Source organism: Pelophylax lessonae, assembly GCF_965119305.1.
Source record: "Pelophylax lessonae genome assembly, chromosome: 12".
NCBI classification, from domain to species: Eukaryota; Metazoa; Chordata; class Amphibia; order Anura; family Ranidae; genus Pelophylax; species Pelophylax lessonae.
In genome coordinates, this window is record NC_138779.1 from 38,995,265 (window position 1) to 39,139,443 (window position 144,179).

At 44.6% G+C, this 144,179-nt stretch overlaps 1 protein-coding gene across 1 annotated transcript; it reads left to right on the forward strand.

Annotated features, from left to right (window-relative positions):
- The first annotated feature begins 13,358 nt into the window (after nt 1-13,358).
- On the forward strand, nt 13,359-97,179 carry P3H1 (prolyl 3-hydroxylase 1). The gene is made up of 15 exons (XM_082274453.1): nt 13,359-13,802; nt 25,481-25,633; nt 42,701-42,890; nt 58,076-58,207; nt 60,258-60,397; nt 61,540-61,629; nt 64,372-64,424; nt 71,944-72,065; nt 75,128-75,255; nt 78,676-78,771; nt 80,728-80,878; nt 82,205-82,322; nt 87,774-87,849; nt 90,957-91,097; nt 96,603-97,179. Exons 1-15 carry the CDS (start codon nt 13,362-13,364, stop codon nt 96,837-96,839), a joined length of 2,268 nt encoding a protein of 755 aa, XP_082130579.1. The 5' UTR covers nt 13,359-13,361; the 3' UTR covers nt 96,840-97,179.
- Nucleotides 97,180-144,179: the final 47,000 nt, after the last annotated feature.

A 144,179-nucleotide genomic window follows, 5' to 3' on the forward strand; every position in this document is an offset into this window, starting at 1 on the left:
CACAAGACTTTGATGGGGATTTGGGAACAAAAATAATGCATCAAGGGGATGTGGGCACAAAAACCACAAGATGCCAAGGGATATGGGCACAAAAAATACAAGACACTAATGGGGATTTGGACACAAAAATCACAAGGGGCCAAGGTGATATGGCACAAAAACCACATGACGCCAAGGGACATGGGCACAAAAACTACAAGTCACTAATAGGCATTTGAGCACAAAAATCACAAGGCACCAAGGGATATGGGCACAAAAATCACAAGATGCCAAGGTATAAGGACATAGAAATCTACAAGATGCTAAAGGATATGGACCCAAAAACTACAAGACACCATATGGGTGCATAAACAAGACATCGAGGCGATATGGGCACAAATTCTGGACAATACCAAAGGGATATAGATACAAAAAATACAAGATACCAAGAGGATATGGGCAGAAAAACCACAAGACACTAAGAGGATATGGGCACAAAAACCATAAGGCACCAATGGGGTTTTGGGCACAAAAATCACAAGGCACCAAGGGGATATGGGCACAAAAACCACAAGACGCCAATGGATATGGGCACAAAAACTACAAGACACCAATAGGGATTTGGGCACAAAAATCACAAGGCACCAAGGGGATATGGGAACAAAACCACAAGACGCAAAGGGATAGTGGCACAGAGACCACAAGATGCCGAGGGATATGGGCAGAAGAACCACAAGACACCAAGGGATTTGGGCATAAAAAAAACTACAAGATGCTACATGGATATGGACCCAAAAACCACAAGACACCATATGGGTGCATAAACAAGACATCAAGGCAATATGGGCACAAAATCTCCGCAATACCAAGGGAATATAGATACAAAAACTACTTTACATGCATGCTTTAAATTCCTATATAGACTATATGTACGAATGTAGAAAGGTTGGTGGTAAAGTATTTTTGGTTGGGGTTGGGTTTGACTATAGAGCTCCCCTGAGGTGCCTAATGGAGCATAATCACTTATTGCATACACAGAATCGTGACCGTTGCATTGTGTTAGGTCTCTGGCTGCAAGCACAGTGACAAAAATCCCACAAAATAGTTTACAACTTCCCAGACCCCCAATGCAGCTCCAAAAAGGGACATTACATCGTCCAACAAAACAAAGTCTCCAATGGCGCTTCTTGTTCAACAGCTTGAAAATGCATGGTCTGTGTTTCAATTACACTGTCAGACACCATTTCTGGCATTAGAATGTGATGATTAGGCGCTCAGCCTTAACCTGCACAGAGATTTTCCAGCTTGCATGACAACAATTTAGGCACCAGCAGACTGATCATTAGTGGGGCAGGTGCACTGTGCAGTTAACCCTTAACACACACAGTAGTCTCCACCACGTATTTTACAAAGATTTATTGCATTTTTCAGTTTTCACAGTAGTATAAAGAAAACAGTGGCTTGAGACCTACATAAACAATGTCATCAAAATATAAAAGTGTCACCACCACATTTTTAAATGGAAGCATGCACTATTCACTAAATCTGATGTTCAAATTCTGACCTTCGAATTCTGGTCTAAAAAATGTCTCTATAACTCCCCGGCCCGCCCAAAAAGGAATGGAACAGATTTTACACTACGGTAGCCCTTTGCAAAGGCAAAATCCTTTTATTTCTAGTTGGAGCGTTCAGAGATTCAGCTTAACATTTTTAAATAAAGAAAAAGAAAAATGGTGCAGGAAAGTTTTACAGAAAATATAGTACAAAACAGTCACAAGCAAAAATAAAATAAAATAAAATAGCTTTAAAAGGGAAAATACAAGGTAGGCCTGCCTAGTCTTAGGTTCATTTCAGAGTTCGGATCACTTGCAGAGTATAGCAGAGTCACAGGCCCTCCCAATGTGACTTTCAGTATCCTTGGTAATTTCAGTGTCAAATGAGAGACCAGAGCTGTCCTTGCAGGGGATGTTTCAGACCTAATTCAGCCCAATCAAAGGACCCTAAGGAGTGTATAGTAAGGTGGGCTTGAGCATTTTGTTATGCTCTTCGGACACATTCTTAATGCTCACTATCCTGAATATACTGTATTTATATTTCCATTGGACAAGGTTTCACAATCCAAGAACAGCAAATAATTTAGCAAAATTACATTATAACTTTTTTACATTAAATTTGATATAGATCATATGCATATTTATCTTAAAATTTCCAGTAATCATTATTAGACTTCTGGACCTTGTACATTTGGTGTATTTGCTGTCCAACTGGTATCTCTTATCCATTGGTGTAACCACATTTTAGGAAGGTAACTCCATAACAGTTTTAATTACATAATATCAGAGTTGAGAATTTGAAATGTCTGAAAGTTCAGTTCCAGTTCAAAAACCAGACTCACAGAGGTATACTGCTCAACTGTTCCCCTGGGCCCCTTTCACGCGGCGGGTCCGACCAGGTCCGGCTGTCAGTTTTTCAGGAGGACGTGATCGGATGCTCCATTCACTCCTATAGACAGGCAGGTATAAACATACTTGTGTCTGTTTACACCTGCCTACCTCTGGGTCCGATCTGGTCTGCTAAAAAATAAAAGACATAAGGGGGTCTGTCCTCTTACATTTAGGAGGATCAGATTGGAGGGTAGTCAGGTGTAAACGGACAGCAGAGTCTGTTTACACCCAGCCACCTATACAGCAGAAAACTGCAGAAACTGAGCGGACACTGATGTGTTATCCGCCCACTCTGCTCCAATCAGCAGGGGATCTATGAGTTGATCCCCTGCTGATCTCAAAACAAAATTCCCCCAGTGTGAAAGGGGCCTAAAGTTGGGTACACACTAGTAGAAAATCTGCCAAAAATTCCTGTCCGAGGTATAATCGCAGGAGATTCACGCAACTTTCCATGTGTTTTTGATGCAGAAGAAATAACTGCACTGGACTGCATGTGGTGTGAACTGACCCTAAAGCAGAATGAAACCCTCCTATCCTTTACAGCCAAGGAAGCTGCTTCAGTTTGATCCGCAAGTGCCATGGTGCTGCACATTGTATCAGTTATGACACCAGCCATTTGATGGTTTGACAGTTTGGTTGAGGACACAAGCAAATGTGACAGTTAGCAATCCCGGCATTCCAGGAATGTAACTGTTTTTTCAAACTGTTTAACTGATGGGTTTAGTTCTGCTTTATGATTTACTGCTGCTCGGGGGCTCTGGGCTTCTGAAGAAAAAACAGTAGCAATGCCAGAGACATATTACAACATACACTGATTTTGGTAGCATCATAGGTGTGCACAGCCTAGTGCATGGGTGTCCAACCTTTTGGCTTCTCCGGGCCGCAGGTTGGACATGCCTGGCCTAGTGCATTAGGGTGTGCACCTCAAACTCAAAACACATATGTGGGTGTGCATGTGTATCTATAGTGTATCTATAGTGATGGTGTCAGGAGGGCAGAGAATGGTGTCAGTCGTTTTTATTTTTATCATTTTATTTTTAATTATTTTTTAACATTTTTTTTTTTTTTTTACACATTTTGTAGGATGCCAGTTAGGGGGCTTTGGTGAAATATCAGGGATATAAACAGGGGGAATCTGTACCACACATGGCACGCCCACACATCTATGGGTATAATTAGCACAATTATTAATGTGGAATTGTGTATGTTCCTTGCAAAAGAACATTATTTTTATCAACTAAAATCAGGCAGGCTCTCGCGCTAATAAATCAGGTCCTGCTTTCAACTACTGTTTACAAAAGTGAAGCAATCAACAAATGGTGCCGCAGCTTTAAAAATAAATCAATATACAATAGTGATCAAAATATCCCATTAGCCACGCAAAAAAATATACTGTATTTTCTGGCGTATAAGACTACTTTTGAACCTCAAAAAAATCGCCCAAAAACGGGGGGTCGTCTTATACACCGAGTTTAATATCTCCAAGGTAACCTAAGTATAAGTATTACCGGTAGATGAAAATTAGGGGGGTCGTCTTATACGCCCAGTCGTCTTATACGCCGGAAAATACGGTATATAAATATATGTGTGCATTCAAACACTGTGAAATGAATCAAGAGTAAAACGACCAGCAAAAGTAACTTCCACTGTGAAAAATCATTAAACCATAATAAACAAGTGAAAAATAGTCCGTTTCCACTATGTGTCACTCCAATGGGTGAAAAATTATATTTATCCTCTACTGTTGCACATACAGTTAACATATCTTGTAAAGCACATAGTAGCATATAAAAAGGGATTGGGGTGCTCACGTGGGCTCTGGTGTTGTCCGCGATGATACCCTGGACAGCCCGAGAGACACCGCTGTTCACCACCGTTCACCCGATCAATCCACTGGTACGTCGTGTGGCCACATTTCACATGGAACTGCAACCATTTTTATACGCAGTCCCCTCATCTTTAGGGGATCCAATGTATATGGACAAATTAATATAATCATAAATAAAATGCTAATATTTTGTTGGGAATCCTTTACTGGCAATGACTGCCTGAAGTCTGGAACCCATGGACATTACCAAAGAGGTTTCTTCCTTTCTGATGCTCTCCCAGGCTCTAACTGCAGCTGTCTTCAGTTGTTCTTTGTTTGTGGGTCTTTCTGCCTTAAATTTGCCTTCAGCAAGTGAAATGCATGCTCAATTGGGTTGAGATCAGGTGATTGACTCGGGCATTGCAGAATATTCCACTTCTCTTCCTTCAAAAGCTCCTGGGTTGCTTTTGCAGTGTGTTTTGGATCATTGTCCATCAGTAGTGTGAAGTGCCATCCAAACAACTTTGCTGCATTTGGCTGAATGTGGGCTGACCGTATATCTCTAAACACTGCAGAATTCATCCCACTGCTTCTGTCTTCAGTCACATCATCAATAAACACCAATGATCCAGTGCCACTGAAAGCCAAGCATGCCCATGCCATCACACTGCCTCCACCATGTTTTACAGATGACATTGTGTGCTTTGGATCATGAGCTGTTCCAAGCCTTCTCCACACTTTTATCTTCCTGTCTAGGGATGAGATTCGAGTTACATTCGACTCAAACATTGGCTGTTCGCTCGTCCGTGCTCACTGCGCGCGCCATGGGATATCCTTTCTCAGCAAAACGCTTTTTGAGGATCTCTGCCTCCTGCAGGAACATCTCATGCTTGGTACAATTTCTTTTAAGCCTTAGAAATTGGCTGAAAGGGACAGATTGTAACCAATTGGGGTGGTGACAGCTTCGAACATCAATGAAGCCGTTTCTGTCGGTCTCCTTGAAATATGTAGACGTTGTAATAGTACCATCCACTACTCTAATCATGAGGTCCAAAAAATGGATTTCAGATGGAATATACTCATATTCCAAGGAGATACCCCTATCATTGTCATTTAATTCTTGCATGAACAGCTTCAAAGACGCAGCATCACCATCCCAGAGGAGGAGGATGTCATCAATATACCTCCTCCAGAAAACTAGCTGGGATCTAGGGCAGCTATCGATGACATCCTCCTCCCACTTTGCCATGAACACAGCCATTAATATCTACACCGCTGGCAACAAAAGTGAGTACACCCCAAAGTGAAAATGTCCAAATTGGGCCCAATGAGCCATTTTCCCTCCCCGGTGTCATGTGACCCGTTAGTGTTACAAGGTCTTGCGTGTGAATGGGGAGCAGGTGTGGTAAATTTGGTGTTATCGCTCTCACTTATCATATTGGTCACTGGAAGTTCAACATGGCACCTCATGGCAAATAACTCTCTCAGGATCTGTAAAAAAATAATTGTTGCTCTACATAAAGATGGCCTAGGCTATAGGAAGATTGCCAAGACCCTGAAACTGAGCTGCAGCATGGTGGCCAAGACCATACAGTGGTTTAACAGGACAGGTTCCACTAAGAACAGGCCTCGCCATGGTCAACCAAAGAAGTTGGGTGCACGTGCTCAGCGTCATATCCAGAGGTTGTCTTTGGGAAATAGACGTATGAGTGCTGCCAGCATTGCTGCAGAGGTTGAAGGGGTGGGGGGTCAGCCTGTCAGTGCTCAGACCATACGCTGCACACTGCATCAAATTGGTCTGCATTGCTGTTGTCCCAGAAGGAAGCCTCTTCTAAAGATGATGCACAATAAAGCCCACAAACAGTTTTCTGAAGACAAGCAGACTAAGGACATGGATTACTGGAACCATGTCCTGTGGTCTGATGAGATCAAGATAAACTTATTTGGTTCAGATGGTGTCAAGCGTGTGTGGCGGCAACCAGGTGAGGAGTACAAAGACAAGTGTGTCTTGTCTACAGTCAAGCATGGTGGTGGGAATGTCATGGTCTGGGGCTGCATGAGTGCTTCCGACACTGGGGAGCTACAGTTCATTGAGGGAACCATGAATGCCAACATGTACTGTGACATACTGAAGCAGAGCATGATTCTCTCCGACCACTGCCTTGCTAAAGAAGCTGAGGGTAAAGGTAATGGACTGGCCAAGCCAGTGGCGGCTGGTGCGTTGGGGGCGCAGGGGCGCTGCCCCCCCTATCCATGAGTCCGGCCCCCCTAATCTACATGCAGGGCGCCGGACGCATGGAGTTCAATGGGGTTTTTTTTTTTTTAACCACTTAAGCCCCGGAGGATTTGGCTGCTAAAGGACCAGGGGTTTTTTTGCGCTTTTTTACTGCGTGACTTTAACGGACAAATGCGCGGTCGTGCGACGCTGTACCTAAACGAATTTGACGTCCTTTTTTTCCCACAAACAGAGCTTTCTTTTGGTGGTATTTGATCACCTGTGCGATTTTTTGATCACGCGCTATAAACAAAAAAAGAGCGTAAATTTTGCAAAAATAACAATATTTTTCACATTTTTTTATATGAAATTCCCCCCAAAAAAAAGTAAAAATCAAAATTTTTTAACATTTTTCGGCCAATTTGTTTTATGCTACCTATGTTTGGTAAAAAAAATCGCAAAAAGCGTATTTTGATTGGTTTGCGCAAAAGTTATCGCGTTTACTAACAAAGGGAAAGATTTTTGTCATTTTTGGTGTTTTTTTTTTAACGCGTAATGGCGGCGATCTGCGATTTTTTTTTCGGTACTGCGACATCGCGGCGGACAGATCGGACCCTTGACTGACATTTTTGACACTTTTGGGGTTACCAGTGACATTACTGCAGTAATCAGTGCTATACATATGCACTGTTACTGCAAAAATGACACTGGCAGGGAAGGGGTTAACTTTATTGGACAGGGAGGGGTTAAGTGTGTCCTAGGGGCGTGATTCTAACTGTGTAGGGACATTCCTATTGGTGTAAAAGCAAAGATCAACCGTTCTACATAGTAGAACGGACAGATCTTCACTTTTACACAGGGAGAACTGACAGGCAGCTTGTTTACACAAGCTGCTCTGTCTTTCTCCCTTCACAGGAGCGATCGCAGTGTGACTGGCGGACATCGAGTCCGCCGGTCACACGCACTGACTTGCCTGTGAACAAGCCGCGGCGGGCGCGCGCCTCGGCGGGCGCGCGCCCGCCCGCGATAGGCTCGCAAGTCAGTGACAGGCGAGTGACGTACCGATACGTCACTCTGCCTGGCCGGGGCTGACCGCCGCAGTATATAGTCGTGCGGCGGTCGGCAACCGGTTAATCACCTGATTAGAGCCAGAGCAGTGCGCCCGAGCCCACCCATTGTGTGACAATAGCGAATGAAAATTCGCTATTGTCACACGGATTCTCCTCCTGGCCATTCAGGAAGCGGGTCCGAGACCCGCTTCCTGATTGGCCGAAAGGCGAACGCATGCCATTGGCCGAGGAGGAGGTGGGAGGACTCGAGGAGATGCCGGGGGACTGAGGACTGGAGAAGCCGCTGCTGCAGGTAAGTCTCTCTGCATTGAAGGGGACATGGCACGCTGGTCACTGCATCAATGGGGGGCACACTGGTCACTGCATTGATGGGGGGCACGCTGGTCACTGCATTGATGGGGGGCACGCTGGTCACTGCATTGAATGGGGGCATGCTGTGGTAACTCTGCATTGAATGGGGGCATGCTGCAGTAACTCTGCATTGAAAGGAGGCACGCATTTTTTTTTTCCACCCTGAAAGAGAAAGACATAATGAGCTAGTATGCATCGCAAAATAGGGCCGGGTCATTAAGGGGGCAAAACCTTCTGGTCCAGAAGAGGTTAAAGGACACACACTACTATAGAACACAAACTTAAAATAACAACTGGCGCACAACGGGGAAGAAGAAGTATTACCAGGGACTTCACGGGTGTCACTAAGAAAAAAACAGCAGGGGATCAACCAAATGAAATAATATCAAGCAAAGAGACAGTTCATGAGTCCATATAAAAAAATTCTTAACATATTCCGAATAGTCTTAACACTTTTAAAACATTCACTATATATGCGTCCAAAATTAATTCATTTTATATAAATGAGTTCTATTCGTTTATCCCCTATACATGCAATTCATGGCTGCTTTTCATATGTACATGAGGATCGATATGATGTCGTGTGCATGTACAGTGCCTTGCAAAAGTATTCGGCCCCCTTGAACTTTGCGACCTTTTGCCACATTTCAGGCTTCAAACATAAAGATATAAAACTGTAATTTTTTGTGAATAATCAACAGCAAGTGGGACACTATCATGAAGTGGAACGAAATTTATTGGATATTTCAAACTTTGTTAACAAATAAAAAACAGAAAAATTGGGCGTGCAAAATTATTCAGCCCCTTTACTTTCAGTGCAGCAAACTCTCTCCAGAAGTTCAGTGAGGATCTCTGAATGATCTAATGTTGACCTAAATGACTAATAATGATAAATAGAATCCACCTGTGTGTAATCAAGTCTCCGTATAAATGCACCTGCACTGTGATAGTCTCAGAGGTCAGTTTAAAACGCAGAGAGCATCATGAAGAACAAGGAACACACCATGCAGGTCCGAGATACTGTTGTGGAGAAGTTTAAAGCCGGATTTGGATACAAAAAGATTTCCCAAGCTTTAAACATCCCAAGGAGCACTGTGCAAGCGATAATATTGAAATGGAAGGAGTATCAGACCACTGCAAATCTACGAAGACCTGACCGTCCCTCTAAACTTTCAGCTCATACAAGGAGAAGACTGATCAGAGATGCAGCCAAGAGGCCCATGATCACTCTGGATGAACTGCAGAGATCTACAGCTGAGGTGGGAGACTCTGTCCATAGGACAACAATCAGTCGTATACTGCACAAATCTGGCCTTTATGGAAGAGTGGCAAGAAGAAAGCCATTTCTTAAAGATATCCATAAAAAGTGTCATTTAAAGTTTGCCACAAGCCACCTGGGAGACACCAAACATGTGGAAGAAGGGGCTCTGGTCAGATGAAACCAAAATCAAACTTTTTGGCTACAATGCAAAACGTTATGTTTGGCGTAAAAGCAACACAGCTCATCACCCTGAACACACCATCCCCACTGTCAAACATGGTGGTGGCAGCATCATGGTTTGGGCCTGCTTTTCTTCAGCAGGGACAGGGAAGATGGTTACAATTGACGGGAAGATGGATGGAGCCAAATACAGGACCATTCTGGAAGAAAACCTGATGAAGTCTGCAAAAGACCTGAGACTGAGACGGAGATTTGTCTTCCAACAAGACAATGATCCAAAACATAAAGCAAAATCTACAATGGAATGGTTCACAAATAAACATATCCAGGTGTTAGAATGGCCAAGTCAAAGTCCAGACCTGAATCCAATCGAGAATCTGTGGAAAGAACTGAAAACTGCTGTTCACAAACGCTCTCCATCCAACGTCACTGAGCTCGAGCTGTTTTGCAAGGAGGAATTGGCAAAAATTTCAGTCTCTCGATGTGCAAAACTGATAGAGACATACCCCAAGCGATTTACAGCTGTATTCGCAGCAAAATGGGGCGCTGCAAAGTATTAACTTAAGGGGGCTGAATAATTTTGCACGCCCAATTTTTCAGTTTTTTATTTGTTAAAAAAGTTTGAAATATCCAATAAATTTCGTTCCACTTCATGATTGTGTCCCACTTGTTGATTCTTCACAAAAAATTACAGTTTTATATCTTTATGTTTGAAGCCTGAAATGTGGCAAAAGGTCGCAAAGTTCAAGGGGGCCGAATACTTTCGCAAGGCACTGTATATATACTCCATATTCCCATCATACATTTATATTTAAATATTCTATATATTCTTCTATATGTATATATACATATATAATTCTTGTGTATACATTTTTTGTGTATATGTGTGTGTGTATATATATATATATATATATATTTTTTTTTTTTAGACACACGCATATACACATAATTTTTCTATTTTGAGCACTTAATTATTTAATATATCCATGGTATTTTCATATTTATTTGATTTTTATTTATTTTTTGTTTATCATTTGTTTATTTATTTTTTGATGGTATTATTATTCTTATTTGTCCACGTGCTGTTTTTCAACCACTGCTAATATTTTATATTGCTTTTTAAAGCGGTAGTATCCCGCTTTTTGACACTTTTACCTACAGGTAAGCCTATAATAAGGCTTACCTGTAGGTACAATTAATATCTCCTAAACCGGCACGGTTTAGGAGATATTTGCAGTGCATGCTGACGCGAGCGGCACATGCGCTTTGAAGGTCCGGGGGGGACCTTCAGTTTTCCTTGCCGGAAGCTTGCCGGAAAATCACTCCCGCGCGTGGGAGTGACGTCATCATCACAGCGCCGGAGCCGCCGAACCCGGAAGAGACGCCGAGGGATCATGGCAGCGCCCGCAGTGGTGTCCGGGGGGTCCGTGTCGGGGCTTTGTTCTAAGGTAAGTAATACATAATGAGCTAGTATGCAATGCATACTAGCTCATTATGCCTTTGTCTTGCAGAGGTTTTTTTTTTTTTTTTCCAGGTTTACAACCGCTTTAACCACTCTACAACCGCTCACAGTAATACTACTGCGGCAGAGTGGTTCGTTATCGTCCAGCCACGTAGTATTAACGTGATTGGACACTTCCCCTTCTGGGCGGCGCTTGCGCGCCGCCGGAGGCTCGCTCCCGCTGTTTTCATTCACAGCGGGAGTCGGGCCAGGGGAGGAGCAGCGGCGATCGCCGCTGCTCTTCCCCGATCGTCGGGGATCGAGTCTGGAGATTCGCCCGCTGTGTGTAAACACAAGCGGGCGGATCTCCATAGTGACAGGGAGTGACAGATCAGACTGTTCAGCATAGCTGGACATCCGATCTCTCCATGACTCACACAGTCACCTCCCCCCCTACACGTCAGTAAGCACCAGGCATACATTAACCCCTCCCTCTCCAATAAAATTAACCCCTTCCCTGCCAGTGTCATTTTTACAGTAACAGTGCATATTTATAGCACTGATTACTGCAGTAATGTCACTGGTACCCCCAAAAGTGTCAAAAATGTCAGTCAGGGGTCCGATCTGTCCGCCGCAATGTCGCAGTCCCGCAAAAAAAATCGCAGATCGCCGCCATTACGCGTTAAAAAAAAAAACACCAAAAATGACAGAAATCTTTCCCTTTGTTAGTAAACGCAATAACTTTTGCGCAAACCAATCAAAATACGCTTATTGCGATTTTTTTTACCAAACATATGTAGCAGAAAACAAATTGGCCAAAAATTTTTAAAAAAATTGGTTTTTACATCTTTTTTGGGGGGAATTTCATATAAAAAAATGTTAAAAATATTGTTATTTTTTCAAAATAAACGCTCTTTTTTTGTTTATAGCGCAAAAAGTAAAAATCGCACAGGTGATCAAATACACCAAAAGAAAGCTCTGTTTGTGGGGAAAAAAAGGACGTAAATTTCGTTTGGGTACGGCGTCGCACGACCGCGCAATTGTCAGTCGAAGTCGCACAGCGCCGAATCGCAAAAAGTGGCCCAGACGGAAGACAGCAAAATCCTCCGGTGGTAAAGTGGTTAATGTGTTAAGCCTTTTTATCCCCATGATTTATATGTTATTTATGTATTGGAATAGTGTTGTTCGGCAATAGGGTGGGCTCTAGGACCGAGCAGGTTCGGGCCTCCACTGTATTTAAATCCCACATCCAAAATGGCGCAATATCTGCCTGAGGAAGGAGCGCATGCTCCGAGAACGCGTTGCCGGCGCCATGACGTAATCACGTATCCCGGAAGTGACGACGGATCGGCATCAGAGTGTCCCCGCGACCAGGAAGTGCGGACTGCCACCGTTATACCGCCTGTATACCGCAACCGCTCAAGCCATCCCGATCCAAATACCGGAGGGATTGTCTATGATGCTTTGTACATTATTACCTTTCTGAGTACCTTTTCCTTTGGTTCTATTAAATAAATCTCAAGATTCTGCACTTAGAGTGGCGCCTGTGTTCTCCTTCCACTACTATAGAACACACAAGTCGCTGATTTCATTCTTCAGCTCCTGTAATAAGAACTTAGAAGTAGGAAACTAGAATTAAAACTGGGGGCGTGGTTAGATAATTAGTAGCGGCGTGGTTTAGCCTTAACTTGGAGCTGTGGGCGTGTTTGTACCGTAGGGCGTGTCATTGTAAAGCCTGTGGGCGGGTCAGGTTAGCAGAGATAGAATGCAGAGAGGGAGTGGTTAGGAGCGGGCGTGGTTACTCAGTAGCAGCGTGGACCAGCCGTGTCCTGGAGCTGTGGGCGTGTTTATATGCGTAGGGCGTGTGCTATGTCCAAACTATGGCCCTCCAGCTGTTCAGGAACTACAATTCCCATCATGCCTAGTTATGTCTCTGAGTGTCAGAGATTTACAAAGCCTCATGGGAATTTTAGTTCCTGAACATCTGGAGGACCGTAGTAGGCGGATCAGCTCGCCGCAGAAAGAATGCAGTGTGGGAGTGGTCTGTGAGAGGGCGTGGTTAGATAACTTGTAGCAGCGTGGACTGGTCGAGTGCCTTGGAGCTGTGGGCGTGTTTTTACATTTAGGGCGTGTTATTGCAGAGCCCGTGGGCGGAACAAATGAGCGATGATAATGTGAAGGGTGGGAGTAGCAATAAGTAAACTCTAATTAGCATGCAGAGGGCGTGGTTACAATGACGGGCGTGGTTAGATATTTAGTGACAGCGTGGACTAGCCTTGAGTCTGGGAATTGTAGGCGTGTCTATCCGCGTAGGGCGTGTCAGGTCAGCGGGGAACGCATGCAGGGTGGGAGTGGTCTATGAGAGGGCGTACAGCCTGTGGGCCGATCGAGTCCGCGGGGAAAGAGTGAGGGGTGGGAGTGGTCTATGAGAGGGCGTATCATTGTAGAGCCTGTGGGCGGATCAGGTCCGCGGGGAAAGAATGTGGAGTGGGAGTGGTCTATGAGAGAGCGGTATCATTGTAGAGCCTGTGGGCGGATCAGGTCCGCAGGGAAAGAATGCAGTGTGGGAGTGGTGTATGCTGGGGGGCGTGCCATTGAGTGTGTGCTGGCAGTATGGTGGTGATGGCGTCCTGTGCGCTTCTCTCCGGGGCTCTTCTTCTCCTCCTGGCGGTGGGGGGTCGGCTGGCCGCCCCCCTGGAGCCTTATGACCTCCTGTACGATAACGGGGTGGAGGCGTACCACCGCTTCGATTGGCCCTCCGTCATCCTGAACATGGAGAAGGCGCTGCGGAACCGGGAGCTGGTCCGCCGGCACCGCATCGCCTGCAGCCTGCAGTGCGCCCCCGCTGGGGACTTGTCGGAGCAGCCCCGGGAGTGGGGGGCCGTGCAGGACCTGAGCTTCTTCCAGAGGGTGCTGGAGCGGGCGGGCTGTGTGCGGCGGTGCGAGGAGGAGCGGATCGGAGCCCCGGCTGTGCGCTATGGGATCGGGGAGGAGCTGGCTCTGGAGTTCAGGAAAAGAAGTCCCTACAACTACCTCCAGGTGGCCTACTTCAAGGTACAGCCAGGGGCCCCGGGCCCCCCACATCATCACTCTGCATGATCCCTGTCTATGGAAAGACAACTTCTCATTTTCAGCAGGGCTTTCATTATACCTTCACCCAATTCTACATCCCTATCTTCTTCTTCTCTGCCCCACAAATATGGGGGGGTACCCTTTATTTTTTGTAGAGCCCCCTAGGCAAAAATGATGATCTGCATCCTAGGCCTCCTGGGATACCCCCGTCACATCCTGGGGGACTCTGGCTGCACCCCTTTTCTGATGCTAACCCCTCTAATTCATGCAACACTCCAAATAATAAAGTGGCGCTTTGAGGTTGTGACGCAACGCCCGCTCCAAATACATATCGTCACGCTTTGACGTAGAGGCGCAACGTCTGCTCCAAATTCATATAGTGGAGCTTTGACGTTGTGGCGCAACACCTGCTCCACATTCATATTGTGGTGCTTTGAGGTTGTGGCCCAACGCCCGCTCCAAATTCTTGTAGTGACGCTTTGAGGTTGTAGCGCAGTGCCTGCTCTAAATTTATATAGTGGGGCTTTGACGTTGTGGCGCAACGCCCGCTCCAAAGTGATATAGTGGGGCTTTGACGTTGTGGTGCAATGCCCGCTCCAAAATTATATAGTGGGGCTTTGTCGTTGTGGCGCAACGCCCGCTCCAAAATTATATAGTGGGGCTTTGACGTTGTGGCGCAACGCCTGCTCCAAATTCACATAGTGGGTTTTTGATGTTGTGGCCCAACGCCTGCTCCAAATTCACATAGTGGGGCTTTGACGTTGTGGCCCAACGCCTGCTCCGAATTTGTATGGAATGAAAATACAGACCACTCATATCTTACCAAGGTGGAGATAACGAAGAACGACTCTTTTTAGAAGCTGGCACAAAGTACCTCCCCTGCGTTAAAAGTGGCGCAGGGTGCGTCCAATTTAAGTAGAATTGCTAGCCAAGTACATGGATTTGATGCACGCTGCGCCACTGTTAGGCGGCATTCGCACCCAATTGCAACAACTCCTCCCACAATTTCAAATCGCTGCAAAACATAGGACGCGTTTGCGATGCTACTACTTCCTATTGGCACCCCAATCACGCCGTGATTGGCGCAAGGTGAATTGCGCTGCAATCGCAATGTGCTATGCTTGTCACTCAAAAAGGAACATGTGCTTATTTTGGGCATCAGTGTCGTGCTCTGTGATTTGCTGCGCAACAGTCGCAATGACCACACAAGAGACACTTTCATGAAATCTGTCTGCAGTACAGCTGCAGGATTCTGGATAAAATGAGAATCACAATATTTTTTTTTTTTTTTTTAGAATAAAGATCACGACTTTCAGCGTAACATCTTTCACATTATACAAAAAATTGGACTAACTTTACTCTTTTTTTTATTTTTTATATCCATTAAAGAGTGTATTTTTTTTCCCCAAAAATTGTGTTTGAAAGACCGTTGCGTGAATACAGTGTGACATAAAATATTGCAACGCCTGCCATTTTATTCTCTAGGGTCTCTGCTCGAAAATAAATAAATATATATATGTTTGGGGGTTCTAAGTAATTTTCTAGCAAAAAATACTCATTTAATCTTGTAAGCAACAAGTGTCATAAAAAGGTTTAGTCTTTAAGAGGTTAATCTAATGGTAAAGGTTTGTGTTTTTCGTGTTTGTTATATTAAAAAAAAAAAAACAAAAAACATGTTATACTTACCTGCTCTGTGCAGTAGTTTTGCACAGAACAGCCCCAATCCTCTTCTGGGGTTCCACGGCGCCGCCTTTGGCTCCTCCTTCATCGGGTGCCCCCACAGAGAGCTGCTTCCCATGGGGGCACCTATGCAGGCGCGCTCACGAGTCCTGCTGCTGCATCCATTGACACAGACAGCAGGACTTGGCCCCGCCCCCCTGGCTCTCATGTCACTGGATTTGATTGACAGCTGGCTCCCGCTGCTATCAATCTATCCAATAAAGACCTGGGACAGAGGCTTGTAAACCCCCCCCCCCCCCAAATAATTTTATCTATAGGTAGGCCTTTAATAAGACTTACCTATAGGTACGGTAAATATCTCCTAAACTTTAAAATTTCGGAGATATTTACTTTACATGCAGCAGATGACGTCATCTGAGCATGCGCTTAGAAGAAATGGCCGCTTGTGCCATTTCTTCAGAGCCCTGTGACGGGTGGTAGCGACGTCACCTGGCTCCGGCCAGTAATACAGCCAGAGTCCGAAGACGAGTGAAGATGGATGCGGCCGCCAGCGGGGACAACGTGGGATTCGTTTGCGGGTAAGTGTCACATTATTTGCTAGTATGCGATGCATACTAGCACATTATGCCTTTACTTTGCAGGGAAGAAAAAAAATTGGATGACTTTACTTCGTCTTTAATGCATAGAATGCATTAAGGTGAAAAACCTTGACTTTACAACTCCTTTAAAGCGGTAGTATACAGCTTTTTTTACTTTTAACTACAGGTAAGCCTATAATAAGGCTTACCTGTAGGTACAATTAATATCTCCTAAACCGACACGGTTTAGGAGATATTACCACTGCATGCAGCCGCTGACGAGTGCGGCGCATGCGCTCTGAAGGTCCGGCGGACCTTCAGAGTTCCTTGCCGGGAATTGCCGGAAAATTACTCCCGTGCGCATGCGCAGGAGTGACGTCATCGCGGCTCCGGCCACTCACAGTACCGGAGCTGCAGAACCCTGAAGAGACGCCGTGGGATCATGTCCGCTCCCACAGCGGTGTCCGGGGGTCCATGTCGGGGCTTCGTTCTAAGGTAAGCGATGCATACTAGCTCATTATGCCTTTGTCTTGCAGGGTTTTTTTTTTTGTCATTAGAGTTTACTACCGCTTTAAACTGACCTCATTTACAGACCTCATCCCTTTGATCTTAAAGAACACAATGATACAATGTTTATAGTTATCTCTCAGCCTGAGCAATGTTGATAAACATTTCCTGGAGGCTCTCTTTTTCTTTGTGACAGATGTGAGTGAGCAGAGATCTGCTCTGCACTGTATAAATCGTGGAAATGCCAGATTAAGATTGTGAGGGGGTTGAACCGAGATTTTTTTTTTTTTAATGATTAATCGTGCAGCTCTAGTCTGCAGCAGACTTTTTGGATTCTGGGGGGTGTGTAGTGTCATCAGGGGGCTGGAATCTAGAACCCCTAAGACAGCCGGTCCCCTGAGGACATCACAAAGAAGATGGTGACGTGGAACCCGTGTATTGGTGCAGGACAATGCTGGGTTCACTGAGCAGAATAGGTATGTGGGGGTTATGTACAAATGTACCCCCTGAGGGAGGAGGGGGGTTTATTGCCCCTTTAAGGGCCCATTCACATCAGAGCGTGGTGTGGAAAAAGGTGCATTTTTGTGTGCGTTCATCACACGGGAACACGCTACCCTTCTTAGGTGCGTGTATGTCATGAATTGTTAATGAAATTCAAAACGCACCTAACGATCGCATGTGTTTGAATTGCAAAATACTGAGGTGCCATGCGGTTTGGTGAGGGTGCAATATTAAGTCGCTCTCCCACATCTTTAGCATTACCTCGCCTGATCCTCCCCTTGCTGTGCAGGTGGTGCACCTCTATGCCCTGGCAGTGCCTACTTATAGTCAGTGTAGGGCTATGGGCTCTGCCTCAGTCTTGATGTCAGAGGCATCTGAATGCCAGACCACCATGGGGGAGAAGGGAGTGAGTGGAGGATCAGGTAAGTAAGCCTGCTTTTCCTGCCCCCCCCCCCCCCTAAATGAGCAGTGAAGTGCGGGTGCAGCTCCACTGCAAAGGAGGACTTTTTTTCTGGAATTTAATTTTTTTTTTTTTTTTTAACTTTTTGCAAAGTTTCTGGAGATCCTGCCAGGTGCCGCACTCTGAGCCACCACTTAACAATTGGCAACAGTGTTGTCAGCCGACCCTGTGAGCCGATTCCCTTGGTTGTTGGGCCGAACCAATCTGATGGATCCAATAGGCAGCTGAAGGAGGACACCCAGCAGGCTGACAACACTTCTGATGATTGGGAGGTGGTGGCTCAGCGTTGTCACCCGACAGGATCTTTGGGGAAGAAACTTTGTAACAGATTCATTAAAAAAAGAATTTTGTTAAAAGAGAAGTGTTTTTTTTTTTTTTTTTTTCCAAAATCATACTTCCCTAGATGGATGCAGCATCGGTCTGTCTGCTGCTGGTGACTGTCTTCTCTGCCCCCCCCCCCCCCGCATTTACGGATTGGTAGCAGATCACCAAGCAGCTGATATAGAACTACAGCTCCCAGCAATCACGGGGTGGGGGGGGGGTGTATTGGGCAGCTGATATAGAACTACAACTCCCAGCAATCACAGATCAAGGGGGGTATTGCCAGCACATCACTAAGCAGTTGATATAGAACTAAAACTCCCAGCAATCACAGATTGTGGGGGGGGGTAGTGGCAGCAGATCACAAGGCAGCTGATAAAGAACTACAACTCCCAGCAATCACGGGGGGTAGTGGCAGCAGATCATAAAGCAGCTGATCTAGAACTGCAACTCCCAGCATTCACAGATTATTGGGGGGGGGGGGTGTTATTGGCAGCAGATCACAAAGCAGCTGATATGGAACTACAACTCCCAGCAATCACAGATTATGGGGGGGTTGTTATTGGCAGCTGATATGGAACTACAACTCCCAGCAATCACAGATTATGGGGGGGGGTTGTTATTGGCAGCTGATATGGAACTACAACTCCCAGCAATCATAGGGGGGTAGTGGCAGCAGATCACAAAGCAGCTGATATAGAACTACAACTCCCAGCAATCATAGGGGGGTAGTGGCAGCTGATATAGAACTACAACTCCCAGCAATCACAGGGGGGGGGGGATTGGCAGCAGATCACCAAGCAGCTGACAGAGAACTGCAACTCCCAGCAATCATGGGGGGGGGGTGGGGGATTGGCAGCAGATCACAAAGCAGCTGATATAGAACTACAGCTCCCAGCAATCACGGGGGGGGGGGGGGGGTTACAGTAGATCACCATGTGGCTGATCCCAGGGATTCCAGTCATAGTTCAGGATCGTCTTATGCTGGCGCTGGCCAGTCGTGACCATGATGGTGGCCATGCACCGTAGTTTTATATACAATCATATTATGTATCAATTTACTGTTTAGGTGAAAAAAAAATGTCGGAAAATCAAGTCATGTTGATCCATTAATCCACATTTTATTTTTTAACCAGACTGATCAGAATAATTTAGAAATTGATCAGCCTTGGTCAGATTGATTGATGGTGCAGTTTTGTGTCTTTTCAGTAATTTATAATATCCATCATATTGTCCAATCTATAAAAATAATAATAATTTTCTTTGGTCACCAATCCACAAACTTCTATATACATATTACTGTAAGGATGTGCTGTGCTTTGTTGAATGGAACTTATTTTTGCATATTAGATCTGCGATTGGTCAGTTCTGGGAGGACTACAAATCCCAGACTGTCACAGCTTGCCATGGCAGCGTTTCTGTGGCTTGTCCTGCTCAGTGTAGCGGGCAGTGATGGCCCAGGTGTGCGGAGGGCACACAGCTGGGATTGGTGTTGCAGAGTTCTAGAAGAGAGAACTGCTGGCTGCAATCCTCAGACTTCCCTCCCCCATCAATGCACTGCCACGTAGTGAGGTGGGGAATCCTCCTCCTCCGTCACTTCTCCCAGGAATGTCTCACTCCAGCGAGATCTGACTTCTCCGACACCCCACATTCCCTATGTGCCTGTCATTGGATATACAATATGATGGTTATTATTCTGGGTGACCTTCATGTGCATGCGCTGCATGATATCTGGAGTAGTATAAAGTCTGCGTCCCTTTTATACAGCGCAATCTCATTATTTAACTACTTGCCGACCAGGCGTTCTCGACACTTTTTGTTTTTCAAGTTTAAATCCGTATTTTTTGCTAGAAAGTTACTTATAACCCCCAAATATTAAACTTTTTTTTTTTTTTTTTTTTTTATATAGCAAAGACCCTAGAAAATGACGATTATTGCAATTTTTTTATGTCACACGGTGCTTGTTTACACGGTACTTGTGTAACAGTTTTGCAAACACATTTATTTTTTTTCTTTGAAAAATACACTTTAAAAAAGCAAAAAAAAGCACAATATTTACCCCAATTTTTTTGTATAATGCAAAAAATGGCGTTATGCTGAGTAAATGGATACCTCACATGTCACGCTTTAAAATTGCGCCTGCTCGTGGAATGGCGACAAACTAAAATACTAAAAGATCTTCATAGGGGATGCTTTAAACCCCTTTACATGTTACCTGTTTGGAGTAACAGAGGCAATCTAGAGCTAAAATGATTGCAATCGCTCTACCGACCGCGGCGATACCGCACGTGTGCTGCAAATACCGTTTACATGTGCGTGCGCAACTTTACAAATTTCATTAAATAGTACTTCTTTGAAAAAAAAAAAAAAAAAAAGTACTATTTAATGAAATTTGTATATTCTTTGAAAAAGGAAAAAAAAAAAAAAAAGATTTTTATTCAGATTTTAATTTTTTTTTTCTTGATCACTTCTATTCCTATTACAAGGAATCTAAAAAAAAAAACATTTTTATTCACTTCTGCAGGCATGCAGGGGGGATGGGACACTTCAATTTTTTTTTTTTTTCATTTATATACTGGCCCTTTAAAAAAAAAAAAATCTGAATAAAATCTTTGAAAAAGGAAAAAAAAAAAAAGATTTTTATTCAGATTTTAATTTTTTTTTTTCTTGATCACTTTTATTCCTATTACAAGGAATCTAAAAAAAAAAAAAAAAAAAGATTTTTATGATTCCTTGTAATAGGAATAAAAGTGATCAAGAAAAAAAAAAATTAAAATCTGAATAAAAATCTTTTTTTTTTTTCCTTTTTCAAAGATTTTATTCAGATTTTTCTTTATTCGAATAAAGAATATACAAATAATTTCATTAAATGGTACTTTTTTTTTTTTTTTTTTTTCAAAGAAGTACTATTTAATGAAATTTGTATATTTATTCGAAAAAATCTGAATAAAATCTTTGAAAAAGGGAACAAAAAAAAGATTTTTATTCAGATTTTACATTTTTTTTTTTTCTTGATCACTTTTATTCCTATTACAAAGAATCTTAATTTTTTTTTTTTTTTTTACAAGATTCCTTGTAATAGGAATAAAAGTGATCAAGAAAAACATATTTAAATCTGAATAAAAATCTTTTTTTTTTTTTCCTTTTTCAAAGATTTTTTTCAGATTTTTCTTTATTCGAATAAAGAATATACAAATAATTTCATTAAATAGTACTTCTTTTTTTTTTTTTTTTCAAAGAAGTATTATTTAATGAAATTATTTGTATGTTCTTCGAAAAAATTTGAATAAAATCTTTGAAAAAGGAAAAAAAAAAAGATTTTTATTCAGATTTTAAGTTTTCTTTAAATGATCACTTTTAGTCCTATTACAAGGAATCTAAAAATTCCTTGTAATAGCAATAAGGATGACGGGTCCTCTTTATGGAGAGATCTAAAGACCCCAAATCTCATCTTTACCTTGATACCCTTAAATAAAATCTAGTGGAACCAATTGCCTTCAGAAGTCACCCAATTAGTAAATAAGAGTCCACCTGTGTGTAATTCAATCTCAGTATAAATACAGCCTTTTCTGTGAAGCCCTCAGGGGGTTTGTTAGAGAACCTTAGTGAACAAACAGCATCATGAAGGCCAAGGAACACTCCAGACTGGTCAGGGATAAAGTTGTGGAGAAGTTTAAAGCAGGGTTAGGTTATAGAAAAACATCCCAAGCTTTGAACATCTCACGGAGCACTGTTCAATCCATCATCGGAAAATGGAAAGAGTATGGCACAACTGCAAACCTACAGAGACCTGGCCGTCCACCTAAACTGACCGGCTGGGCAAGGAGAGCATTAATCAGAGAAGCAGCCAAGAGGTCCATGGTAATTCTGGAGGAGCTGCAGAGACCCACAGCTCAGGTGGGAGAATCTGTCCACAGGACAACTATTAGCCGTGCACTCCACAAATCTGACCTTTATGGAAGAGTGACAAGAAGAAAGCCATTGTTTAAAAAAAAAAAAAAAAGCCATAAGAAGTCCCATTTGCAGTTTGTGAGAAGCCATGTGGGGGACAAAGCAAACATGTGGAAGAAGGTGCTCTGGTCAGATGAGACCAAAATTGAAATTTTTGGCCTAAAAGCAAAACGCTATGTGTGGCGGAATACTTACACTGCACATCACCCTGAACACACTGTGAAACATGGTGGTGGCAGCATCATGTTGTGAGGATGCTTTTCTTCAGCAGAGACAGGGAAGCTGGTCAGAGTTGATGGGAAGATGGATGGAGCCAAATTCATGGCAATCTTAGAAGAAAACATGTTTGAGTCTACAAAAGACTTGAGACTGGGGCCGAGGTTCACCTTCCAGCAGAACAACAACCTAAACATACAGCCAGAGCTACAATTGAAAGGTTTATATCAAAGCATATTCATGTGTTAGAATGGCCCAGTCAAAGTCAGTCCACCAAGAAGGACGAATGTCCCGCCTCAGCCGTAGGTTGTCTATAGTCCGGGCAGGAACTAGGTTGACGCCGACGTAATGCAAATATGCGGCCTTTCGCCTTCAAGGGGTTGTACCGGGGACCCCAGGACCATTTTTTATTTTTTTAGAGCGGACGGTCGGCTTTCTTGTCATAACAACCGATGTAGCTAATCAGCCACTTAGCTGTTATTACAAGCAGTGGGAGGGGATGTCCCGCCCTTCCCGCCACCTTCCACTGCTCGCCCGGGCTCTCCTGTCCCAACGGAGACCTGAACACAGCCAGAACCAGCTTTGATTGGGTGTCGGATCTAGTAACCTGGAAGCAATGTCATTACTTAAAGGCGCCAGATTTAAAAAAAGAATGACTGTATTCCAGACAGCCAAACTTGGTGTTTTGAATGCTTTTAAGTGCAAAGGTGGGATTTGGGGTCTTGTAGACCCCTGATCCCTCCCTAAAGAGTACCTGTCACTGCCTATTACTGTCACAAGGGATGTTTACATTCCTTGTGACAGCAATAAAAGTGATCAAAAATAAAAAATGTAAAGGGACAGTGTTAAAAATGTAAAGCACTCGCATGCAGAAGTGAACACATACATAAGTCGCGCCTGAAAATGTCAACCGTGTTCAAACCACGCATGTGAGGTATCCTTGCGATCGTTGGAGTGAGTGCAATCATTTTAGCACAAGACCTACTCAGTAACTCTAAACTTGTAACCTACAGAAATTTTTAAAACTTTGCCTATGGAGTGTGCCATTCCATGAGTGTGCGCAATTTTAAAGCCTGACATGTTAGGGATCATTTTACTCGGTGCAACATTACCTTTCACATTACTGTATACAAAAAAAGGGCTGCTGTTTTTTATTTTTTTTTTAATTCATAAGAGTGTCTTACTTTCAAAAAATTGCATTTGAAAGACCGCTGCGCAAGTACAGAGTGACATAAAAAATTGCAACGATCGCCATTTTATTCTCTAGGGTCTCTGCTAAAAAAAAATAAAAAAAAATAAATATGATGTTTGGGGGTTGTAAGTAATTTTCTAGCAAAAAATACTGATTTTTAACTTGTAAGCAATAAGTTTCACAAAAAAAGCCGTGTAACATAAAAAATTGCAATGATCGCCATTTTATTCTCTAAGGTCTCTGCTAAAAAAAAAAATGTATAATGTTTTGGGGTTGTAAGTAATTTTCTAGCCAAAAATACTGATTTTTAACTTGTAAGCAATACGTTTCACAAAAAAGCTTAGGCGTGAACGGGTTAAGGAAGCGTTTTTTCTTGGAGAAACATGGAGGCTGTCATTGCTAAGCACTCTTTCTTCAAATGCTAGTTGCCTGGCTGCCGTGCCGTGCTGACCCTCTGGCTACGGTACTTTGAGCCCCAGGTTTAGAACAAGCATGCTGATAAGGACTTCTGACTTGCCAAGCGCTGGTAGAATTTCGCAGGTTAGTTATTTTAACCACTTTGCCGCTGCTCACTAGAGCTCTACTGCGGCAAAGTGGTTCTTGTAGATCTCACGATGTAGACCTTCGTCGCCAGACACTCCCAGTTCTCGGCGCCGCCGGAGGCTCGCTCCCGCTGTATTCAGTCACAGCGGGAGTCGGGCCAGGGGAGCTGCTCTTCCCCGATCATCGGGGGAATCGAGTGTGGAGATCCTCCCGCTTGTGTAAACAGAGCGGGCGGATCTCCTAAGTGACAGGCAGGGTCAGATTGCAGGGTTCAGTATAGCTGAACATGCGATCTGTCCCTGTGTCACTCAGTCACCTCCCCCCACACATGTCAATAAGCACCAGGCATACATTAACCCCTCCCTCTCCAATAAAATTAACCCCTTCCCTGCCAGTGTCATTATTACAGTAACAGCATATATATAGCACTGATTACTGTAGTAATGTCACTGGTACCCCCAAAAGGTGTCAAATGTCAGTCAAGGGTCCGATCTGTCCACCACAATGTCGCAGTCCCGCAAAAAAAAATCGCAGATCGCCGCCATTACTCGTTAAGAAAAAAAACACCAAAAATGACAAAAATCTTTCCTGTAGTTAGTAAACGCAATAACTTTTGCGCAAACAAATCAAAATACACTTATTGCGATTTTTTTTTTTTTTTTATTTTTTTACCAAAAATATGTAGCAGAAAACAAATTGGCCTAAAATGTTAAAACATTTAGATTTTTATATTAAAAAAATGTGAAAAATATTGTTATTTTTTCAAAATTGTCGCTATTTTTTTGTTTATAGCGCAAAAAGTAAAAATCGCACAGGTGATCAAATACCACCAAAAGAAAGCTCTGTTTGTGGGAAAAAAAGGACATAAATTTTGTTTGGGTACGGCGTTGCATGACCGCGCAATTGTCAGTTAAATTCGCACAGTGCCGAATCGCAAAAAGTGGCTCAGACGTAAGACGGCAAAATCCTCCGGTGGTAAAGTGGTTAAGGACAATCATTAAATTTTCGAATCCATTAGTAGGGTCAAATTGATTTTCGTTTTCAGCCATGGTGACAATAATTTTTTTTTTAAGGAGCATGATGGAATTTTTTTTTTCTTCTTTACTTTAATGAATTTCTAACGCTAAATATGGTTTTCAATTGGGAAAATCCATTTACTCCAAAATTCGAATGTTTAAAGCAAACCTTTTTGAAGTTTTTCAAATGGCATTCAGCAAATCATTGACTGTACTGATGAGAAATTTTGTGTGAATTCATGAGTTGCAGTGCCAATAATTGCAAATGGCATGCCGCTGCGTTATTGCACTTCCAAAATGCATGTGTGTGTTCTATGGATACGCAGGCTGAATGAGAGAAAGCTTTCTATTCATTCCTTCATCCATGCCGCCAGTGTGAATGGACAGATCTCCTGTTGTCGGCTATGGGATTCTGACAGCCTTGGCCTGCGGCTGTCAGAATACATGAACTAATGGCTGCAGTTCATTGGCTCTTTGGAATTTTTTTTTTTCCCTAACTCAGTGATGGCGATCCTTGGCACCCCAGATGTTTTGGAACTACATTTCCCATGATGCTCAACTGTACTGCAGAGTGCATGAGCATCATGGGAAATGTAGTTCCAAAACATCTGGGGTGCCAAGGTTCACCATCACTGCGGCCTAACTGTTCTCCATGGAATTTTGGATCCCAATATTTTGTATGTTGTATTTTTCAGATCCACAAGCTAGATAAGGCCGTGGCGGCAGCTCACACCTTCTACGTGGGGAACCCCGATCACATGGAGATGCGGCAGAACTTGGAGTATTATAAGATGATGGCGGGCGTGTCAGAATCCGACTTCAAAGACTTGGAGGCCAAGCCGCATATGGTGAGTATGAAGCAGCCCCGGCCCTGTATAGGTCCCAGGAATGCAGAGGTGGGATTAGTGATGTTTGCACCTCAGTGGGTTTGGTTGGCCATTCCATGCCCCGGCCTCTCAGAACATGAAAACACGTTGTTTCCGTGTCAGTGGCTGCATTATGTGCCGGCTGTTCAGTCAGGGCTTTTCCTATGGACAGGACACTTGGAAATGAAACTGTCACCAATAATGGAAAACTCCATCAAAATAACTTGTGTGCAAGAATCTGACCACTGTACAATCCCTTGCACCATTTATTATGTGGGTGTTATAGGCCATGATGTCTGTCTTCTGGTGGCCATACATGCTTCAATAAATGATTTATTTCTTTGATCTCTTCATATGGGAATATCAATCTATAGTTGACAACTATTCGCTCAGTATGCCACACACAGGAAGTGGATTTCAATCCATTGTTGGATACAATCGTAAATTATCAATCACATCTGTTTCTACCACGTAATATAATCTGGTAATAACGTTCGTATTTCGATTGATGGAAAGACAGGTGGTCCCAGGGTTACAAACATCCGACTTACAAACCACTCCTACTTACAAAGGGAGGGAGACAACAGGAAGTGAGGAGAAATCTCCCCCTAGGAAGGGAAATTCACTCCTGTAAGAGTTATCATGGGAAAAAGGTGTCTCCACTGAAGCTTTATCACCAATCCTGGTTTCCACAACAACCCAAAATTATCAAAATCCAGTTGTCCTAGGGACAGAAAGTGAGGTGAAATCTTCTGAACAGGGGTACAGACAGAAAAATAAATGGTACAGGGGTGATAACCATTCCCTATGCTATCCAAAAAAAACGTAAAAACTATTCCTTGGGCTGGAGCTAAACCTAAAAAATGTACCTGCTCTGACTTGCAAACAAATTCGACTTAAAGTGGAGTTCCACCCATTTTAGTGACTTTAGATGTATGTAATCCCCTTTAAAACGACTTTTACCAATGGAAAGTGTTTTTTTTTTTTGCTAGTAAATACCTTATTTTCTTCTTTATTTATCCTCTTCTCACTTCCGGGTCCGGTCGGCGATTACGTCATTCGGCGATTCGCAGGGTGTGCTGGGTAATGTATCTCAGGGCATGAAATCTCACATTATTACACAGGAGATGAGCTGTACTGCGTGCTCTGCCCCGCCTCCGCCCCGCCTCCTCTCAGTGAGCTGTACTGTATGTATTGTATTCAGGCCGTGCTCCGCCCCGCCTCCTCTCAGTGAGCTGTACTGTATGTATTGTATTCAGGCCGTGCTCCGCCCCGCCTCCTCTCAGTGAGCTGTACTGTATGTATTGTATTGAGGCCGTGCTCCGCCCCGCCTCCTCTCAGTGAGCTGTACTGTATGGATTGTATTGAGGCCGTGCCCCGCCTCCTCTCAGTGAGCTGTACTGTATGTACTGTATTGAGGCCGTGCTCTGCCCCGCCTTCTCTCCGTGAGCTGTACTGTATGTATTGTATTGAGGCCGTGCTCTGCCCCGCCTCCTCTCCGTGAGCTGTACTGTATGTATTGTATTGAGGCAGTGCTCTGCCCCGCCTCCTCTCCGTGAGCTGTACTGTATGTATTGTATTGAGGCCGTGCTCCGCCCCGCCTCCTCTCAGTGAGCGAGGACTGAAAGCATTATATCCTCACTGAGCTCACTGAGAGGAGGCGGGGCAGAGCACGGCCTCAATACAATACATACAGTACAACTCACTGAGAGGAGGCGTGGCGGAGGCGGGGCAGAGCACGCAGTACAGCTCATCTCCTGTGTAATAATGTGAGATTTCATGCTCTGAGATGCATCCCAGCACACACTGCGAATCGCCGAATGACGTAATCGCCGACCGGACCCGGAAGTGAGAAGAGGATAAATAAAGAAGAAAATAAGCAAAAAAAAAAAAAAAAAAGACTTTCCATTGGTAAAAGTCGTTTTAAAGGAGATTACATACATCTATGTAATCCAATTTATTAAAAATGGGTGGAACTCCACTTTAAGAGCAAACCTACAGTCCCTATCTTGTTTATAACCCGGGACCGCCTGTATTGCAGTGCTGCTGACCAATGCAAAATAATTGATACATTCTCCTGTCTGATCAAATTCAATCTAAAACGATCAGGAGGGAGATTATGGCTATTCAATTGTTTGGAGTTTCTATTGTTTTGATGGAATCGCACACAGGGGTTGATTTGCTAAAACTGGAGAGTGCAAAATCTGGTGCAGCTGTGCATGGTAGCATTTTTTTTTTTTTTTTTCAAAGCTTCGTGTTACTAAGCCCACACCAGTAAAATCAGTCTATATATGCAGTAAAGCGTGCTTTATACTCGCTGTGGAACCTAAGGGGTTAATCCTCTGCATTGTGTATTAAGGCTGTTTGATCCTGTCTTCTTTCACTGTCTCCAAAAAATAACCTAATAAATACAGAGGCAGGGGACGGGCTGCACATGCTCAGTTTGGTGTGTTTTGTTAGTTTTTTTTTTTTTCTTGGGAGAGTGCATGTGATCAGCACAGGGCCAATTGGCACTCTCCAGACAGAGGGTCAGGGGAGAATGAAAACTCCTCCTCCTCCTTACTAGGAACTGATAGAACTCACAAGACTGCTATATACTGTTTATGAGAAAAGGTGTTTTGCAATTTATAGTTACTAAAATAATTGAGTTTCCATGTACTGTGGGAGATCAGATAAAGTGAATGCAGGTTCTGGGTTTAGTAACCCTTTAGGGCTCCATTCATGCTTGTGTGATTTGTCATGCGACCCATTCTTTTCAATTCCAAACGCAATATTCACCACGCACACATTCAAGAAAACTGGCTGTTCAGGTGCTGTAGTGACCACAGGTTGGAAACCATGGATAATCAAAGTGAAGAAATGTCATCCGCACACCAAGGATTCCTTGGAAGGGTCCAATGTGGTCACATGATAAATATACAGCTGTGAATATTTCTTAACTTTGATTATCCATTTTTTTCAATGGCAACTGTTCAAATCGTATGACCGAAATGGACTTGGATCCATTGAGTGCAAAATCAGATCAAAGTTGCACTGGAAATCGTGTGACTGGAAATAATGTGAATAGAGCCTAACTGAACAAGCTGAAGCTAGAAGCTGATTGGTTACCATGCACAGCTGCACCAGATTTTGTACTCTGCAGTTTTAGTAAATCGATTTTCTCTTACGTCCTCCGACAGTCGCCGCCTCTTCATATTCGTCACATATGGGGTATTAGACTTTGCTCCGAAGGAGTAGCTAGGCAACAGAATATGTTAACAATAAAGCTTTAACATATCCCACCCTCAAGGGGTGGTCCCCTCAGTCAATACCCTCCTACTTCCTGCAACCATATCTCAGTTTTTAATGTCTAGCTTGTCAGGAGTGGCTGGCTCTCTCTGTGCTGGGACTTTTTGTCCCAGACTCTTTCTTCTTTTTGATATTTTGTTTGAGTTTTCTCTCTGCCTTTACTTAGCTGTTATTTTTGTCAGCATTAGTTAGTTCTTCGGACGAAGAGGATCATGCGGACTGGGTCTCGGGCTGATCCCCCTGGTCGCAGGTCGTGGGTCAGTGGCTTCCCAGTCTGCCATCGAGCGTTCAGCCAGGTATCGCTCCTGGCACAGTGAACGACCCATCCCTGTTCGGTGCAGGGATGATTGGTGAGGTGGCTACCTCACCGGACGCTGTGCGGTTTCTGAACCGCCATTGTGTGCGTCTTGAATTGCGACTCTCCCTGCCTCATGTGCAGCGGCTTGTTCGCCTGTGCGGGTTCCCCACGCCATGTGAGGTAAGTGTATCTATGTGGGGACCTGTCTGTCTGGGGGGGGTCTCAGTCTGGGACTGTGTAACCTGCCTTTAATCACACTGCTTGTCTCCCTATCTCTCGGCTGCATGCTGTGGGCTGCAAGGGGGGGGGGGAGCTGTATGACACTGAGTATGTCAGGCTGGGCAGTGTGAGGAGCTGTGTGCTGTGGGGCATGTTTTTAATGGCATGTTGGGGCATATACAGCGATCGCTGCGGCGATCTGACATGTATCCATATAATGGGTTAATATTGTGTGTGATTTTATGCACTGTGGAGCGGCGATTTCGGCGCCAAACGACGCCATTTTACCGGCGCCCGCTCCGGCCGCATGGTTTACATGCACGGCGGCCATTTTCTTGTAGCCTCCATAGGCTTACATAGAGCGCCCTGGCAGCATCACTTCCTCTCTCCTGGAAGCACCGATCGAGGCAGCAGCAGCAGCGGAGTCTCCTCAGGTTTTATCCTTCTATTCCTGTGTTCCATTGCCTGTATTCAGTCTGTATATTCCCTGTGGGGGTCTCATTGTGCCTGAGTGTGGTGCGGTGGGCTGCGCTTGCCGCGCTTGCTGTAAGGGGGCAGTTAACCCTTGGTTGTCTGGCATACAGGGGCAATGGATTCTCAGGAGGGCAAGTTTCCCACAGTATTGGTGGAAAGCCAGGGGACCGCTGTTTCCCCCCCAGGGGGGGATTTAGCCACTATTGTGGCTGGCCTTGCTGCACAGGTGCAAATGCTGGTGGCTGCTCAATCTACTAAACGGCCCAGAGTTGCTCTGTCCTCTGATTCTGAGGGTGAAGGTGATGGGGCTGTTCTGGCGGGGACCTCCCTATCGGGGTCCCGCTCCTCTCTTGATCTAGTGGGGTCTGAGGTAGAGGCTGAAGTTGAGGGGGTTGATAATTCTCCCCCTGGCTCGCCTGAAGAGCTTGCAATCATGGATGAGTTGATTGCTTCCATTAAGCAGACGCTACGTTTGCAGGACGAGGTGTGTCCCCCAGCTGCCTTGGCGGCTTATGGGACGCAGAGAAAACGCAGGACGCCGCAGGTTTTTCCCTGCAATGCTGATTTTCAGCGCGCTGTTAAGGACCAATGGCGCGATTTGCGCAAGCCTTTTGCGGTGCCAAGTAAATTTAAGCTGCGTTATCCTTTCTCGCCTGCCACTGATGAACGGTGGTGTGTGCCTCCGCCGGTGGATCATGCTATTGCGGTTTTGAACAAAGCCACTGCGATCCCTGCAGAGGGATCCCCTGTTTTCCGTGATGCCACGGATAGGAGACTGGAGTCTCTTGCCCGTCATACTTATTCTGTTACGGGTTCTATGCTTAAGGCTCTGTTTGCTTCTCTCATGGCGGCCCAGGCGATCGCAAGTTGGACGCAGATGCTTAGGCGCGTCCTAGTGGCCGATTCGGCCTCGGCGGCGACCCTGGATATGGTGGATCAGATCCACCAGGGTGTCATGTATCTGTGTGATGCGGACCTGGACCTGATTCCGTTGGCCGCGCGTGTGCACAGCGTGGCGGTGTTGTCTCGCCGCCTGGTTTGGTTGAAATGTTGGTCGGTGGACCAATCTTCACGTAAAACCTTAGCCAATCTGCCTTATGATGGGTCTTGCCTTTTTGGGGAGTCCCTGGATGTGTTGATTAAGGGGATTACCGGGGGTAAGAGCACTCTCTTGCCCCATTTCCCCAAGGCTAAGGGGGCTTCTGGGAAGAAGCATGCTCAGTTTCGGCCCCCTCAGGGGTCCTTTCGTGCCTTTCGGCCGCACTACAAGGGCAAACCGTTCAAGGGCCAAGGCTCTCAGAAGAAGCCCTGGTCTGGGAAACAGAAGTCCGGTCAATCCGGACCTGCGGCCCATAACAGTTCGGCCTGAAGGGGCGCCCTCACCCAGTTTTGGGGTGGGGGGACGCTTGCTCGGTTTTCTTCAGCCCTGGTTGGCCCGTGTGAGGGACAGATGGGTTCTGGAAATCGTTCGATCTGGTTACAAGATCGAGTTTTCTCTCTCGGCCGGAGAGCAGATTTTTTCCCTCAAATCTTCAACTGTCTCCGGAGCGCCTGCGGGACCTGCACCTGGCGGTGCGGGACCTGAGGGCTCAGGGAGTGGTGGTTCCGGTGCCTCATCGGGACAGATTTCGGGGGTTTTATTCCAATCTGTTCACCGTGCCCAGAAAGGAGGGCAAGGTTCGTCCGATTCTGGACTTGAAAGCTCTGAACCGCTCTGTGCGAGTTCGCAAGTTCCGCATGGAATCCCTGCGCTCGGTGGTGGCTGCCCTGGTTCCGGGGGAATTCATGGCCTCCATCGATTTGAAGGATGCGTACCTTCACATCCCCATATTCGAGGGTCATCAGAAGTACCTTCGATTTGCCATTGCGGAGGATCACTACCAGTTTGTGGCGTTGCCCTTTGGGCTCGCCTCGGCTCCGCGGGTCTTCACCAAGGTGCTTGCACCGGTTCTGGCATTATTGAGAGCCCAGGGCATTTCTGTCCTGGGGTATCTGGACGACATTCTGGTTCGGTCTGCGACCAGACAGGGTCTGGAGAAGGACCTGTCTGTCACAATGCAAACTCTGCAGGAGTTCGGTTGGACGATAAATGTTCCAAAGTCGACACTGAGTCCGTCGGTTCGTCTCCCCTATCTGGGAATGATACTGGACTCGGTGCAGGCGAAGGTCTTCCTGCCGGAAGACAAACTCAGGACTCTTCAGGAGGAAGTCAGGTCCCTCAGGGACGTTCCACACTCGTCTCTGCGGACGGGTATGAGATGTCTGGGATTGATGGTCTCGGCCTTCGAGGCGATTCCTTTCGCGCAGTTTCACACGCGGGGTCTCCAAGCGGAGATCCTGTCCAGGTGGGACGGGCGACCTCAATCTCTGGATCTTCAGATCTCGTTGAGTCATCGCACCAGGGAAAACCTTCTGTGGTGGCTCCAGTCCCCGTTGGTGTCCGGGGGCAAGTCTTTTCGTCCGATCTCGTGGACGATAATCACCACGGATGCCAGCCTGTCGGGCTGGGGTGGTGTTCTGGGCGTTCTGTCCGCCCAGGGGACCTGGTCGGAGGGGGAGTCTTCCCTTCCGATCAACATTCTGGAATTGCGTGCGATAAGGCTCTGTCTTCATCGCTGGACGGACCGGCTGCAGGGCTGCCCGGTTCGGGTGCAGACGGACAATGCCACGGCGGTGGCCTACATCAACCACCAAGGGGGCACCAGGAGTGCCCGAGCGGCTCGAGAAGTGGCCGACATTCTGTCTTGGGCCGAGACTCATGTCCCGGCGATAACGGCGGTTCACATTCCGGGAGTGGAGAACTGGCAGGCGGACTATCTGAGTCGCCAGACCCTGGATCAGGGGGAATGGTCTCTCCACCCGGCTGTCTTCCAGATGTTGTGCGCGAAGTGGGGTCTTCCAGATGTGGACCTGTTCGCGTCTCGCCTCAACTACAAGGTGAAGAGGTTCGTGGCAAGGACGCGCGACCCTCGGGCAGACGCGTCGGACGCGTTAGTGGCCCCGTGGCATCAGTACAGGCTGATGTACGCGTTTCCACCGATTCAGTTGCTGTCCAGGTTCCTTCGCAGGTTGCACTCGGAACGCAGCACGGTGATTCTTGTGGCACCGGACTGGCCTCGCCGGTCCTGGTACGCAGACCTCGTGAATCTGGCGGTCGACGCTCCTTGGCGTCTGCCTCTTCGAGACGATCTACTGTCTCAAGGACCGATTTACCATCCTGCTTTACGGTCGCTGGCTTTGACGGCCTGGCTGTTGAGACCGAGGTCCTGAAGGAGAAGGGTCTCTCTCCAGAGGTCGTTCATACTTTGATCAACGCGAGGAAGTCTTCCTCGGGGAAGGTTTATTACCGTACTTGGAAGGCCTATTTTGCCTGGTGTGAGTCCAGGGGGTTTTCACCCCGCACGTACTCGGTTTCCCGTGTGCTGTCTTTCCTTCAGACGGGTGTCGATCAGCGTTTGGCGCTGGCTACGATTAAGGGTCAGGTGTCGGCGCTGGCCGTTCTGTTTCAACGTCCCGTGGCTTCCAACTCCTTGGTTGGCACTTTTATTCAGGGTGTGCGGCATCTGGTTCCTCCTAGGAGGGATCCTTTGCCCCCTTGGGACTTGAATCTAGTTCTGTCTGTGTTACAACGTGCTCCTTTTGAACAGATCAGGGAGATCTCGTTGTCTATGTTGTCCAAAAAAGTCGCCTTTTTGGTGGCGATCACTTCGGCTCGCAGAGTGTCGGAACTGGCGGCTTTGTCCTGCAAGTCTCCGTACCTGGTTGTTCATTTGGATAAGGTGGTCTTGCGACCTAATCCTTCTTTTCTACCGAAACGAGTTTCGGAATTCCATCTTAACGAGGATATTGTTTTGCCTTCGTTGTGCACGAAGCCTAAACATCCAAAGGAGGTGAGATTGCACTCTCTGGATGTTGTTCGGGCGATAAGGGTTTACCTTAAATCGACTGAGTCTTTTCGTAAGACTGACTCCTTGTTTGTTCTTCCAGAGGGTCCTCGGAAGGGCATGGCGGCTTCCGCCTCTACCATTGCCAAATGGATCGGGCAGACCATTGAACAGGCCTATGCCTTGCAGGGGAAGGTTCCCCCTGTGCCTGTGAAGGCGCACTCTACTAGATCACTGAGTACGTCTTGGGCCTGCCGTCATGGGGCTTCTGTAGCCCAGGTGTGTAAGGCGGCGACTTGGTCGACCGTACACACTTTCACAAAATTCTACAAAGTAGATGTTCAGGCATCGGCGGATGCTTCCTTTGGCCGCAAGGTTCTTAGTGCGGCTGTTCCATAGGGTCCCTTATTGGGGACTCCTGGCTGTTGGGATAGTTTTTTTGTATCCCCTGGTTTTTTTGTCTTTTCCTGGGTTGTTGCTCCTGTTGAGCACTTATTTTTGCTGTTGCCCAGCTGGTTTCCTTCCTTTGGTAAGGTTCCTTTCTTTGATGTGGAGACTGCGTTGCCTTTCGGCGCGGATGCGTTTCCCACCCCTCATGTTTGCACTGCTTTGGGACGTCCCCATATGTGACGAATATGAAGAGGCGGCGACTGTCGGAGGACGTAAGAGAAAACGGAATTTTTGTAAAATCTTACCTGTAAAATTCCTTTCTCTGAGTCCTCCGACAGTCGCCGCCCCCGCCCCTCTTTTGGGGTTTGAATGTATACTCTACTGCTATTCCACTAAAACTGAGATATGGTTGCAGGAAGTAGGAGGGTATTGACTGAGGGGACCACCCCTTGAGGGTGGGATATGTTAAAGCTTTATTGTTAACATATTCTGTTGCCTAGCTACTCCTTCGGAGCAAAGTCTAATACCCCATATGTGACGAATATGAAGAGGCGGCGACTGTCGGAGGACTCAGAGAAAGGAATTTTACAGGTAAGATTTTACAAAAATTCCGTTTTTTTTTTTTTTTGCCAATCTATGGGGATGAAGTGTGTGTGGCTACTGTTAATAAACTATTCCGATTTTTTTTTTTCTTTTTTTTTCCTTCTCCTATAGTTTTCTAGCTGGTTTGGTGAAATAGATGGTGGGATATCTTCCTGGACTGGGAGGCACTCATGTAATGACTGTTCGGGAGTAATGTGAGCACAACCTGTGTAATGGGCTGGGCTCAAAGGAAATATACAGAATACCCCTCCCTATGGTATATAGGGAAGGGGGAGGTGTTCTGTAATCCTGATCTAGAGTAACCCCGCTGCACCTCCATAGATGCAGTATATTGAAGAATCGTTGTTCCCCTAAAAAGTTCTCCAAGCTCTGGAGTCTTCTCATATATTCAATCAATATTATGTTGGAAGTATTACTTTGGGTAGTCTGGATATTGGATTGGGAGCTTTTACATATACAGGCGGTCCCCGGGTTTTGCTGTCTGTGCCCCTGTTCAGAGGATTTCGCCTCACTTTCTGTCCCTGTGACAATTGGATTTTAAAAATTTTGGGTTGTTGTGGAAACCAGGATTGGCGATAAAACTTCAGTGGAGAAACCTTTTCCTATGAGAACTCTTCCAGGAGTGAATTTTCCTTCCTAGGGGGAGATTTCCTCTCACTTCCTGTTGTCTCCCTCCGTTGTTTGTAAGGGTCCTTTCACATGGAACGGAGTCCGTTCTGCTCAGCGGGGATCGATTCCCCCAACCCCCGCTGAGCAGGCGGATGACAGCTCCGTCTCCGCTCTGTGTGCGCAGATGGAGCTGTCCAGATCCCCGTTCTCCTCTATATTGGGAGATCGGATGAGAACGGACTGCCTGTCCGTTATCACCCGATCCCATCCGATCCGATTTGCCAGACGGATGGAAAATAGGGTTTCCATTCGTCTGGATTTCAGGGACAGGATCGGAATCGGATAGCAGCGGCTCCGCTGACATCCGCTGCCCAATAGGGGTGAATGGAGCATCTGATCCGGTCCGTCTTAAAAACTGGCAGGCGGATCTGATCGCCCGTGTGAAAGGGGCCCAAGTCAGATGTTTGTAACCCCGGGACTGCCTGTACAAGGATATCCACAACCACTGTTGATTGTAATGAGGATTTAGTCTAACTTTGAAGTGCCAAACAATATTCATAATCCAGAAATAGGTTTTTTTCAAAGACAAATTTGTTTACAGAATCCAATGCGTTTTGGGTGCTTAGCTCCGCTCCGCTCATTCATCAGGGTTCAAGTCTTAATATGATAGATAAAAAAAAAAACCCCAATAGAAATGTAAGTCTTATGTTTAAAATCTAATAAAGGTCACAAAAAATTGTATAATAGGAATAAAGATGCAATAAACTTATGAAACCTTAATATAAAGTAACTATGATGAAGTATTTATTAGTAATAGTGGTAATACTGATTTATAAAGTAAATACCGATAATGCTAATGGACAGTCTGTATTGACTAAGGGGTTGATCTACAGTACTAAAACTGGAAAATGTAAAATCTGGTGCAGCTCTACATAACAAAGCAACTAGCTTCCAGGTTTTAGCCCTCGTTCACACTGAACACGGCTTTGAAATCGTGCGACTTCATCTGGACCCGCCCAATCCAAAGCTGCATTTTAGTCCAACTTCGGGGGCAACTTCAAAGACATCTGTGCAGCTTCATGCACAGATGTCTGTTAAAATTGCCCTAGAAGCCGCCAAAAGTAGTGCAGGAAATACTTTTGGAAATCGGTGCGGCTTCTCACCGATTGGGACCCTCCCATTGTCGGCAATAGGCTGTGATTTGACCTGTCAAATCGCATGTCAAATGGCGCTGATGTGAAAGGGGGCTTATTGTCAAAGCTTAATTGAACAAGCTGAAGTTAGAAGCTGATTGGCTACCATGCACAGCTGCACCAGATTTTGCACCCTACAGTTAAATAGTAAATCAACCCTTAGGTGTGTTACTGGCAGGATTGTCAGTTGGAAAAAAAAGTCCTAGGAAACCAATGCAGCCACCACATCTAAGGATTGGTAATCTGCAATACAATCATTTTGTTCTTGGATTTAGATGCACTTTGAATTGTTTCAGTGGACAGTGATTAAAGGAGAAGGTCAACCTTTTCAGTAAAATAGTTTCTCTATCGCTCATTGACAGACGTAGTCCTCGGTGATACAGCACCTTCGGGTTATGTTGCCTCCACAGGAGTAGGACTAGACAGGAAATTAAAAATGCTCTGGCCACACCCCAGGGGCAGTCCCCGAGGGTATATCCTCTCTCTCTCTCTCTCTCTGCCACAGCAAATCGGTTTTTTTCTGTCTAGTCAGGAGTAAGGACCTAGATACCTTGCTGGGATCTTCGGTCCTGGCAGGATTTTTTTCTTAGAAAAGAATTTTTTAAGAGAGCTTTTTTTCTCCAGTGTTCCTGTGAGATCTTCAAGCAAGAAAGCTGAACTGGGCGACGGGCGGGATGTTGAGATCCAGTGGTCACCCCAGTTCAGCCTACGAGCGCGTGCAGGCCATAGCTCCGCACTGGGTCGGCCGCGACAAAGTCCCACTGGACGGGGACTGACCCTGCGAGTTAAACGTCTCGCTGAAACGCCAAAGACCATGAGTCACGGCGCCCGTATTGGTCGACAGCCCTCCTACCTCGGTGGAGAGGGGTACTGTCAGGAGTTGGCGCCCGCCTGGTTCCGGTATGGTGAGTAGTATGTTCCCCCTTTCCCCCTGACGGGTCTTGTGGTGAACGCGGGCCCCTCTCTGTAATGGTAAGGATGGGTTCCCCTCTATCCTACAACATGTCACAGATCCCCCTAATTGAGTGTGATTTTTGTGTACAAAAAGCCAGGAGGCTTGGTTTGGGAGCTGACAATCTAATTGTAAAAATGTGTAAATGATTGTAGTCAGTGGCAGTACTAGAACTTTACTGTGATAGTATAAGGTATCCTACCTGTCAGTAGCCACAGGGCGATGTCTATACATGTATACTGCATTCCAGATCATTCCTCCAGCTAAGCAGATGCCTCCCGACGGCCACGGACTGCATACGGCCCGCTAGGGTCCGGTACCTCTGACCACCATGAGGGTGAAGGGTTGTGAGGCCGAGATCCTTCTGCAGACATGTAGATCGCAGGAGGCCGCCATTTTGGTGTAGCCTCGTGTCTCCAGCATGGGGGCGGCCATGTTTGAGGTGACTCAAACACCTCATGGAGCCAGGGGGAGGAGCCGGCAGGCGTGTTAAGGGGCGGAGCCGCCTCTTTTACCCAGGAAATAGGGCCAAAGACTTCCTGTCTGTAACAAGACAAGCACTGAGCAAGCTGATGAAAACTTCTGTGCATCAGGGATGAGCCTTGGGGTCTGTCTCTCTCTCTGTGGGGTCCAAAAAGGCAGGTAACACTGAGGGGCGCTGTTGCGACTGGGGGACACAAAAAAAAAAAAAAAAAAAGTTTTTTTTTTTTTACTTTGTCATTTTTTGTCGCTGGCAAGTGTCTTGTATAATCATTGACCCTGCCGCATAGGTATCCCCACCTGATCCCCTCAAGGTGGCCGCAGGACCCTTCAGTACCCCACTTGGTTTTAATGCATTATCGGCAGTTTTGGAGTCTTTGGTATCCCGGGTGGAGGTGGCCTGTCAGGGACGGGGATCAAGAAGCGACCCCCGCCTACCCCTATTGTTTATCAGATACTTCAGATACGGATTCGGAACTGGTCAATGCAGTTGCAGGTCCCTCTTAGGGGGCTGTTGTCTCAGGTAATATCTCCTCAGCAGTGAGGAGCACGTTTCTGCCTCCGCCATAGAACAAGAGTGGTGGATGCACTAGTTGTGTCCGTCCGGGAAACCTTTAGTCTTGAGGTTACACCGGCAGAGGTAGCTGAAACTGAGATTCCTTTTTTGGTACTTGTTAGCCTACCAAAAGGGCGAAGGATTTTCCTTTACCCAAATGGGGTCGTTTAGAAACGAACCCCTGTTATTTCCAAACGCATGGCTAGGTGCTATCCGTTTGAGGAATTCCTCTTTGTAGGATAGACGGTACCACCTGCTGTCTTGCCACAGACTGTTAGGATAAAAAGACCTCGTAACTAACGAGGACCTTCCTTTTCTGCTCATATAGAGTTGTTCGTTCCGCGAGGGCGGGCGATAAGGCGAAACCCTCCAAAGCCCCTTTAGAGGGGTTTCAAAGGGCGCTGGTCGGGTAAACAAAGAGTCCGGCTCAGCCAAGCCTGAAGAATATAGCCTGATGCGCCCCTACCCATCTCTGGGGTGGGGGGGGGGATGTCTTCACCGGTTTCTGGAGGACACAGGATCGAGTTTCGATCACTTCCACCGGTGCGATTCTTCCCTTCTAACATTGAACGGTTTCAGGGGTTCTATTCGAACCTATTCACAATGCCCAGGAAAGAGGGCAAGGTGCGTCCAAATCTGGACTTGGGAAGAAATAGAGTCCATCCGTACAGTGGTGGCCTCCCTGCATCAAAGAGATTTCCTGGCGTCCATAGACATATAGGATGCCTATCTTTATATCCCCATCATCGCAGGACATCAGCGTTTTTTCGCTTTCCCAAAGATCATCCCTGGTTCCCACCAGGAGACTGAACTATCTGGGCCTAAGGTTGGATACATCCTGGGCAAGAGAGTTTCTCCTTGCTGGGAAACTCCAGAAGGTTCAGTCAACGATTCGGATGTTGCTGTCCGTCAATTGGCTGGGACTGATGGTGGCCTTCTTAGAGGCAGTACCGTATACCCAGTCTCATACCCGAATTCTCCTGAAGGAGATTCTTTTTTAATGGAATCAGAATTCCGATTCCCTGGACAATCGGATCCGGTTGAGCGAGCGGACCAGGAAGTCTCCGATGCTCAACCAGGGGAAGTCATTTCTTCCGATAGTATCCAGATTACCAATAAGGGTATCGGAACTGAGAGCGATCAGATTTTGTCTGATTTACTGGATCGAGCAGCTCTAGAGCAGCCCGATTCGGATCCAATCGCATATGGCCTCTTCATCCAGAGGTTTTTCCCTAGCTGTCCCTTCATTGGGACATCCCGGATGTGGATCTGTTGGCACCTTGGCCTAACAGGAAGGTGCGGAGGTTTGTAGCTCGCGCCACAATCCTCTAGCGGACGCAGCAGAAACGCTGATCGCCCCGTGGGGGCAGTATCCGCTACGGCATGCCTTCCATCCTCTCAAGTTGCTGCGGGAACTTCTTCGCAGGATAGAGGTGGAGGGAATTCCAGTTATTCTGGAAATTCCGGATTGACCTCGTCGAGCCTGGTACGCCGACTTGGCGAGGCTAGTCGCGGACGCTCCTTGGAGACTTCCTCTCAGGGAGGATTTGCGGTCTCAGGGACCGATCTTCCATCTTGCTTTACAGTCGCTGGCTTAATGGCCTGGCCATTGAGACCCAGGTACTGAAGGACAAGGGAGTGTCAGCTTCAGTTATTCCTACCTCCAGTTAAAGCAAGGAAAGCGACTTCCAGCACATGGAAGTCTTCTATTGCATGGTGTGAATCTATTGGATTTCCCCCACAGACCTATTCGGTGACCCGAATTTTGGTCTGTCTGCAACAAGGGGTTGAGCAGAAACTATCCTTGAGCACGATCAAGGGTCAGGTTTTCGGCGTTAGCAATCTTCTTTCAAGAAACCTTTGGCTAATCATTCCTTGGTGCGGAATTTCATCCAGGGGGTGCGACATCTGGCTCCGCCAGTGTGCGCACCCTTACCGCCTGGTATCTTAATTTAGTGTGGTCGGTTCTTCAGAAACTTCTCTTTGAAGATATTAGGGAGATTCCCTTGCTTACATTCCCAGAAGGTGGCCTTCTTGGTGGCCATTACTTCTGTACGCAGGGTGTCAGAACTGGCCGCATTATCCTGTCGTTCCCCAGATCTGGTGGTTCATAGGGATAAGGTGGTTCTTCTTCCGAATCCATCCTTCCTTCCTAAAGTGGTTTTCGTAAGACGGACTCACTTTTTGGGATCACGGATAGCCCTTGAAGGGGGTTGCCTGTGTCTGCCACGGCCATATCTACGTGGATCAGTCAGACGGTGGTACAGGCTTATTCAATTAAGGGTCGGAATCCTCCGTTCCCTGTTAGGGCGCACTTCACTCGAGCGCTCAGTACTTCCTGGGCCTTTCGCCATCAGGCGTCAGTGGTCCAGGTATGTAAAGCGGCCACCTGGTCGTCGGTACATACCTTTACAAAATTTTATAAAATTGATGTGATGGCATCGGCGGATGCCTCATTTGGCCGCAAGGTTTTGCAGGCCGCAATTTGAGGAGACCGGTGGTCCACCTCGAGGGTTTTTTTCTGTTTGAAAATTTTTTTTTGTTGAGTCTCATCATTAAGGATGAGCATTGTAAACTTCTAGTTGGCACCGGTTGGCCCTTCTAGATTTGGATTTGATTTCCATTTTCCCACCCCTCATTTGTGATACTGCTCTGGGACTTCCCGAAGGTGGTGTATCACCGAGGACTACGTCTGTCAATGAGCGATAGAGAAAAATGGATTTTTGTAAAATTTTACCGTAAAATCCTTTTCTCTTAGCTCATTGACAGACGTAGTACCCGCCCCTCTGTTTTTGAGTTGGGTTGGGTTAAATTCTCTAAGCACTGCTTTTGTGACATAACTGATTTGCTGTGGCAGAGAGAGAGAGGATATACCCTCGGGGACTGCCCCTGGGGTGTGGCCAGAGCATTTTTAATTTCCTGTCTAGTCCTACTCCTGTGGAGGCAACATAACCCGAAGGTGCTGTATCACCGAGGACTACGTCTGTCAATGAGCTAAGAGAAAAGGATTTTACGGTAAAATTTTACAAAAATCCATTTTTTAAGAGAAAAGGTTGTTGGGCGCCTCTGCTTGAAAAGCCAGTCCTCCAATATAGTCTTGGTGTGGGAAGGAAAACCAGACAGATGGGTGGACTTCTGAAGGTGTACAAGTGTACCACGTTAACACTGAGCGCAGCTCTTGGATGGCAGAAGCAATTCCAACTGGTAGACAAGGAAGGAGAAAGGCGCTTCTGAGTGTAGCACATACCACTTTATTACACAAAACAATGAGCAGACTTACACTGAAGATGACATGTGTCCTCACGGCTTGGGGTCTCTTCCTGGTCCGCGGCTTGTCCCATCCTCCGACTGCCCAGCAGCAGGGAGATGATGCAAAAGGGGCACATCTGTGCATGCTCAAACGCATTACCGCCCCCCTAAATCACCAAGTTTGGTGCGGTTCACCAGCGAGGCATGCGTTCCACCGCAGCCTCGCATTGATTCACCGCTCCTGATTGGACTTCCCCTTTTGCGTCATTTCCCTGCTGAAGGACAGTCGGAGGATGGGACAAGCCGCGGACCAGGAAGAGACCCCAAACCGTGAGGACACATGCTATCTTCAGTGTAAGTCTGCTCATTGTTTTGTGTAATCAAGGGGTATCTGCTACACTCAGAGGTGCCTTTCTCCTTCCTTTTCAATAAAATACACTATGCAGTCCAGGGGCCCCCCAGTGTGTTGGAAAAGCACTGTGTAGCTTTGAAATATTGTGCTCAGTTTAAAAGGCATATCGGTCGGCCATTAACGGTACCATCAAGCCTGTCTGAAAAACTCCCATGTTAAAGATCACTCCCGTCATGGCTAGGATGTTGGGTGCTCTAGGCGTTGGGTGTTTGTCCCGAGGAAGCGCACTTCTGCAGTCGGCTGTTGTTGGCCGACAAAATTCGTGTGCAGTCTTTAGCACTTTTCAACCGACAGGACAGCAGCGGACAAAAGATGGCCGATCGTTGGGCCGACAATCGGTGCGTGTGTACGGGGCTTTAGATTCCCTATTGTTTGCTTCCCCATGATGTTCATTTGTGTTACTTGTGACAATGTACTGACCATGTGTTTATTTTCTCTGCAGCAAGAGTTCCGCAGGGGAGTCGGCCATTATACAGATGAGGAGTATGCCGTTTCCATTGTTCACTTTGAAAAAGCCTATGAGGAATATCTTGTTGCGGACCTCGAATGTCGCAGTCTTTGTGAAGGACCCTATGACTATGAAGGTTACAACTACATGGATTACAATGCAGATTTATTCCAGAGTATTACTGGTATGAACAGATTATATAGCATACATTTTACTTCTTTCTAAAGTGTTGATATTATCCAATTCTAACTCTAAAGGAGCACGGGTCCTTGCCTCAGAAGGAGGTAAAATGTAATGTCCTTTGCACAGGTTTGCATATAGTAGGGCCGGTTTGGCTGAAAGCCAGTTACCCCCACCTATGTGTTTAGACTGAGAGATAAACCAAGCTAAGAAGGAAAGAACAAATACAGTGTGCCATAAAATATTGCAACAACCGCCATTTTATTCTCTAGGGTCTCATTAGGTATAATGTTTGGGGGTTCTAAGTAATTTTCTAGCAAAAAAATACAGATTTTAACTTTAAAAAAGGCCTGGTCTTTAAGTAGTTAAACTGACCTGATTTGCAGACCCCGAAGTTCATCCCTTTTGATCTCTAAAAGAACCATGTGATACAATGTTTCTTTTTATCTGTCAGCACTGTGCAATGATGTGATAAACTTTTCTGGCTGCTTTTTTTTTCTTCGACAGCAGTGAGCAGAGAACTGCTTTGCACTTGTTACATGAATCATGGAAATGCTGGATTAAGATCGTGAGAGGGGGGGGGGGGGGGGGGGTAAATCGAGATTTGTGTGTGTTTTTTTTTTTTTCATGATTATTGGTGCAGCTCTACCCCCTCATCTCAGTGTTGCAGATTGCGGAGTGCTTGCTCGTTTTGCTGCCCAAATAGGAATGACCACTACTTAGGTCATAACTAGGCATCAGATTTCCTTGCTGCGATTAATTAAGGTTTTGCCACGGTATACGGTATTATCACGGTATTTGTTACATTTGAATTATTAAATTTCTACCTCACTTCAATTTCATTGCCGAATTTAAGGACTTTGGTTCACTTTTGCACATTATTATATAGTCAGTACAGACTGTGAACCAGGCCTAGAATAAGCCATCAAGCAGTGTCTGGCCTGCCTGGAGATGACTGGTCCTGGCGCTCAGCTCCGATCCGATGGCCTGGTCATTAAGGGGGCAAATTCTGGCGGTCCAGAAGTGTTTAAATCTGCAGGAGGAGTGGCGTTTTTATTTATAAATTACTTTACTATTGCTTTAGACCTGGTTCACATGTATGCGGGTTGGCGGCCCAGATTTGCACAGGCATAGCAGCCCATTGATTTGAAGGGGCTGCTATGACCTTATTTTCCGCAGAAAAAAGGTGCATGAAGCATTTAAAAAAAAAAAAATGCAGTGGCCGCGAAATCCATCCTGCTTTTTCCCCAATGTGACTTACCTGCAGTTCCTGCTGTGGCAAGCTTTCTGCGTTTTTTATATACATGGGTCCAGAATTTAAAAACAGTTTGCGTGTGCAAGAACTGCAGGTAAGTCGCATGGTGCAAATGCAGGATGGATTTCATGGCCACTGCATTTCTTTAAATTCTGCATGCACCTTTTTTCAGCCGAAAACGCAGGCATAGCAGCCCAAGCCCATTCGAATCAAAGGGCTGCTATGCCTGTGCAAATGTGGGTCGCCAACCCGCATACATGTGAACCAGGCCTAAAGCAATAGTAAAGTACTTCATAAATAAAAACACCATTCCTCCTGCAGGTTTAACCACTTCTGGACTGCAAGGATTTGCCCCCTTAATGACCAAGCCATCGGATCGGAGCCGAGCACCAGGACCTGTCATCAGGTAGGCCAGACACTGCTTGATGACTATATAATAATGTAATGTGGGCTCCTATGCCTGTGCATATATATCTATATATCTCTTTCTCTATATATGATATTTATACACAGTGACAGTATATAGTGGGTAGGTACTTGCAGAAATTTGCTTGTAGTAGGCAGTGGCACTGTGTCTGTGGCTGAGCCCGGGAAGCATGCGGCTGCAGTATAGAGCAAAGCCAATGCTTCCTGTGTATGGCTCCTTCTGTCATAGGCGGAGTGCATCTAATATAACTCCGCCTGTGAGACGGACCTATACAGGAAGTAGCGGCTCCGTTCTAGTAGAAGGAGAGCTGAGCCGAGAGTCCGACACAGCGGGGAGACGCAAGGGTAGCTCGGCAGACAGAAATATACGGTATTTTAAAAATGATGGGAATATCAATACCGTGATGTATCTCATAACCGAAAACTGGCATATATCATTCAGTCATCCTGCTTACAATTAAATCAAAGAGGCACGTGTAAGTCAGACAAATATAACATAACATTTATAATGAAATAACCACAAATGTCTTTTCTGTGCTCACATTATTATCAGTTTTATTCAACCCCCAAGTGACATTCAATCTTAGTACTTAGTACAACATCCTTTTACAGTTATAACAGCTTTGAAACGTGAAGCATAGCTTGACACAAGTGTCTTGCAGCGATCTACGGGTATCTTCGCCCATTCGTCATGGGCAAAAGCCTCCAGTTCAGTCACATTCTTAGGCTTGTGCACTGCAACTGCTTTCTTTAAGTCCCACCAGAGGTTCTCAATCGGTTTTAAGTCTGGTGACTGTGATGGCCACTCCAAAATGTTCCAGCCTTTAATCTGCAACCATGGTCTAGTGGACTTGGAGGTATGCTTGGGATCATTGTCCTGTTGAAAGGTCCAACGTCTCCCAAGCCTCAGGTTTGTGGCGGACTGCATCACATTGTCATCCAATATCTTCTGGTACTGAAGAGAATTCATGGTACCTTGCACATGCTGAAGCTTCCCTGTACCTGCAGAAGCAAAACAGCCCCAAACATGATTGACCCTCCGCCATGCTTCATAGTAGGCAAGGTGTTCTTTTCTTCATAGGCCTTGTTCTTCCTCCTCCAAAAATAGCATTGATCCATGGGCCCAAACAGTTCTAATTTTGTTTCATCAGTCCACAGAACACTATACCAAAACTTCTGTGGTTTGTCCACATGACTTTTGGCATACTGCAGTCGACTCTTCTTATTCTTTGGAGACAGCAAGGGGGTGCGCCTGGGAGTTCTGGCATGGAGGCCTTCATTATGCAGTGTGCGCCGTATTGTCTGAGCAGAAACTTCAGTACCCACATCTGACAAATCTTTTCTCAGTTCCTCAGCAGTCACACAGGGACTTTTCTCCACTCTACGCTTCAGGTAGCGCACAGCAGTCGAAGTCAGCATCTTCTTTCTGCTACGACCAGGTAGCGTTTCAACAGTGCCCTTTGCCTTGAATTTGCGAATTATGCTTCCTATGGTGTCTCTTGGTATGTTTAACATCTTTGCAATCTTCTTATAGCCATTGCCCTTTCTGTGAAGAGTAATCACCTCTTCTCTTGTCTTCCTGGACCATTCTCTTGACTTCACCGTGTTTGTAACCACACCAGTAAATGTCTAGAAGGAGCTAAGTATCACAGTCATTTTAAAGCTGCCTAATTGGTGCTTATTAGGCTTTATTGCTGCTCCCTGACATCCACAGGTGTTTTCAATACCTGATTGAAAACACTTCAATGAACCTATGTTCTTCAGAGTGGTAGTCTTTAAGGGGTTGAATAATTGTGTCAATGAAGAATTCACAAAAGAAACATTTACTCTGTATTACAAAACCAATTGATGTCATTTTAGTTGCATATGGTTCTTTAAGAAGTCCTTGTAGGATTTCATTCTGAATACAATTACAAATGTACACTAAATTCTCTAAAACCCTTTACAGCATTGGGGGTTGAATAATTTTGAACACAACTGTACATGCATAAATACTAATGATGTTTGAGGGGGGGGGGAAACGATCAGTGTGGGAGTGTCTGCTCTGCTGCGCTATTTATATGTGTAGTAGGTCATTTGTAATTGTGACTCTGAAGATGGGTTCTTCCTTGAAACCAGTCAACCATACCAGTATGGACGCCATCAAGCCCTTCTGCGGTACTGAAAGAATCCTTGTCCTGGAGGTCACCTGACTGTATTAGGGTTTTGTATGCATATTTTGCTACATGTGTTTGTGAGTATGAAGTTGATACTCCTTCTTTTTTTTTTTTTTTACCCTTTATCAAATGTTTTTTTTGCTCTTGCACTAGGTCGGTGCGCTCTCTCCTTGTTTTCTAGTATATGTGGGACCTAGAGGCACCAGGGTCCAGACCCGCCTTGCTTCAATTTTTGTATGCAGGTAGCAGTTACTGTTGCAAAGACATAGTGTGTGTGTGTATGTGTATGTGTATATATATATAATATATATTCTCATTTGCATTCTGTACTCTTGTGACTTGAAGGACACTTGGTGAAAAGAGGAAGGGGAACACTCTAAACCACTTTGGGCTGTACTTTACTACTATTGTTGGTCTCTCTTTAACATGCCTCCCTTAACAGGAGGGGAGAGCAGGGATATAACTTCACCGGTGTGCTGTTTCTTCATCGTACATATACATGCCAATTGAGGCAGTACCCTTATGCAATTTTTTTTTAGAACCTTACAATTCAATATTCTGTCATTGTGGAACAAGTCACCCCAATCTCTGGAAAATCTGATTTGTCTGATGCTAAAGACCAGATTATTCCTTTCCTGATGGCTCAGGAATCCAGCTCTGAACTTTGGGAAAATCCATTCTCTAGATCTGTTGGAAGGTTCCCACAATGGAATCTAGCTTGACAGGCTGAGGAGCAGTCCCAGACACCTTGTGGTGCCAGAATTTTTTTTTCAGCGCAATTCCATCTCTCCATCAACATTCTGGAACATCATGCAATTTGGTTGCATCTCCAATGCTGGGCATCCAATCGGGATTCAGTCATACATGCCACACCAGTTCTGTACATCAACCATTAGGGAGGAACCAGAAGTCTTGCTGCAGCAAGGGTGGTGGAAAGGATTCTGTCTTGGGCAGCTCGGTGTCCCAGGCTTGTTTGTAATGCACCTTCCAGGCATGGGCAATTGGAAGGACAACAACCTCAGCCAGCAGTGTTTGGACCCAGGGGTCAGAGGTGTTGCAGGGACTTTGCACTAGGGGTAAAGGGAGGAGGGATGCTAGATGTGGCCTTCAGATTCAACAAACTGGGCAAGTTTGTCTCCAGAAGTAAAGATCATCTGGAAGAAGCTGTGGATGATCTGGTAGCTCCATGAGATCAGTAAAGCCTGATGGAAGCTATGATTTTCTTTGTCTACTCTGCAGGAGTGGGAGGAAGGGCATTCTGGTGTTGTAGCTCCAAATCAGCCCAGATGGATTTGGTACTGTGACCTGATCGAACTCCTGGCAGACACCCCTCAGGCTCTTCAGATTGATTGGATCTCCTATCTCAAGGAGGGGTTTACTGCCCTGCTTCAAAAATGTTGGCTTCAGTGGTATGCCTGTTAAAAGCCTAAAGCCTCGTACACACGCAACGAATTTCCGCCGACCGGTCGTCCGTCTTTTGTCCAGAGTGGTGTTTGTTGGTTCGAATGTGCTCTAGACTGCACACGAATTTTACCACATGACAGAATTCTACTTCAGAAGTGATGTCATGTGTTGGATTGCTTTGTATGTGTTTTCATCTCTGAGCATGCCTAGTCTTGCTCATAAGATTTTTCCCCATCGAAATCTGTACTAATGAGACGAAAATCGGACGTGTTTTGATGGTCGACAAAAATTATATAGCCTGCACACCAGGATTTTTTCGGCCGAAAAGTCGGAGTCGGTTGTCGGAAGCACCATACTAACAAGCCGAAAATCGGCAGATCGGTCGTCGGACAAAATTTCCCGGCCGAATTTCTACCCGTGTGTATGGGGCTTAAATCTTATGAGAAATAGGCCTCTGAATCGTAGATTCCCGTGCTGTTAAAGACTTGGATGTCTATCTCCCAAAGAGTCTGCCATCACTTGTGGAATTCATACTTTGCCTTGTGTAAGGACAGAAAGTTTTTACGCCAAGAAATACATTTTGGGATTTCTGCAATTAGACCTGATCAATATTTGACCCTATGTACCATGAAAGGGCAACTTTCTGCACTGGCCATCTTGTTCCAAAGACAGCTTGCCTCCTATTCCTTGGTTAAAACCTTTATAAAGGGAGTGTCTCATGATGTTTCCACTGTACAGCCACCTATGACCTGTATGGAATGTTAAATATAGTTTTATTAGCACTTCTGAGTCTGCCTTTTCAGCCTGTTGGGTATATTCACCTTTTATCTCTCACAAGCATGTGTTCCTTGGTGCCATATAATCTGCAAGGTGTGTGTCTGAGCTGGTGGCTGGACTTGTAGAAAAATCCTTTCTGGTCCTACATAAGGATATGGTGGTGGTGGTGGTGAGGCCTAAGGCCTTTCTTTCTGCTCCTTCAGTGGGGATTTTTGGCCTTTTCACTTAAATTAAGACATTGTTCTTCCATCCCTCGGTCCACCCCCAGCTCACGAGAAGATTTTCCTCCCAATGTCTGAATGTGATTTGGGCTGTGAGAGTCTTATCTCTCAGCCGCTGCTTCTGTCTGCTTCTCTTTTTATCATTCTGAATGGTGCCTGCAAAGGGGAGCCATCTTTCCGCTCCACCATATCTAGGGGCAGATCATCATCCAAACCTTTGGTCTAAAAGATGACTGTCAAGGCACACTCTACTAGGCCTGTGAGTGCTTCCTGGGCTTTTCAGCATCAGGCATCTGTTTCGAAGATTTTCAAGTCTTTACACTTGGTTCTCTTTTTTTTTACATGTTCTATACTTTACCAGATGGATGTTTAGGCCTCTACTGATTCCAGCTTAAGGCGTGAGGTCCTTCAGCTAGCTTTTGAAGCTGCAGGCAGCCCCCAGTTTTTACTACTTTATTTTATGTTGGCTTGTATGCAATTTATTTTGCTGTGCTGCTCCCCACCCCCCTGTTGGGACTGCTCTTAGAAAATTAAGTTAATCTCCTTTTTACTTTTGATTCTGTGTCCCCTAGCGGTTATACTGGACAGGCAAATGGTTGGATTTTTTTCTGTAAGTGCCGTATAACCCAGTTATCCCAGATGTACTTCTGATCCTGTGTGCCTTTTTTTAAATAATATGTGAACCCTCACCTTGTAAAACAACCCATTCCGATTGAAATAGAAAGGCAGAGCGTGCGTGTGTGCGTATGTATGTATGTATGTGTGTGTGTGTGTGTATATATGTGTATATATGTGTGTGTATATATATATATATATATATATATATATATATATATATATATATTATAAATAGGGTAAGAAACTGCGCTAATATCTAAATGTGGTAGCAGCAACTTAGCATGTGACAAACATCAAAAAACATATAGGGGGGGGGGGGGGAAAGCTGCGCTATGTGACACAGACATATATCATGAGTCCAAAAAGTCCCAATGTTTGGTATGAAATAAATATTGAATCAGAAAGTCCAAAAAATATTCAACCGAATATCCACCCGTGCAGGAAAATCAGTAAATTTACTGCTTACCAGAAGTAGCAGTAAAGTATGCCTTGAATAAGGGTTAGCCGAGCCAGATGAAAATCTGCGAAGGATTCCTCCCCAGCGATGGCCGTCCCAGGATCACGATAAATTGGGTGTATGGATAAAAAACAAATATAACATAGCGTGATACTGTATAATATTCAAGTGAATCACTCCCGAGTGTGTCAGAAGAAAAAAGGAAGGTGCTATTACAACCCACCACCAACACAGGCTGCTTACCAGATATTGATATAAATGAGCAAATAAACAGCAATCCAAAAGATGATAAAGGCTATGAATGAACCACCACCTTAGCGTATTGTAATTACCAGATAGATAAGTGAAGGCAAATCAATATGCAACTCAAAAAAAGCCGTAGGATAAGCCACCACCTTGTAGTGCAATTACCAGATATTAAAAGTAGATGAGCATAGAGGGTAACTTCAAACGAGCTGAGGTTGTAATAGCACCTTTCTTTTTTCTTCTGACACACTCGGGAGTGATTCACTTGAATATTATACAGTATCACGCTATATTATATTTGTTTTTTATCCATACACCCAATTTATCGTGATCCTGGGGCGGCCATCGCTGGGGAGGAATCCTTCGCAGATTTTCATCTGGCTCGGCTAACCCTTATTCAAGGCATACTTTACTGCTACTCAGTGGCGGCTGGTGAAGTTTTAAGATGGGGGGGCGCAAGACCCCGCCCTTCTATTTTGGCCCCTCCCATTTCTCAGAAACCACACCCCTTATAGACCCCACCCATTTTGTCCCCTGTATTTTGCTTGCGTGAACCAATTCTCCCAATATATCACATATTAAGGGCTCCATCAGTACTAGTATATCCCATAATAGGGAGCAGGGGCCCTATTATGGGATACACTGACAGAGTGGCACAAACCCCACAGTACAGGCCCCTTGTACAAACCCCACAGTACAGACCCCCTAGCACAGACCACACAGTACATGCCCCCTTTCAATGTAGTGACCAGCGTACATGCCCCCTTTCAATGTAGTGACCAGAGTACATGCCCCCTTTCAATGTAGTGACCAGTATACAGGCCCCCTTTCAATGTAGTGACCAGTATACAGGCCCCCTTTCAATGTAGTGACCAGCGTACATGCCCCCTTTCAATGTAGTGACCAGCATACATGCCCCCTTTCAATGTAGTGACCAGCATACATGCCCCCTTTCAATGTAGTGACCAGCATACATGCCCCCTTTCAATGTAGTGACCAGCGTACATGCCCCCTTTCAATGTAGTGACCAGCGTACATGCCCCCTTTCAATGTAGTGACCAGCGTACATGCCCCCTTTCAATGCAGTGACCAGCGTGCATGCCCCCTTTCAATGTAGTGACCAGCGTACATGCCCCCTTTCAATGTAGTGACCAGCGTGCATGCCCCCTTTCAATGCAGTGACCAGCGTGCATGCCCCCTTTCAATACAGTGACCAGCGTACATGCCCCCTGCAGAGGTATGGCAGTGGGAGAGATGGGATCAGGCAGAGGGATGGTGGTGGGAGAGATGGGATCAGGCAGAGGGATGGTGGTGGGAGAGATGGGATCAGGCAGAGGGATGGTGGTGGGAGAGATGGGATCAGGCAAAGGGATGGCGGTGGGAGGGATGAGTGCATGAGGCAGAGAGGGATGGCAGTGGGAGGGATGGTCATGGGATGAGGCAGAGCAGAGGGGGATGGCAGTGGAAAGGCTGGATGGATGGATGGTCATGGGATGAGGCAGAGCAGAGGGGGATGGCGGTGGAAAGGCTGGATGGATGGATGGTCATGGGATGAGGCAGAACAGAGGGGGATGGCGGTGGAAAGGCTGGATGGATGGATGGTCATGGGATGAGGCAGAGGAGAGGGGGATGGCGGTGGAAAGGCTGGATGGTTGGATGATCATGGGATGAGGCAGAGCAGAGGGGGATGGCGGTGGGAAAGGCTGGATGGATGGATGGTCATGGGATGAGGCAGAGCAGAGGGGAATGGCGGTGGAAAGGCTGGATGGATGGATGGTCATGGGATGAGGCAGAGCAGAGGGGGACGGCGGTGGAAAGGCTGGATGGATGGATGGATGGATGGTCATGGGATGAGGCAGAGCAGAGGGGGATGGCGGTGGAAAGGCTGGATGGATGGATGGTCATGGGATGAGGCAGAGCAGAGGGGGATGGCGGTGGAAAGGCTGGATGGATGGATGGTCATGGGATGAGGCAGAGCAGAGGGGGACGGCGGTGGAAAGGCTGGATGGATGGATGGTCATGGGATGAGGCAGAGCAGAGGGGGACGGCGGTGGAAAGGCTGGATGGATGGATGGATGGTCATGGGATGAGGCAGAGCAGAGGGGGACGGCGGTGGAAAGGCTGGATGGATGGATGGTCATGGGATGAGGCAGAGCAGAGGGGGATGGCGGTGGAAAGGCTGGATGGATGGATGGTCATGGGATGAGGCAGAGCAGAGGGGGATGGCGGTGGAAAGGCTTGATGGATGGATGGTCATGGGATGAGGCAGAGCAGAGGGGGACGGCGGTGGAAAGGCTGGATGGATGGATGGTCATGGGATGAGGCAGAGCAGAGGGGGATGGCGGTGGAAAGGCTGGATGGATGGATGGATGGTCATGGGATGAGGCAGAGCAGAGGGGGATGGCGGTGGAAAGGCTGGATGGATGGATGGTCATGGGATGAGGCAGAGCAGAGGGGGATGGCGGTGGAAAGGCTGGATGGATGGATGGTCATGGGATGAGGCAGAGCAGAGGGGGATGGCGGAAAGGCTGGATGGATGGATGGTCATGGGATGAGGCAGAGCAGAGGGGGATGGCGGTGGAAAGGCTGGATGGATGGATGGTCATGGGATGAGGCAGAGCAGAGGGGGATGGCGGTGGAAAGGCTGGATGGATGGTCATGGGATGAGGCAGAGCAGAGGGGGATGGCGGTGGAAAGGCTGGATGGATGGTCATGGGATGAGGCAGAGCAGAGGGGGACGGCGGTGGAAAGGATGGATGGATGGATGGTCATGGGATGAGGCAGAGCAGAGGGGGATGGCGGTGGAAAGGCTGGATGGATGGATGGTCATGGGATGAGGCAGAGCAGAGGGGGACGGCGGTGGAAAGGCTGGATGGATGGATGGATGGTCATGGGATGAGGCAGAGCAGAGGGGGACGGCGGTGGAAAGGCTGGATGGATGGATGGTCATGGGATGAGGCAGAGCAGAGGGGGATGGCGGTGGAAAGGCTGGATGGATGGATGGTCATGGGATGAGGCAGAGCAGAGGGGGATGGCGGTGGAAAGGCTGGATGGATGGATGGTCATGGGATGAGGCAGAGCAGAGGGGGACGGCGGTGGAAAGGCTGGATGGATGGATGGTCATGGGATGAGGCAGAGCAGAGGGGGATGGCGGTGGAAAGGCTGGATGGATGGATGGTCATGGGATGAGGCAGAGCAGAGGGGGATGGCGGTGGAAAGGCTGGATGGATGGATGGTCATGGGATGAGGCAGAGCATAGGGGGATGGCGGTGGAAAAGCTGGATGGATGGTCATGGAGGACTGACAGGAGGACCACGAGGACTCACCGGTGGTGATGTCTTCTTCCAGCAGATGACCTCCGGTGGTCTGGTCTCCTCTCCGGTGCCGCCGTCACTCCCGTCCGGTGTCCACCCGACTCCATCGCCCGCGGTCCGGTCCACTGCTGCGAGTGACGTCAGCGGGGTCAGCGTTGGATGTCCTGGATGCTGTGATTGGTCCAGGCTGGAGGCTGGACCAATCACAGCCAGGAATCCACGAAGTGGGGGTTTCCAAGGAATCTGCCTTGCGCCCAGGTTACGCCCCCCACGCCCCCCACGCCCCCCAGAAGGCAGCCAATCGCCGCCTCTTCTGGGTGGTAACCCCACCCCCCCACCCCCTCCACATCGGCTGGCGGCGGCGGCGAACGCAATTTTTTTTTTTTTTCAAACTTTATTGCTCGTTTTGCAATCTTTTTTTTTTTTTTTTTTTATCTTTTTTTTTTTTCTTCTTTTTTTCAGGGGGGGCGGCGCCCTGGCGCCCCCTATGCACCGGCCGCCACTGCTGCTACTTCTGGTAAGCAGTAAATGTACTCATTTTCCTGCACGGGTGGATATTCGGTTGAATATTTTTTGGACTTTCTGATTCAATATTTATTGCATACCAAACATTGGGACTTTTTGGACTCATGATCTATGTTTGTGTCACATAGCGCAGCTTCCCCCCCCCTATATATATATATATATATATATATATATATATATATATATATATATATAATATATATTTTAATTCACATATTTATTCCAAATAGGCTTGCATAGAGTTCTGCTTTAAGATACTCTTAAACCCTTGTTGGACTGTTCATTTAAATGATTTTTAGTTCTACATCCAATAATCTTTATTGTGCTTCAAATTTGTACGTGTTCTTGCTACTCCTTTTATTCCCAGATTCCTTACCTTTGGGTTAATCCCCCTAAGACTGCTTATCTTCTCTCTGGAATAATCCACATTATACAATGCAGCCATTATTATTATAATTGGAGGTTCTGATGTATTGTTGTGCCACTTCCTTATAAATGTTCCATTTTTGATCAGTAAGCCATCCTCTTAAATACGTTTGGAAGAGAAAAGTTTCTAAAAGCCGATTCACACCACAATTTCTGCATTTCGGATGCGTTTCTGCATACGGGTTTTTGATGTGTTCCAGTATGTTTTTTACTGCTTTTTTTTTTTTTTTCTCATGTCAATTGAGGACATGTGTGTTATGGAGAATTTTAGATGCATTTAGCCGTGTTCCAGATGCGTCCCATACAGAAAAAAAGTCAATATTGACTGCATTGGAACACACTGCACATCCATGACCTAAGGTCAATGGAATCCATGTTAAACTGTGCATGCTTTTTGATGCAGAATAAAAACGCACTGGACTGCTTCTTGTGTGATCCAGCCCCAAAACTGAGCCTCTTGTTGTCACAATAATCTCAGTCATCAGGTTAAAAGGTAAACTTTGTAATATAGTGAGTTACAGATGCACTGAAAATTTCAGCGGCCAAAAATTGTGTTTTTGCCATTTTTTCTGATAATGGCACTGAGAACACATGCAATTTTGCCGTGGTTTTACTGTGCTTATGGTGTGTTTTTTATTTCAAGGTCATTTTACTCAAAAAAAACGTAACACGTGTATGTGTTCTTGCTGCGTTTTTAATGTGTTTTAAACAGGGTGTTTTGTGGTTTTCTTTACCTGACCAAAAAAGCTGCAAAAGCAAGATCTTTAGCACCACAGAAGCGCAACAGAACATTGTGAAGGCATACATATAAATTAAAGGGATGCATTTTTCTTGAGCTTTTCTTGTGCTGAAGGTGCCTATAATGGCCGACAATACATTCATGTTCAATTTAAATTCATGATATTAAAGTTGAATATAATACAAATATATATACGTTTTCGGCCAAGTGCATCAAGTGCTAAAGCATTGAAGTTGGAAATTAAGTTAAAGTGATTGTAATAAAACAAGATACCTAACCTGTTATAGTTACTTGCTCTATGCAATTGGTTTTGCACAGAGCAGCCCAGATCCTCCTCTTCTCGGGTCCCTCTTTGGTGCTCCTGGCCCCTCCCTCCTGTTGAGTGCCCACACAGCCAGCAGCTTGCTATGGGGGCACGCAAGCCGAGTCACAGCTCCCTGTGTCCATTCAAACACAGGGCCCTGTCCCGACCCCACCCCTCTCTCCTGATTGGCTGGCTGACCTTGACAGCAGCAGGAGTCAATCGTCCCATGCTGCTATCTCAGCAAATGAGGAGGGGAGTCCCAGGCAGCTGAGACACTCCTGCAACATCGCTGGCTAAAGATGGGCTCAGGTAAGTATTAGGGGGGCTTCTGCATGCTGAAGGTGTGATGGACGCAGGTACCGCATCCCTGTCCTCGCAAACTTGTGACAAAGGACCAGCCAATCTCACACCCTGCTGTCCTTACGTAACAAGATTTTCCAGCTCGTGGGACCACAATCTAGGTGCCAGCAGGCTGAGAGTGATTGTCACTGGGCTAATTAAGCAATTAACCCTTTCAATGCCGCCACCTCGGTTTTGTCCGGGTGGGAAGAAGCTCATAATTCTAGCAATATCAATTATGATTTTAGAATAATGGTCTGTAACACACACTGTCACCACAGACAGGTATGTTCATAGGATTTATTCTATTCAGTAACACACTTCAAGAGACAGGTTCTTTGTTAGTTTTCATTAAGAGCTTAGGGACAAGGTTAACACTTTTCAAAATATGGTTTTAATAACGAAAAGGTCAAATTTTACAGAACAAAGGTGTTTTTATAGAAAGAGAGACCTAATTCAGTAATAGAAAAATAAAGTAGAATTGATGAGGATGAATACTTGCAGTCAGTCAGTGTCCTGGGTGTTATCAGAGTTCAGTCGATGAGCCAGTTGTTATCGGTTCTCAAACTTGATAGATGATGTTCCTGCTTTGATATTACCCTGAGAACCCTCAACTGGTCAGGGGTCTCCCTTTTTCTCTGGGAACAAAGGGGTGTTGACAGATGCCCCTGACCAATAAAACTGAGTGTCCATGGGCTGTCCTGAGTTTGACAATATCAGGTCCCGCCTATATAGACAGTTTTATATCACTATTCATATCTTGAAATATTTATTGGTTGCATTCTTGAAACTGATAGATCATGGTTTAGCATTGAATTTTGCATCCAGGGATACTAAACACGTAATATCTCAGATAAACATGTCACCCAGAGAATATCTGACAGCTATCTTCCCTTCTATATGGGCTAGTGTGGTCATGTATAACCTTAATTCATTCAGTATGACATTTCTCATCCAAATATATACTTATTATTAATGGGTCATGTTCCTGTTTATGAATTGTGTGTATTTAGGTTTTGACTTGGGCAGAGCTCTATGAGTGCCCTTTACTATTCCCCATTAGTTCTGGCTATCCCTAATGGGTTTGATCAGAGTTTTATGATGGGCCTGGGCAGAAGAAACAGACATCCTGCCAAGACTTAATAAGCGGTTTACAGCTCTGCACAGGACTAAGTGTTGGTTTTTGATGCCTGAGTTGAGATAACGGCTCTTTTGAAGTGTAAAACCTATGCATTCCGATAATTAAAGGAGGAGGGAGGGGAATAATATCGCTGTGTGTATAACTGTTGTGCAATTCTGTCATGGCTGACCTGTAATGACCTGCATGGCCACTTGCTACAGCTTTTCCTGTGTCCAGTGCGGGATATCCTTACAGAAAGTGTTTTTTTTTTTTTTTTTTATCTTTTACCCTTTGCCTTTATAATCCCTTTAAAGCTGAGCTCCAGGCAAACGGTTAAATACAGAGATATGAGAGCTGTTTTATCTGCCAATGAACTTCTAATTCTGTCCATTGTCGTAAGATTTATACAGCTCTGCCCCACAGCATAGTTCTCTCTGGCAGAGTAGGGGGGGACCTGAATTTTCTCTGCTGCAGTTCAGTAGTAATTGCTGGTTTTGTCCCTCCCACAGCCTGTAAAAGTAAAAGCGGCATACTGATGAGCTCCTCTCCCTCACTATGCCCTCTCCTATCCGCATACTCCTTGATGGCACATGAGCATTACTGTTTGGCTGCTCTCCCATCTTATCCCCACTATACAAGGCATTGAAAGGAGCTAATTCATGTATTCCTGCATTAAAATATTTACCTTTTTTTTTTATTTAAAAAGTTGCATTTATTTCTTACACTTATAACTTTTTTTTTTTTTTAACCTTTTATTTATTATTTCAGGTACTTGTATAGCGCTGTCAATTTACGCAGAGCTTTACATATACATTGTACATTCACATCAGTCCCTGCCCTCATGTCACATGTTGTATTGCAGATCATTATGTTCAGGTGATGAACTGCAGACAAGCTTGTGTCTCTGAACTGGCCACACAGCCTGGCAAAGAGAAGCCCATTGAAGATTTCTTCCCATCGCACTTCAACTACCTGCAGTTCGCCTATCACAGCAGTAAGTGGATCTTCAATTTCCCATGTTATCAGTTCTAACAGACTTAACGTTCTTATTTTCAAACTGGAAACTGCCATTCAATAAGCTGAAATGTAAAAAAACTGGTCTGAAGCTTAAAGGGTATCTCCACTTTCGTGGGTGGGGGAATAGCAAATAAAGAAGAAACAATATAGCATATACAATTGCGACACAAATCATTGTAATTGAATGTTATTAAAAATGTACCTTTCCTTTTTAATCTGCACCTGTTGTAATTTTCTGAAAATGCAATATGGCCACCTGGAGCTGTTCTGTACACAGAATGTATACTGACCACACCCCCAGAAACATCATTTCCTGCTTGTGTGATTGGCTCACCAATTTTCCCAGAAGTCTGCACTAAGATACAAGTCAGATTTCTGGCATCAGTGCCCTGATTACACAAAATGTAAATAAAGTGGCAATTACTGCTCACAATTAGTGCCCATAGTGCTGCCAGTCAGTGCTCATCAGTGCCTGCTCATCTAGGCACTGATGGACACTGACTGGCAGCATTATGGGCACTGATTGTGGGCACTGATGGTGCTGCCCATCAGTGCTCATCAGTTGCACCCGTCAGTACCTATCAGTGGCTCCTCCTCATAGGGGAGACAAGCACAAGTAATCAGGGCACTGATCATCAGTGCCTGATTACACAAAATGTAAATAAAGTGCTAATTACTGCCCACAATCAGTGCCCATCAGTGCCTGCTCATCTATGCACTGATGGACACTGGCATCACTATGGGCACTGATTGTGGGCACTGATTGTGCCACCCATCAGTGCCGCCTCTCAGTGCCCATCAGTGCTGCCTCAAAGTGCCACCTAGGAGTGCCCATCAGTGCGGCATATTAGTACCTCCTCATCAGTGCCCATAAGTGCCACCTCATCAGTGCCCATCAGTGCAGCCTATCAGTGCCGCCTCATCAGCGCACATCAATGGAGGAAAAAAATTTATTTTCAAAATTTACTCTCAGAAAAATAAAACTTTTTTTTTTTTTTTTTCTTCTTTATTTTTTTTGTAAAAAATAAACCCAGAGGTGATTAAATACCACCAAAAGAAAGCTCTATTTGTGTGAAATAAATGATAAACATTTCATATGGGTACAGTGTAGCATGACCGCGCAATTTTCATTCAAAGTGTGACAGCGCTGAAAGCTGAAAATTGGCCTGGGCAGGAAGGGGGTGAAAGTGCCCTGTAGGCAAGTGGTTAATTTAACTTGGAACAATGAAATGCCCGATGCACAGAAGATGAAATAACACAAATGATCAAATCTCTTCAAAAAGGTTCAGCACCAGGTCCAGATGGATTCTCTTCATTTTATTACAAGCCGTTCGCCCCTCCTTGTCCCATATGTAATTTCTTTATATAATAAAATCCTTAGAGGTGATATATTTCCAGCAGAGATGTTAATGGCCAATATGTTCCGAATACCCAAACCCGACAAAGATCATACATTACCACAAAACTATCGACCAATCTCGGTAATTAACTATGAAATTTAAAATATTTAGCAGATTATTAGCAAATAGACAACCCTTTATTAAAAACTTGCTGTATTGCATCTTTTCACTCCTCATTGGTTTTTTACAATGTATTACTTTTACTATGTTGCATTTACAAAAGAAACCCAACAAAGGGTTAAGTGCCCATTCACACTACCGCGACTGGTCAGCCTGACAAGTCGCAGTCCATTGTGTGCTACGGGAACCGTTCTAATAGGAGCGACTCAAGTCGCTCCGACTTAGAAAATAGTTCCTGTACTACTTCGGGGCGACATCGGAGCGACTTGCATTGACATTCATTATATGAAGTCCGTGCAAGTCGCGCCTACGACGCAGTGCACGCGACTTCACAGGTCGCCCCCGAAGCCGTGCTAGTGTGAACCGGCACTCAACCCTTCCCCACTATATACAAAACTCAAAATAGAATAATACATTTCACTTTTCCTGGTTGTTCTCCAGGAATTATTCATGTTGGGGACACTGGTTTCCACTACTAACAGTTTGTGGCCCTTTACTGGTTTCTAGCTAATAATTATACCAAAGCGATTGAATGTACGAAGACCTACCTATTGTTCCATCCGACGGACGAGGTGATGAATCAGAATTTGGTGTACTACACCGCGGTCCTGGGGGAGGAACAAGCCGCTTTAATTCAACCCAGAGAAGTAAGTTTACTGAAAAAGTGATTTCCACGTCTCCCAATTCTATAGTGGGCTGTGCTTTCATTTCCATCCACCGTCGTCTTGTCCTTGTTGCCATTTTACTGATGTTTACTTGAGTAATCAAATTGATTTAGGGGATGAACACTAAATTTTGATTGGATGCCATGGCAGACTGTTCTGTATGGTTCCTCTGAGATTGGACACATACAGCACATTATGGCCCTGCCAGGTGTGAAAATGTAGCCTATCCAGTGACCATATGGCTTGAGTGGCCACTTTAGAACACCTTGAAGCGGTTTAAACACAAAACCAAAAATGTATTCTTTTGCAGGTTACCAATCATTCGATGTGGTAGCTGCATTATTTATTTATTTATTTTTTTACTTTCTCCCTGCCTTTTTACCTGGTGATCTGGCCAGTAACACACTACCGGTATTAGAATGTCACCAATCTGGATGAAGGAGAGCAGAAGACACCTTTTGGACAGCAGCGTTCTGGGAAGAGGGGTTAGATTTACTAGCAGATTTAAATACCCAAAATAAATTGAACCTGAGCTCCTGCTCACACTGTATGAGCGGTTACAGAAACCGTTTTTTCCTTTTGGGATAAAGGTTTTATATAAAAGCTGATTGTTGTAAGAAGATCTCTACAGAAGAGAGGACCAAAATCCCTCCTGAGATGTGCAAACCTGGTAACCAACTACAAGAAATGTCTTACCTCTGTGCTTGCCAACAAGGGTTTCTCCACCAACTACGAAGTCATGTTTTGCTTTGGGATCAAATACTTATTTTACTCACTGAACTGCAACTCAATTTATAGCATTTGTATCATGTGTTTTTTTTCTGGGAATTTGGTTGATATTCTGTTTTTATCATTTAAAATACACCTATGATAAAAAATTATAGTCCCTTCATTTCTTTGTAAGTGGGCAAACTTCCAAAATCTGCAGGGGATCGAATAATTTTCCCCACTGTATTTTGTTGGAAGCATTTGTCCCTTTTATTGGAAGTGTATCCTATAGTGCTGTTATGCATAGTTGCCTTTTCGCTTTTTTTTTTTTTTAATCATGGAGTCTATTAAAATAAAAGAATAAATAAATGAAATAATAATAAAATGAATACTTTTTCTTCTTTATTTCTCTTAAGGATGTAAAGAAATACATTCAACGAAGTCTTCTGGAGAAAGAGCTGCTGTTTTTTGCCTATGATACTTTTGGAATTCCCTTTGTTGACCCTGTAAGTTAAATGTTGACCTTCACCTTTTTTTTTTTTTTTTCTGTTTAACACATGTAGCTTACGTTTACTGACCCTTAAAATGTAACTCCCAAATTTTGTTAAAAAAAATTCCCTCTAGGCAGTCTTTAACCGGTTGCCGACCGCCGCACGACTATTTACTGCGGCGGTCAGCCCCAGCCAGGCAAAGTGACGTAGATCTACGTCGCTTGCCTGTCACTTCCTTGTGAGCCAATAGCGGGCGAGCGCGCGCCCGTCGAGGCGTGTGCCCGCCGCGGCTTGTTCACAGGGAAGTTAGTGCGTGTGACCGGCGGACCCAATGTCCGCCAGTCACTCGCCGATCGTCGGTGCAGAGGGAGAAAGTCAGGCGGCTGATGTAAACAAGCCGCCTGTCATTCTCCCCTGTGTAGAAACAGTGATCACACGGTTCTACTATGTAGGACCGTTGATCACTGTTCCTACACTAGTAGCCACAGCCAATCACAGTAAAAAGCACGCCCCTAGGGACACACTTAACCCCTCCCTCCCTAATAAAGTTAACCCCTTCCCTGCCAGTGTCATTTTGCAGTAACAGTGCATATGTATAGCACTGATTACTGCAGTAATGTCACTGGTACCCCCAAAAGTGTCAAAAATGTCAGTCAAGGGTCCGATCTGTCCGCCGCAATGTCGCAGTACCGCAAAAAATCGCAGATCGCCGCCATTACTCGTTAAAAAAAAAAAACACCAAAAATGACCAAAATCTTTCCCTTAGTAAACGCAATAACTTTTGTGCAAACCAATCAAAATACGCTTTTTGCAATTTTTTTTACAAATTGGCCAAAAATGTTAAATTTTGATTTTTACATTTTTTTTGGGGGGGAATTTCATATAAAAAAATGTGAAAATAGTTATTTTTGCAAAATGTACACTCTTTTTTTTTTTTTTTTTTTTGTTTATAGCGCAAAAAGTAAAAATCGCACAGGTGATCAAATACCACCAAAAGAAAGCTCTGTTTGAGGGGAAAAAAGGACGTCAAATTAGTTTAGGTACAGCGTCGCACGACCGCGCAATTGTCCGTTAAAGTCATGCAGTAAAAAATCGCAAAAAACCCCCTGGTCAGGAAGGGGGTAAAATCTTCCGGGGCTTAAGTGGTTAAACATTGCAATGAATTATAGCTTCCTTTTTTTTTTTTTGCAGATTTAATGCTTTTCACTCTTCTAAAAAAATCGCTGTTCATTGTACTATGGCCGTTCTCTGTATGGGAAGCTCAGCATTCATTGTAACCACATGGACAGTCTGAGTTCTGTGATGAGAGGCTGCATTGTCTGCGTCCTTTTTAGAATATCTCATAAAAAATTGAATTTTTATTTCCAAGGATGACTTGGTGTATCTAGGGGCAAAAATGACATTTGATGCAGTCTGGCATGAACATTTGCTTAGTAGTTTTTGTCCCTCTGTATTACACAATGTATATATTAACCCCTTCATGCCTAAGGGTAAAGCAAATGTTAATGCTTAAGTGCAATTTTGACATGGGTTAGTAAAACTGTACATATCGTCACAACCGCTTTGTGCATCCAGGTGGATTATACCTTGTTTTGTTTTTCAGGACAAACTGGGCTTTCATTTGGTGGATAGCTCCTGATTTATGTATTTATTTTTATGATCAAAGGAAAACTGTCTCAAATGCTAAAAAAAATATATATTTTTTTTTAAATTTAGTTGTATTTTTTGCTATTACCATAAATTACCACCAAAGAAAACACCCAAAAAATTCTCCTGCTCCTGACGTTTGCAGTGATACCATGTATGTGTATGTTAATTGTTTGTATCTGTAGTTCAGCCTAAAAACAATGGTGCGCATTTTGCATTTTTCCCTGCCTTAAACACACTGACCCTAATTTGAAAAAAAAAACAAAACCATTTCTACCCAAAATATGCTGATTGTGACCCTTGACCCCAACGCTGGCAACCCTTGATCTTGATTTTTTACAATCTTTGGTTTGTTTATGAAGAGGAAGATGCAAGGTTTCAGGAAAGACCGTAAACACAGGGGCGGGCTCACAGTGACTGATCAGTTTGATAGCCAATCGGAGGCTATCACAGCATTCAGGTGACCCAGAACCGCGTGCTTCCGGTCCAGATCATAGTACGGGACTCATGGGCACTCGTTTGGTTTAGAGTCCGGCACGCTCCCAGCACAAAGGGCGAGAAGCATAAATGCAGCCTCACTGAAAAAAGCCCACTTCTGTGCAGCCGCATATATGTAGGTGGTTGGCGTGAAGGGGTTTATTTTCTTTGATATATATATATATATATAGATAGATAGATAGATAGATAGATAGATAGATAGATAGATAGATAGATAGATAGATAGATAGATAGATAGATAGATATAGATAGAATTAATATGTGTGTATGTATGTATATATATATATATATATATATATATATATATATATATATATATATATATATATATATATAGTATATGTGTGTGTATACTTTTTTTTTTTTTTACTTTATACTGCCAGTAGGCCAGTTTTTACTTTTAACAGGCCACACTGTCCAGCAAATTTCAGTTGCAGGCGCTGAATCAAATCATTTGATACTGATCGGCTTTTATTCATCCAAATGAAATACAACCTGTATACTGGGCCCCTTGCAGTGTATAACGCCCATTTCTGCAAGCAAAGTGACGGTTATGGAACTCTACATGCAGTGTCTGTCTCTGATCTCATTAGACATCTGCTTTTTTTGCAGGACACATGGACACCAAAATATGTAGTGCCAAAAAGACTGCGAGAAAAACAAAAGTAAGTTTAATTGTGATTAACTTTAAAGTCAATGTGTGCACATGGTATATATTTAACCACTTTTGAACCTGAAGCTTTTACCCCTTCATGACCAGGTCATTTATTTCAATGCGGCACTGCGTTACTTTAACTGACAATTGCGCGGTCATGCAACGCTGTACTCAAATAAAATTGATGTCCTTTTTTTCCCCACAAATAGCTTTCTTTCGGTGGTATTTGATCACCTCTGCGATTTTTCTTTTTTCTTTTGCGTGTCGCACCCTTCTAGGTAGGTGCTAGAGTGTGAGTATAGTTTTGGCTCTGTCTGCCTATCAGAGGAGCAGCAGGTAAATCTATATTGGTCTCTGCTTATCAGAGAGCAGGACCTGTGAGTCAGGTTTGCTCAGGGTGCTCAGTGGGTGATTCATCTGGTCTCTGGGAGTATCCCCAGCTGATCCAATAGGGAGGCACGTTGGATGCTGGAGGAAACCTAACCAATGACACGCAGGCTTTTGGTACTGTCCCACGGGTTGGCACAGACAGTTGGTCTCGGTGCATTATGGGACAGGGTATAAAAAGCCACGGGCACATGAGGTAGAGGTCTTTTGTTGGGAAGCAGAGTCCGAGAAGGAAGGTTGCGGCTGCCTCCTCTTCTGCAGCAGTTGGTGATGGTCACAGGCAGTCGGCCTGGTGAACCAGTGGAGAGGAGCTGAACCAGGAGGTCTAGGAGAGCTGACTGGAGGAGTTGGGGCATTGCGAGAATCTTGAAAAGCAGTATGTGAGATGATTACAGCCACACACACCTACACAGGTTGAACTGGATGGACTATTGTCTTTATTCAACCTCACCTACTATGTAACTATGTAACTACTATGTAAGTATTGTGAGTACAGAGGATCTTGCCCAGGGGTCTGCCCAGGAAGGGGACCACTCCGGACAGTGTAGAGTCAGTGGACGGGTGGCAGCTAGCCCAGAGAGAAAGGGGGTACTGGGGGAGTACCCTGAAGAGAAATACTATAATAACATTTACTTCATCTTCATTCAAGTGGCATAATCAAGTAGCAGCCTTGCCGCATTCTCAATTTAGAAGTCCTCCTGAAATGTGAATAATTAAGAGTATTCCACTCATCCCTTCTCCTATCGCAATATAAATAAAACAACCCCTGGACTGATCATTGACTGAGCCAAGAACTTAAAGTATTAAAGCGGAGTTCCAGCCTTTTCACTCACCTGTCCAACGGTCCAGCGATGTGGCCGCCCGAAGCCTCGATCCTCTCCCTCTGGTCTCGGCGGCGCCGGCATCACTGATGTGGGCACCCGGCTGTGACAGTTTGCGGCTTCACAGCCGGGTACCCACTGCGCATGCGTTGGCCGGAAATCTTCTGGGACCTCTGACATGTCCCAGAAGATTGCAGGGAGGGAGGGGGAGAGGAGAACTTCCGCTTAGAGCGCCGCGGCGCTCTGAGCGGAAGTGGGAGCGGGTACCTGCCAAAACTAGGTACCCGCCCCCCCCCCCCCCCCCCCAAAAAAAAATGACATGCCAAATGTGGCATGTCAGGGGGTTAGAATACCTAAAGCTGAAGTTCCACTTTTGGGTGGAACTCCGCTTTAATATTTCTGCAAGCAGTTGCTACAAGTAACCCAGGGGAATCCAAAAGCGTCATTCTTCAGCAGTCCTCTAGGGGGCAGTGCTACATGCGCTATAAACAAAAACAGAGCGACAATTCTAGGAAAAAAAAATATATATTTCTCTGTCGCTCATTGACAGACGTAGTCCTCGTTGATTCAACACACTCGGGTTATGCTGCCCTCTACAGGAGTAGGACTAGACAGGAAAAAAAAAAAACACTCTGGCCACACCTTAGGGGCAGTCCCAGAGGGTATATCCTCTCTCTGTCTCTCTCTCTGCTACAGCAAATCAGTTTTTTTCTGTCTAGTTAGGAGTAATGACCTAGATACCTTGCTGGGATCTTCGGTCCTGGCAGGATTTTTCTCTTAGAAAAGATTTTTTTAGACAGCTTTTTTTCTCCAGTGCAAGAAAGCTGAACTGGGCGACGGGCTGGATGTTGAGATCCAGTGGTCACCCCAGTTCAGCCTACGAGCGCGTGCAGGCCATAGCTCCGCGCTGGGTCGGCCGCGACATAGTCCCACTGGACGGGGACTGACCCTGCGAGTTAAACGTCTCGCTGAAACGCCTAAGACCATGAGTCACGGCGTCCGTACTGGTCGACAGCCCTCCCACCTCGATGGAGAGGGGTACTGTCAGGAGTTGGCGCCCGCCTGGTTCCGGTATGGTGAGTAGTATGTTCCCCCTTTTCCCCCTGACGGTGGTGAACGCGGGCCCCTCGCTGTAATGGTAAGGATGGGTCTTCCCTCTATCCTATAACATGTCACAGATCCCCCTGTTTGAGTGTGATTTTTGTGAACAAAAAGCCAGGAGGCTTGGTTTGGGAGCTGACAATCTAATTGCAAAGATGTTAAAATGATGAAGTCAGTGGCAGTACTAGAACTTTACTGTGATAGTATAAAGTATCCTACCTGTCAGAAGCCACAGGGCGATGTCTATATATGTATACTGCATTCCAGATCATTCCTCCAGCTAAACAGATGCCTCCCGACGGCCACGGACCGCATACGGCCCGCCAGGGTCCGGTACCTCTGACCACCATGAGGGTGAAGGGTTGTGAGGCCGAGATCCTTCTGCAGACATGCCGCTATTCTGTGCAGGCCGCCGCCATTGTCTGGTAGATCGCACGAGGCCGCCATTTTGGCGTAGCCTCGTGTCTCCAGCATGGGGGCGGCCATGTTTGAGGTGACTCAAACACCTCGTGGAGCTAGGGGAGCCGCCGGAACGCGTGCAGAGGGGCGGAGCCGCCTCCTCTCTTCCCGGGAAGCCAGCCAAGAGACTTCCTGTCTGCTCTAGACAGTGCTGTAACAGGTTGCAGTTGAAACTCTGAGCATCAAGTGGTGAGCCCTGGGGTCTATCTCTCTCTCGCTCCTATAGTGGTCCCTAAGCAGGTACACTGAGGGGCTTTGTGGCGCTGGGGGTCTGAAAAAAAAAAGAAAAAAGTGGTTTTATTTTTTTTGGCAAATTGATTTTTTCCGGGTAGCATCTGGAATTATCATGGACCCTGCCACACAGGTACCCCCACCTGTTTCCCTCGAGGTGGCCGCAGGACCCGCCAGTTCAGAGTATGGATGCATTTACAGCAGTTTTGGAGTCTTTGGTGGCTCGGGTGGAGACGGCCTGTCAGGAACGGGGGTCAAGAAAGCGACCCCCGCCTACCGCTATATCATCTGATACTTCAGATTCTGAGATGGTCATTGCAGCTGCAGGTCCCTCTGCAGGGGCTGTTGTCTGAGGTAAAGTTCCCTCAGACAGTGAGGAGGACGTTTATGCTTCCGCCATAATTCGGGAAGAAGCATTGGTGGACGCACTAGTTGTGGCGGTTCGGGAAACCTTAAGACTTGAGTTTTTACCGGCAGAGGCAACTGAAACAGAGATTCCCTTTGGTACTAACAAACCCACCAAAACGGTGAAGGTTTTTCCTGTACCCAAGTGTTTTGGTAATAAAATTAAAGAAGAATGGGAGCATTCTAAGCGTACCTTTACTATTTCCAAGCGCATTGCTAGACGCTATCCGTTTGAGGAATCCCTCATTAAGAAATGGACGGTACCACCAGTGGTGGATCTACCTATTTCCAGACTGAATAAAGCCACGGTTATTCCGGTGGAGGACGCTTCTTCCTTTAAGGATCCGGTGGATCGGAAAGTAGAAGCGGAGTCCCGCACTATCTTTTCCCTGATAGGGTCAGCCTTTAGACCAGTAATTGTCATTGGTTTAGTGTCTCAGACATTAACGGAATGGGCGAGATTGGTACGCCAAGACCTTAGGGGAAAAGATATTCCCCAGGGAACATCTGATTTGATGGAACAGATTATACAAGGACTACAGTTTGTCTGTGACGCAGCCTTGGATGCTACCCCCCTATTAGGGCATGCATCCATGTCAGCGGTAATCCTCAGACGTGTGCTGTGGTTAAAATGCTGGTCAGCGGACCTAGGTTCCAAAAAGACCTTGACGAATCTCCCCTTTCAGGGGAATCGCCTATTTGGGGCCACCCTAGATGAGATCATTAAGGATGCCACTGGGGGCAAAAGCACTTTTTTGCCACAGGCTGCTAAAGCTAAAGGACCTCGTAACAAGCGGGGACCTTTCTTTACCGCCCATAAAGGGTTTGTTCGCTCAGCTGGAGCAAGCGGGAAGGGCAAGACTCCTCCAGGAGGGTTCAAGAAGAGCTGGTCGGACAGACAAAAGACCGACTCAGCCAAACCTGAAGCAAAGGATTACACAGCCTGAAGGTGCGCCCCCACCCGGCTTGAGGGTGGGGGGATGTCTTCACCGGTATTCAGGGCATTAGATCGAGCATCGACCACTGCTACCGGTGCGATTCTTCCCTTCCAACATCTAAGTACTACAGGGAGCGGTAGTTACCGTTCCCTGAACAGATCATTTTCTTTACCTTTTCCAAAGATTAGCCTCAGTTCCCCACAAGAATCGGATCCGGTTGAACAGACAGACCAAGAAGCCTCTAGCCGGGTGACTTCGGTCCCTGTGGTTCAACCAGGAGAAATCACCACTCCTGATAGGAATCAGGTGTCTGATAAATGTGTGGGAACAGAGAACGATCAGACTTTGTCGGATGGCCGGGGCCAGATAGCTCTAGGGCAGCCTGGTTCGGATCCAGTCAGCGCCAGTTGTCCTGGAAATTCTAGGATGGCCTCTTCAAGCCGGTCTGGCCGACTTGGACATGCTAGTCGCGGACGTTCCTTGGGAACTTCTTCTCAGAGAGTGTCTGCGGTCTCAAGGACCGATCTTCCATCATGCTTTACAGTCGCTGGTTTTAATGGCCTGGCCATTGAGACCCAGGTACTGAAGGACAGAGGTTTGTCAGCTTCAGTTATTCCTACCCTTATTAAAGCAAGGAAAGCGACTTCCAGCAAGGTCTATTATCGCACATGGAAGACTTATATCGCGTGGTGCGAATCTTTAGGGATTCCTCCACGTACCCATTCGGTGACTCGAATATTGGCCTTTCTGCAAAAGGGGGTTGAGCAGAAACTAGCCTTGAGCACCATCAAGGGTCAAGTTTCAGCATTAGCAATCTTCTTTCAGAAGCCTTTGGCTACAAAATCCTTGGTGCAGAATTTCATCCAGGGGGTGCGGCACCTGGCTCCACCAGTCCGCGCGCCCTTACCGCCTTGGGATCTTAATTTGGTTTTGTCGGTTCTGCAGAAACCTCCCTTTGAAAACATCAGGGAGATTCCCTTGCTGACTTTATCCCAGAAGGTAGCCTTCTTGGTGGCTATCACTTCTGCACGCAGGGTGTCAGAACTGGCTGCATTATCTTGCCATTCCCCATATCTAGTGATTCATAGGGATAAGGTAGTTCTTCATCCTAAGCCATCCTTTCTTCCAAAGGTGGTTTCAGACTTTCATCTGAATGAAGATATTGTACTACCTTCCTTGTGTCCTCAGCCCAATCATCATCGGGAACATGCGTTGCATTCCTTGGATGTGGTTCGGGCAATCAGGGCATACCTGAAAGCTACGGAATCGTTCCGTAAGACGGATTCACTTTTTGTGATCACGGATGGCCCCAGAAAGGGGTTGCCTGCATCTGCCGCGACTATCTCCAAATGGATTAGACAGACGGTGGTACAGGCTTATTCTATTAAGGGTCGGAGTCCTCTGTTCCCTGTTAGGGCGCACTCCACTCGAGCGCTCAGTACTTCCTGGGCCTTCCGCCATCAGGCGTCAGTGGTCCAGGTATGTAAGGCGGCCACCTGGTCGTCGGTACATACCTTTACAAAATTTTATAAGATTGATGTAATGGCATCGGCGGATGCCTCATTTGGCCGCAAGGTTTTGCAGGCCGCAATTTGAGGAGACCGGTGGTCTACCTCGAACCGGTGGTCTACCTCGAGGGTTTTTTTCTGTTGGAATTTTCTGTTGAGTCTCATCTTTGATAAGCATTGAAGACTTCTAGTTGGCACCGGTTGGGCCTTCTAGATTGGATTTTTTTTCCATTTTCCCACCCCTCATTTGTGGTACTGCTTTGGGACGTCCCGAGTGTGTTGAATCAACGAGGACTACGTCTGTCAATGAGCGACAGAGAAAAATGGATTTTTGTAAGATCTTACCGTAAAATCCTTTTCTCTTAAGCTCATTGACAGACGTAGTACCCGCCCCTCTGTTTTTGAGTTGGGTTGGGTTAAATTCTCTAAACACTGCTTTGTGACATAACTGATTTGCTGTAGCAGAGAGAGAGAGAGGATATACCCTCGGGGACTGCCCCTAAGGTGTGGCCAGAGTGTGTTTTTTTTTTTTTTTTCCTGTCTAGTCCTACTCCTGTAGAGGGCAGCATAACCCGAGTGTGTTGAATCAACGAGGACTACGTCTGTCAATGAGCTTAAGAGAAAAGGAGAAAAGGATTTTGCGGTAAGATCTTACAAAAATCCATTTTTTTTTTTACTTTCTGCTATAAAACATTCCCAATAAAAAAAAAATAAAAATGTAAAAATCAAATATTTTTTTTTTCATCCTTTCATTCCAGTATGTGTTCTGCTACATATTTTTGGTTTTAAAAAAAATCCCAATAAGTGTGTTTGGGCAAAATGTATCGCATCTACAAACTAGAGGAAAGATGTAATTTTTTTTCAGTGTTTTTTTTTTTTTTAACTAGTAATGGCGGCGATCTGCGATTTTTAGCGGGACTGCGGTGGACAGATTGGACCCCTAACTGACATTTTTGACACTTTTGGGGGACCAGTGACATTATTACAGTAATCAGTGCTAAAAATATGCACGGTTACTGTAATAATGACACTGGCAGGGAAGGGGTTAACACTGTTGGTGATCAAGGGGTTAAATGTATGCTTCATGCTTACTGACATTTGTGGGGGGGGTTCTGTGACCGACAGAGATCGCAGGTTCATCTATGCTGAATCCTGTGATCTCTCCCTGTCTGTCACTGAGCAGATCCGCCTGCTTTGTTTACATAAGTAGGCGGGGTCTTCTCTCACTTTCCCCGGCGATCGCCGCCTCTCCTCCTCCGGCCCAACTCCCGCTGTGTCTAAACAAGTTTACGAAACTTCGTTCTTGAACACTGCTTCCGGGTCGCCAACTATTTCCGCTCATGCGTGATAACGTTCTATAGATTTTCTAATGACGATCTTCACACCAACGAATTGAAAATCGTTTGTTCGCAAACGGTACGACATCATTTTTCATTTTTTTTTTTTTTTTTTAATCGGTCTTTTTCGTTCATAATATCAATATCGGGTATTGATTGCTGGGCAGCAACGAGTAGAAAATCGGCTGTTCGTTCGCTGAATGAAAATTTTCGTGCGATTTTTCTTATCGTGTACTCCTGCCATAGTATGAAGATCTAATTTTCATCAGAATCCCAGAATTCTAAATTGCCAAGAAAAGCCAAGCCTATGTGATTATCTTTTTTTTTTTTTTTTCTTTCCAGGTTGGAGCGTGAGACCGCGGCGAGAATATCTGAGGAAATTGGAAACCTGATGAAAGAAATTGAAAATCTGGTGGATGAAAAAACCAAGGAGGCCCTGGATCTGAATCGCGGTGTCAGAGAAGGTGTGATTCCCCTAACCTCACTCGTTTAAGTACACGCTTTTTTTATTCAATAAGGCAAGCTGGCATGTGCCAGGAGAAGTATTACATAGCAACCAATCGGAAGATGTTTTATAGTTCTCAGTGCTTATCTGATTGGTTTTTCTAGATTTTTGCAATCACTGCACTGCTTTTTTTCCCCTCCCACCCTGCCCCTAACAGATGACCATGGGATGTATTGGATTTTTTTTTTTCATACGTACCTAGGTGGATGCAGCATCGGTCCCCGCCGACTCTAACACCTGAGCAATCAGACACCGCCAGTCGCTCGGTTCTCAGTGCTCCATGAGCAGAGAGCTGGTGGCGGTCAATCACTAGCTCTCTGCTTTGCCCCCGCCTCCGCCCGTGCTCATTAACCGCGTCCGGACCGCTGCCGCCTTTTTTACTGCGGCAGTTCTGCCCTCCTGCGCGAACCGACGTAGACCTAGGTCGGCTGCGCGCAGGCAGCTAGGGGGCGCGCGCGCCGCTGGCAGCGCGCTCCCGCCCCCACTTGGCAGCGGGTAAGCCGATGCAGGGGACAGGCGGTTCCGATTGCCGCCTGACACCCGCGATCGCTCCCCGCTGAGAGAGGACGGTCGGCTGTTGTAAACACAGCCGTCCGTTCTTCTCTCTGGAATGATCACAGAGCCCCTGTGATCCTTCTATATAGGATCACAGGTCTCTATGGTAATTTCACAAGCCACGCCCCCCACAGTTAGAATCGCTCCCCTAGGCTCACATTTTAACCCCTTGATCATCCACAATGTTAACCCCTTCCCTGTCAGTGTCATTATTACAGTAACAGTCCATTTTTTTTAGCACTGATTACTGTAGTAATGTCACTGGTTCCCCCAAAAGTGTAAAAAATGTCAGTTAGGGATCCAATCTGTCTGCTGCAATGTTGCAGTCCCGCTAAAAATGGCAGATCGCCGCCATTACTAGTTAAAATAAAAATTACATAAATCTTTCCCGCAGTTAGTAGACACGATAACTTTTGCGCAAACCAATCAAAATACACTTATTGCGATTTTTTTTTTTTTTTTTGAGAATGTTTATATAGCAGAGAGTGAAAAATATTTTTTTTTTTTCAGTATTGTCGCTCTTTTTTTTGTTTTATAGCGCAAAAAATAAAAATCACAGACATGATCAAATACAACCAAAAGAAAGCTCTATTTGTAGGAATAAAAGGACATCAATTTTATTTCGGGTACAGCATTGCACAACTGCGCAATTGTCCGTTTAAAGTAACGCAGTGCCGAATCGTAAAATATGGCCTGGTCATTAAGGGGGCAAATCTTCCGGTCCAGAAGTGGTTAAAGCGCTGGGCTGTGGAGGGGGCGGGAGCAGCCGGCTCAGTGGCTCACGGAGAGGCTAAGCCAGGTGCCGGTCCAGGCATGTGGGCGGATCCCAACTCCATTGTCGTCCTCTTTCCCAAACCTGGACCTGCTCTGTGACAACAGCAGACAGCGGGCTTCAGCCTGCTGTCTGCTGAAAACGAGTTAAAGGAGTGCAGAACGAACTGCACTCCTGTGATCCGAAGGAGGAGTGCAGCCAATCCAAACACATTATGCACCAGAGCTAGAGCTCCTCAGTTAGCTGGGAACATAAGCTTGTTGATTGCAGAGCTGTAGGTCTGTTTCACCATTTCACATATTGGACCTCTGCAGAGAAATCACTGTTTTTACACAGAGCACAGGTCCTTCGTTGGAGCATGCTGGCAGGTGACAGGCTTCTCTACGAAGGCTTGGGCTACTTTCTAAAGAAAACAAATTGTAAGACTTTTAAAACACCTTTTTTGTTTTGATGTACCTGGAATTCTATTTATCTGATCAAGGGCCTTTTCATGCAATTGCTGTGCTGTAACGCCACACACATTGGTATGATGTTTTACCTTTAAAAAAAAAAAAAAAACAGCAGAAACAACCTATTAAAATGTAGCCATTTATGGGCATCCCTAAAGTGGGAGTAAACTCCCTTGTATAATTTTGACCTGTAACGGAACCGCCGACCCACACTGTACTTGTGGTCTTCTGTCAGCATACGGCTTCTTTGCAGTCATGAACATATATCCCAGATTTTCCCAGCCGCCCCCATACAAAGCTAGTCAACAACTTAGCTCGTACAAGTTTTGGAACCTTCTCCTTTATTGAACAGTTTCACACTCAATTTATACACACATGAGCACATCCCCCTCCTGATCAAATTACTAAACACAGGTCAGGGGTTGCCTGATTACGTTATCCTATGCAGATGAAATTGTATACAGACACCGAATTAACCTGAACTAATTATCTGCACAGAACAATGTGAGGTCATTAACATTTAACAATGGGACAGGCAGGCTTAACACAATTCACACCCCAGCTCAATAGATAGACAATAGGACAAGACTGCCAATGACAATGAGTCTGTCACAGAATTCATGGCAACAGGTCTCACAGTGCAAAGTGGGATTAAATCTCCACATTTCTTGAGAGCCACCAATGACCAATATCACTCTCCCATCTGAAGCCATCCAAACCGTTCTCTCAGCGTCCCCCAAGTATCTGTCCCTCACTCCGTGACAATGAACACCGTCACATGACCTATAGGTAAGCCTATAATAGGGCTTACCTATAGGTACAGTAAATATCTCCTACACGTGCACCGTTTAGGAAGTATTTACTTTAGATGCAACCGGTGACTTCACCGACACATGAGCTCGGAAGGAATATCATACCCGTGCTGTTTCTTCAGAGCCGCAACGTAAACAGTGATTCCCGCACAGTGATCTAATCGCCGGCTTGGCCATTCATATCACCGCAGCCCACACACCTGGAAAGAAGACCTGGTAAAGATAGAAGCGCCTTCAGCGGTGACTCTGCGCTGCTGGAGGGCTTAGTTTTCAAAGAAGTCTGTCATAATGTGCTGGTATGGGATGCATGCTAGCACATTATGACCTGAACTTCCCTGTGCCTTTTTTTTTTTAATGCGGTTTATTACAGCTTTTATTTTTACTGAACTTCTGCTTGTTTGAAGAATGTGTAACCCCAAATCTCCATCCACAGGCGGTCCGGTTCTGTTTGATGAGGTCAGCGTTGTGATGAATTCAAATACTCTGAACGGATCTCAGAGGGTGGTGACTGATGGGGTCATCTCTGAAGACGAATGCCGGGAACTCTTACGGCTCACCAATGTAAGCGCAGTTCTCTGCAGGGGGGGGGGGGGGGGGTGATGACATTTAATCCAAAATATTAACAATTACTTTTACAAAGAGACATCCGCAACTCTGTTCCCAGCTACAACACTATCCTAGTCTCAAAATACCAAACTAATCATTCGCTTTCATCCTCCCAAGACCTCCTGCTCTCTAGCTCCCTCGTCACCTCCTCAAATGCTCCCCTCAGGACTTCTCAGGAGCCTTTACCATCCTCTGGAACTCCCTACCCTGATCTGTCCGACTGTCTCCTGCTCTTTCTACTTTTAGGCGATCCCTGAAAACCCTTCTAATTAGAGAAGCCTATTCTGCCTCACTGTAACAACTGTAGTTTTTTTTCCTCCATCAGCTCTCGTCCCCTCTACACTTTTTGTATCGCTTGACCCTCCCTCCTAGATTGTAAGCTCCAACAATCGGGGCCCTCTGATTCCCCTCCTGTATTGAATTGTATTGGAACTGTACTGTCTGTCCTCACTCTGTAAAATGCTAAGCAAACTGTTGGCTCTATATAAATCCTGTATAATAGGGTTGTGTGAATGCTCCTTCAAAGGCGGCTGCAGGGTCTTCATGATGAAACACCATTTTCAGCCTCTGTGTGGGGTCTGGTTTTCCCCACCTCCTATTTTATAATCGTACGTTGATTTTCTGTAATTGGTTGCTTATGCTAAAACCTCCTGATTTGTATTAATGTTTAGATCTTTATCTACTCAGTTTCCAATCTCCATGTATTGGAAGTATTTTGGGGGGGTCCGCAGACTGAATGGACCAGTCAGGACTGCATCTGGCTGCAGAGGGGGGGGTCATGAGATGCATAAGCAGAGATCTTCAGTGAAAACTGCATGCCGAAATGATGGGTATCAAGAGATGAATGTATGTTCAGATAGTCAAGCTTCCCTAATGGGTTAGTGAGTCTGTCCAGCATGTTTAACCTATTCCCGTTCCCGCTATAGCCGAAGGAGTGCTACAGCGTGGGCTTACATTGCCAGGAGGGCGTCCATGGACGTCGTCCTGTGATCGCGCTGCCCGTGTGCTCTGTGATCACTGCGTCCTTTGTACTCAGCTGATCACAGATTGGGGTAAAAGGCCAATCACAGCGGCCCCCTTACTACGTCATCAACTGTGTCCAATGACAGCTGATCACGATGTAAACGCCAAGCCGGTTATCGGCGTTCCATTCCTTACGCTGACAGCGTGCAGCGAGTAGAGCCGATAACTGGCTTGTCTGAAAGGGACATCTTCCGTGATAATCGGGGCACTTATTATCTGTGTCCTGATTATTAGTGCAGTCTAGAGCTGCACGATTAATCGTTAAAAAAATCACGACCTTGATTCAACCTCTCATGATCTTAATCCGGCATTTCCACGATTCATGTACCAAGTACAGAGCTGTTCTTTGCTCACAGCTGTCAAGAAAAAAAAAAAAAAACGCTACCCATCAGATTGTGCAACAGAAGTGATGTTTGGACCTAAAACCACTTGCAGCGCATGTGTGATGTGTTCCACCATACGTTTCATACCCTTATGCATTCCAAACACTTCATGATCTGACGGGTAGTGGTAATCTGATAGTACACCCATGCCGACATCTTACTACACTCAGCTACGTCTTGAATTTCGAAGCATTTTTAGCAATAGTGAGCGTATATAAATATAGTATTGTGACATACGTGATGCTGTTTTTGAGGTTACATTTTTAAAGAAGCTGGATGCCAGCAGTAGGAAGGTGGTGGAGGCCATGTTGGTACACCCCGCACTGCTCCTCCTTAAGGGTCTATTCACACTAGCACGACTTGTCAGGCGACTTGGTAGCTTGACAAGTCGCGGTCGGTCGCTTGCTCGCCATTGAATAGTACAGGACCGGTTCTAATAGGAGTGACACAAGTCGCTCCGACTTAGAAAAAGGGTCCTGTACTACTTTGGGGCGACCTGGAGGCGACTTGCATTGACTTCAATTATATTCACTTCACAGGTCGCCCCACAAAATCCTGTCGCGGCAGTGTGAATGGGCTGTAACACTTTTGGCTTTCAAAATGAAACATCCAAACAGCATACCAGATATCTACTATATTTATATATGCTTACTTTTTTGCTAAAATTACTCTAAAAATGAAAGCAAGATGTCTGCATGGGAGTTTTATCCAATTTCCGCTACCCGTCATCACACATGCGCAATAAGTGGTTTTTGATCTGAACATCACTTCCGTTTCACAATCTGATGGGTAGGGGCATTCTGATAGAACACCGGAAAAGTTTATCACAACATTTCTCAGCGCTGAGTTAAATAGAAACCTTGTATTGTTTGGTTCTTTTAGATCAAAGGAATGAACTTCCCTCTGTAAATGAGGTCAGTTTACCCAATTCAAGGCCAAGCCTTTTTCTGACACGTGTTGCTTACAAGTGAATATCTTAATTTTTTTTGCTAGAAAATTACTTAAACCCTCAGACATTATATATATATATATATATATATATATATATATATATATATATATATATATATATATATATACACATACATACACATACATACATACATACACACACACACACACACACACACACACACACACGTGTGTGTGTGTATATTTAGCAGAGACCCTAGAGAATAAAATGTCGGTTATTGCAATATTTTGTCACACTGTATTTGTGCAGCTGTCTTTCAAAGAAATAAAGAAAATTTTTGGGAAAAAATACACTTCAATGAAAAAAAAACAAGCAAACAGTAAAGTTAGCCCAATATATAACGTGAAAGATGTTACGCTGAGAATCATGATTCTCATTTTATCCAGAATCGTGCCCACCAGTGCTACCTATCAGTGCCCACCAGTGCAGCCTATTAGTGGCCATCAGTGAAAGAGAAGAATTACCGGTTTGCAATTTTTTTTAACAAACCGTGAAAAGGTTTTCTTTCAAAATTTTTGGTATTTATTTTTTCGTTTTATTTAGCAAGAAAAAAAAACAGTGGTAATTACATTTCACCAAATAAAAGCTCTATTTATGTGAAAAAAATGATCGAAATTTCATATAGGTACAGTGTTGCATAACCGCACAATTGTCATTCTAAGTGTGACAGCGCTGTAAATTGGCCTGATCAGGAAGGGAGCAAAAGTACTACTGGGTAATAAGCAGAAGGCAGCAGTACTAAGCTTCACTCTTTACAGATAACGTTAAGAGATTAGCATAAAAAAATATAGATGCCTGTATACCTTTTGTTGTGTGCAGGGACTTCTTTCCTGCGTGTTGTGGGGCACTACCGCCCCATTCAAATAAGTGGACTTTCGTGCCCGTGCAAACCACGGGCCACACAAGTGGGAACCTAGCCTAAAACTACAGATGGTTTCTATTTATCATCCGTATAATATGCTCCAGTTCTAATCTCATTTCTGTTCTGTTTTCTAGGCTGCAGCCTCCGCTGGTGATGGCTATCGGGGTACAACCTCCCCCCACACTCCTAATGAGAAGTTCTATGGGGTAACCGTGTATAAAGCTCTCAAGGTAAGTCAGTGATCTAATATAGAAGCGCTTCCATTTCATAAATGCAATCCACAAATGCCATAGTGTGCCTTTTATAGGAAACACTGCAAGGAAAAGTGAAAGGGGTTGCTTATAATGGCTGCTGTGGGGTTTTAAAAGCTGATTGGTTGCTGCAGGTAACACCTTGGTTAAAGTGCATGGTGTTCCTAAATTGAACCAGGCCCAGTCTAAAATATTTCTGAGGCTAACTCTGCAATCTTATTGTACAATTTCCTATAGATCTGCTCTCAACTATGTAGCATGAGGGACTTCGTAATTTTATCATAATTTAAAGGATGGTTAAAGAGGAGCTCCAGGCTCTTCCCCAAAAAAATTAAGTCAGCAGCTACAAATACTGTAGCTGCTAACTTTTAATAAAAGTACACTTCCCTGTCCAGGGATTCTGCAATGTCCTTACCCGAGCCGATTCTTCAATCGGCTTTGGGTGCGGGCACTGCTAAATACCGGCATTTTTGAAAACTGCGGGCGATCGGCTTTCAGGTAAGGGTGGTCCCAGTGGCGGATTCGCCACGGGATCACCCTTACGGTGCGGCGGAAGAGGTGCTCCCTCCCGCCGCGTCTCGGCTGTTTTCCCCGCTTACCGGACCCGCCGGCATCGGGTAAAACGATCCGGTCCCGGATCCTCTGAGACGGGAGGGTCAAGTGAGGGCAAGATGGCCCTCACTTGACTCTATGGTCTTGGAGGACCAGAGTGACATTAAATGTTGTTGCCTAGCAACCGGTTTAAAGGGCAGGTTTTCTTTTTTTTAGTGTACTTCTGAGGTCTGAGGTCTTTTTGACCCCAGATCACACAATAAAGAGGACCTGTCATGTCTATTTCTATTACAAGGGATGTTTACATTCCTTGTAATAGGAATAAAAATGATCAATATTTTTTTTTTTTAAACTGTAAAAATGAAAAATAATAAAATAAATTGAAAAGAAAAAAAAAAAAATTAAAGCACCCTGTCCCTGTTGGCTCGCGTGCAGAATCGAACGTGTAAGTAAGTCCCGCCTACATATGCAAACGGTGTTCAAACCACACGTGTGAGGTATTGCCGAGGTCGTTAGAGCGAGAGCAATAATTTGAGCCCTAGACCTCCTCTAACTCTAAGCTGGTAACCTGTAGACATTTTTAAAGTGTTGCCTATGGAGATTTTTTGGGTATCTATTTACTCAGCGTAACATTATCTTTCACATTAGGGGAAAAAATTGGGCTAACTTTTTACTGTTTTTTCTTATTTTTTTAATTCGAAAATGTTTTTTTTTTTTTTCGGGTTTCAAAAAAATTTGCGTTTGGAAGACCGCTGCACAAATAGGGTGTGATAAAAAATATTGCAACAATCGCAATTTTATTCTCTAGGGTGTCATCTAAAAGAAAATATATAATGTTTGGGGGTTCTAAGTGGTTTTCTAGCAAAAAAAAAAAAATGATTTTAGCTTGTAAACGCCAAGTGTCAAAAATAGGCTTGGTCTTAAAGTGGTTAATGTTGCTTTAATTAGCCAGATGTAGTAACTTTGTCCTGTAGTAACTTTGTCCTGTAGTAACTTTGTCCTGTAGTAACTTTGTCCTGTAGTAACTTTGTCCTGTAGTAACTTTGTCCTGTAGTAACTTTGTCCTGTAGTAACTTTGTCCTGTAGTAACTTTGTCCTGTAGTAACTTTGTCCTGTAGTAACTCTGTCCTGTAGTAACTCTGTCCTGTAGTAACTCTGTCCTGTAGTAACTCTGTCCTGTAGTAACTCTGTCCTGTAGTAACTCTGTCCTGTAGTAACTCTGTCCTGTAGTAACTCTGTCCTGTAGTAACTCTGTCCTGTAGTAACTCTGTCCTGTAGTAACTCTGTCCTGTAGTAAGTAACTTTGTCCTGTAGTAAGTAACTTTGTCCTGTTACTCCTGTAGTAACTCTGTCCTGTAGTAACTCTGTCCATTTTGTTTTCAGATGGGACAAGAAGGGAAAGTGCCATTGAAAAGTGCGCACCTTTACTATAACGTCACAGACAAAGTGCGGCGATTGGTGGAGTCTTACTTCCGCCTGGAAAACCCTCTGTACTTCTCCTATTCTCATCTGGTGTGCCGATCAGCAATTGAAGGTACAGTCATTGAGGAGCAATAAATCTCATCTATGACCTGTTACATATACACGCCAAGCTTCTCTTCTAAGTACTGCTGTACAGGGATTGTGCTTTTATTTAGGCCTTAAAGCGGAAGTAAAGCGCTGCCTTTATTTATTTTTTTGTCCTGACCTGCAAAGTAAAGGCATTCTGTGAAACCTACCTGAAAATTAAGCCCTCATTGTCACCGCTGGAGGCCGCATCCATCTTCACCTGTCCTCCTTCCGGGTCCACAGACTCCAGCTGTGTGACTGGCTGGAGCTGCGTGACCTCACTCCAACGCATGCGTGCGGGAGCCGCAGTGACAGGGCTCTGAAAAACAGCACAGGTGGCCGTTCTTGAGAGTGCATGCGCTGTTGTCATCGGCTGAATAAATAGTAAATATCTCCTAAACGGTCCATGTTTAGGAGATATTTACAGTACCCATAGGTAAGGTAAGCCTTATTATACAGATTGTTTGTCTTACATAAATTTTACATAGTAAAATCAGGTCAAAACAAATCGCATGACAAGTCGCATCCTGTTGCCGGCAATGGCATTGTTCAAATTGATGCCACGCTGACTTTGGTCCTGCATCAGTTTGAAAAAGTAGTACATGCACTACTTTTGGCAAGTTCGGGTGCTACTTCAATAGACATCTGTGCCTGAAGCCACATATATGTCTTCAAATTTGCAACCCGAAGTTAAACTGAGATGCGGCTTTGAAATCGTGCAATTTCAGTTAAAATTCAAATAGGGGTCGACCAATTATCATTTTTTCAGGACCGATGCAGATTTTTCGGCCACCCATCAGGCCAATAGCCGATATTCTGTAAATTTTAAAGTTGGCTGGCACCCTGCGGTGGGTGGCTGGCTGGCACCCTGCGGTGGGTTGCTGGCACCCTGCGGTGGGTGGGTGAATGGCTGGTTAGCACCCTGTGGTGGGTGGGTGGGTGGCTGGCTAAGTTTGTGACCAATAACTATTATATAAAAAGAAATGTGAATGTCGGCCCCACCGATAATCGACCCCTAAAATTCGAATTTCAAAGCTGCACTCAATGTGAACAGGGGCTTAAAAAGGAAACCTAATGCAGCCATCACATCTAATAATTGGTAGGCTGCAATATAATGCTTTTGAGTTTATTACCCCCCCCCCCTTTTAATAAATAGAAAGCTGTGTGTTCAAGCTTGCTCAATAAAAATGTGATCAGTCACCCTTCTGGAAGATAAGATGTAGATAGACCGTTAACAAAAAATGAAAATGCATTCTGAAAGCAATGGTAGGTTATTCTCTTGGTATTAACATTTGAATTTCTTATTTTGCAGAGAAACAAGCAGACAGAAAAGATCTCAGCCATCCTGTCCATGTTGATAACTGCATTTTAAATGCCGAAGCTCTGATGTGTGTGAAGGAGAACCCAGCATATACTTTCCGAGATTACAGGTAGTTTTATCATCCCCTCTTCTGTGTGTGCTTTATCTGAGTATGGTGGTACTCGTAGCCGCTATATGCAGTTTGCCATTCAGTGCACTGCTGTCCCATATTGAGTGTATGTGACACATGGTAATTACAATAGTTAACCCTTTTGTTGCCAGGCCCTGCGCTCCACTTTTAAAACTCAGCTGGCCGACCCATTTTTGCAATTTTTCCATTGCTTTTTTATTTTTCCCTTACTTAAAAAAACTCCTAAATATAAATGCCAACCTGAATTCAGTTAATAATTAACAAATATTTGTAAATATTACATTGCGCCTTTTTTGCGAAATGGTGAAAATCAAAACGTACACAAAACATTTAAATATCCTCCAAAAATCTGGAGGTTCTCATTTTTCAATTAGTTTCCAGGGTTTATAAAAGACCCCTCAAACCATATATATTTTTTTTGCACATGATCTGTAGAAGAAAAAGAAGGGGCTACTGATTTGTAAGGCCCCGAGATATTTGCGCAAATTCAAAACAATATTTAAATAAAAATACCCGAAAAAAGTCTAATTCAGATGTCTACTTTTTCTGCTGTGGATTCCCTGTCATATCATAGCAGCGGTTCAGTTTGTTTGGGGCTATGCAGTCACGGCCGCATTATTCATTTACAGAGTTCTACAAGAGACGACCTGTAGTTCTCAGTGATTTATCAGGGCGCTGGTAAGCGCTCTTGGTAGTTCATTGATTTGCCCATAAGAGGTACAAGCAAACCGCTTACACTGACAATCTGCAGGAACCCTGCATTGCACCTGTGGTTTGCTGATGTCAGGTGCAACGCTTTCCAGGCTCCTACCAAAAAAAAAGATTTAAATGCACATTTTTTATCTGCAAAAAAATCTGCATTTATTAAAAAAAATAAAGGTTAACTTATCCTTTAGGCCCCTTTCACACTTGTGCGACCTAAAAGTCGTGCGATTTTGACTGGACTTGAAGCAATGCCTATATCTATAGACCTCAAAATGCATCAAAGTTGGACCAAAGTAGTGCAGGGACTACTTTGATATCGTTGAAACTTGAAGTCGCACAGATATGAATGGTACTCATTGGAAATTATGGATTACGACTTGTCATGTGACTTTACAGTCCCAAGTCGCATATGAAAGGGGCCTTAAGGTTCCCCTTCACTTTCTATCCTGTAGGTGCAACAGAAGTGAAAAGAAAAAATGTTCCATAACTTTGCAGAGATTTTTTTTTTACTTTTTGCGGTGACTCCTGGACAGATGTGAAAGGAAATCTCCCCAATGGACCTTGGAGTAAATAAATGATGTGGTTTTAAGGCCCCTTTAACACTTGTACGACTCAGAAGTTGCACAGACTTTGGAGTGCAACTTTGAATGGGTGCAACTTGGATACAACATTCGCTTTGACCAGTTTTAATGGACAACTGTTGCACACAATTTGCATTGTAATCAGGTATGACTTTCATGCAACTTCTGAGGGTTAACATTGAAGTCTCTGGCCCTCAAGTTGAATGATAGTCGGACCAAAGCAGTGCATGAACTACTTTGAAGTTGCTACAACTTTAAGTTGAGTATATATGAATGGGTATCCTTGGAAAACCTGGGAAATGACAAATCGCGCAACTCTGATGTCCAAAGTTGCATGACAAGTTGCACAAGTGTGAATGGAGCCTAGACCTTATGTTATCCCCAAAAAACTACTGGATTTTAATGGATTTAATAAAATGAATGTTTTAGCAGACTTTTTTCACCAGGATGTGCTGATCAGCTTTTAAAGGGTTTGTAGTAGGGATTGACCGATTATCGGCAAGGCCAGATATTGACTTTTGCCGATATATCTGTATCGGCCCTGGAACTGGCCGATATTCTAAATATTGCTCATGTAAGGGTAAAATGATGTCACATAGCATAATTCCGTTTACAAATGTTATTGAATATGCCACTCACATATGTACAAATTAAAGATATAAGCACTGGCACATCGGTATCTCTCACCCACTTGCAGTAAGTGACACCCGGGTGATACCGCTCCGTCCAGCATACAATGACGATCTCGGAGGTCACGTGGTTAATAAACAAACATTAACCTGTTCAATATGGGTCCTTTCACACGGGTGGTCCGGACCGTATGTCCGTTTTTCATCCCATCCGATCGCGGATGAAAAACGGACATAATGTATGTCAATAGGATTGCGATTTGCGTCCTTTTCCGATCAGTTCCGTTTTTTGGAATGGAAGAGAACCCTATTTTTCTTCCGTTTAAAAAACGTAACGGACGCAAAAACGAATGTCAGCGGTGTCATCCGCTGACATCCGCAATCCTATTGACATACATTATCTCCGTTTATCATCCGCAAACAGATGGGATGATAAACGGACATACGGACCGGATGACACAAGTGTCATCCGTGTCCGTAAAAAAAAAAAAAAGTGCCAGAAAAAACGGTCCGCCTTGTGTGAAAGGACCCTAACAGATTTGTGTTGAAAATTGTTTATTTTGCAAAATTTGAAATTTTCAATGCAATGGCCAAAATATCGGTATGGGCAACGAAATATCGATATCGGTCGATCACTAATTTGTAGTACAAACAGTCTACTCTGCTACACTGGAAGTGGTATAGAAATATGAAAGCCTTGTCCTGTGTGTAATGGGATCACATGTATCGGTTACATTTGGGCCCTGTGACCTCATTGCCCCAGGGACATTTCTGACCCCTCAGATTTATGGTATGTGTTTAACATTTGTATGAGCGCAGACAACTTTTTCCCCTTGTCTCAGTCAAGCTGCTACCTGTCTGAGATTCAGGTTGTTCTGTTAATAACGGTCATGAAATGAGTACATTGGAATCTCTGTGCAATGCATAGACAGGAAAATTCAGGCTAATGTTCTGCCCTAGGCCAAAGGCAACCTGATGAGACCTGCGATGTGCACTGGAAATATTCCCTACTCAGCTGCAGTAATGTGCTCTGCTAAGCCCATCTCCAAACTTTACATTTTTGAATGGGAGAAGGTAGAAGCCCTGTTAGTTTTTTTTTAATTCCGTCTTTTTTTTTTACCTGTTGGAGTTTTCTCCTGCTGTGTCAAGATAGGTAAGAAGAAAGGAAAGTTATCTATAAAGGGAACCCCTGACCACTAAATAAGAAAAAAAAAAAATCCAACCCCTATAACAAATATTTTGGCTGGAGTTCAGCTGTAGGGTCCTTTCACACAGTCCGCATTCCGTTGCGGACCGTGCTCAGCGGGTATCGATCCGCCGATCCCCGCTGAGCCGGCAGATGACTGCTCCAGATGACAGGGAGGTGTCAGAGCCCCGCTGCTCTCTATGGGGAATCGAATGAGAACGGACCGCCTGTCCGCTCTCATCTGATCCCCTGGACGGATGGAAAATAGGGTTTCCATCCGTCCGGATTTCAGGGACAGGATCGGATGCGGGTGTCAGTGGAGATGTCTCCGCTGACATCCGCTGCCCCATAAGGATGCATGGAGGATCCGATCAGATCCGCCTAAAAACTGACAGGCGGATCTGATTGGACCGCCCGTGTAAAAGGACCCTAACAGTAATTGTAAACCCTTACATATACCCAGTGAAGTGACTGGTCACAGAGATGAAACCAATCCTCCTACATATGTTCTACCTTTTTTTTTTTTTTCAAATATTTTAATTATTTGACAAGCGAAAGGATGAACAGGCATGTACACTGAGATCAAGTAAACAAGACAATAACAAAAAGTCAACATTGGTGAATACATGAATCAATGCGGGTTATGTCATGTATGTTATCTTTATTACTTTCAACTATAACGATTTTTCATGGCCAGTGATGAATTTCCCCCAGTTTGATAAGTTAATTTAGTTTTAGTTCTGTATTAATCATCACTGCCCAATACCTTCTATCCCCTTCAACGTATATAGGAAGATAAAAAGGGAAGGTAGGTCACAGGTAGATGATGAGAAAGTGAGATAGAAAAAAAGCGAAGAGGCGAGAGAAAAAAAATATACAACTCCGGTTTCATCCGTCTACAGAATATTTTGCCAGTACTGCTGTGGAACATCCAGGTGCTCTTGTGCAAACTGTAAACGTGCAACGTTTTATTTGGACAGAAGTAGGGATGCACCGTTCTGACTTTTTTGGTCCAGATCCCGATCTTTTGCTTTGTGAAATCGCCGATTCCGATCCAGAAGTACTGTTTTGTACTTCTGGATCGGAATACTTCCGGATTGGTATCGGGATCGGAAGATACCTAGGAAGTGTCCACATCACACAGCCAGTGATGTGGATACCGAAAGAAATACGACCCCCCCCCCCCCCTATAAACAGAAGAAGAATGCCTGCAACTGTAGAATTAGATGACTAAAAGCTTTTTTTTTCTCCTATTGAAGTGATTGAGGGAGGGTCAGAAGCCTGGAGAGTAGCGACGCCCTGGATCGGCCCGTGGGTTTGTTACCGATCCCCGATCCAGCTATTTTGCCAGTATCGAGGCCGATATCCGATCCGAATATCGGATCGGTGCATCCCTAGACAGCAGTGGCTTCCTCTGTGGTATCCTGCCATGAAATCCATTCTTGTTTAGTGTTTTACGTATTGTAGATTCACTAACAGGGATGTTAGCATTTGCCAGTGACTTTTGTAAGTCTTTAGCTGACACTCTAGGATTCTTCTTCACCTCATTGAGCAGTCTGCACTGTGCTCTTGCAGTCATCTTTACAGGACGGCCACTCCTAGGGAGAGTAGCAGCAGTGCTAAACTTTCTCCATTTATAGACAATTTGTCTTACCGTGGCCTGATGAACAGCAAGGAGATACTTTTATAACCCTTTCCAGCTTTATGCAAGTCAACAATTCCTAATCGTAGGTCTTCTAAAAGCTCTTTTGTGCGAGGCATAATTCACATCAGGCAATGCTTCTTGTGAAAAGTAAACCCAGAACTGGTGTGTTTTTATAGGGCAGGGCAGCTGTAACCAACACCTCCAATCTCATCTCATTGATCGGACTCCAGTTTGCTGACATCTCACTCCAATTAGCTCTTGGAGATGTCATTAGTCTAGGGGTTCACATACTTTTTCCACCTGCACTGTGAATGTTTACATGGTGTGTTCAATAAAAACATGGCAACATTTCATTCTTTGTGTGTTATTAGTTTAAGCAGACTGTGATTGTCTATTGTTGTGACTTAGATGATGATCAGATCACATTTTATCACCAATTTGTGCAGAAATCCATATCATTCCAAAGGGTTCACATACTTTTTCTTGCAGCTGTATAAGCAGAGACCATGTGACCTTTGCCTAGGCTATAGGTCCTATAAAGCCTAGAAGCTGTGTTTTTTTGCTTATGGCAAGTAAGAGGTGTCATTTGGTGTTTGCAAATTGCATCATACATGGTTTGGTAGACAGACTGAAATATACACTTGTTCTGTTTTGCACACTCCCTAATGTTTGTCTTTCTTTTAGTGCCATATTATATTTAAATGGAGACTTTGAGGGAGGAAACTTCTACTTCACAGAGCTGGATGCCAAAACAGTCACAGTAAGTATGGTTCTTAACCTTCCTGGCGGTAATGCCGAGTGTGATTTGGGGTTAATTTTCAGTACCAAAAGCGGTAACCCCAAGCCACACTCAGGATTACCCCAGAATGATACTCTCCTTCCCCTGCGATCCTTCGCCGTCCTTCCCATCCTTCCTGCAGCCTTCCTCCCGCTGTCCTCTCGCTCTGTGCTTGGCCCGCACCTTCTTCCGGTTCCCTTCCCTGCGAGTGCCGTGTTGCAGGGGGGGCAGAACCGACGGGAGATTAAAAAAAAATGACATAATACAGGGTAATCTGTTAGAATTACAACTTTTGTATCAAGCCATTTCACCTAGAGGCTTTTCCAGTGCCCTGCCTGTACTTTTTGCGGTACTTTGTGCCTGGATAGTTAACGTCCATGGCATCCAAAAAGCGTTCTTTTAGCTCAAAAATGCTTTTGGACAAACTGGAAAACAGCGACGGTGTATCAGAATTATTTGAAGAACTGAGCGATGGCGATTCGTGGGAAAATTCCTCCCCAGCCACTAAAAGTGACAACAGCGACGATTCTGCGACTGAGCTCAGCGATGTGCGCGCTTGGTGCTCTATTGATTGCGATACGGATCAGGCAGCGCCCCCGAGTACAGATTCTCCCTCCATAATGAAATATCTATACTTCGAAAACAATGAAGAATTCGATGAAATTTATTCTTATATTCTAATTTATGATTTTGTATTTCAAACTTTTATCATACCCAGGATGTCTACTAGACTCTTGTTTGGACAGATTTAAGTGAGTTATTCCTAAGAATTACAGGCCTAAAATATAAAACAATGTACCGCTTTTAGCACAGAAATTCTGACATAATCAGACCGCCAGGGAGGTTAAAGGAATAATTTATGTGTTTTTTTTTTTTTTTTTACTTTCCACTTTTCCTGAGGCGTAACTGACCAAGGAACAAATAGGCAGATTAACCTCTTGGTGCTGATGGCACGCAAATATGTGGCCTTTCGGCGAGTGGGCGCATATTTGCGTACCACATTTCAAACACAGCTGGGCCGAGAGTGCGAGGGTGCCATGTACCTTTTTTATATGCGGGTGTGCTGCGAATTGAGCCATAAAAAAACCAATGAGCTCAAATCGCACTGCAAAGAATGGCATGTGATATGAACAGGAAAACAGTGCGATTCCTGTTTGAATCACATGCAGTTCCCCGCACTGCAATAGTGTCAACAGGGTCTAACAGACTTTGCTTCCTGCACTTTCAAACACCAACATTTGCCAATGGTAGCCTTTAGGAAATGTGTTCGGTCTTAAAAACAAAAATGATCTCTTGGCATAGGTGTGTGGGTGTGTGTGTGTGTGTATACGTATATGTATATATATATATATATATATAATATATATATATATATATATATATATATATATATATATATATATATATATATATATATGTATATGTATATATATATATATATCTTTTATATGAATGCATTACACAGTGATATATTATATATGTTTTATATGAATGCATTACACACAGTGATATATTATATATGTTTTATATGAATGCATTACACACAGTGATATATTTCAAGCATTTCTTTCTTTTAATTCTGATGATTATGGCTTACAGCTAGTGAAAACCCAAAATTCTGTATCTTAGAGAATTACAGAAGACCAATAAAAATAAAAGGATTTTTAATACAGAAATGTTGGCTTACTGAAAAGTATGTCTATGTACAGTATAATATGCACTCAATACTTGGTCGGGGCTCCTTCTGCATGAATTACTGGATCAATGCGCCGTGGCATGGAGGCGATCAGCCTGTGGCACTGCTGAGGTGTTATGGAAGCCCAGGTTGCTTAGATAGCGGCCTTCAGCTCATCTGCATTGTTGGGTCTGGTGTCTCTCATCTTCCTTTTGACAATATCCCACAACTTCTTTCTATTCTCTCTATGGGGTTTAGGTCAGGCAAGTTTGCTGGCCAATCAAGCACAGTGATATCATGATCATTAAACCAGGTATTGGTACTTTTTGCAGTGTGGGCAGGTGCCAAGTCCTAGTGGAAAATGAAATCAGCATTCCTATAAAGCTGGTCAGCAGAGGGAAGCATGAAGTGCTCTAGAATTTCCTGGTAGAGGGCTGCACTGACTTAAGACTTGATAAAACACAGTGGACCAACACCAGCAGATGACATGGCTCCCCAAATCATCACTGACTGTGGAAACCTCACACTGGACCTCATGCAACTTGGATTCTGTGCATCTCCACTCTTCCTCCAGACTCTGGGACCTTCATTTCCAAATGAAATGCAACATTTTCCACAGTCAGGAAATTCTAGAACACTCCATGCTTCCCTCTGCTGACCAACTTTATGGAGATGCTGATTTCATTTTCCAGCAGGACTTGGCACCTGTCTACACTGCCAAAACTACCAATACCTGGTTTAATGATCATGGTATCACGGTGCTTGATTGGCCAGCAAACTCACCTGACCTAAACCCCATAAAGAATCTGTAGGTTATTGTCAAGAGGAAGATGAGACACCAGACCCAACAATGCAGATGAGCTGAAGGCCGCTATCAAAGCAACCTGGACTTCTATAACACCTCAGCAGTGCTACAGGCTGATCGCCTCCATGCCACGCCGCATTGATGCAGTAATTCTTTCACAAGGAGCCCCGACCAAGTATTGAGTACATACTATACAGTACATGGACATACTTTTCAGGAAGTCAACATTTCTGTATTAAAAATACTTTTTTTTTTTTTTTATTAGTCGTCTCCTGTAATATTCTCATTTTCTGAGATACAGAATTTGGGGTTTTCACTAGCTGTAAGCCATAATCATCAAAATTAGCTTTAAAGCGCCCAAAGAATTAACAGTAAACAGTACTTCAGATTCCACCTTTTCTTAGGCATCAGTGATGTCATTTTGCCTCCTATCTGCATCTAAATCCTGTCTGAATGGAGTGTGCACGCGCGCAGAATTTGGAGCTCTTCTTCTTTTTTTTTTTTTCTCTGTTCATGTCCGTTTTAGATGGACCAAAACAATGGAATTGTCAAAAACATCTGCAAATGTAATTTCGCTGGGTGTGACAGTGCTGTGCTTTTTATCTATAGGCTGAAGTCAGGCCACAGTGTGGGCGAATGGTGGGGTTCTCCTCCGGAGAAGAGAACCCCCATGGAGTAAAAGCAGTCACTAAGGGTCAGAGGTGTGCTGTGGCATTGTGGTTTACACTGGACCCCCGCCATAATGAAAGGGTAAGTGACATCATGTAGCAAATAGAAGTTTAACAGGTCTGCATGCTGTTGATTTATTCATGTCCTGGAAAGAAAAAATCTGCTGTAATTATTTACACCATTCCCCAGGTTTTATACCAGGTACACAGAAATACCTGTTGATCTGCCAGAAAGTCAGTGAACCCCTAATTCCTTTTTAAGCAGACAAGGGTCACACCAGGACTAGATGAGCTCATTCATGCAGATCTCCTGTCTGGGCGATGCAGGCTATCCATCCCCACATATAGGATGCCAATGATGCCATTATTGGTAAACAATATGACGTGCTGATGCATAGGAAATAGTAAAACATTTGCCTGCAACCCCCACACACAGATGATTGCTAAGGTGGAATAATTAAGTGTTCTTGCGTGGCAAGACCACTTACTGTTCTCACATATATATTCTTATTATTGGATGATAGGAGTGCAAAATATGTATCTAACCAAGGATCCCTATAAACATATATTCACTCACCCTGCGCTATATAGGACAACTGGATAGACAACTTGGTGAAAGAAAATGACATAAAGTCTAAGCAGCTGTTATAAATAAATAAAGTACATAGTAGGTGTTCAAAAGGATCATTAACAAATTATGTCATAAACCACAAACACTAACAGCGCTGAAGTGCAAGGGATATTCGTGCACTCGCACAAATCCGTAAAAACAGTCTGTTCAAGGTTCCGTGGAGACTCCTGTATCTCTTATTCAAGGGAAAGGTGTGAGGGACCTGGACCTGGATAGAAAGCACCACACTTCCACCACCGCCAAGTAATGGGAACTCACCAGATGGCAGGTGTGTGCGCGGTCGCCATTACACTGTACTATATACGCCGGACACCTTCCTGGGCAACGCAAGTGGTCTATTGGGATTCGGTGGTCATTTAAGCGTACTATATGCCGTACTATATGCCTTCATTCATTCTGGCTTCTTGTGAGTAGACATCCTAGGGGAGAGGGGCTCTTTATGTGTGATTTTCAATAAACCTTATTTGCGGAATTACACTATTGTTTGCCCCCACTCTGTTCATTTGTATATGCTTTGGTGGACGGAGTATCAGCGTGATAAGAAGGCAAAGAGATCCGATTCTGGAGTCCTGTACCCTGAAGAGAGTTGGTTTATAGTGAAGGGCTCATATACACCTGCCATCTGGTGAGTTCCCATTACGGGGGGGGAGCACTTGGCGGTGGTGGAAGTGTGGTGCTTTCTATCCAGGTCCCTCACACCTTTCCCTTGAATAAGAGATACAGGAGTCTCCACGGAACCTTGAACAGACTGTTTTTACGGATTTGTGCGAGTGCACGAATATCCCTTGCACTTCAGCGCTGTTAGTGTTTGTGGTTTATGACATAATTTGTTAATGATCCTTTTGAACACCTACTATATTCTTATTATTATAGCCAAATTTACCACCCTAACTCCTCCCACAGTTTTTACACTATATAGACAGTAATATACCGAAAACGTGCGGATTATTCCCAATTGGTGTGCTATTACTTTGTGAAACATTTCGCCGAATGGTTCACAAAATATCTGCGTTTTTGTGGGTAAATTGGTCCCATAGGAATAAATGGCGGAATGTTCAAAACTAGAGTGGGAGCTGAAAAATCAGGACATGATTTCTAAAATCCCACCTACACAAATCTTATATCAAAACATTCAGCTATCCCTGCTGCCACTAAAAATGTTGCTAAGCCATAGTCCTCACAATTTCTTAACTGCTGCCACTCCCACACAGCACACGGCAAGAACACTTCACACAATTTCTAGTTATAAATGCATTTAAATAAGGGTTGGGGATGGAGGGAGTGGGGGCTTCTACAGTCCAATCTATATCCGCCCCACAGACAGCAAAGTCACTTACCAGAAATACACTGACACTTTTATGCAAGATGCAGCGCAGCAGCAACACACACGGAGTCAGGGACAGCATGACTGGCGTGCTACTGCCCAGCCCTGGGGGACTTGGAGAGGCTCAAGCCTTGTGTTTCCCAGTGGGATTGGGACGAGTCTACACGGAAAACCAGAAGTGACGCAGTTCCACTCAAAGAACCACCCTACGTCCTATGAACCGACAATCCTAAACCATCAAACGAAGCTGAATGCAACAGTGGGGGTGGTGGGGTAGGTCTTTTCCCTTCCCTCCCTGCCTGCCAGGAATCCCGTGTGAACCATGTTTAACGTCATTAAAATCCTAGAATCCACTTTTAGTGTTTTACATAATGTCCAGTGTTGGTTTTTGTAATAGAATAGTGGGAAATACCTCCATTACATCGCTTCTCTCCTCGCTAATCTCCCACATATATATATATATATATATATATATATATATATATATATATATATATATATATATATATATATATATATATATATATATATATATATATATATATTTTCAATAGTTTGGGGACTCTAATTTTCCTACAGACTAAATAATATACACTGATTTGGGCTAAATTCACCCACAAAATGTTGCAGAATACATTTTGGCCTAAATTTATTTAGCATTATTTACAAAGAATTATTTACATTATTTTAAGAAAATAAGAAAAACATTTTTATTTTTTTTTTTTTTTTAATTTTTGATCGTTTTTTTTTTTTGTTTAGCAAATAATAAAAAACTGAGTGGTGATTAAAAAGCTTTATTTGTGTAAAAAAAAAAAAGATTTAAAGTTCCATATGGGTACAGTGTTGCATGACTGTGCAATTTTCATTCAAAGTGCAACAACGCTGAAAATTGGCCTGGGCAGGAAGGGGGTGAAATTATCCGGTATTGAAGCAATTAAGGTCTGCAGTACATATATTTTTTTTTTTTTTAAAACCAGTGAGTTTATTGGACAAAAAAAGCAGGATAGACATTGGTGTACAGAAATTAATACATCAAAACAAGTATCAACTAGGTCCGTGCATGCAGACAAAATCAGAGCGGATTGTGTCATTAGTACATAGCAATTTACATTTCAAGTACAAAACTCAAAAAAAGAGGGAGTGCTGCCACCCAAGGGAGCTCCAACCGTTGACATGGAGTGCCTTAACACCCAGTGTCTGGACTCTGGACCCATCTATCCCAGATCTTAGCAAATTTGGCCAGATTTCCCCTGTTTTTATACATAATTTTATGGTACGGTATGACATCATTGACTTCGGCCTTCCACGCCCCAAACGTGGGCGGAGAATCCTGCATCCACTTTCTGGCAATAAGCTTCCGAGCTATAAACAGAGTGGTCTGTAGGAAGGCAAGTAGGCTTTTGTCCATTTCTTCATCTGGGTATATACCCAGTAGGCATTGCCTGGGGACCAGCTGTACCGGGGAGCCCATTTTGTCGTGAAGGAATGCGACAATCTGTTTCCAATACCCCTGGAGCTGGGGACAGCTCCAGAGGAGGTGGAAAAAATTTCCCACAGCCGTCCGGCACATCGGGCAGTTAGGCGACAGTTCAGGTCTGTATCTCTGATAGGTTCGGTGGAGGAGGAACAACTGGGTGAGCCTATCAGACAGCCTAGGGGACACCGCTTTGCACGTCCCCAAGGCATCATCCCATTCGTCATCCTCTATAGTGCCCACGTCCGCCTCCCAGGGGGATCTTAGCAGCGTAGGCAATGGCTGTGGAGCTGGGGGTGTGGAGCTCAGCGTAGAGAATGGAAATCAGGTGTTGGGGATCAGTACTCTTGAGGAAATCAATTATGGAGGGGGTCTCCAGGGGAGGAGGAGGGGTTGGGAACTGGGCCCTAAATGCGTGCCTGATCTGATAGTAGCGGAAAAGCATGGAGGCTGGGAGATAAGAAGTGGAGCTCAAATCCTTGAACGAACGTATGGTTTCCCCTTGGAGTAAATGCGAAAGAAAGTATATTCCCTTTCCACTCCAGAGTTCAGAGTCCGGCATGGACCTGAACTCCGCCAAGGTCCCGTTATGCCACAGGGGGGTATGGGTGTGTAGAGCTGGGTACTTCAGTTTAGTCATAACAACCTCCCAAATCCTACTGCAATGGTATAGCATAGAGTTGGTCTCGCCGCGTTCCCGGAGCCCCGTACCCCTCGGAATACCGCAGTCAGAGGGTCGTCAGTCAATTGGGTCCACCTGGGGCAGAGGAGGTGGAGGAAGCGGGTCTTATCGGATTTATCTATATGGAACAGATGGGATAGTTGAGCGGCCAGGTAATAGAGATTAAAGTCAGGTAAGGCCACACCACCCAGGTTAGAGGGGGTTTTTAAGTTTGCGCCAAGAAAGCTTGTGCCTATTCTGACCCCATACAAAGGCTTTAAGGAGGGATTCCATTTGTTTGAAAAACTTTAAGGGCAGGTAGATCGGGGAGTGCCACAAAACATAGAGTATCTTTGGGAGCAGAACCATTTTTATGAGATTCACTCTACCCATGACGCCCAAGGGCAGCTTCGCCCAAATCTGGGTTTTGGCCTTAATTAGGTCGTACAGAGGTTGGATATTGTCCTGGATATAATCCCGGGGATTTGGCGTGACCAAGACCCCTAGATATTTAATCCTCGACACCTTCTGTAGGGGTAAGGGCGAGGGTCGCCGGGGGGGGGGGTGATCCAGAGGTAGTATTTGTGATTTGTCCCAGTTCATTTGCAAACCGGAATACTTGCCGAAACGTTCTATCAGGGACAGGGCCGCGGCGAGGGACGTGTCCGAGTCCGCCAGGTAGAGTAACGTGTCGTCCGCATACATGCTAAGTTTCTCGGTCAGGGGTCCCACCCTCAGCCCATCTATACCAGGGTGGTTCGGAATGGCGATGGCCAGTGGCTCGGCCACCAAGGCGTACAATAAAGGAGAGAGCGGACAGCCCTGCCTCGTCCCCCTGGACAGTGGGAATGGTTCAGAGGTCCTGCCATTCGCCAGAATTTTGGCAACCGGGGCACTGTACATCAAGCGAACCCATTTTATAAACCGTGGGCCAAACCCAAACCTCTCCAGGCATGCCCAGAGAAAGCTCCACTCTACAGAGTCAAAAGCTTTGGCCGTGTCCAGTGTCACCACCACCCTATGTCCCGAGTTCTCATGCCGTGCTTGTATATTCATGTATAGTCTACGAAGGTTGAAAGACGTGTTCTTGCCGGGCATAAAACCAGTCTGGTCTTCGTGAATCAGGGACAAAATGACCCGGTTCAGTCGGATAGACAGAATTTTTGCGAGTATTTTGATGTCTACTTGTAGGAGCGAGATCGGGCGGTACGACTCCGGAAACCGGGGGTCCTTGCCCGGCTTAGGGATCAGCACAATAAGCGCCTCTTTCATGGACGTGGGCAACCTATTTTCTTTAAATATGGCATTGAACAACGTCAGTAGCTGCGGCAAGAGAAGCTCGGAAAAATCGGCGTAGAACTCGATGGGCAGGCCATCCGTGCCCGGGGACTTGGACCTGGGGAACCCGGACATGGCCTCCGCAATCTCATCCCCCGTTATCAGTACATATATTTTTAATAAGAGGGCATAATTCTAACTTTTTTTTTTTGTTTTCAGGAAAGGGTCCAAGCAGATGATTTGATAAAGATGCTTTTTAACACCGAAGACATGGACATATTCCTAAGTAACGAATCTGCCAAAACATCAGAAGGTGGTAACTCAGAGCATGCATCTGATGGCCCTGTAGACTCTGCTAAAGCACCAGAGCCACCGAAAGCTCCAGACTCTGACACTTCCAAGGAAGGTGTCCTAAGACCACCATTGGACTCTACGCAAACAAAAACGGAATTATAACGGTAACACAGACATTGACCTGCAGACTGCTGCCTGGATGGAATCTGTGAATCAGGGATCCATTGCCACAGATCATTTTCTTGAGGGAACCAAGCTGCCATTACAGTATAAATTTTCATTTTTTTTATTTTTATTTTTTTTTCCTTAAGTATTTGAAAGTGTTTTGTCAAAGGCAGTCTACGACTCGCAAGCCTCCATGATCCGTCTGCCAGAATGTGCTCATGTAATAGACCTCCGCCTCCTGACCCAACATTTATTTAAGAGGTTTTCTGCTGTGGACTGCAAAACAGAAGCCAAAATTTTGTTCTAGGAAGAGGACCTCAAATAGCTTTTTTTTTTTTTTTTTTTTTTTTTTTACCATAAGGTTTTTTACCCCTTTAAAAAAGATTTTCATTTTTATATACTTTTTATAATGTAAACCTCAGTTTTTCGTTAACACAGGTGCTATTTATTATTGCACTCCTTTGTGCAATTTTTGGTGGTTGATGTTGGAAAATCCATTCTTTTCCTGCCATTTCTGTACTTGGAAACTGATATGAAAGGGGAAGTTGGAGTATTTTCTGAGCAAAAGACTCTATATGAAACTTATTTGTGATTTCCAAGAAGCCCCCAAGAATTGGACTATAAAAAAGACCCAAAGCAAACAATCAGGCTTCTTTTGTTTGGCATCCTGGTAAATTTTGGGGAAGAAAAACAAGATGCTGATTGGTTGCTATGAGCAACGCAGACAGCTATTGCCTATCTCCATGTATTCTGTTGTATTGGATTCTGTTTGTCAATGGGCTATAGACATTTACAGCTTCTTAAAGAGGAACTCTGGGGGGGGGGGGGGATCTCTGATGCAGTGGGGCTGCATGGGTTTTTGCCTAGGGGTGAGCAGAGTGGAGATGTACTTACCTGATCCGCTGATCCTTCAAATGCAAGATCGGTCCCTTCCCCCTCCCAGTCTTGTGCATGGACTGTTCCTGATGTCATCATGCCCATAGACTGGCTCTGGACGTGAGGACAGCAGGAACAGTCCACCTCTGGATGTGGGGGAGCCTGATTTCAAGATGATTGGGTGAGTTTAGCCTTTCAGTGCCCCCCCCCCCCTGGACAAAATGAGCAGTTAACCCATGCAGTGCAGGCACAGCCCCACTGCATGGGGCAAAAACAATTTCCCAGATTCTTTAAAGCATGCCTCCAGTCCTGCTCTGTACTGGCTTAGCCAATTGCACCCCCTGGTGCTGCCATTATAGCATGTGTGCAGATGTGCCTGACCTTTGGTTCTTACTAGAGCCCTTCAACACATTTGCGCATGCCCAAGCGATTTCCTGCGCATGCGGAAAAACAAAGTTTTGGACCTCCCTAATTAATAGCAGTCTTTGTGGGAAACCAACATGTGGTCAGGGAAAAGCATAGAGCAGGGGTCTTCAAACTATGGCCCTCCATCATGCCTAGTCATGGCTCTGAATGTCCGAGATTTACAATGTCTCATGGGATGTGTAGTTTCGCAACAGCTGGAGGGCCGTAGTTTGAGGATCCATGGCATAGATGCTCAGATGTGCTGCGGGGCTCATTCAGGACCTGAAACCCTGCACTACAACTGTGCATGAGGGTTAGGGGGAAAAAAAAAACCCTAAAAGGCAAAGCTATAGAAAGTGCTGCTTTGCAGGACAAAGAGGTCACCAGTTAAATGCTTTTTTTTTTTTATGTCCAGCTGTAAGAGACCCCAAAGAGGAGGCAGAGCAACATGACTTATCCTTTATGGTGAAGGTCTGCTTAAAGTGTAACTCCACTTTTGTTGAGGGGAAAAAAAAACATTCCCCTCTGGGTGATCTCTGTACATTACAAGGATTGTAACAAACTTGCAGATTCCTACCTATTGTTCTGAAGAAATCACTCTTTGTTTCTGTGCCTATGTGCTGCGTGAGCCTGCTGCATCTAATGTGCCTCATTAGAGCCCTGCATAGTCTGCGTCCCTTTAGACGCGATTTCCTATTGGATGTATCTCACCGAAAATGAAATTTTTGTTGCAGGGGAGGCTTAAAAATCTGACTTGCATCTTAGGCAGACTTCTGGGAAATTCAATCAGCCAATTGCACAAGAAGAAAAAGCTGTTTCTGGGGTGTGGTCAGTATACATTCTGTGTACAGAACAACTCCAGATTGCATTTTACATAAAATTGCAGAGCAAAAATGTAAGGTAATATTTATGTACAGTATGACTTGTGTTGCAATTGTATGTGCTCTAATATATTTTTTTTTTTTCGTCCCACGAAAATTAACACCACAAGTTACCCCTTAACGAGCTTTAAAACAAACTATCACTGACCTCTCTAGCTGCTTGTAATGTGAAGTAATTAATTCTCAAAGATCACACCAAAGGCCCCTTTGACACTTTTGCGACTTGTCCTACCATTTGGCATTACAAAGTCACAACGTACTCCATGATTTCCAATGAGTACCGTTCATATCTGTGCCACTTCAAGTCGCACCAACTTCAAAGTAGTCCCCGCACTTACTTTGGTCTGACTTTGATGCATTCTGAGGTCTATAGACCTCACGATTAATCGAAAAATCTCGGCAAAATCGAGTGAATTTTAGGTCGCACAGGTGTGAGAGGGGCCTAAAATTGGGCTTCCAACCACTTGGAGACACACCTGCTGAGCTTACATTAGGGATGACAGGATGCCAAGATGGTCGTACAATGGAAAATAGGAAGGTAGTGAACGGGTAACTCCACTTTCCATGGGAAAAATTGGCAAAATAAATTTTATATATATATATATATATATATATATATATATATATACTGTATTTTCTGGCGTATAAGACTACTTTTGAACCTTAAAAAAATCCCCCAAAAATGGGGGGTCGTCTTATACGCCAAGTATAATATCTCCAAGGTAACCTAAGTATAAGTATTACCGGTAGATGAAAATTAGGGGGGTCGTCTTATACGCCCAGTCGTCTTATACGCCGGAAAATACAGTGTGTGTATATGTATATATATATATATATATATATATATATATATATATATATATATATATTCTCATATACAATTGGGACACAAGTCATAGTGTAATTAAATGGTAATAAAAAATAACTTTTTTTTTTTTTTTTTTTTTTTCAATCTGCAGCTGCTGTAATTTTCTGTATGCAATATGACTACCTGGGGTTGATCTTTACACAGATTGTGTACAAAATGCCCCCCAGAAATGTGTTTTCCTGCTTGTGTAATTGGCTCACTGATTTTCCCAAAAGTCTGCGCTAAGATGCCAATTAGATTTTGAGCATCCCCTGCAACAACAATGTCATTTTGGTGAGATACTCCCAATAGGAAATTACGTCTAAAAGGGATGCAGGTCCTGCAACTTCCCTCATTAGAGCTCTACAGGTGCAGCAGCTGGTTGATAATTCTGAAACCATTCCCAATGGACACAGACAAACAGCTATTTCTTCTGAATAACAAAAGGTAGGAATCTGCAACAAAGTGTGTTAAAATCCTTGAAATGTACATGCCCATTCAGGATGGAGTGACGGTACTGCACCACTTTTATCCTCCTCGGCTGGTACCAAGATGCTTAGTATCAGCTGACGCCAGGTAGAGTGGTGATATTGCTCGCTTTATCATTCCAATGCTCGGGCCTTGTGATTGTCTGCCAGACCTAGGCACTGGCAGAGGAGGCAGTCCCGTGCTCCCCTATACATCAAAGCATTGGGAACTGTCACCAGTTGTGATAGAGGATGGTGGAATTAGGGAAGGCATGCAAGGGGCATAATAGCCAGAGGTCCTTTTTAGACACTGCCTCTACCCTGAATGGTGGCAGTACCTTAAATAATGGTTCCACTTGTATCTGTGCATTTTTAAAGTTAAAGTGAACACATGACGTGTGTTTTGTCAAAGGATGACTAGTAGCTGTTTTTAGTTGGCAGTTTGAGGGGTCATGTTGCTTTGTAGCAGAACATGTGTTTTTAGAAGATTTGTGAAATGCAGATTTAACCTCCGTGGCGGTATTCCCGAGTGTGGCTCGGGTTAACTTTCAGTACCAAAAGCGGTAACCCCGAGCCACACTCGGGATTACCCCAGAATCACACTCCCCTTCCCTGCGATTCCCCCGCTGTCCTCACACACTCTCCCCGCTCTGTGCATGGCCGATGCCAGCACTTGCCTTCCAGTTCCCTTCCCTGCGAACGTTGCGACGCAGAGGGGTGGAACCGGCGGCAAATTCAAAAATGTAAATACACCAAATTAGATGATATAAAGCTGTGATCCTAAAGGATTACACTGTATCATGCCATTTCAACTGGTGACTTTTCCAGTACTTTGACCCTGGAAAATAGAGAACGACCATGGCGTCCAAAAAGCGCTTTTAGACGAACTGGAAAACAGCGACAGCGAAACTGAGTTACTTGAAAAACTGAGCGATAGCGATTCGTGGGAAAATTCATCATCCGCTACGGAAAGGGAGGACAACGACGATTCTGATGTCTCTTTCTGGCACATAGCTTGTGGAATTTGGGAAGTTTATCAAATGATTCTCCAGAATTTCCAACGGAGCGATGTGCCAGAAAGAGACATCAGAATCGTCGCTGTCATCACTTTCCGTACCTGATGACAAATTTTCCCACAAATCCCTAACGCTCAGTTCTTCACGTAACTCGGTTTCGCTGTAGCTGTTTTGCAGTTCGTCCAAAAGCGCTTTTTGAACGCCATGGTCGTTCAAAATTTTCCAGGCACAAAGAACTGGAAAAGCACAGGCAGGGCACTGGAAAAGTCACCAGGTGAAATGGCACGATACAGTGTAATCCGTTAGGATCCCAGCTTTGTATCATGACATTTAGGCTACGTTTCCACCAATGTGCCTACAAAGTCGCACGATTTCAAGTGCAACTTTGTAGTGCGACTTGTTTGCGACTACTTCTGGGGATTTCAGTGTGACTACGTTCAAGTCGCACTGAAGTCGTCCAAAGGTAGTGCAAAAACTTTTTCTCAAGTCGCTGTGTCTTGAGTCTCGGCAGTTAGAACGGTCCTAATTGAAATGAATAGGTTTTGACTTGTCATGCGACTTGACATGTGTCAAGACGCACAACAAGTCGCACTAGTGGAAATGGGGCCTTAGTGTATTTACACTTTTGAAATTGCTGCCGGTTCCACCGCTCCTGCGTCGCAACGCTCGCAGGGAAGGGAACCGGAAGACCGGTGCTAACATCTGCCGAGCACACAGCACGAGGACGGCGGCGGGGGATTGCAGGGGACGGTGAGTTTTAAAATTTAAAACCAATTTCCATGCAAAACAATGTACTGCTTTTAGCACAGGAATTCTGACATAATCAGACCGCCAGGGAGGTTAAGCCTCATCTCTACCGGACCATAACCTGACATGGTAACATGCAAGGGAGGGGAAAGCTAGGTCTGACTGATATTGGTGTTCTTGCAGAAGGTACAGGTCATAGGGGAAGATATGTATATAGACATATGGTGGAGAAGCTGAAATGGAACCTCCAATGAGAGTAAAATGCTGCCCTTACTGACCATTTGGAATTGCTAAAAGTATGCGCCCCCCCCCCCCCCCCAACTATGTAGTGCAAGGCTTGCCTGACTGCATACAATTTGAAATTGTTTAGGTTTGACCTCTGTAACGGAGCCGTCGACCCACACTGTACTTGTGGTCTTCCGTCAGTATGTGGCTTCCTCCAGTCTGGACATAGATGGAGATATTCCAGCCGCCCTACATACAAAAACTAGCCTGAACTTAGCTTGTATGTCTCTGAAAGCAACACACTCTTTATTGAACACAGGCACAAAAGATAAAAACTCAGGGGACAATCCTCCCCCTCTTTGCATAATAACAACACACTGGGTGGAGAACTGCATTCTGTAACATGACACACAGGTGTATTCAACTTTCCAACAGTAGACAGTCTTTAAGGAAGGGCTGCTGGAGAAATCCCCCCTCCCCTCTAGAAGCTAATACACATACACATGTACATCCCATAATAGGTTGATCTTAAGGCAGACAGAAGAACAATAGAACAAAGGAATGCAGGTACTTAACCATAACAAACCCCACCCCATCTCAACCTTTCTAGCAGAGGTCTATGGGACACCATTTCCAATATTATAACAGTCTGAAATTGTTCATCTTTATATATTTCTTTGAGGAATATTGTTCTTAAATATTGCTGTCATAGGTTCAACACAAACCACACATACAGAACCCAGGATAGCCGGGATAACACCAAATGCTGAGTCCGGTGTAGTTTTACAGCGAGTCTGGTTAGTGCAGACCCAACTGGGGTTCTTGGTCCCCCTGTGCCCCTGATAGCCACAGGGGGACTTACACATAAGAGGAGCCTAGGGGACAGAGAGAGGGTTTTCCCAACCCCTCTAAAGTAAGCTGAGTTCCACAGGACCTCCAACCAAAGTGACTACCGTCACAACCTCATAAGGTTTTGGTAAATCTAAAGGTAAAATTGTACGAGGAAATTGTATAATGTGTAGCCTGTGTAAGGGCATTCATACCTGTACTGTAGTTAGATGTGAGAACCCCAGAGGGGGTTCCTGCAATTTAGCTGTAAGAATCCGCCTGATTGAAAAATACACGAGAGGCTGCCAGTTCCTGCAGCGAATTGCTGCCCCTCCCATGTAATTACTCATACAATGGTCACATGTGAGTGATCGGCCTTGGATGTAATGAAATATTGAAGTATACCTGAGGTATGGGTATAAAAATGAATTTAGTGTACCTGATGGAAAGAAAAAAAAAAAAGCAGGTGAGAAATTACCATATATTAAAAGCAAAAATATTTATTATATTTAATTTAAAATCTGAAAGTACAGTTTAGAAACAAATTGTATAGTGCCAAATATGTCATACAGCCCAAAAGGGAACAAGGTGATGATCCAATCTACAAGTTTCACCTGCATTGGGCTTTCTCAGGATCCAATTGGTATTCACAATGTATCCACTAATAGGTAATACAGACAATTAATTTTTTAACATGATATACAAATATATCAAAACAATTAATCTATTTCATGCAGTAACCAGCGGAAAAAAAAAAAAAAAAGGTGGGTCGGAAGGTACAAAAGAAAACCAAAATGTGAATTACTCTTAAGATGGTAAACAGGATCAGCAAACTAGGGGTGCAGAGGCAGAAAAAGCAGAGCTTACAAATCTATGAAGCACCCCAAAATGACGTTCAAAACGAAGATGAAAGTGGGAAAACGAAGGTTGGTTCAAAAAATGTGACACGGACCAGAGATTATCTGGCGAAGGGGTCAAATGAAAAAAAAAAAAAAACCCTGAAAAAGTGAACCATACTTCCCCCTCAAAAAAAAAAAAAAAGACTGCTTATGTCCAGAGCCGATCATTCGTATGTGATCGCTGCATGGGAGATTACATGAGTGGCTGCAATTAGCTGCAGGAGCCAGCAGTATTTTTTTTTTTTTTTTCAATGGGGCTGCCTCCCGCAGCTAATCACGATGTGAGTGCATTTGAAGGTATGAATACACCCTAAAGGTAACTAGGCAATCCTTTAGACCCCTTTGTGAAGCTGGTTATGCATTATACAATTATTTTTTTTTAATTCCCTTTAAATTTACCTTAAACTCTGTAGTGCAGTGTTTCTCAGGACCCACTTATGCCTCGTTTCCACTGAGTGGTACGGTTCGGTTCAGTACGGTATGGATCGGTACACCTTGCATTTCCACCGCCAATAGTACCCTTTCATGATGGGTGTGGTGTAGCCGGAAAGCTGTGATGGGCGATTCTCTGTCAACCAATCAAAGTACTACAGAGTATAGCTGTTGGTACGGTACTAATGTGCTTGGTACCCCAACGAAAGGGTCCCAAAAAAGTGGTATGGTTCGGAATTAGGGTACCATTCACAATGGAAACGGAAAAAATTGCATACCGAACCGTACCATAACGCTCAGTGGAAACGAGCCATAACAGGCCAGGTCTGCAAGAAAACTGAAATACATCACAGGTGATATCATTTGCTGCTCAGTGATTGCAGTATTCTAATCTGCATCTCCCCAAAGTAATACTTAAAATCTGGCCTGTTATGCCCCGTACACACGTGCAGATTGTCGGCCGAAAAGATTCGGCCGATTGTAGGCTTGTTAGTATGATGCTTCCGACAGCGCACTTTCGGCCGAATAGAATCTGTCGTGCAAGCATTAAAATTTTTGTATGCCGACACCAGAACGGCCGATTGTTCGCCAGTCAGTACAGAATTCGGCCGACAGACAGCAGATTTGCAAGACTGGGCATGCTCAGAAAAGAAAAAAAGACAAGGAAAGTTATCCATCACTTGACATCACTTCTGCAGTCGGCTGTTGTTGGCCGACAAAATTCGTGTGCAGTCTTTTGCAGTTTTCAACAGACAGCCCTGGACAAAAGACGGCCGATCGTAGGGAATTGTATAATGTGCAGCCTGCGTAAGGGCATTCACACCTGTGCTGCAGTTAGATGTGAGAACCTCAGAGGGGGTTCCTGCAATTTATTATATTATATAGTTTTGGTAAATCTAAAGGAAAACATTGTATATTGTGTAGCCGGCTTTAGAACCAGCAAAATCAATAATAGGCTTGTTCAGACATGCCCCCTTTTTTCTTCTTCTGCGTGTAAAAGGGGCGTGGCTGTTACTTTACTCTGCCAGCACAGAGCTCTGCAGTGGAAGAGCAGGAAGAAGCATTCAGATTAAAATAAATGTTAAATTATTTGCCAGCAAAAAATTACAAAATCTTACATTCCAGAGGTACAGGTATATGAAAAGGTGTGACACGTCAGGTGGACTTTTAGTATTTCATGGTCTGGAACAAGGATGTAGCCAGTGAAGTCATCTACTTAAGCAAGAGTTGAAGCCACCCCCCCCCTGGTTGCAGTCATGTGCACTGTTCTATACACACAACCAACCCCATAGTACATCTCCGAAGCAGCAAGAGAGGAGGATTACATTCCTACATACAGTGGGATCATACTTTAGTAGATTTTTTATTTTATTTTATTTTTAAAATCAGAGTTTAGGCCCTGTTCACAACAGTGCGGCTTTGAAATCGCACTATATCAGCATGATTTCAAAGTCGCACATCAGTGTAATTTTGCAGTCCTGATTTCATACAACTCAAATCTATGCAAGTCACAATGAAATTGACAAAAAGTAATGCAGGAACCTTTTTTTCAGTTGCAGCCATTTGTACACTTCAATTGCCGACAATAGGGTGCGACTTGTAACTGTCAAATGGAGCCGGTGTGAAAAGGGGCTGAGTATCCATTTAAAGAGATAGAACAGCCTAGTGTCATCTTCTGCTACTTTTAAATGAGACTTTAAAAAAAAAAATAAACATGTTATACTTACCTCCTCTATGCAGTTGGTTTTGCACAGAGCAGCCCGGATCCTCCTCTTCTCGGGTCCCTCTTTGGTGCTCCTGGCTCCTCCCTCCTGTTGAGTTCCCCCACAGCAAGCAGCTTGCTGTGGGGGCACTCGAGCCGAGTCACCACTCCCTTTGTCCATTCAGACATGGAGCCGTGACCTGGCCCTGCCCCCTCTTTCCTGATTGGCTGACTGACAGCAGCGGGAGCCAATCGCGACTTGCTGCTGTCTCAGCCAATGAGGGGGGGGGGGCGTCCCGGGCAGCTGAGACACTCCTACAACATCGCTGGATAAAAATGGGCTCAGGTAAGTATTAGGGGGGCTGCTGCACACAGAAGGTTTTTTTTTTTTTTTTATCCTAATACATAGAATGCATTAAGATAAAAAAAAAAAAAAAAAACTTCTGCCTTTACAATCCCTTTAACATCTTCTATGGCAGCAGATGCTTCCTGTATGGCCGTGTCTTCCTCCCAGAAAGGACTTTGTCACCATTGCAGTAAATGTGGCGAATCCAGCCCTCCCCCCTTCTTCCTGAATACATCTGGGTAACAGGAACAGAACACATTGACTGGGCCAGAAAGACATTAAATACATTTTAATGGAAAAAAAAAATAATAAAAATCATGAGGAAGAGGAGGGAGAGCTATATGTCAATGATATATCTGTTACAAAAAACTTTTTTTTTTTTTTTTTTTTTAGACAACAGCCGAATTCAGAAGTTAACAGTTTATGCTCATGCACACTGGACATTTTTGACAATGCTTTAAGAAATGCCAGGCGTTTTTAGTTTTTGCCTCTATACGCCCTGCCACGTTGGCCTACACTCCCTTCCACGTTGGCCTACACTCCCTTCCACGTTGGCCTACACTCCCTTCCACGATGGCCCATACACTCCCTTCCACGTTGGCCCATACACTCCCAGCCACGTTGGCCTATGCGCCCAGACACGTTGGCCCATACACTCCCAGCCACGTTGGCCTATGCGCCCAGCCACGTTGGCCTATGCGCCCAGCCACGTTGGCCTATACGCCCTCCCACGTTGGCCCATACACTCCCTTCCACGTTGGCCCATACACTCCCTTCCACGTTGGCCCATACACTCCCTTCCACGTTGGCCCATACACTCCCTTCCACGTTGGCCCATACACTCCCTTCCACGTTGGCCCATACACTCCCAGCCACGTTGGCCTATGCGCCCAGCCACGTTGGCCTATGCGCCCAGCCACGTTGGCCTATGCGCCCAGCCACGTTGGCCTATGCGCCCAGCCACGTTGGCCTATGCGCCCAGCCACGTTGGCCCATACACTCCCAGCCACGTTAGCCCATACACTCCCAGCCACGTTGGCCCATACACTCCCAGCCACGTTGGCCCATACACTCCCAGCCACGTTGGCCCATACACTCCCAGCCACGTTGGCCCATACACTCCCAGCCACGTTGGCCCATACACTCCCAGCCACGTTGGCCCATACACTCCCAGCCACGTTGGCCCATACACTCCCAGCCACGTTGGCCCATACACTCCCAGCCACGTTGGCCTATGCGCCCAGCCACGTTGGCCTATGCGCCCAGCCACGTTGGCCTATGCGCCCAGCCACGTTGGCCTATGCGCCCAGCCACGTTGGCCTATGCGCCCAGCCACGTTGGCCTATGCGCCCAGCCACGTTGGCCTATGCGCCCAGCCACGTTGGCCTATGCGCCCAGCCACGTTGGCCCATACACTCCCAGCCACGTTAGCCCATACACTCCCAGCCACGTTGGCCCATACACTCCCAGCCACGTTGGCCCATACACTCCCAGCCACGTTGGCCCATACACTCCCAGCCACGTTGGCCCATACACTCCCAGCCACGTTGGCCCATACACTCCCAGCCACGTTGGCCCATACACTCCCAGCCACGTTGGCCCATACACTCCCAGCCACGTTGGCCCATACACTCCCAGCCACGTTGGCCCATACACTCCCAGCCACGTTGGCCTATGCGCCCAGCCACGTTGGCCTATGCGCCCAGCCACGTTGGCCTATGCGCCCAGCCACGTTGGCCTATGCGCCCAGCCACGTTGGCCTATGCGCCCAGCCACGTTGGCCCATACACTCCCAGCCACGTTAGCCCATACACTCCCAGCCACGTTGGCCCATACACTCCCAGCCACGTTGGCCCATACACTCCCAGCCACGTTGGCCCATACACTCCCAGCCACGTTGGCCCATACACTCCCAGCCACGTTGGCCCATACACTCCCAGCCACGTTGGCCTATGCGCCCTTCCACGTTGGCCTACATACGCCCTTCCACGTTGGCCTACATACGCCCTTCCACGTTGGCCTACATACGCCCTTCCACGTTGGCCTACATACGCCCTTCCACGTTGGCCTACATACGCCCTTCCACGTTGGCCTTTATGTTCGTGCTCACTAAGGTATTTAGAAGTGTAAATAAAACCCTGCCAGTGTGGCCAGGAGCAGTGGCATTTTGGAAGTAAAAAACACTTGATGTGCCTAAATGCATGTAAACGTGCCTAAGCGCGTTTAGCGCTTTGAGTGTTTTTTTCATTTCAATGGCCAATAAAATGAATAAATGCCCAAACGCTTGATGCACCCTAAGTGCGTTACGCATGTTTACAAAGCATCAAGTGTTGTTTCTGCCACACCACTGGTGCCAAGAGGAAAGGCGTAAAGAAGAGATGGCCAAACGTCCAGTGTGTATGAGGCCTTCTATTGGACGTCTGTATTCTTGGTTGTAGTCTGAATGTAGTTTTGGACTATTCTTCCTTCTTATGGACTCTGGTTATACAAATTATAGGCACAGATAGCATCTGCAATACCCATAGCAACTCCTCTGCTTCTATTTATTTTACTGTAGATTGGCCAAATCTGATTGGTTGCTTTGGGCAATACATACACTTGTCTTTCTGCCATTTTTTTAATTTTTTTTTTTTTTAAAGTAAGACCCCCTTTTGGCTGTTCTGTGTCGCTTTGTGGCTGCCCATATGTGCCATCCTTCCTGGGTATTTAAGTGCCTTTATGGAAAAAAAAAGACTGTTACAATAAAATGTTTCTTTTCTAATTCTTTGTGTTTGGAGTCCTTTTTTAAATAAGAATTAAGGTTGGATTCACACTTGTGCTATGACAGACATTGCATGCGATTCACACCATATTGATGTGCAGATCCCATGCAATGACCGTGCGATGCAAATTCAGCCATACAAACTACATGGCGGAAATCGCATCGCATTTGCACCAAAATGATGCAGGATCCTTTTTTGTTCCACACTGGAATCGGATTGCATGAGTGTTCACACCTATGCGATCCAATTCCTGCACCATCTGTGATCTGCAAACTGATCTGGGGGCGTCATAAAATTTACATTGCCATCCCCAGCGGTCCACAGATAGTGTGAACCAGTGGGCGAGTCAGGTGCGATGCGGGAAACGGCACTGAATTCCAGGGTTTCCGGCATCGCACCAGTTTGAACTGCGACTAAGACCAGTCAGAGTGGGTCACAAACGGAGGTTCTCCCCTAGTTTGGTGTTTGCATTGCACATTCACCTATCTAAGAACACCGATACCCACGCCTGATGATCCGCACACATCCACATGTCCCAGTATACTTGTGATTGGATTGATTAGTAGCCAAGACTTAGTTAACCGGTTGCCGACCACTTACAGCATATTTACTGCGGCAGTGTGGCTCTCCGAGGCAAACCAATGTAAGGCTACATTGGTCGCTTGGAGGAAGCTTGAGGGCGAGCGCGCGGCAGCGCGCTCCCGTCCCCGCTTTTCAGCAGGGAAGCCAATGCAGGCGGCTCCGCTGGAATCCCTCGAATGATGATAGAGCCCCTGTGATCCTTCTATATAGGATCACAGGTCTCTATCATCATTTCACAAGCCACGCCCCCCCCACAGTTAGAAAACACCCCCCTAGGTACACATTTAACCCCTTGATCACCCACAATGTTAATCCCTTCCCTGCCAGTGTCATTATTACAGTAACAGTGCATATTTTTTAGCACTGATTGCTGTAGTAATGTCACTGGTCCCCCCCAAAAGTGTCAAATGCCAGTTAGGGGTCCGATCTGTCCGCCGCAATGTCGCAGTCCAGCAAAAATCTCAGATCGCCGCCATTGCTAGTAAAAAAAAAAAAAAAAAAAAGACAAAATCTTTCCTGTAGTTAGTAGACGCGTTAAATTTTGCGCAAACCAAATCAAAATACGCGTATTATGAAATATGTAGCCAAAAACAAATTGGCCTAAAATGTTAAATTTTGATTTTAATTTTTTTTTTTGGGATGTGAAAAATGTTTTTTTTTCTGAATTCTGCTCGTTTATAGCGCAAAAAAATAAGAAAATCGCAGAGGTGATCAAATACCACCAAAAGAAAGCTCTATTTGTGGGGAAAAAAGCACATGAATTTTATTTAGGTACAGCGTCGCACGACTGCGCAATTGTCCGTTAAATTAACGCAGTGCCAAATCACAAAATATGACCTGGTCATTAAGGGGGGCAAATCTTCCAGTCCAGAACTGGTTCAGTACACATTGGGGCAGATTTACAAAATTTCGTGCAGCTGTGCATAATAACCAATAAGCTTCCAGGTTTCTACCCTCATTCACGCGGAAGGCTGGTGTCAGCGGCTGCATGCAGGGTGAATATCTCCTAAGCTGCACAGGTTTAGGAGATATTAATTTTACCTACAGGTACGCTCTGATTGCCTCCTGACACCCACAATCGCTCCCCGCTGAGAGGGAAGAACAGTCAGCTGTTATAAACACAGCCGACCGTTCTCCGTGGACTGCAAAACCGTAAGATTTGTAGTGTATTGGATTCAGATTCCTATAAAAGAATGACACGGCCGGGCCATTTTCAAAATGAGACAGCGGGTGCTGGTACAAGAACCCCCTGCCTACTGTCACGGGGAGGGGGGAGCTAGAATATGTTGCATGTTACACCCAGGGGTGGCGCACCCCCTATCCATGCATCTGGCCCCCTAATCTACATGCAGGGTGCCGGACGCATGGATTCCAATGGGAGATTTTTTTTTTTTTTTTGAAGCATGTGATTAGAGCCAGAGGCTCTAATAGGCTTCAGAAAAGGGTGGGCTTGGGGCGCAGAGCACTGCACCCCTGAGCCCACCCAGTTGTGTGACAATAGCAAATGCATGAATATTCACTCTTATCACACTGACTATCCTCCCAGCCAATCAGGAAGTGGGTCGCGAGACCCCTTTCCTGATTGGCTAAAAAGAGACGTGATTTTACTGGCCATTTACCAGGAAGAGGGAGGGGACATATGGCCGAAGAGACTCGGCGGCGCTCGGGCAAGGAGCAGGTAAGGATGCTAGCTGTCTGGCTGGGCAGCCAGCCAGCCATCCATCCATCATGAGAGGGGGGAGGGAGGGGGTAGTAGAGCAGATTGCCGCCCGTCCCGCTGGGGGGGGGGGGGTGTTGGTTTTTTTTAACAATATTTTCTGTAAAACAAAAAAAAAAAAACTTTTTTTGATTAGTGTCCATTTAGAAAAGCAATTACTCTAGATTAGGGGTTTACATTCCATTCTATAATTCAGTCTGGTTAACCACTTGCCTACTGGTCACTTTCACCCTCTTCTTCCTGCCCCGGGCCAATTTTCAGTTTTCAGCGCTGTCGAACTTTGAATGACAATTGCGCGGTCATGCAACGCTGTAACCAGACGAAATTATCATTTTCTTTTTTAGACAGATAAAGCTTTCCTTTCTTTTGGTGGTATTTAATACCCACAGGTTTTTTTTATTTTTTGCTTTAAGAAAAAAAGACCGAAAATTAAAAAAATTAAATAGTTTCTGTTTATAAAATTTTGTAAATAAGTAATTTTTCTCCTTCACTGATATACAGTGATGAGGTGGCACTTGTGGGCACTGAGACAGCACTGATAGGCAGCACTGATAGGTGGTACTGATGAGCAGGCAATTACTGGCATCAGTGCTGGGCACTGTAGGGGCTGCACTGATGATCAGTGGAGATCTCCCCTGAGAGGAAATGCCGTTGATCAGCTCTCCTCTCCTTACACTCTGTCAGTGTGAGAAGAGGAATGCCGATAACAGGCATTTCCTTGTTAACATGGGGGGTTGGCTACTTGCCATAACCATTTATTACCCGATATTAACTCTTTTTTACCCATCCAACATGGAGCTTGGGGCTCCTGGCTGCACTGGAGGAAGGTGGGAGTTGGGTGATCTTTCAAGAGAACCTGTCACTTTTTCCTTAATGGGGTCATGTGACATTCTCATTGAAGGCCAATTTTAAATTCCCACCGGACCCTGGAGGCCCATTCTGCATGTATTTTTTGCAAATTTAAATGTCTAGTCAGTCACACAACACATCGGGTTCTCCTGGTTACCTCGTCAGTGCTGACACCCATGATGCAGGGTTGAATGACTGTAGTTGTCACAACCCAGAGGAGGGCAGCAGTGTTCATTTTGTTGACGAAAATATTTCCGTCATAGTTTCATCAGTTGCATATTTTCAGTGCCCAAAACTAAAAAAATTAAATTTTAATTCAGTCAATTGATAAAAATCAATTCCAATTTTCATCAATGAATAAAAATGGAATGAAAATGTGAGGGAGGGAAGTTTACCCACCTAAACTTCCTCTTTCCTCCAGAGCTCCACCTGTTTGCTTAAGCCCCAGCCCCCTAACTCTATCAGCAAGCTGTATTGGCTGAGAGACGCAGGCTCCCATCATTCCTTTCCCTTTCCTATGCAGTTCCACACATTACACTCATTCACACTTTCTCTTTGGCGCCCTCTGCTGGTCTTTTTTTTTTTTTTTTTAAATTGGCAACACAATTCCATCCCCAGCCTATAAAAATAGCACAATAAAGTGGTATTTAATACCCACAGGGTTTTTTATTTTTTGCTTTGAAAAAAAAAAAATAAAAAATGAAAAAAAAAGACTGAAAATTTAAAAAAAAAAAAAAAATTTCTTAGTTTCTGTTATTTACAAAAATGTATAAGTCATTTTTCTCCTTCACTGATATGCAGTGATGAGGTGGCACTTGTGGGCACTGATATTCGGCAAGTTGTATTGGCTGAGAGACGCAGGCTCCCATCAATCCTTTCCCTTTCCTATGCAGTTCCACACATTACACTCATTCACACTTTCTTTTTGGTGCCCTCTGCTGGTCTTTTTTTTTTTTTTTAAATCGGCAACACAATTCCATCCCCAGCATATAAAAATAGTACAATAAAGTTTAACCGCCTCCTGCCCAATGTATAGACAAATGACGGCAGGCGGGATCCTCTTTTGTTCTGGGACGACGTCATAGGACGTTGCACAGCTTCACCGCGATCGCACACCCGCAGGAGTATGCGGTAAATATAGGCGTGCTGAGTCCCAGGGACACAGCGCGCTTCTGATAACTGCGGGTGTGCGATCGCGGTAGAGAGCCAATGACGCAGCTCTTTACCCATGTGATCAGCTGCGTCCAATCACAGCTATTTACATTTAAACAAGGAGATGCCATTTATCGACCGATCAGCGGCATCTCCTCACAGGGGAGACCTGTACAAAAAATCATTTGGGTACAGCATTGCATGACCGCGTAATTGTCATTCAAAGTTTGACAGCGCTGAAAGCTAAAAACTGGCCTGGGCAGGAAGGGGGGTAAGCGTGCCCAGTAGGCAAGGGGTTAAACATGCATTGCACTACCACATAAAAATAAGTAGGGGGGCAACTACTAAGCTGGCCAAAGAAAACCGTTCTTTTTTTTTTTTCTTAATATTTAATGTTGGTAATTTATTCAGGTAATATGTGCAATGGCCATTACAGCCAATAGAGTTTACAGTTTTTCTTTGTTTTTTTTTTTATATAAATTAAAGTTGCACTTCCGTTAGTCAAAAAGCAATATTTTTGACCAAGAGGTTATTTAGCACAATCGCTAAAATCGGTGTCTATAGTGTGTGTTCAAACCTTAATACCATAAATAATAACATAGTATTAGATTTACTCCAGGAGTGTATAATGAGTTTGGCAATTCTAGAGAAATGCTTAAAAAAAATGCATTACAATTTACCTAAACCCATTAGATTTCAGTCGACTAAAATAGGACTAAAACAATTCAGATGACTAAAACTAAAATTATGTTTTACTCAAAAGACTGACTAAAACTAAATCGAAATTTGATGCCAAAATGAACACTGGAGGACAGACATTGGATGATCACTGTGCAGGACTTCTGATGCACATATATAGAGTGAATGATGAGCACAGCGGTGTTACTGTATACAGATTGACGCAAAAAAATACATTCTATACTTCTTGGCCAAGGGCAGATGCTGTGCCTTCATTGTCCACAGGAGGGCAGCAGCATTACAACTATCACTACATCCCATATCACACATCTAGCAGGCACAATGCATCAGTGTAATAAAACATTAAAGAAAATTGTTTTTAAAAGTCTACGTGTGCTGAATATTTTTTTCTTTTATGTGGATCTGACATTTGCAAGTTTTATATATTGCAAAATGTCCACAATCCTGATCACACATGATTTCCACAACATCAAAAGACTTCATATAAAGAAAAAAAAGTGCATGCTAATGATTTTACCATTTGCAACCATCAACATAAATTCATTGAACTGCAATAAAAAGTCTTCAGTGCTTTTTTTTTTGTTGCATGCACATGTAATATAAATCAACATAGGGCTTAATAGTGACGTTACCAATACTTCTTTTTTTTTTTAACATAACAAAAAAGTCAGGTACATGGAGGCAGTCATTTTACCCTTTTCCTTTTCTGGCTTAGACAAAACTCTATGGTATGGCTGCACTTTACTGCTCCTTCACACAATGCAAGCCTGGGGAGTCCACTCATTGAAAACAATGCACTCTCTGTGCGGCTGCTATTTTAACAGCTGTTAGGGTGGGAGGTATGAGGCCCACCAAATATAGAGCTCCCTCTACTGGAAAAATTACAAATCTCTAGAAATTATACAATAACCAAAATATGGAAGAGTAAGGATTTAGGAATGGTAAAATCACAAAAAATGTTGGTATAGATAAAGCCAAAACTATATATATATATATATATATATATATATATATATATATATATATATATATATATATTATATACTATATACACACACACACACACTATATAACCAAAAGTATTGGGACACCTGCCTTGACACGCACATGAACTTTAATGGCATCCCAGTTTTAGGCTGGCCATACACTATACAAATTTTCTTATTCAATTTCCTTGGGATTTACCTTCAACTATGTAGTGCAAGGGCCTGCCTGATTGCATACAAATTGAAAGGGTTTAGGTGTGACCTCATATTATATGGTTTTGGTAAATCTAAAGGAAAGTCGAACAAGAGTGTATGGCCAGCTTTAGTCCATAGGGTTCAATATTGATTTGGCCCACCCTTTGCAGCTCTAACAGCTTCACAATTTTTCTGGGAAGGCTGTCCACAAGGTTTAGGAGTGTGTCTATGGGAATGTTTGACCATTCTTCCAGAGGCGCATTTTTAAGGGTCAGGCACTGATGTTGGACAAGAAGGCCTGGCTCGCAGCTTCTGCTCTAATTTATTCCAAAGGTGTTCTTTCGGGTTGAGGTCAGGACTCTGTGCAGGCCAGTAAAGTTCCTCCACCCCAAACTCGCTCATCCAAGTCTTTAAGGACCTTGCTTTATGCACTGGTGTGCAGTCATGTTGGAACAGGAAGGAGCCATCCCCAAACTGTTCCCACAAAGTTGGGAGCGTTAAATTGTCCAAAATGTCTTGGTATGCTGACGCCTTAAGAGTTCCCTTCACTGGAACTAAGGGGCCAAGCCCAACCCCTGAAAAACAACCCCACATCATAATCCCCCCTCCACCAAATGATTTGGACCAGTGCACAAAGCAGGAGGGGACACTATGTGCGCCACATTACTATTCTCTTTAGAGCACCCACAGGTGTTCCAGGTCCATTATCCTATAGTGTGTGCTAAAAAAAAAGAAAATTTGCTGTGTGCAGCTAAAGTGTTCGGGTTTGGCTTGAAGAAAAAGTAGCAACCCAAGTGGTCACCCTAGAACTGCGTTACTGACAGGGTCACAAGGTAAAACAGAAAGGGGGAAAAAAAGTCTGTAAAAAGAAATCAAATGCAGCGAGAGCATTAAGGCTCCATGTACACGGGACGCTGGAAATGGCCGTTTAGGAGCAGTTGGGCGTTTTTTTTAGAAGCCCCTGAACCCACCTACATTTTATCTTATCTGTCCATGTACACCAGGTCGTTTACAGTCATTTGCAGGCAGTTGCGTTCAGGGACTGTTTTTAGAACGCAATGACCCGCGTTTAGCGTTCGCGTTTTTCCATTTTAAAGGGGAATAATTTTTTTGACCTCTAGGAACGCTTCTAAAACGCAAACGCCCGCAAATGCCGCTAAACGCGGGTACAAACGCGACCGAACGGACGTTTCAAACATCCTAAAAATTCCAGCATTTAAAGGGACTTTTAACAACGTCCCGTGTACATGGAGCCTTAAGGTTTAAGTAAACTACAATAGATTATATTTTTTGTTCTTGGGTTTAGATACTTTAACAACAATGTAACAATGTAAGCCATGGTCATGCACACATTACACTATACGTATTGTTGCATAGCTACATATTAATATGAAATCCTTCACCAAATAGAAAACAATATAAAAGCAGATCATAGTAAATACTCTGTGTCCCCCAAGATCGGGGGGAAAATATTCAGGCATCCAGCGCTCTCTCGGTCCTCCCACAGACAATGCGTTGGAGAAAAAGTTTTCCATTTAATGTCCCCATTGTTAGCGGAGATTTGCATTGAGAGATCCCAGAGAAAGACGGTTGTGTTCTTCTCTACGACGTTTACATAAAAATGTTAGGAATTCCTGCAAGCTTCATGCGTGATGTTAGTTTATGGATGTTCCACATTTTCACAATCTACAAGTCATAGATTGGTTCATCCACACCACAGGGGGTCATAGTCCGGGGCAGAGCAGGATCATTATCAAGGCAGCCTGAGCAAGAGCAAGAGCGAGGGATGAGTCAAACTTACCTGTTTTCAGTTGGGGTGTCAAAATGTAACCCCCCCACCGAGTTCAATATGAAAGGTGAATGTTAAACAGTGATGACTATTATTTAGGCTAATAGGCAGGGCTGCTACTAACAAATCTTTTCATATTCAATAAGTTGGCCGATTAATCTATTAATTGGATAAAAAAAAAAAGCGTGGTGTATAAATTTTAGTTAAAATGTAAAGTTTAAAAAAAAAGGCAATTCGTTCCTAAATATCTATATGCAGTGGTAAACATAAATAACTAACCATATGTTTAGAGAGCAAAATCTCGACTCCACTCTGAGAATAACAGACAGAAGAGATATACTGTATATACCAGGGGTCCTCAAACTTTTTAAACAGGGGGCCAGTTCACGGTCCCTCAGACACTGTTGGGGGCCGGACTATAGTTTGAAAAAAAATATGAACGAATTCCAATGCGCATATTTTTTATTGTTTTATTTATATAGTGGCGGCTGGTGTTCAAAATTTTTTTTTTTTGGGGGGGGGGGGGGGCACAAACAGAAAAATGTAATAGGCATTGCTTTGCGGCAAAAAACGCTGTAAAAAATTGCGTGACTTTGAGGTCACAAAAGTGTGAAAGGGGCCTTTAGTAATCAAGGTATAGCGTGCCCCATCATTGCAGAGTGACCAGCGCTCCCCCTTTTCAATGCAGAGTGACCAGCGTGTCCCCTTTCAATGCAGAGACACCAGCGTGCCCCCTTTCAATGGAGAGAGACCAGCGTGCCCCCTTTCAATGCAGAGAGATCAGCGTGCCCCCTTTCAATGCAGAGACCATCGTGCCCCCTTTCAATGCAGAGACCATCGTGCTCCCTTTCAATGCAGAGACCATCGTGCCCCCTTTCAATGCAGAGACCATCGTGCCCCCTTTCAATGCAGAGACCAGCGTGCCCCCTTCAATGCAGAGACCATCGTGCCCCCTTCAATGCAGAGACCAGCGTTCCCCCTTCAATGCAGAGACCAGCGTGCCCCCTTCAATGCAGAGACCAGCGTGCCCCCTTCAATGTAGAGACCAGCGTGCCGTGCCCCCTTAAATGCAGAGAGACCTACCTGCAGCAGCGGCTTCTCCTCAGTCCCCCGGCGTCTCCTCGAGTCCACCCGCCTCCTCTTCAGCCAATGGCATGAGCTCGCCTTTCGGCCAATCAGGAAGCGGGTCTCTGACCCGCTTCCATATTGGCCAGGAGGAGGATCCGTGTAACAATAGCGAATGAAAATTCGCTATTGTCACACAAATGGGTGGGCTAGGGCGCAGTGCTCTGCGCCCTGGGTCCACCCTTTTCTGAAGCCTATTAGAGCCTCTGGCTCTAATTTGATGATTCAGGAAAAAAAAAAAAAACATGAATGATACATCCCGGGCCGGCGGGCTGGGTTCAGGACCCTGGCGGGCCGCAGTTTGAGGACCCCTGGTATATACTATTAGAGGTTGAATCTGGTAAATTTCATCAGACTCAGAGATCAAAAGGGGAACTTCTGCTCTTTTGCTTTCTCCCCCCGTCCGGTGCCACATTTGGCACCTTTCAGGGGGGAGGGGGGGGGGAACGGGTACCTGTTTTTGACAGGTACCCTTCCCCACTTCTGGGAGATGGCGCCGCGGCACCATCCCTTGGACGTTTGGCCCCCCTCCTCCTTCCCCCACCACCGGGCCAGTCCAAATGCGCATGCGCAGTAGGGACCTGCCCATGAAGCCGCAAGGCTTCACTGCCGGGTTTCCTTACCGGCAATGGCGGCGGCAGCACCCGACAGCTGATGGAAACATCGGCTGCGGTGCTGACATCGCTGGACTCCAGGACAGGTAAGTGTCCTAATATTAAAAGTCAGCAGCTACAGTATGTGTACAGTATGTGTAGCTGCTGACTTTTAATTTTTGGAGGGGGGGGCTGGAACACCGCTTTAAGGAGAAAAAAAAATGAAAGACTGTGTTGTTGATTTTCAGACAGAAGTGTAATATATTATGTATGACAGACTGCCTTGTCATAGGCCGGTGGCTTGATAAAAGCTCCCTGCGCCAGCTGTCACTTATGCTGGCCATACAAAAACATTGGGGTTTATTTACTAAAGGCAAATCCACTCTGCACTACAAGTGCACTGCAATTGCAGTCGATGTAGATCCGAGGGGGACATGCAAGGAAAATAAAAAGAGCATTTTTGCATGCACATAATTGGATGATAGAAATTAGCAGAGCTTTTCCTCATTTCAGATCTTCCCCTCAGATCTACAGCGACTGCACTTTCAAGTGCACAGTGGATTTGCCTTTAGTAAATAAACCCCAATGTCTTCCTTCAAAAAAAATTTAATTTTAAGTAGGTTCGTTCGATCTTCTAATCGTTAGTGGGGTCAAATCGACATTTGTTTTCAATCACAGTGATGGGAAAAGTCGAAGGAACAGAATAGAAAACTTCTTGGTCAAAGAAATTTCAGACAGTGTATGTGGTTTTCCTTCAGAAATTACATTTCTTTCAAAACTAAACGTTAACCACTTGGCGACCAGCCGCCATAGTTTTACTGCAGGTTGGCTCTATTACGCAAGACGACGTACCTGTACCAGAAAATGGGGGCGCGCATGTGCCATCTGATCACCAGTGATCTCCTGAAGAAGTCACGTGTAGTGACGTAACGCGTAGGGCCACGGTATACCGGAAGCGATGTACAGACAATGTAAAGGCAAAAAATGACCAGCGCTATGGAGTGTGCGGTGAAGCGTGAGAGACTGACAGGTGTAAGCGGCCAACAACCAAACCCCAAAGGGGTCAGGATATGTGTAAAGTGCAAAGAGAGGTTGTAAACGGCGCTACCTTTGTGCAGTTAAAAGAGATAAAGTGCATACATTGAGTGAGGGTCAGTGATTGCAGCGCTGCTATTTTAAATATATAAATAAGTGTTCATAAAACAATTTTTAGAAAATGGTGATTAAACCATTCATGTAAACCATCAATAAAGTGCTATTCGGTGCAATTATTGTGCAAAATACCAAAAATATTAAAAATAAAAATTAAAATATAAAGTGCAGATATTACAATGTAAAACTCCAAAAATGCAAACTGAGTGTAAACAGCTACAGATGACGCTGTGTTCACAGCGAAACGCGTATAGCCATTGGCCGAGAGGCAGCCACGTGACTTCAGGTCGGAAAGGAGAACGCTGAGGAGCGATACACCACCGCACCTAACATAGGCACTTACAGGCTTTATCATGTTGTATGTTTGTGAGTATTCTACTGTATTTTAACCTAATAAAATTCACAGTTTAAACGGTCCTCACTATGTCCAGCAATTCTTTATTTCATGAGGACACCTGAGAATACCGCTTAAAGAAGAAGGATCGCTTCCAACATAGTCCAAACAGCTTTGCAAGAAACAACAGCTCACTCCACTATAATCTGCTTTAAAAACACCACATAGTAAGTAGATACCCTAAGGGGGAGACCCCGAAGTTGCAAGATCAAGCATCCTGCTTCTGTTACCGCAAAGAACTGTTTTATGGACTGTTTACACTCAGTTTGCATTTTTGGAGTTTTACATTGTAATATCTGCACTTTATATTTTAATTTTTATTTTTAATATTTTTGGTATTTTGCACAATAATTGCACCGAATAGCACTTTATTGATGGTTTACATGAATGGTTTAATCACCATTTTCTAAAAATTGTTTTATGAACACTTATTTATATATTTAAAATAGCAGCGCTGCAATCACTGACCCTCACTCATTCAAAGCACTAGCACTTTTATTGCAGCAGGCAGCTAATTTATAAACACTTAATAGGATAATACCACACACCCCATAAGCGTGAGGTCCACAGTCCCGATAAAGTGCATACATTCACTATTAAAGAATTATAAAAGGGGTGTCCCATAAAATCAAAAAAGGTTTAAATAATATATATGCTGTATATCAAGTGGGTTCAAGTCAGAAAAGATCAAATATCCTAATCTGTGATAAATAAAACCCAGAAAGTGCTGAAGTGCAATAAATAAATTTAATATCATAGACAGTGTTTTTATTGTGATGTACAAATAATAAAAATCAATCCAGTGTAGAAATAAGCTCAAGTGTTAGTGATATTCCTGGCACTGTTTACTGCTGAAAGTGCACCATGCCAGTAGAGAACAAATCAGTGAGGTGGAAGTGATAAGTGTTACCAGGGAAAAAATCCCTTAGAATGAAAAAAATAAAAAATGAAATGGAATGTCAGCTGCAATCACCCGTGTGACCACTAGGTGTCGCGCTGTAAATACAACCTGCCTTGTACGGAAGTTTAGGCAAGGATGGATCTCCAGGGGTCCCCCTCCACAGTCAAAGCACCAGTTGGCGTGTTTCCATATGGAGAGAAAGAAGAGGGGAGCCTCATGAAGTATCAGATCGTGTAAATAAAGAAAGAACGTAGCATCCACTCACTGTGTGAAACCATGATAGCTGCCTCGGATCAGTAGTACTCGCCAGGAAGCTTCCGCGTTCCACGGCGGTGGAATCTCAAAACCGGAAGTGACGCTGTGACGCAATGGACCCGCCCTACGCGTTTCGTCATCGACGTCTGCTGGAGCGGCGTCACCACGGCGCACTCCCGGTCTTAATATAGCCAGCCCTTGTCATGGCAACAGATAGACTGCCGTCAGCCATCTTGATGCTCCATATTTGTTGCCAAATGGAGGCCATCTTGCTACTCCCTATATTCCTATAGGTGAGTATAAAGGGCGGCTTGCATTACATCATTTGCGAAGCAGCTTTCACGGGGCTACTACGAGGGCCACATAAAAAAATACAAAAGAAAAAAGTCAAAAAAAGTATTTAAGTTAAAAATTATTCTTTCCGTAGGGTACAACCTTTAATGGACGAAAGATAAAATATATGTAAAAATAAAATAAGGCTCCTATTCATGTGAGAAAGGCTCGAAAAGCAATTTAAAAAGATATTGAGAGTCTTTTAGCAAGCCCGGAGTGCGATATGTTATTAGAGACATTTCTAGGGCTATGCTCTCTATGAGTGATCCCATCCACTTCATGGGGGGAATTTGAATATAATGGTATATTCTGAGAGACTCAAACTCATGGCTGTATATGAAAAACCAAAAAAAGAGAAAACAAAAAATAAAAAATGATCCGATGTTGGATGAGAAGGCTGAAACACAAAAAATTGTTTCATCAAAAAAAAATTATATGTATATATATGTGTGTATGTGCCACCTTCACTGGAGGTAGGTGAAGGGGAAGTTGGTTCGATATAGAGAGAATATATGTGTATGGGAAGGTATGTGGGAATTTTATATAAAATAAATAAAACATTTTTTTAAAATTTAAATTGTTATTGAACATTATTAAAAGTGGTAGAGAAGGTAAAAAATATATTAATAATAAAAGATATATTAATAATAAAATTGTTGTAGGAGGAATTGGAACAAATGGATAAGGGTAGTGTCCAAGGATTCCTTAATAAAATGTCAGAAGGGTAGGTGGGTGGAATCGTAATAATGGGGGGAGGATTTTACACCAAAAGGAGTTGTTGGTACAATAATCTATCCGCGATAGGTAATAGAAGGGCAAACAATCACATGCATAAAATGCATAAAAACAATGTATATAAAATCAATGTTATAAAAACAATTGTGAAAAAATAACGCACAGGGCATGAGAGACGATGTATAAAAAGTTTCAGGCTATAAAGTGAGGACTTCTGAATTTACAAGGTAAAATATAAAATATAAAAATATATATAAATTTATACTTTTATATTAAAAATAAATTAAAAAGGGGGGTGTAGGAATTCTTTAAAACTCTGGACAATTCTTCTTAGCAAAGGCTTTAAAAAATCCTAAAAATCCCCTTTTATAAAAATAAGGGGGTGTTTAGACATCAGTAATGAAGCAGTTCAGATCTATGTCTGCATTTAGTCCATCAGGTCTCAAAGATCGCATCAGGAAAATCCACTTAGTTTCATTTTTCGAAATCATTCTTCTTTTATTTCCTCCTCTCCAGTCCCCTTTTATTTTATCAATGCCATAAAAAATTAGGCCCGAGGGGTCCTGGGAGTGTCTTTCTTTGAAATGTCTTGACAAACTGTGTTTGTCGAAACCCTTTTTTATATTTTTGACATGTTCCCTGATTCTAACGTATAGGGGGCGGGTGGTTCTCCCTATATACTGCAGATGACATGGACATTCAATGACGTATGTTACGTGTGTACTGGTGCACGTGATGGTGTCTTTTATTTTATATTCCACCCCTGTAGTATGCGATTTAAAAGTTTTAATTCTTCTAGGTTGCTTTCTGTTGGTCCTGCAAGGTAAGCATTTTTGACACCTGAAAAAACCGTTAATGCTTGTGGGGAGAGAGATGGTTTTGGGTGGGTTCACCACATTGTGTACCACCCTATCTTTAAGTGTGGGTGCCCGCCTATATACAAAAGATGGTTTGCTTGGGAGAATTCTCTTCAAAGTTCTATCTGCTGTCAAAATGGGCCAGTGTTTCTTGATAATGTTTTCAAGTTGCTTATGTTGTCTATTGAAACCCGTTATAAAGGCGAATTCATGCTTATTCTCATTTACCTTATTTTTGCTTTCTTTTATTAAATCCTCTCTTGTGGTATTCCTTACTAGTTGTTTCAAATGTACTAAATCTTTCTTTTTATAGCCTTTTTCGACAAACCTCTGTATCAGAATGTCCGCTTGAGTTTCAAAATCCTGTAAATTGGTACAGTTCCTCCTTATCCTTAGGAGCTGTCCCTTAGGGATGTTACCCAACCATTTTGGGTGGTGGCAGCTTCTAGTTGGAATGTAGCCATTCTTATCCGTTTTCTTAAAAAACGTCTTGCTGGCCAGTTTTCTTCCTTCTTTGTACAATTCTAAGTCCAAATAGGCGACTTTCTCTCGATTACAGTTACCTGTAAAGGTGATTCCGTAGGCATTGCTGCTAATCTCGTCGAAGAAGGTTTGTAAGGTGTCTATGTTGCCTCTCCATACCATGATGATGTCGTCTATATATCTACGATAATAAATTAGATGAGGGCGTTCCACGCTGTATATTTGCTCTTCTTCCCATTTCTGCATAAATATATTAGCAACGCTGGGGGCATACTTTGCCCCCATAGCGACTCCTTTAATCTGCGCATAGTATCGTCCCTTGTACCAAAAATAATTGGAGTTCATAGCCATTTTTAACCCTTCTAGAATAAAGTGCATTTGTGCATGTTTCAGGTCCGTATAATTATAAAGTGCCCATTCAACGCTATCCAATCCGTCCTTTTGTGCTATGTTCGTATATAGCGAATTTACGTCTATAGTGACTAGGATATCATCCTCTTCAATTTCTAAATCCTTAATATCTGACAACAACTGTTTACTGTCCCTTAGGTAGGACTTTCCTTTAGGAACAATTGGTTGCAAATATTGTTTTTTCACAATTGTTTTTATAACATTGATTTTATATACATTGTTTTTATGCATTTTATGCATGTGATTGTTTGCCCTTCTATTACCTATCGCGGATAGATTATTGTACCAACAACTCCTTTTGGTGTAAAATCCTCCCCCCATTATTACGATTCCACCCACCTACCCTTCTGACATTTTATTAAGGAATCCTTGGACACTACCCTTATCCATTTGTTCCAATTCCTCCTACAACAATTTTATTATTAATATATCTTTTATTATTAATATATTTTTTACCTTCTCTACCACTTTTAATAATGTTCAATAACAATTTAAATTTAAAAAATTTTTTTATTTATTTTATATAAAATTCCCACATACCTTCCCATACACATATATTCTCTCTATATCAAACCAACTTCCCCTTCACCTACCTCCAGTGAAGGTGGCACATACACACATATATATACATATAACTTTTTTTTGATGAAACAATTTTTTGTGTTTCAGCCTTCTCATCCAACATCGGATCATTTTTTATTTTTTGTTTTCTCTTTTTTTGGTTTTTCATATACAGCCATGAGTTTGAGTCTCTCAGAATATACCATTATATTCAAATTCCCCCCATGAAGTGGATGGGATCACTCATAGAGAGCATAGCCCTAGAAATGTCTCTAATAACATATCGCACTCAGGGCTTGCTAAAAGACTCTCAATATCTTTTTAAATTGCTTTTCGAGCCTTTCTCACATGAATAGGAGCCTTATTTTATTTTTACATATATTTTATCTTTCGTCCATTAAAGGTTGTACCCTACGGAAAGAATAATTTTTAACTTAAATACTTTTTTTGACTTTTTTCTTTTGTATTTTTTTATGTGGCCCTCGTAGTAGCCCCGTGAAAGCTGCTTCGCAAATGATGTAATGCAAGCCGCCCTTTATACTCACCTATAGGAATATAGGGAGTAGCAAGATGGCCTCCATTTGGCAACAAATATGGAGCATCAAGATGGCTGACGGCAGTCTATCTGTTGCCATGACAAGGGCTGGCTATATTAAGACCGGGAGTGCGCCGTGGTGACGCCGCTCCAGCAGACGTCGATGACGAAACGCGTAGGGCGGGTCCATTGCGTCACAGCGTCACTTCCGGTTTTGAGATTCCACCGCCGTGGAACGCGGAAGCTTCCTGGCGAGTACTACTGATCCGAGGCAGCTATCATGGTTTCACACAGTGAGTGGATGCTACGTTCTTTCTTTATTTACACGATCTGATACTTCATGAGGCTCCCCTCTTCTTTCTCTCCATATGGAAACACGCCAACTGGTGCTTTGACTGTGGAGGGGGACCCCTGGAGATCCATCCTTGCCTAAACTTCCGTACAAGGCAGGTTGTATTTACAGCGCGACACCTAGTGGTCACACGGGTGATTGCAGCTGACATTTCATTTCATTTTTTATTTTTTTCATTCTAAGGGATTTTTTCCCTGGTAACACTTATCACTTCCACCTCACTGATTTGTTCTCTACTGGCATGGTGCACTTTCAGCAGTAAACAGTGCCAGGAATATCACTAACACTTGAGCTTATTTCTACACTGGATTGATTTTTATTATTTGTACATCACAATAAAAACACTGTCTATGATATTAAATTTATTTATTGCACTTCAGCACTTTCTGGGTTTTATTTATCACAGATTAGGATATTTGATCTTTTCTGACTTGAACCCACTTGATATACAGCATATATATTATTTAAACCTTTTTTTGATTTTATGGGACACCCCTTTTATAATTCTTTAATAGTGAATGTATGCACTTTATCTCTTTTAATTGCACAAAGGTAGCGCCGTTTACAACCTCTCTTTGCGATGTACAGACAAGCTCGCTGCTCATGGATGTGATACCTTTGTCATTTTAACAAAAGTGAGTACTTTTGAAAAAGCGAGGGCCGTAGAACCCAGCTTACCTTAGAGAGGTTGAGAAATCCCCCTCTCAGCTCCCTAGGTCCCTCCTATGTGTAAGTCACCCTGTGTATTAAGGGAACAGGGTGATCAAGGAAATGATTGACAGCTACTTAATGGACATGGAGAGTATGGTTTGGTTTACTTCAAATTGGACAGTAATATTTATCAACCATATATCACAAGAAATATATGAAGACTATTCCTGGCCTGTTTGATTCTGAAGGTGGATTGCATTAAGGTAAAAAAATAAAAATAAAAAAACTTCTGCCTCTGCAACCAATTTAAATTGCTAGTAAATGACAGCTCCCAGCTGCATCGTTCTGCTTGAAAGCAAAGTGGCTGGGGATTCTCATTGTCTATACCAGAGTCTTATTCTAGTTCCCCCTAAAAAACATCCAATCCTTGATGACATCAATATTAATACCCACGAGTTTGGGTGGTAGAGGCTATGTCCAAGGATCTCCCTGAGGCGGAGCGCTTCTTTAAACTCTGCCAAAGGGAAACCTTTCGGATATTTATTCTTGATACTCTTTCCCCTGGGGGCTTAAATGAAGAATTAGATGTCAGTACAATTCTATAATACCTATATTAACCTCATGCCCAGTACAGTAATACATACTGTATCTGTGAATAGTTTACCATTCAGATTCATTCATTTTCATTTTTCATTGCAGGAGCATATTTCCTTCCTATATTGGGGTGATTGGGGGCACTACATACCAGTAAGTACGCTAATACATAATAGGTATTGGTAATAATCTCTAGTACCTACAGTGCACCCGGAAAATATTCACAGCACTTCATTTTTTCCACATTTTGTTACGTTACAGTCATATTCCAAAATTGATTAAATTCATTAGTTTTCCTCAAAATTGTACAAACAATACCCCATAATGACAATGTGTAAGAAGTTTGCTTGAAATCTTTTGCAAACATATTAAAAATATAAAATGAAAAAATTCCAATGTACATAAGTATTCACAGCCTTTGCGCAATACTTTGTTGGTAACTTTTGGCGCCAATTACAAGCTCAAGTCTTTTTGAGTATGATGCTACAAGCTTGGCACACCTATCTTTTGGTAGATTCTCCTATTCTCCATTGTAGGACCTCCCAAGCTCCACCAGGTTGGATGAGGACCGTCAGTGCACAGACATTTTCAGATCTCTCCAGAGATATTCAAGTCTTGACTCTGGCTGGGCCACTCAAGAACATTCACAGAGTTGTCCTGTAGCCTCTCCTTTGTAATTTTTCTGTGTGCTTAGGGTCGTTATCCTGTTGGAAGTTGAACCTTCACCCCAGTCTGAGGTCCAGAGAGTTCTGGAGCAGGTTTTCATCAAGGATGTCTCTGTACATTGCTGCATTCATTTTTCCCTTGATCCTGACTAGTCTCCCAGTTCCTGCCGCTGAAAAACATCCCTAAAGCATGACGCTGCCACCACCATGCTTCACTGTAGGAATGGTATTAGCCAGGTGATGAGCGGTGCCTGGTTTTCTTCAAACATGACACTTGCCATTTAGGCCAAAGAGTTAAATTTTTGTTTCATCAGACCAGAGAATTTTGCTTCTCATGGTCAGAGTCCTTCAGGTGCCTTTTGGAAAACTCCAGGAAAACAAGGGCATTTTCCCCACAACCCTGGCCCTGCTGTGTTGGGAGTCTGCAGGCAAGAGGCTTATCCGAATCTGGGAGCCCCCTTTACCTATAAGGGGGACCCAAAATACCAGTTTCCCCCCATGTGAGTAAGGGGTACATAGTACCCCTATTTATTCACGCAAAAAAAGTGAAATATAAATAAACACACGACCCCCATTTACACCTGACCGATTTGTAGCTTGAAGCAGCAAAATGTTCAGCGAGCCAAATCCCAAGCTTTCAAATTGTCACATTTGGGCATTCAGGCACCTGTAGCTCAACATCTGAAGCTCCAAAATGTACATGAGCTAGGTTTACAGCAGACCTGGCATTTCTGGCCCTATCGACTTCAATGAGAGCATGCATAAAGTGCAAAAATGCACGTTATGCTAATTTTTCAGATGTCCTCATAATAAAAGCCTATGAGGTCAAAAATAAGTGACCCTGCACGCGCCAACACAATCAGCTCCCAACACTTACCTGCCATCAGATCAGGATCTTCAAGGTGATGTCGTTGACCAAATATGGACATTACCATATTTGATAATTGTCATTGCCCATGTGGCCATATTTGGTCAGTGATGTCAGTATTATCTTTGCTCATATATGGCTGGGGATTCCTTATCAGCAAATTAATTGGGCCGGGTGAGGTCACTGATTGCGAAGGACGTGGCAGTTTTTTTTATTTTTTTTTTCATATTTGTTCCATGCAAAAAGAAGCAATTTATTCATTTTATTTTTTTAGTTAGCGCTTTAACCAACCAAAAGGAAGCAAATAAGAACTTTGTTCAGGATTACATCCACTAAGCTCCAGTATTTACAAAAAACAGAAATATCATTTTGGGATGGACTGACCCTTTTAAAACACAATGGTTGTTGTCTTTGCAGCATCAACATTTAAATAAGCTCTCATTAGCCAACACAGTTTTTATTTCACAGAGCATTACATGGTGTGGACGCTCCTCAATTATATGTTGCTTGAAGGCAGCAGAGGGAATCTTATCCCTCTCCAGTCTGATGCTTCCCAGAGGCTGGAGATAACAGCATTGTGGGCACCAGACATGGCTGTGAAATGAAAAGTCCTGATCCGAAGGCAGACAGAAAACTGGCACCTTCTGTGTCCCCTCCAGTGACTGCAACACAGGCGTCTTTTAATGAGAGGAGCCTGGCTATTGCTAGCTGCACAAAACTAAGACAATATTGTTTAGATTTCTTGTGTTACATCACAAAGTTGATGCCAGGGTAGACTGGTATCCAACAGGAGGATAGAAATGCAGGGCCTAATGTTGCTGACCTGCAGGCACCAGGGCTGTCATTCTTATCTGACCATTACTTCTTAGCAAGCCAATGTCATGCTTGCAAGTTGAGAGCCTGCATTTTCAAACCCAACTCAAAATTGCCATTCTCCATATTTCTTACCCCATCGGTTCCCCAAAGCCATGATAGATGGCACACAAGTGGGTTGACCTATGCTGGCTATTTTTAATGGTTTAGCGCATAAAGGGTAGAGAGAGTGTTATGCTGTGTACCAGAGGCGTAACTAGAACCTTCAGGGCCCCGGTGCCAGAAACCATGAAGCTTTCAAGCCTGGGGTTCTTCCCACTGACCCTGGGGCCCTTTACTCTCGTTACAGGGCCCTTTATTATGGTCCCGCAGTGGTACCCTTTCACAAGTTCTGGGGCCCCCTTCCTGTATTATTTTTTATCATTGTATTTTATTTTTTTACAATGTCACTGACTATGACTCTGTCCATTCAGAAAAGGAAGGAGCTGGTAAATTACACATCCGGCAGGAGAGGGGAGGGAGCACAGTGGGAGTGGGGGGGGGGACCAGGGGAGCACACAAGGGACCAGAGACAGCAGAACACAAGTGAACTGGATAGGAGGAGTGGCGGGGGCAACATACAGAGGAACCAATCTCCTCCATTTTCCTCCTGCAGCTACAGTAGGAAAAAGGAGGACAGTGATTACTCTATATGCTGCCCCCACCGCCCCTCTTATCCAGATGTACATGGGAGCCACACAGGCCCCCTAGAGCATGGGGCCCGGTTGCAATTGCAACCCCTGCAACCCTTGTAGTTACGCCCCTGCTGTGTACAAACACAGTAAAAGTCCAACTCTATCTTTTGTTTAAATACTCATCTCCTTGGCTCTGTCCCCTACAGACTCACTGCTCCAGTCCTCCTCCGGGTTGAATTATTCCCCCAATCAATAATACCATTTCCTGTGAGCTCCGGTTTTCATAAAACCAGCATCATTTAATCCATTTCCAGTGAGCTCAGGTCATCCTGGAATCCCACCCTGAGGGTGTTTTATCGCACTAGTCTGAACCCAAAATACTGCTGCACAGCAGCATTCCCAACAATATTATGCGACTGCCATTCTGCGTAGGAGTGTAAACCTGGCTGGCGGCTACTTTGACCAATGGGAGCACACAGACCAGGCACTAACATTGCTGCCCATGGCTTGCCATTTTTACCCTGACTGTTAGACTGACAGAATAGGGAGCTGGAAAGTGATTGACTGGCAAAAACCTAAGCCTCACCACTGGATCCTAGAAGGGAGAGCGACGGCAGGGAAGAAAGATGCCAGAGCCTGCAGAAAGGGGGATTGATAGCGAGGAAATAAAGCCCAGGCTACAAAGGGGGAGAGTGCTTTGGGCCGAGGGGGTATAAGCCGACCGGAGCCTGCAGGAGCAGTACCAAGCTGCAAAAGGAGAGCCGAGTGGAAGTAGAACTTTGAAGTAACAGAACGACAGGAACCCACAAGTCCATCAGGATATTGTGGGCTGCCTGTGTCTGACTCCCAGAGACATCCCAGTAGCACAGAGGCCAGTAGAGACAGTTCTTGACTGCAACATTCATCTGCCCTCATCCATCCAGAGGCATTGACGCCTACTTCCACCCACCTCCATCTAGTCTACAAGAGTGGCCGTAAGGGAACAAACTGCTGACCAACAGACATCTTTGCATCATCAGTGTGGTGAGAGGCCTTTGGCTACCCTTAAATGGATTGCTGTCTTTGGAACTTTGCTTTTCCAGTAGAGCTCTGCCCAGGATATTTTGGAGGCATTCTCTCTATTGCTTTTGGATTACCAATACCCTCCCTTTGAGGGCCACACCAACTGCAAACTTGTTTGTTACCCCACTGGCTTGTACATAGTTAGGCTGAAGTATTATTAGCATTGTCAGATGCACTACCTTACTTTACCTTTGTTACTCCTGAAATAGCTGTGTTAAACTCATTCTCTTTTGCTCGCCTAGTGCTCTGCAAGACATATTCACAGACAGCTAGGGACGGCAAATATTATCTTTATTGTGCTTTATAATTGCTTCAGAATTAAATACCAGATTAAACTTGCCATTGTTAAACCTGTTCAACCAGTACTCCTCTTTAAGGGGTCAATCAGACGTGTTATGTAGGGTGGACGCAAGCAAAAAAATCAGCAATTCTTTGTCAATGGGCATGCACACAGTGTGCCTGTGTAAATCAATGACAGGCTGCCAGGTGCTACCTCTGTCATTTTAGCAGTTACATGCGACTAGGAATTCGGACTGGCCCTCGACGCAGTTTGCATTCAGGGATGGCTAACCGGCCAGTTTGTATTCCACCATAGCACCGAGTGCTGCTGTGTCCAGAGTGGTGTTCAGCCACCTCTAAATGCAGCAGTCTGTCGATCCCAGATTCTTCTTGGGCATGTTTCAGCTTCAATAAAGTCCATTTAATTACTATTGGTGTGTCAGAGTGTTTTTTGGATCCAAATAAGAGTGGGTCAGCACTGGGAAGGGCAGAATAACCTAATAAATCCAGTAGCTCCTTAGTGATTCACTGCTATAAGAGTAAGTAGTGTCAACACCAGCAAAGGGAAAGGGTCCATAAAGTCTAGTAACCAAACAGAACTGCTGAATTTGGGGTGTGTACAGGGGAGGACTGGGCCAGGGGGCAATTGCCCCCTGGGCCACTCTGATGTCCTGTAAAAAGGCTGCAACGCTTCTGCCACAGACCTGCCTAAAGGATTCCTGGTAAAGAGAAGTAAAAAGTCCCCGCCACTGACCTACTGAGTGCGGGTTGAAGACAAGGACAGAGCTCAGCCCCCCCCCCCCAGCATAGATGGTTTAAACTGTCTGAGCAGAGGCCAGTTCCATGCCCCACTGGAGACTCTCCTCCCCTGGCCAGCCCCAACCGAGCTGTCCCTGCTCCCCCCAGCCGCCCCCTGCTGGCTAGGTTGGGAACCTGGATTCAGCCGGTGAGTAGAGAGAACCTAGAGCAGGTCTTCAGCCTAGAATGGGGGTCAGAAGGAGGACGGTAAGAGGGAGAGTGGGAGGGGGGCCGAGCCGCTGCACCATGGGCCTCTGGTGCTTGCCCCCTGGGCCGAAAGTTGCCAGTCTGCCCCTGGGTGTGTATACTATCATATAATAAAAAAAAAAAAATAGGTAAGTTGAAAGATTAGAAATGTTACAAAGGCCTAGGAGACAAGGTCAGAGCACATGTGCAAAAAGAGACCATGCTGATAAAAGGAGAGAGTAGAGTGATCAGGTGAAAGAGTGGAGTGATCAGATGGATAACAGCACTCTGTGTCTACTCTTTCATTCTCCAACCAGCAGGCTATCTAGCTGTGTTTTTGACCATGCTGCCTTATTGCCATTATAGGGATACCAAGACGGGCTGAAAAGAAGGTCAAATCTTTTGGAGACAGACAGTTTGTGTTTCAAATGTGTATTAGGCGGTTTGCCTCGAGTCCAGCTTAAAGGGTCGGTGACCTTTGTGAAGTTCTAGCACTTTGACATAGGCTGGGCTCTCTATCCCCTGTAAGTAAACACCAATATGGTGACTGCACGTTGTTGTATGTGAGGTGACTGCTAATTGAGGACCTCAGTGGTTAAACATTCTCAGCTCATGCCTCATTCCTGTCATTGTCACCCACCTGATACCCATTTTTAATGAACTCTGTACTACTTAAGGCAAACATGTAATACAGTTCATCATGGCAGGGCTTCAGATATCCAGAGTTAGGAATCTGTGCTCTAGGTTCAATACCAGTCAGGTTGATTTGCTGCTGGCTGATGTTGATGTATAGTTCCTGATCTGTTGACTCTTCCATTACCTTTTTTTTAAATTAACGTGAGCAATAGCAGCCTGGCACATCAAACATTAAGGAGGGCATTCCCCATAGTAATGAGCTTTTGGCATATGGGTCCCCTTGCACAGCTAATATTAAGACAAGCCCCTGAAGTGACTCCAGCAGACATTGGACAAATAATAAGTGAATGCGATCTTCTTATGCTGTATTTCATAGTCCAGCCATGTCAAATTATTAACTTATAGTTAACTACAGAATCATTCTAAGCATGAAATCAGAGTACTAGCTCATGTCTATTGATTTAGTTAGGGTTTAGTGAGTATGTTGAGGTCAAGGATTCAGGTCGGTGTGATAAGCTTTTCTTCGGTTTTCTTCAATTATGAATCTTCTGCAGCATCGGCATTGGATAAATTACACTTTTTTTTGTGATGAAAAATAACAGTTTGCCTGTGAGCTGGAGTCTTGTTCACCTTCTCTAATGCCTACATTCATCAGACTGCTGTGGCTGCAAATACTCTTTGAAGCACATTCACCAGGGGTTTGTTCATTTTTTGTTTTTTTATCATTACAGACTCCCAATGGATTGCCCAATAAGTTCCCATACCCCTTCACCAGGCTGTCCAAATAATCATGGCCTGACATATTAGTGATAAATACGACTTCAAAAGATGTCAAAAGCTTGGTTTTATTTTAAATATGGATAGCTAGGGACAGAATAGCTGAAGGAAAAATATTAAAAGAGAAGTATGGGAATGTTTTTATTTATTTATTTTTTTTTAGCATCATACTTACCTAGATGGATGCAAGATCGGTCCCCCACCGACTGAGAACCGAGCGATTAAAAACCGCCGATCACTTGGTTTACAGGGCTCTCTGTTCGGGCCCCTCAAGCATACTGGAGTGTTGGGCTGTAAAGGGGGCAGGAGTGGCCGACTCAGGCTCTCTGCGGCTTGCTGAGGTTCCGGTCCTCAGTGCCATCTTAAGAGCATTAAAGGGCCCCGAGCAATGCAGTGCACTGGGGCCCTGCCTACACAATCACCCACGAGAATAAAAATGCAAATTATCGATAAGGCGATATTAATTGGTACAGCAGTGCCAGACTAATGACAGCTTCCAAGTTCAGCAGCTGGGTCCGGTGAACACACACACGGATGGGATTCAGACTCGACTGTCCTGTGTGTGCCTGTTCCCGTGGAGGCGGAGAGGCATTCCTGCAGTTGTGGGCTCCCCCTCCACAGCCCAAGTATCCTGACAGCAGCGCAGGGCCGACAGGCGCTTGCCACCTGCTAAGTTCGGCGGCGGGATGCACACAGGAATCAGGACTAATGCTTGGCTGGGGCTGGGCAGGTGGGGCCCCCCGGGCAACTGCCCAGCGTGCCCATTCGGTAAGATGGCCCTGCCAGTCCAAGCATATTGGGGAATCCTGACCATATGGTCATAATCTTTCCTAAACCTGAACTAGCTCTGTGACATCAGCTGACAGCTGTCTGCTAAAAATGGGTCACAGCAGTGCAGAACGAACTGTACTCCTGTGATCCACAAGAGAAAGACAGCCAAACGAGCTTTAAAGATTTTATTATATTTAGCTAACATCCGTAAATCACAAGTACGCATGCTACCTAGAACTGAGTTTTATTTTTTCCATTCTAGCACAATGAAAACATGGAATGAATTTTACTTGCTTGTCATCTGACAGTTCAAGTTCAAAATTGCTAAAAATCTATTTACATATTTTCGGTTAATCCATTAGAACAGAGGTCTACAAACATTTTAATACAAGGATCGCATACTGTAGTACAGTCAGGTCCATAAATATTGGGACATCGACACAATTCTAATCTTTTTGGCTTTATACACCACCACAATGGATTTGAAATGAAACAAACAAGATGTACTTTAACTGCAGACTTTTTAGCTTTAATTTGAGGGTATTTACATCCAAATCAGGTGAACGGTGTAGGAATTACAACAGTAATACTTCTCCATACTCTTCTCTTCCCATCACTCTGGTACAAGTTGATCTTGGTCTCATCTGTCCATAGAATGTTGTTCCAGAACTGTGAAGGCTTTTTTAGATGTTATTTGGCAAACTCTAATCTGGCCTTCCTGTTTTTGAGGCTCACCAATGGTTTACATCTTGTGGTGAACCCTCTGTATTCATTCTGTTGAAGTCTTCTCCTGATTGTGGACTTTGACACACATACACCTACCTCCTGGAGAGTGTTCTTGATCTGGCCAACTGTTGTGAAGGGTGTTTTCTTCACCAGGGAAATAATTCTTCGGTCATCCACCACAGTTGTTTTCCGTGGTCTTCCAGGTCTTTTGGTGTTGCTGAGCTCACGGTGCGTTCTTTCTTTTTAAGGATGTTCCAAACAGTTGATTTGGCCCCACCTAATGTTTTTGCTATCTCTCTGATGGGTTTGTTTTGTTTTTTCACCCTAATGATGGCTTGCTTCACTGATAGTGACAGCTCTTTGGATCTCATATTGAGAGTTGACAGCAACAGATTCCAAATGCAAATAGCACACTTGAAATGAACTGTGGACCTTTTATCTGCTCCTTGTAAATGGGATAATGAGGGAATAACACACACCTGGCCATGGAACAGCTGAGCAGCCAATTGTCCCATTACTTTTGGTTCCTTTAAAAAGTGGGAGGCACATATACACACTGTTGTTCATAGCCCTCTTACATCAGGGTCTCCAGCAGAGCCCTCTCTGTCAGGGACCCCCCCTTGCACCAGAGTCCCCCATTACCTCAGGGCCCCCATCAGAGTCCCTCCTTACATCAGGATCCTCATCAGAGTACCCTCTGATATTTGGTTCACACTAGTGTGTTTGCATGCCTGCACACATCGTGTGTACAGCAGCCCATTCATTTAAATGGGCTGCTATAACATTAAAAAACACAGGGAAAGAAGTCCTTGACCAATAATTTAAATCACAACCCGGGTGCTGATCCAATGGGGTGTCAAAGTGCAGCGCTTCTCAGTGTGGTTCAGGAACACGCACGATTATGCACATGTTCCTGACCCCCACTTCTGTGAACCCAACCTCATCAGATCCCCCTTACATCAGGTTGAAGCAGAGACCATAGGCAACCCCCTGCTGACCTGAATCCCCAGTCTGTACACATTGGCCAATCCCCTTGGCCATGGGCTGGATAAAATATTGTTGCAGCCCAGTTCTGGCCCATGGGCCAAAGCTTGGAGACCATTGCAATAGAGATCCTGTCTCATACCCCCAATGTCTATACCAGGGGTGGGGAACCTATGGTTCGGGGGCCGTATGCGGCCCCCGAAGTCATCTGGTCCGGCCCCCCATGCAGCTGAGTCTGTGTCTCTCAGCTGATCTGTCAGAATGGAGCCGATGCTTCCTGCTCCGTTTGACCAAATAAAACCGGCTAATTTTTAAGGTGATAATTTTGTACGGCCCCCGAATGGTTTTATAAATACCCAAATGGCCCTTGGCAGAAAAAAGGTTCCCCACCCCTGGTCTATACCCTGGTTTAGAACCCATCTTACACCATGACTAAAGACAGAGAAGTGGTTACATTCACAACCCAAGCACCATAGATACAAAGTATCAAGCTAAAATGATGATCTAAAATTATACTCAATAAAATGTATTCTAAAATATTTGTAGAAGTGGTACCCAAACCATCTCCATGGTACATTAGAGGCATGCCTAGGAGGGGATATTTGAAGCACCTACAGAAACCCCAAACCTCAGGGATTTCTGAAAGCTCTTGCAGCATTCACTTCCACCGTAGCAAACTCTGAGCTGCTGTGTACCTGACCGGTGTCTTTGCATTGAGTTGGTCAATGTGTTAGCATGTGCAAATGAATTTTCCTGCAGCAAACCAGATTAGAGTCACTCAAGCGCACAAAAATTGATTTCAGGCTATTTATATGGACTTCACAAGAAAAAAGCAGAATATGATTAGGTAAAAGTCTATTCCTGTTTACATTGGGGATTAGCTGCGTGCATGTCATCTCATTTGTAGTAAGTGATGTGCCAATTATTCCTGGGAATTCTCCGAACTGGAGTAGTAGGTTGTCATGGCAATTCAGCCGACATGGTTATGTAGCATGAAAGATTATCATTGTCACACAGAGTAAAAGATTAATTTTCATTTTTCAAGTGCTATTGAAAAATGAAGGAGTGAAATATTGAGATCCTTCTTCCAATTTTAACCCAACAGAGCTTTTCTCTTACGCTCCTAGGAATATTTTTTAAGTTTTTAAATGCATCCACTTATGCTGCCATATTAGTGCTCAGTATCCCAGTGAAACAATCTTTTAGTTTCCTCTACAATGGAATACCTATAGAAAAAAGTAAAAACCCCCAAAAAATAAAATCTCATGCCTCGTACACACGCATCGATAGTTGGCCGTGAATTTTCGGCCAACGTCCGATCGGCCGATTTTCGGCTTGTTAGTATAATGCTTTCGAAAACCGACTCCGACTTTTCGACCGAACAAAATCTGGTGTGCAGACTATAAAATTTTTGTTGGCCGTCAACAGAACGGCCGATTTTCCGTCAGTCAGTACAGATTTCGGCAGACAAAAATCTGATGAGCAAGACTGGGCATGCTCAGAGAAGAAAAAACACACGGAAAGTAAACCAGCACATGACATCACTTCTGAAGTTGGTTTTTGTTGGCCGAGAAAATTTGTGTGCAGTCTAGAGCACATTCCAACCAACACAACAACACTGGACAAAAGACGGCCGATCGGTCGGCCGATAATCGTTGCGTGTGTACGAGGCATAAGAGCTGAATATTTTGTATGGTGCTAGATATGGATATAAAATTACGAAAAGTTCATGTAAAGCTTCAATATAATAATAATATGACTTCAAATGTAATTTTTGAAATTATGCCTGGTGAGCAGGCAATCAATGTCCTTGTTCAGGCACTTCCTGTTATAAAGGTGACAATGCTCTGTCCCTGTCACTCAGTTGTGCTCTTACATTGTCACGAACTTCCAATAAAAAAGTGGCCACTTTAACACACATTACACAGGCTTGAACCACTGTTGCCACAGTCAAGAAATGCAATGCAGCCCGTGCTGGAATGCATGTAGACAGAAAGTGGCCACAAAAGGGGCCACAAAAGACCGGCAGCACTGAGATGCAACAAAAGGTGAAAATATTATTTAAAAAAAAAAATGGTGGTCATTCTATGATGAGTGCTTTAGCGCAGCCTTTTCCAACCAGGGTGCCCAGGCACCCTGGTGTGCCTTGAGGCTTCTTCAGGGGTGCCTTGGCAAAATGCCTCAGAATTGATCAAAAATTACATATATACAAGCTATCTGGTGAATGAAGCCTGCCTTTTAGTTACACAAAGCCACAGGTTTTATTGGGCACCATTATGACTTTCTAGACACTGGCATCCTAACAACCAATTATGTCATTAGTTGCAGGGCCGTCCTTTCCATTGGGCACGCCCGGCGGTTGCCCGGGGGCCCCACTTGCCAAGGGGCCCCACACACATGGTCATGGTGGCAATTACTGTCAACAGGCCTGAGGCCTGAGAGAATCCAGATTACCTGGTGGTCTAGGGCCCCCCGTTGTCTGCCGGGCAACGCCGCCCCCCCCCCCCCCCCATGTTTGTCCGCCGGTGGCTCGAGTCTCAGTCTGCTGTCTGCACTGCACAATGGTTGCTAAGGCCAGGTCGATTGGCATCTAGCAACCAGTGACGTTAGCAGAGCAGACCCATGATGTACAGCGGAGGAGGATCCTCCTCGTCGGCTCGTCCTCCTCTACGCGCCTAGAAGACTGGCTCCGCCTCCACCCAACTTCTCCCTTTATGTGCACTTGTGCAGCCGTTGTGAAAGGTAAGGCAGCCAGCTGCCAGGCTGCTTGATTTTCTTTTTTTTTTTCTCACTCTCTCTCTCCATCGATCGACAAAAGAGACAACTACCTGGAAGATATACCTTACTATATATTGGTCCCTGTAATATGTATATAGTAAGGTATATATCCTCCAGGTAGTAGTTGTACTCTCTTGTAGTATATAGTGTTCCCTGTAATGTGTATATAGACTATATACATATTACAGGGAACACTATATACTACAAGAGAGTACAACTACTACCTGGAGTATATACCTTACTATATACAGATTACAGGGACCAATATATACTACAAGAGAGTACAACTAGGCTGGAGTTTATACCTTACTATATACATATTACAGGGAACACTATATACTAAAAGAGAGTACAACTAGGCTGGAGTATATAACTTACTATATACATATTACAGGGAACACTATATACTACAAGAGAGTACAACTAGGCTGGAGTATATAACTTACTATATACATATTACAGGGAACACTATATACTACAAGAGACTCTTGTAGTATATAGTGTTACCTGTAATATGTATACAGTAAGGTATATACTCCAGGTAGTTGTACTCTCTTGTAGTATATTCTCGTGGGTGATTGTGTAGGCAGGGGGCCCCAGTGCAATGCATTGCCCAGGGGCCCATAAGGCTCTTAAGATGGCACTGATTAGTTGGTAAGGAGGATGTCAGTCGCCTCCCCAGCATCCTTGTTCGACTCTTCTCTGCCGCTCTCCCTCAGCACTGGGTCACATTAGCCTACTGATGGAGAGAAACTGGGGGAGAAGCGAAACATTGGAGTACTAGTCAGTACTAGTGTGCAAAAGTGTATTTGCTTTGGAAGAATAAATCACCTCTAACGTTGGGTGTCCTACTTGTGTTGATGTTGCTGCATTATGTAAAATGATTAGAATAGTTTTTTATATTTTAGAATGGGGTGCCTCGAGACTGTCCATAATTTTAAAGGGTGCCTTGAGATTGTCTATCATTTTAACCACTTGCCGTCTGAGTACGGTAGTACTACTGCGGCAAAGTGGTTCGTTATCGTCTGACGACGTAGTATTAACGTCGTCAGACACTCCCCCTTCTGGGCGGCGCTTGCGCGCCGCCGGAGGCTCGCTCCCGCTGTTTTCATTCACAGCGGGAGTCGGGCCAGGGGGAGGAGCAGCGGCGATCGCCGCTGCTCTGCCCTGATCGCCGGGGATCTAGTGTGGAGATCCGCCCGCTGTGTGTAAACACAAGCGGACGGATCTCCATAGTGACAGGGAGTGACAGATCGGACTGTTCAGCATAGCTGGACATCCGATCTGTCCATGACTCACACAGTCACCTCCCCCCCTACACGTCAGTAAGCACTAGGCATACATTAACCCCTCCCTCTCCAATAAAATTAACCCCTTCCCTGCCAGTGTCTTTTTTACAGTAACAGTGCATATATATAGCACTGATTACTGCAGTAATGTCACTGGTACCCCCAAAAGTGTCAAAAATGTCAGTCAAGGGTCCGATCTGTCCGCCGCAATGTCGCAGTCCCACAAAAAAAATCGCAGATCGCCGCCATTACGCGTTAAAAAAAAAAACACCAAAAATGACAGAAATCTTTCCCTTTGTTAGTAAACGCAATAACTTTTGCGCAAACCAATCAAAATACGCTTATTGCGATTTTTTTTACCAAACATAGGTAGCAGAAAACAAATTGGCCAAAAATTTTTTAAAAAATTGTTTTTTACATCTTTTTTGGGGGGAATTTCATATAAAAAAAATGTTAAAAATATTGTTATTTTTTCAAAATAAACGCTCTTTTTTTGTTTATAGCGCAAAAAGTAAAAATCGCACAGGTGATCAAATACCACCAAAAGAAAGCTCTGTTTGTGGGAAAAAAAGGACCTAAATTTCGTTTGGGTACGGCGTCGCACGACCGCGCAATTGTCAGTTGAAGTCGCACAGCGCCGAATCGCAAAAAGTGGCCTGGACGGAAGACAGCAAAATCCTCCGGTGGTAAAGTGGTTAAAGGGGGCCTCGAGGTTGTCCATAAGTTAAAGGGTGCCTTGAGATTGTCTATAATTTTAACTTGGGCCTCGAGGTTGTCCATAAGTTAAAGCGTGCCTCGAGGTTGTCCATAAGTTAAAGGGTGCCTTGAGATGGTCTATAATTTTAACAGGGGGCCTCGAGACTGTCCAGAATTTAAAGGGTGCCTTGTGATTGTCTATAATTTTAATGGGTGCCTTGACTGACAAAAGGTTGAAAAACACTGCTTTAGCGAACTATATATAATTTACTTAAGGCTCACATTTTCCTCCCAGTAGGAAGCTTGCTGCTTGCTAAATTACACAAAGCTAACAACATATCAAAATGTTGGCCGCTCCTTCCTTCAGTCATTCTATAGGAATGGAGAAAGTTTAATAGTAGTAAACCACTAAAACAATTATTTTTCATGCTGATTGCAGGCAAGCAGTTAAATACACCGTTAAAATACATATTTGGGAACTGTTGGACCTGCCAAAAGGATTGGGAATTCTCTTCCATCAAGCTTATGATCCGGACACCCCTTGTTGACCAGTACAGCCAGGTTCTCAACTACTGAAAAGTGTAGAAAGTTTGTTCTTTTCACCATGTTACTGTAAATTGTAGGATCAATGACGATGTACTGGGGCCTCTCAAGGCAGCATTTTGATGGAAACAGTATCCTACAATGCCTAAAACGTTTGGCATTGCAAAGTAAAGTTTTTGTCATAAAATGCATTGAAGTGCAGGTGACCTTATTACAGCCATAGCCAAAAGTTTTGAGAGTGACACAAATAATAATTTTTACAAAGTCTGCTGCTTCAGATCTTTTTGTCAGATGTTGACAAGCAGAAGCATTTCATAAGTATCAAAGGCTTTTTATTGACAATTACATGAAGTTTACGCAAAGAGTCAATATTTGCAGTGTTGACCCTTCTTTTTCAAGACCACTGCAATTTCCCCTGGCATGCTGTCAGTCACCTACTGGGCCACATCCTGACTGATGGAAGCCCATTCTTGCATAATCAATGCTTGGAGTTTGTCAGAATTTGTGGGGCTTTTTTTGTTCACCTGCCTCTTGAGGATTGACCACAAGCTCTCAAATGGATTAAAGGTCTGGAGAGTTTCCTGGCCATGGACCTAAAATTTTAATGTTTTGTTTCCCAAGTCACTTAGTTAGCATCACTTTTTCCTTACGGCAAGGTGCTACATCATGCTGGAAAAGGCATTGTTTTTTGCCAAACTGTTTTTGGATGGTTGGGAGAAGTTGCTCTTGGAGGAGATTTTTGTACCATTCTTTATACATGGCTGTGTTCTTAGGCAAAATTGTGAGTGAGCCCACTTCCTTGGCTGAGAAGCAACCCCACACATGAATGGTCTCATGATGCTTTACTGTTGGCATGACACAGGACTGATGGTAGCGCTCAGCCTCTCTTCTCTGGACAAGGTTTTTTGCGCATGCCCCAAATAATCGTAGAGGGGATTCATCAGAGAAAACGACTTTACCCCAGTCCTCAGCAGTCTGATACCTGTACCCAGGGCCGGTGCAAGGATTTCTGCCTACACAAGCGAAGCTCCATTTTGGTGCCCCCCAACGGCCACCCACCTCCCTTGCAAAAATGTTTCTTTCAATAATTTTTTTTATATATATATATATATATGCCCTCCTGCTTTCATTATCCACCCCGTCTCCATCTTCCATCATCCATCCCCCCTGGGCCCTGCTCTGCTTCCGCCATTCCCCCCCCCCCACTCCTTCTTCCATTATGCCCTCCTGCTTTCATTAATTATCCACCCCGTCTCCATTAACCCCCCTTGCTCCTTCTTCCATCATCCATCCCCCCTGAGCCCTGCTCTGCTTCCGCCATTCCCCCCTCCCCACTCCTTCTTCCATTATGCCCTCCTGCTTTCATTAATTATCCACCCCGTCTCCATTAACCCCCCTTGCTCCTTCTTCCATCATCCATCCCCCCTGGGCCCTGCTCTGCTTCCGCTATCCATCCCCCGTGCTTCCCCCACGCCTTCTTCCATTATGCCCTCCTGCTTTCATTATCAACCCAGTCTCCATTAACCCCCCTTGCTCCTTCTTCCATCATCCATCCCCCCTGGGCCCTGCTCTGCTTCCGCCATTCCTCCCCTCCCACTCCTTCTTCCAGTTCCATTATGCCCTCCTGCTTTATTTATTATCCACCGACCCCCTCTCCATTAACCCCCCCTTGCTCCTTCTTCCATCATCCATCCCCCCTGGGCCCTGCTCTGCTTCCGCCATTCCTCCCCCCCCACTCCTTCTTCCATTATGCCCTCCTGCTTTCATTAATTATCCACCCCGTCTCCATTAACCCCCCTTGCTCCTTCTTCCATCATCCATCCCTCCTGGGCACTGCTCTGCTTCCGCCATTCCCCCCCCCCTCACTCCTTCTTCCAGTTCCATTATGCCCTCCTGCTTTATTAATTATCCACTGACCCCGTCTCCATTAACCCCCCTTGCTCCTTCTTCCATCATGCATCCCCCCTGGGCCCTGCTCTGCTTCCGCCATTCCCCCCCCCCACTCCTTCTTCCATTATGCCCTCCTGCTTTCATTAATTATCCACCCCGTCTCCATTAACCCCCCTTGCTCCTTCTTCCATCATCCATCCCCCCTGGGCCCTGCTCTGCTTCCGCCATTCCCCCCCCCCCCACTCCTTCTTCCAGAGTTCCATTATGCCCTCCTGCTTTATTAATTATCCACCGACCCCGTCTCCATTAACCCCCCTTGCTCCTTCTTCCATCATCCATCCCCCCCTGGGCCCTGCTCTGCTTCCGCCTTTCACCCCCCCCACTCCTTCTTCCATTATGCCCTCCTGCTTTCATTAATTATCCACCCCGTCTCCATTAACTCCCCTTGCTCCTTCTTCCATCATCCATCCCCCCCCTGGGCCCTGTTCTGCTTCCGCTATCCATCCCCCATGCTTCCCCCACTCCTTCTTCCATTATGCCAGTGGCGGAGCTAGACTTTTAAAACAGG

What these genes read in the sequence shown, in the direction of transcription:
- P3H1 (XM_082274453.1), top strand. Translation starts at nt 13,362, where the DNA reads ATGGTGGTGATGGCGTCCTGTGCGCTTCTCTCCGGGGCTCTTCTTCTC. An exon ending in TCCAGGTGGCCTACTTCAAG is followed by an intron (nt 13,803 to 25,480) that starts GTACAGCCAGGG and finishes TGTATTTTTCAG; the next exon opens with ATCCACAAGCTAGATAAGGC. An exon ending in GCAGTTCGCCTATCACAGCA is followed by an intron (nt 58,208 to 60,257) that starts GTAAGTGGATCT and finishes ACTGGTTTCTAG; the next exon opens with CTAATAATTATACCAAAGCG.